Source organism: Ascaphus truei, unplaced genomic scaffold (genome assembly GCF_040206685.1).
Source record: "Ascaphus truei isolate aAscTru1 unplaced genomic scaffold, aAscTru1.hap1 HAP1_SCAFFOLD_717, whole genome shotgun sequence".
Lineage (NCBI taxonomy): Eukaryota > Metazoa > Chordata > Amphibia > Anura > Ascaphidae > Ascaphus > Ascaphus truei.
In genome coordinates, this window is record NW_027457051.1 from 48,297 (window position 1) to 192,475 (window position 144,179).

Sequence of the window (144,179 nt, forward strand, 5' to 3'; positions counted from 1 at the left end):
CCTATAATATATATTATCTCTAACTGTGCATGCAATGTCTTGTATATAATGTATAACCCTGCTCATTATGTAACTGTGTATTTGTAACCATGTATTATTTGTCTTACTCTGTGCCCAGGACATACTTGAAAACGAGAGGTAACTCTCACTGTATTACTTCCTGGTAAAATATTTTATAAATAAATACATTATTATACACACGATACATTAAGTCGAAGAGGCAGTACACTGAAAAAGGTTTGCAAACCCGAAGGGAACCATGCTGCCCCTTCATACATAAACACGAGAAGAATATATGCACACATGGGCAGTGGCAACTGCGGGGGGCAGAGGGGCAGGAAGGAAGTGGGGGGGGCAGAGGGGCAGGAAGGAAGTGGGGGGGGCAACGGGGGGCGGGGGGGGGGCAGGAAGGAAGTGGGGGGGCAATGGGGGGGCAGGGGGGCAGGAAGGAAGTGGGGGAGCACAGGGTCCAGGAGTCCGTCACAATTTCCGGTGTCTGCCGCTGGGATTACTTTTTCCCGAGAGGGAGGTGGGGAGCAGAAAATGGGGGGGATGAGAGAGAATAAGGGGGAAGAGAGGGGAAGAAAGGATAGGGGGAAGGAGAGAGAGAAAGTGGGGAGAGAAGGGGGAGTGTGTGTGAGAGAGAGCAAAGGGGGGGGGACAGAGAAAGGGGGGAGAGAGAATAGGGGGGAGAGAGGAGAGATAGTGGTTAACCAAGGCGTTTAAGACCTTTGAGTTTGATTAGTCTATGTCTGTATCCTCTGTAACTCTGAGGGGCCGATCATCGGCGAGTTGTCATTTGTTATGTCGTCATTACCCAGAATCCCCGGCTGTAGTGGGAGCATGGTAGTCGCACCCTTTTGTGGATCTGGGCCCACGTGGCGGAGGAAAAGGTTAGGATTTACATTTCCGTGGCATGAACACATCCGTCACCACATGGCACCTTATTCATGGTGTTACAGCGACACGTTTTAAGGTACTAAATAGCTCCCGTCATCTGGTCAGAGACAACGGTACTGGGGCCGTCTTCAGGGTTAAGCCGTGGACTTGTTTCCATGCGACAGCGCCCCGATTGGCACTATCGCAGTTTAATATATCATTAATTTGAATTAGAAAAAAAAAACTTGAAATGATCATTTTATATTCTTTATTTATAATTTCCCGCAAAGAGAGTACGGAAGGTTCCGGAAATTTTGTTGGGGAGACAGTAATAATGGGAATATTCCCAGGCAAGAAATTGTTGATTTTTTTGGGGGGGGACAGAGCAGGGGGGAGGGGGGACAGAGCGGGGGGGGGGGGTCAGAGCAGGGGGGGGGGACAGAGCGGGGGGGGGGGGGACAGAGCGGGGGGGGGACAGAGCAGGGGGGAGGGGGGACAGAGCGGGGGGGGGGGACAGAGCGGGGGGGGGTCAGAGCAGGGGGGGGGACAGAGCGGGGGGGGGACAGAGCGGGGGGGGGGGTTGGAGGTTAATGACTTTCCGAGTTTTGCAAAATTATTACTAGAAAATGCATCATTAAGAACCTGTTTTACCCGATAAAACCGTATCACTTTATCATGGCGGCACCGTTAACACCTTCAGTGCTGGAGGCGCATTGCGGGCTAATCTGACATGGGGGGGCAGGGGTGCTTCAAACTGAGGGACCCCGTAAAAACGTATCGTGACTTCGCAGCACCCCCAGATCACGTACCACACGCACTTAAGCAAAATACGGTTACTATGTTACAGCTTAGATGCTACATGTCAGAGATTTCTATATTATATATAATCTAGAACATATTAATCACAGTCTAGGACATTTCGCCGCAGCTGTTTTGCCGCCGCTGGCTCGTGGCGGCCGTGTCGTTGCTGGACACTTTGGAGCCTGCACAGTTCTCCGGGAGATTTAGCCGCTGCCAATATCCGGTTACCGCATCTCACCGCCACCCGAACCCTAATATTAAGGCAATGTAAAGGGATCCGGGGGTAATGCCGGGGGATCTGGGGATCTGGAAGTAATGCAGGGGTATTGGGGGATCCGGGGGTAATGCAGGGGGATCCGTGGATCCAGGGGTAATGCCGGCTATCAGGGGATCCGGTGGTAATGCAGGGTATCAGGGGGATCTCGGGGTAATGCAGGGTGTCAGGGGATCTGGGGATCCGGTGGTAATGCAGGATATCAGGGGGATCTGGGGGTAATGCAGGGTGTCAGGGGATCCGGTGGTAATGCAGGGTATCAGGGGGATCTGGGGATCCGGGTTTAATGCAGGGTGTCAGGGGATCCGGTGATAATGCAGGGTGTCAGGGGATCCAGTGGTAATGCAGGGTATCAGGGGGATCTGGGGATCTGGGGGTAATGAAGGGTGTCAGGGGATCCGGTGGTAATGCAGGGTATCAGGGGGATCTGGGGATCCGGGGGTAATGCAGGGTGTCAGGGGATCCGGTGGTAATGCAGGGTATCAGGGGGATCTGGGGATCCGGGGGTAATGCAGGGTATCAGGGGATCCGGTGGTAATGCAGGGTATCAGGGGGATCTGGGGATCCGGGGGTAATGCAGGGTGTCAGGGGATCCGGTGGTAATGCCGGGTATCAGGGGGATCTGGGTATCCGGGGGTAATGCAGGGTATCAGGGGATCCGGTGGTAATGCCAGGTATCAGGGGGATCTGGGGATCCGGGGGTAATGCAGGGTATCAGGGGGATCAGGGGATCCGGTGGTAATGCAGGGTATCAGGGGGATCTGGGGATCCGGGGGTAATGCAGGGTGTCAGGGGATCCGGTGGTAATGCAGGGTATCAGGGGGATCTGGGGATCCGGGGGTAATGCAGGCGGTGACAAAATGGTGGCAGATAAACGGCAACGGTGAATTGTCACACAGCGGCTATACGGCCGCGGCTAACTGACGGCGGAGAAACAGCCGCGGTGAATTGTCCCATTCCGTAATAATCATCATTTTGAATTCAAAAATGAAAAATGTCAAAAAATAATAATTTTGTCTTAAATGGGAAAATGTTCACAATGACCAAATAGTTCTGTTAGGAATTCTGCAAACCCGCCGGGAAACCCGAAACAAAGTAAAAAAAAACAGCACAAGAAAGAAAGAGGGAAAGCTGCTGAGATAACTCATATTACAAAGGATAAGGTGGGGCATGGAAGGGGTGTATAACTCATATTACAAGGGATAAGGTGGGGCTTGGGAGGGGTGTACCCTATCCCAAAGCTATATGTAGCATCCCTCACACCACAATCTTGCATAAGTGTCACTGTCACTGATAATATCCCCTCTAAACATGGTAAGTTTTTTTTTTTAGGATTTCCATTGCTACATGAAACATTTCAATGATCACCGCTAAGCGCCTCGATATATGTCGCGTGTATGGGGGTGTTTCTAAGTGGAATTGAATGTAGCGAAATCCATGCATTGAACTTTTGTCAAACCCCGAAGATGACGAAACGCCCAAAATAATGATTTCAACTATTCCAGGTGTTTTGTTTTTTTGCACTTTCTCATTTTTATAGCGGTAAAATCATCCTTGGTCAGCTGTGAACTGTTCGACTTTTATTTTTTCCCTTCTAGACCACGTATACAGACAAAGGAGAAAAGGTAACATTATTATTACTGTGTGCGATACGATTACTTTGCAATGAATTCTTGTGAGGGGGATGTGTTTAATAACGCTTTCTCTCAACTCCCTTTGGTAGCAAAAGGGTTTCAATGTGTTAAATGTGTTAAATGACACCTTTTTAAGAAAAATCAGACAAATATAAGGATCAGCCATTTATATTCAATACACTGTATAGATTATTCCGATATATATATACACACACACACACATATATATATATATATATATATATATATATATATATATATATATATATATATATATTTATATATATATATATTCACACACACAAACACACACAAACACACATATATATATATATATATATATATATATAGTTACACAATTCCTTACAGTGTTTCCACGCATGTCACAGGACTTCTCTTTGGTATGTGAGTTTATTGCAGTTTCGAATATTTTTTCTTCACCGTAAGCATGGAATATTCAGTGTTCTGCTGTTTGACAGCGTTGTGCCGGCAATGTCCTGTATATAATGTATACCCTGCTCACCTAATGTAACTATGTATTTGTCATCATAACTCTGTGCCCAGGACATACGTGAAAACGAGCGGTAACTCTCACTGTGTTACTCCTGGAAACACACGTTATAAATAAATAAACTCAATCGGCAGAAAATCGGAGCCTTCAGCGGAATAGATTAGTCGGAGGTTAATGATTCAGTGAATATCTTTTGACGGCCGCTCGCGTGAGGGGTTTTATTTAAGAGATCAGAGAACATCCCATTTTATTAACACACCTTTCCCTCACATTGTGCAGATGGAGCAGACTTTATTAACCCCCGTCCCTACTTAACACGCAAAGTAACGTGTCCATTTACACGCGTGTCATCACCTCAAGTATTTCCATTCAATAGCACTGTTGTTAAATAAGGCTCCAGCGTTATCCTGACGCTTTGCGTAACGCACTCCAGTCCTCAAGGGCCACCAACAGGCCAGTTTTTCAGGATATCCCTGCTTCAGCGCAGGTGGCCAAATCAGTCCCTGTTTCAGCACAGGTGGCTCAATCAGTGGCTCAGTCTTTGACTCTGACTGAGCCACTGAATGAGCCACCTGTGCTGAAGCAGGGATATCCTGAAAACCTGACCTGTTGAGAAGTCTTGTGGACTGGCCCGCCCCTGGGTTTACGGGTGCAACAACATCTGCTACATACGTATCCGTGTCTTTCTGTACCCCCCTTAGAGTGTGAGCCTTGTGGCAAAAACTCTCCCACTATTTTCGCCTCTCTCTGTGACACGCCTGTGTATTAACCTTGTGTAACCAGCATGACATTTCCATTTGCACCGTGTGCGATGTTATTCGCTGCACTTATTATTGTATTATAATTCCTTCTTTGGTAAAAACGTTATCAATACTTCAAATTTGATGGTGTTGTTAAAAATGTACATTTCTACTTCTAACTTTTCCCTTTTTTGGGGGGGGGGTGACTTTAGCACGAACGAGGCAAATTTCTCAGCTTCCATTCGATAACGCTGTGGGTGAGCAATGCCAAGCAGGTAGGTTAACCTCCGCGTCTCGGACGCTGAAAGGGTTAACCGGGCGTCGGGAAGGGCTATTTTGCGGCTGGCACAGTGGGAGCCCGCCCGTTCCTATGCAGAGATGGTGATTGGTCAGCGAAGGGGAGGGTCCGATGGGTAACGTCCCGGGAATCTGTTGCCACTTACTGTTATGTTAAACGCACATCTGGCGCCCCTCCCCCGTGGAACGCTCTCCGCTGCCGTCTCTGGGAGACACCGGGACGTGTCGCCGGGTCCAGCGAGGTCGCCCTGCGACAGGGAATTATTCGCTTACCCAGCATCCCAGGTCCGTTCTGAAAAAGGAAACTGCGGGTTTTGTGGTTATTCACATCTGTTGAAATGCGAATGAAAGCTGCCATTTTTTTTCTTTTAAATGCCTATTTTTTTCCCTTTAATATGCGCATCAATACAATCCACACATTGATGAGTAATTAGCTAAGTTGCCGTTTGATCTGTTCTCTGTGATCGATCGACGAAGATTCGGTTCGGGGTGGGGGGGAGGGGGGAGGAGGGGATCACTAAATGGCTGTCGGTGCAGCAGAAGAGGACCAAAGATGCAAAATTCTGTGGGGAAGATACAACTGGTGCACTGCTAGAGAGAGGGCAGGGCTCAAAAAGGGGTGTGCCACAGCCTGTTTCAGAAGAGGAAGGGGATGTGACTTTGTAAATGGTTGCTATAGAAACAAAAAAAGGCTTGTTACATTATAATACATTAAAAATGTCAGTCAGAGTTGTTTAAAAAAATAATGCTACAAGTATTTTTTCATGGTACAGATCTGATTTATTTAAAAACACATGTAGGATATTGCTTGGTCTGCAACTTTAAAGATGCAGTTCTGTTTAAGAACGACTATAAGAGTTGCGAGCAAAAGTACTTTGCAATAAGACGCCTTTTCTGCCATTCTTAACATTTGTTGCATAATAGATAAATATATTTTAATAGATTTAATAGCTCCGCACAACAGACTCACAATTAGAGAATAGATCGTACTTGGGTGAGGTGTGTACGTGTGCATACAGAGAAAGCATCCTGAAGCAATTATAAAAATGCAGTAATAAGGGTTATAATAATAACTTTATTTAATATAGCGCTCCCCCTCGCCCCCCCCTCCAATGGAACTTCACAATTACAATATAGCCAGAGGGTGTAGTACATAGATTTTTCTCTGCACCAATAAGCTCGCAATCTAATTTTGGTTCCTAAGACACGGGGAGACAACGTGACTCCCGAGGCGCTGACACGGGGGTTTGCACCAGGTTCCCCCAAACTCACCGAGCTACTCCAGCATCATCTAGAAAGCTTTCAGCGATGGCAATAATTAGGGCACGCAGAATAATAATAATAATAATAATATAATAAGGATAATAATATAATAATGGGGATAATAATAATTAATAATAACAATAATACATCAAACAAACGAATGAATTGGGGTCTGCTTTTTTAAGGGGGGCACTAGTTCCTTTGTGACGGACGGTATCGCTCCTTATTTCTATTTAATGCCGCACTTATTACAGGTCACGTTTATGGCAACGTGGCGGCGACTTCTTACTACGTAATGGAGTTCAGAGCGCCAAGATCAGCGCGGTATCCTTGGATAATTAGAGGGAGTGTTTTGCTAATCCGGCTGTTGTCAGAGCGTTATATAGAACCCGGGGCGCTGTGACTGAGAAGGGGACATTGCAGGGGCGCTGTGACTGAGGCGGGGACATTGCAGGGGCACTGTGACTGAGAAGGGGACATTGCAGGGGCGCTGTGACTGAGAAGGGGACATTGCAGGGGCGCTGTGACTGAGAAGGGGACATTGCAGGGGCGCTGTGACTGAGAAGGGGACATTGCAGGGGTGCTGTGACTGAGAAGGGGGCATCCTGTACCTATCACACAGTGGGGGAAGCTCTTTGGAATACATAGACGGTTTATACAAAGGGACAGCCAACCCCAGTCCCCAAGGGCAACCAGCAGGTCAGGTGTTAAGGATATCCCTGCTTCAGCACAGGTGGATCAATCAGTGGCTCAGCCATCGACTGCACCACCTGTGCTGAAGCAGGGATATCCTTAACACCTGACCTGCTGGTGGCCCTTGAGGACTGGGGTTGGCTGCCCCTTGGATTAGACAATAATAGCCTTTCTAGTGCAGTTTCCCCAGAATTGCCCCACGTTTGCCTCGATAGATTGCCCCCTACATCACTTCCCTTTAACCCCGTCAGAGCCAGAGATGTAAAACATGCGATCACCATGCATTTGTTTCTGGGGGGGTGGGGGGGGCGTCTCACCTTTCCTTCTCACCTGTACGCACCCCTGCAGGTCGCCTCATTTTATTGCAATAAGTTGGGGTTCGAGCCGCTGGCATATAAGGGCCTGGAGACCGGCAGCAGGGATCTCGTAACTCACGTAGTGAAGCAGGACAAGGTACAAGTGAATCAGTAAAGCGCCCCCATGTCAACGCTAAAAAATGGCCCCGTATTAGCGCCCGGCTGCGCCTGTTCTGTTTCTCCAGGTGAAGGTGCAATATGGTAACACGACTCCTTGAATTTCTCATGCAGATAATATTTCTCTTTGTGTCGGCGCTGACTCCGGGCAATCAAGGTAAAAGCAGCGATACCGTGTACCCTGTGTGTGTTAGGCATTATATTATTCCGAGCCGGGGTTTCAGCGATAATCAGCGGATTTCCTATTACCCCGGTGCCTATGGGGGCAAAATGTGGGGGGGTGGGGCAAAAATGTCCGCCCTCATATACATTCGCAGTGACGTCAAATGACGTCGCGTTACCGTGGCAACACGGCGCCGTATGAAGTCACGTTGGCGACGCTGCGATTCGGAAGGAGGGCGGCGACATGTAAGCGCCAAGGGGCGGCGGACCTTGAAATCCGCCGCTGGCAATAATATAACGTGGTGGCGGATCAGAACCACGGGGCCCGTTTTCCTCCCTGCTGGGAAACCCCACACCCTGTCTGAGTCGTGGCTTTCTTCCTTAATCAGGAGCCTGGTGTTTATCCCAAGCAGGGTGGCATTCCCTTATTGTATTTGCCCCCTACCACCCCTGCTGGGAGACTATTCCACGAATCCACCCCCCTTTCTGTGAAGAAGCACTTGCTCACATCTCCCCCAAATCTGCCACCTCCAGCGTCAGAGCGTGGCCTCCCGTGGCAGCAGGGATGAGTTAGGTGACACACACGTTTGGCACTATGTGAGTTCCCCGTATCCCACTCCATACCCCTCTCTCTGCCCTAAATACATGTCCTGTGTGGGTAACATGGGATATCTCACTGTACAACACCATCTGTGGGGCCATTTCTGATGGGTCAGATAAAATAAATTGCCAGACGATTTATGTATGAAGGCAAAAGCGGCGCAATTTTGGGGCAAAAACCCCCCACTCCCCATATATAGAACAAAAAAACCTCCTATTGAAATCTGTAGGATTTAGTTTCTTTCGTACGTCGGGGACGCCACTTTTGCGTTTCTGCTGGAATTCTGCCCCCCGGGGGCGGTGCGATATTTACTCGCCCTTTCTTCATTGCGATCCTAGAAATCGGAGCCCACCTGCTGAAACACGGCGATGGCGTGAAAGACGTCGCCTTCGAGGTGGAAGACTGCGATGATCTCGTGCAGGTAACGTACGAAAGGTGACGGGCCCGGGCTGGTTCCATACAAGTAGGACCGGCTGAGCACCGAGGCTACCAAGCACTCTGCACAGCAGGTGTGAATATACCCTTCCAACAGGACCTGTTCAGCGGGTTCACTATTTGTTTCGGGGTCCTGTAAATCCAGTGGTGCCTATTAAACAATGTGTATGTGGTAAGCTGCATAGGTTAGGGCAGGGGTGCTCGACTCCAGCCCTCAAGCCCCCCAACAGGTCAGATGTTCAGGATATCCCTGCTTCAGCACAGGTGGCTCAATCAGAGGCTCAGTCAAAGACTGCACCACCTGTGCTGAAGAAGGGACTGATTGAGCCACCTGTGCTGAAGCAAGGACTGATTGAGCCACCTGTGTTGAAGCTGTGACTGATTGAGCCACTTGTACTGAAGCAAGGATATCCTGAAAACCTGACCTGTTGGGGGGGGGGGAAGTTTGAGGACTGGAGTTGAACACCCTTGGGTTAGGGGGACTTTCACAAGATTTGTTTATACGTCTCTAGCCACTACGAGAGGAGAAATTACAGCGATACCTTTATATGCAGAATGTTGGATGTTCTGCTTAATGTGGGGGATATAGTGTGGGGTACAGCACCCCAAGTTCCCCTCAGCAAACTTAATACTCTATATAACTCAATATACCACTCCGTCTTATCTGTACAACACTCACCTTCGCAGTATCTTGGTTGATCTAGGATGGACATCCACTGAGTATAGTCCCAATGTCCATTTTCCTGTCTGACCTTGAGATACTTTGTTACCCCTGAGACGGCGTCTCACCCCCACTGTACACAGCACTTATCACCAAGATCCGCCCCCAGAAATCGCTCTTCCTTCTCTCTCACCCAACACCCCAATTCTGGAACAATTTACCCGAGTCTCTTATAACCGCCTCCGGGTGAGTTCTGGGAACACTTTGGCTGCCTCCTACTTTACACGTGTTTCTTAGCTGTAATCGTATCATTTGGTTTCCAGGACATACTTGGAAACGAGAGGTAATTCTCAGTGCCATTGTTTCCCCCCATGTGAGATATTTGCTAAGTAAATACAATGTATTTCATATGAACCGCGTTGGAATACAAAGCACGCTAAGCAAGTTGTTTTTTCTTTATCTTGTTTTTTATGCGCTGTTCTGTTATGTACGGACAGAAAGCCAGAGAGCGGGGAGCAGAGATAGTGAAATCGCCGTGGATTGAAGAAGACAAACACGGAAAAGTGAAATTCGCCGTCATTCAAACGGTAGCGAAATACGAAGAGAAAAAATAATCTAATTGACTTCTGACTTTTCCCATTAACGATTAGGCTGGGAGAGAAGGGAGAGAGAGGGAGAAAGAGAGTGAGTGTGAGAGAGGGACTGTGAGTGTGTGTGAGTGAGAATGTGAGAGTGACTGCGAGAGAGTGAATGTGTGTGTGTTAGAGAAAGTGAGTGTGATGTGTGTGAGTGAATGTGTTAGAGAGTGAGTGTGTGTGAGTGAGCGAGTGTGTGTGAGAGTGAGTGTGATAGTGTGTGTGTTAGAGAGAATGAGTGTGATAGTGTGTGTGTGTATTAGAATGTGGTGTGTGTGAGAGAGTGTGTGAATGTGTTAGAGTGACAGTGTGAGTGTGCGTTAGAGAGAATGAGAGTGTGGCAGTGTGAGTGAGTGTGTGTTAGAGAGAGTGATAGTGTGAGTGAGTGCGTTAGAGAGAATGAGAGTGGCAGTGTGAGTGAGTGAGTGTGTGCTAGAGGGAGTGAGAGTGTGAGTGAGTGTGTGTTAGAGGGAGTGAGAGTGTGGCAGTGTGTGAGTGAGTGTGTGTTAGAGGGAGTGAGAGTGTGGCAGTGTGAGTGTGTGTTAGAGAGAGTGATAGTGTGAGTGAGTGCGTTAGAGAGAATGAGAGTGGCAGTGTGAGTGAGTGAGTGTGTGCTAGAGGGAGTGAGAGTGTGAGTGAGTGTGTGTTAGAGGGAGTGAGAGTGTGGCAGTGTGTGAGTGAGTGTGTGTTAGAGGGAGTGAGAGTGTGGCAGTGTGAGTGCATGTGTTACAGAGAGTGAGTGTGTGTTAGAGGGAGTGAGAGTGTGGCAATGTGAGTGAGTTTGCGTTAGAGAGAATGAGAGTGTGGCAGTGTGAGTGTGTGTTACAGAGAGTGAGTGTGTGTGTATGTGCGTCTCTACTAACTGTGTGAGTCTGTGGCCTTTACTCTACATGTTGTTCCTATATTAACCACAAATGAGCAGTAAAGCCGCCGACCTCTGGAAACGACACGTTTTTCTCCTTTATCCCTCAGTACGGAGACACGACGCACACTCTGGTGGAGAAGATGGATTACAAAGGCGTTTTCTTACCCGGGTTTGAAGCTCCTCTGTTTAGAGACCCCCTGCTGCCCAAACTGTAATTATATATACGCTGGCACGCTACCTCTGTGGGGAGTGGAAGGGTTAAATCCTGGTGGCAGCGCTGGATTTCCCATTAGGGCCGGGCCTAGTGCGGCAAAAATTGGGGGGCGTCAAAAATGTCCGTCCCCATATACAGATGCTGCGATCTCAGGCCTATCGGGGCCGGTGGGAAGGCACCTCTTTCTCCTTCCGTGCCGCCATGACGTCGCGTTACCATGGTAATGTGACATCATGTCGGGCACACCGCGGCGTCATTTGACGCTGCGATTCGTAAGGAGAAGGAGTGCGGCAGCGAGGATGCGGACGCCACATGTAAGTGCAAAAGGGCGGCGGATCTTCTAATCCGCTGCTGCCTGGTGGGACGTGATCAAAGCGTGATGGTATTCGGGGTACTGGGGGGCACCCCCAACACCTATATATATATATATATATATGTATATAGGCAATACAATACCGCACGTGGACGAATATCAGAGGCAGCACTCCAAATGAATATCAAAAATCCTGTATTATTCAACAAAACATCATATCACCTTGACAAAGGTCCCGTTTGAGGACCGAAATGTTGGATATGATGTTTTGTTGAATAATACAGGATTTTTGATATTCATTTGGAGTGCTGCCTCTGATATTCGTCCACGTGCGGTATCGTATTGCCTATTTATTTGTACATGATTTGCACCCATTTTTTCTATTCAGACGGAGTGCCTATGGTTCTTTATTACCTGCTATATATATATATGTATATATATATATATATATAAATATATACTCCCACTTCAAAAGAAAGCAAATTGTTTTCTATAAAATAAAGTCTCTTTTCTGTTCTGTTTTGGAGGATAAATATTGTATAAAACGAGATCCAAACAGCTTCTCCCTAATATCTAACGGGCTTCACATTTCTTGAAATCAGACACATGACCACTGCTTTTTCAATATTGTATAGGCACTTTGACCACTGCTGGTGGGAGATCATTAACCCCTATCCTGCCAGAAGGGTCACTAACACATTGCGTGGCATTGCGTGGCAATGTATTGTTGGGTAACATGCTCAGCCCTTAGCATCACTTAATGTGAACCATCCAATGTATCCAGCAGTGCCCAAGAACAAAGTCACACCCAGGCAGGGCCATTGCCGGTCAGCCTGATATGTCAGTCTCAGCACCTTCCACACTCCTGTTTTCTCATGTGAGAGGTGCAATCCCAGCAATCTCCTACGCGTGTGTTTTTAAATAAATCTGTTCTGTAGTATTAGATAATACTTACTTACCTTTTTTATTTTAAAATTAAAATCTTAATGCCATTTTTCTTTAGCGTTGACATTTTTTATTGTGTTTTCCATAAAAAAACTTATGACGTTTCAACAAGAGCACAGCGTAGCAGATTACAGCGATTACAATATTCCTTTACCTGTAGCAGTGCGCTAAACCAGTAAATAATATATTAAAATCACATATACTTTAGACAATGACAAACAAAAAATGAAATGTTAAATCGATGAGCCGGTGCTCTCCGCATTGCACCGTTTCCCTCTGTACTGTTGTTTCTGTGCTATAGGTCCTACCCTTCTCCAGGGATAACAGACATTAGATATTTTGGGCCTCATGCAGAGAGCATCGTTATTTCAAAATTCGCCATTTTTTGTACAATTTCGCGCAAGAAACCGGCAGAAAATGGCGAGTTACGAAAAACACGCCATTTTGTTTTTTTCTATTGCTAAAACTCGCCTCGCGGCTGGCGAGAACCTCCATCTCGCCATTTTTAAAACTCTCCGAATGCAGAGAGGTACGAACGGCATGTAGCGGCTGTTCGCACCAGGGAAATGGCGCGATTTTCTCATTTTTGCCGCGCCAGGAAAAGTTGGCAATAAGATGGCGCTCGCCGCCTATAGCAAAGGGGGGGAAAAAAGCCGCGATTTTTTTTTTATACACATTTCTGAAGCGCGCATCTTTCCCATTCAAACTCGCCACACGCATCCATGTTAAACATAGCAGAATTCGCACTTCTCTGCATATGGAGAATAAAACTCTCCAAAAAAGCTACTTTTTATGAAATTCGCCAATTTGAAAATTCTATGCTCTCTGCATGAGGCCCTTTATTCTTTCCCCCCTCATCACCTTCTGTGCCCCTCACGTACCAGGCTTCTTAGTAAATACCACGACGTTGTTAGTGCCATTTTTAATGAGTTTTAATATACTGAGCATCCTGTGATTTCTATCACAGGTTTTATCCCACCTCCCCAGCGGTGCAAAATCTTTGCAACACTTTCCTGTGTGTGATAATTTGTTGTTAGTATTCCCAGCAGTTTGAGCTGCAAACTGTAACAATAGATAATGTTACATTAGTGAAATAAGGAGACAGTGTAGCAGCTGAGTTACACTGACTGAAGGATTGATTGAAACTGAAAGGCGGCCATTTAGTGAACCCTGGCAAACTGGATCTTTGCTGATCGATCACGGAAGAACGAATCAATCAGCAGCTTAGGTAATTAGTTATCAATAAAGGTAACCAAAGCCTGCATATACTAATATATATTTTTAAAACTGTTTTGATTGCTTCTTTAAAATTGGAAATCTCTCTTGGTTATTATAAGACGTCTGCCTGTCCTGTTCCGGTTGCAGGCCCAGTTGCAAATTGAATTTCATCGATCATGTGGTGGGAAATCAGCCAGACGAGGAAATGCTCCCAGTTGTTGAATGGTGAGTGCTTTCGGCCCTGCGATGAGGCCAGCGATGCTGGTAAAAGGCACTTCCCAAGCACACACATCGGCATTGCCATAAGCACAGCGCAGATTGGTGGTCGTGTGAACCTGGTGTGTTGTTCGATTGATTCTAAGAGAGGGCTGTATTTACTAAATGGTGCTATGCTATAGGATACCTTCAGGTGTCAGAAATCACCTTACAGCCCATTCAAGAGAATGAATCATAAGGTGGATTATGGCAAAACATTGTCTCGTACAAGTGCGGCCAACGCCAGTCTGTAAGGGCCACCAACAGGTCAGGTTTTAAGGCTATCCCAGCTTCAGCACAGGTGGCTCAATCGGTGGCTCAGTCATAATGACTGCACCGCCTGTGGCCCTTGAATACTGCCGTTGACCAGCCCTGGCCTAGCACATATTGGCCATAATGTCAGGTTGCATCTGCTAATGTAGGGGTGCTCAACTTCAGTCCTCAAGCCCCTCCAACAGGTCAGGTTTTCAGGACATCCCTGCTTCAGCACAGGTGGCTCAATCAGAGGCTCATTAAAGACTGATCGATTCAAAGATGGAGCCTCTGATTGAGCCACCTGTGCTGAAGCAGGGACTGATTGAGCCACTTGTGCTGAAGCAGGGATATCCTAAAAACCTGACCTGTGGGGGTGGGGTAGAGGGGGGCGTGTATACTGCAGTTGGGCCCCCCGTGCTAATGTATGAAGTTGCTTTGCATTGACCAGGGCAGGGTGTGAAAACGTTTTGCCTTGCGCCCCCCTGCCTGCCCTCCCCCACTGCTCGCATCCCCCCCTTACCTAGTCCGAAGCGTCATGCGACATCACCCCGCGGCATCATTTGACACCGCGTTGTCCAAGCCGACTGAATCACAGCACGGGAAGTTGCAGAGGCCTCGGCGGTCTCCCGCCATTTCATTTAAATGCCCTGGGGAAGAGCGCGGGGGCCTCTGTAGCCGCCGCCCCCCAGTTTGCGTGCTACTGGGGCACAGTAGATTTACTAAAGCTAGGTGGTCATTAACATTCGTGTTGATCGCCATTGACGTGATCGGCTGTTCGCCATTGTGACGGGATTCTCGCTGGCCCTTCCTCAGGTACCAGAACGCGCTCCTCTTCCACCGGTTCTGGTCCGTCGATGACCAGCAGCTGCACACGGAATTCAGCGCCCTCCGCTCCATCGTGGTCGCCAATTATGAGGAGACCATTAAAATGCCGATTAACGAGCCCGCCACGGGGAAGAAGAAGTCCCAGATCCAGGTGGGAGAGGGGGGGATGCTTGCTATACAGAGGTATTTTAATGCACAGAGAACGGCCCCTGAAATTTACGACGACTGCTGAATATTCCTGGCTCCCCACCTGCTAACGCCAGAAAATGTTTGCTCTTCGAAACCCCTAATTAATAAATCTTGTCGCCGACCCATCAGCCTATCGCTAACAAACCTGTGCGCCCGATCCCAGGCAGTGTAGGATTCTGATCACGTGGGGGGGGGGGGGGGAGCACGCTTAATAAGGCCCCAAACTGCCCCTCAGTGTGTGCTGGCAGCATGGAGGGAGGTGGGAAGCTGTCAGTCACTATGGGAGCTTCCAAAGTCACGTCCCACAATGCCTTGCTACTGTGGATGCAAAGCATTGTGGGGAGCGACTTTGGAATCTTCTGCTGTAGTTGACAGATATTCCCCCCCCCCCCACGCCAAGGTGTCATTTGTGAGCTTACTAAAAGCGCAGTCCGCACGCAGTTTCAGGAACCCGCTATCCTGCCTGGGAGACGCCGTTACACATTCTTCTTAGTGACCCCCTTGTTGGGTTGCCTCACGAACCCCTAGGGGTTCCCAAAACCCATTGGGAATCCCTGCGCTGAAACACGGGAGCAGAGTTGGGGTACAGCATCCACATTTTGGCCCTTATGGGACTGCTCTGGGGATGGGGCCTTCCAGTTCGCTTTCTTGGGTTACTGTGCAACGTAACCCTACATCCTTAGGCCGCGCTCATGGTGCCGGCGCGGGCTAGCGCCATCGTGCGCACTCCTGCAGCCCCAGCGATGTGTGCACTAGGCTGCAGGAGATTGGGGAGGCGATCGGGGGCGTGGCAGACGCGTCACGGAGCTGGTTCGCCCTCATTGGCTGAACCAGCTCACATGACGCTGACGTCACGCGACTGCCGCCCGAAATCACAAATTGACGTGTCTGCCCAAAATGCAGCAGCGCCGACGCGCGGCGGGCACGTGAGGAACCGCAATAGGAAATCAGGTAAGAGCCCGCAAGCGCGCGCGCAGCAACGCCCCCACCATGAGCGCGGCCACAGACAAGAAGCTATTTAAAAATAATAATAATATGGTTTCTTTGTAGGAATATGTTGATTATTACGGCGGCCCTGGAGTTCAGCACATAGCCCTGAATACTTCCGATATTATTACCGCGGTAAGGAACTCGTTCTGAGGATATTAGTGCCTCAGACATGGACACCACCTGCCATCGAACACTGAGAGCATATATGTAATAAAAACATATATATATTGTTTTAACAGGTTTCCAACTTAAAAGAACGAGGTTTGGAATTCATGTCTATTCCATCCACCTATTACCAGGCTCTGCGAGAGAACCTGGCATCCGCTAATATCCAAGTATCCGAAAATATAGACAAGCTGGAGGTCAGTTTAAGCGTTATACTAATGGTAATACCGCTATGCGACATGGCTGCCATTTTGCAGGATTCGACCCCTTTTCCCACCGGTCCCATGCACTGGGCGCCTCTGTAACCGCACGTTGTCCCTGTTCTAACTTTAGGAACTGAAGATTTTGGTGGACTACGACGAGAAAGGTTATTTGCTGCAGATTTTCACGAAACCGGTTCAGGACAGGCCGACGCTCTTTCTGGAGGTCATCCAGCGTCACAATCACCAGGTATGCTATATACAGGGGGGGGGGGGGGGGGGATGGAAAGAGGGGGAGTGTTTAATATTCCTTTATTCCGAATATTTAATAACTCATGGGTCACTGTATTCTGCATCACTCACCACTATAATTAGATTGCAAGCTCTTCGGAGCAGGGACTCCTTTTCCTAAATGTCACTTTTATGTCTGAAGCGCTTCTCCCCATTATTCGTTATTTATATGATTGTCACGTGTATTACTGCTGTGACGCGCTATGTACATTGATGGCGCGATATAAATAAAGAGATACATACATACTATGAGTCCTCATTCAAATATATATTTTTGCCACAATTAGAATGGATTTATAAATGATATAATACAGTATAATATATAACAAATAGGAAAACTGTACTTTGTACTTTTTATTTAACAAATCCCATTCTGCTTTACATCCTGGTCACATTTCATTTTTAAACTCTTCAGTCTCTTCCTGGTTTAGGCTTTGGCCACGCTGGCGCTAAGCGCGCTCATGCTTGGAGACTCCAAGCATGAGCGCCGGGTGTCCTTTACATTTTCGCAAGCGCGGGGGTGGGGGGGGGGAGAAACAGGGGGGACGCTGCAGGGGAAGCTGAGTGCGCAAGAAAGTTGAACAAATTTGCTTACCCAAGCGCCGGAGAGAGCGTGTGCCCGCGCATCGCGTGAGCAGGGACTTGCATATATATATACGCAAGTCACCTCACCAAGCACCGCCCGTTCAGCGAGCTCAGCGCTAGCGGGGACGCAGCCTTAGAAATGAACGTTAGCTTGGGCCGAGTAGTTGCCACGGTTTCCCTGACCCTTATTGCCACCCGGCCGTGCCTTATAGAGCTTTGGAGTCGCCTCTATGTCTGGAGTGGGTATGTGGATCATTGAGGATAATTACATTTCTCGGATCTCACATTTCAGGGCTTTGGTGCTGGGAACTTCAAGTCCCTGTTTCAAGCCATTGAAGAGGACCAAGACTCCCGGGGAAATCTCACCGCTCTGACATCGAACGGAGACTTGGAATTTCTGTAGGAAGAGATTGGACCAGCTTCACCAAAAAGTGCATCGGGTGGCTTATTGTAAAGAAGTTGTTGTTTTTTGTTATTATATGGTATGATATAGATACATGATATAATTATTAGGGCTATATATCTATATACACACGTGTGAGCAAAGGAGGGTGTTGGTGAACAAAATCATAGATGCACTTATAATGTTCATTGTTTAATACATAATAGTTTCAAAGTGATCGGATGATAAACGGGCAAGCTATGTGAGTTTAGAACCGCCCCACCGCTCTAGACCTTAAATAAAGTCCATTGTGTTCCATAAAACCCGCAGAATCTGTTCCTAGATCAGTACGATTTAATAAAAGATTGTGTTAACCGTGTCCATTCAAATGTTAACTACACACTTTGCGGCCCAAGCTCAAACCTCTGAGACCACCGAGAAGAGACGGTTTAAGGAATTGCCAATGCATTGGTATTTCCAGGGGGTGCCCCTGATTTACACACGCATAACATTTTGGGCCGGTTGCTTCACAAACTAAGTGTGGCTCGGGACGCGGAGAAGAGGTTGGAGAACCATTGGAGGTTGTAGTAATATTCTTAAAGCTGCCGTATACAAAGAATGGAGACTATGGCAGACATAGTCATCCTTGTAAGGCATATCGAAGACAGTGAGGTATCCATATTGAGTGCTGCCATTCTTCCTATTGCATCTTTGTGTGGTGACACAGTGAAGGGCAGGCACCTTATCAGGGACATTTATCTGTTCTGATTAGCAGTTTTTCTCCGATTTGCTTTAATGTTCCAGTATAAAATCCAAGCAGTTTTTGTTTTTTCCTACATCCCAGCCAGGAGGGCACAAACCTTTCTCCCTGCGGCCACCTGGCTGCTCGGCTCCGGGGTCAAATGACGTTGCGGGGTCAACGTGACTTCACCTCGCCATGGCAACACAACGTCACGTGAACCCGGGGCGTCATTTGACGCCGGGTTGCCATGGCGATGCGTTGCTGGAAGCCAAGGTAAGTGAAGTTACACAGGCCTCGCAAGGTCACCCGGCTTTCAATTTAAATGCCTTCTGGGAAGCGAGCGGCCTCTGTTACCGGTGTGCCCACCCAGAAAATCTCACCCCTCCCCAGTTGGCGCACATGTGCGCTAAGCAAAACCTCAGGATTCCTTGATGTAGAAGTAACGAAGTCCAAAAGTGTGGGAGTCCCCATAAATACCGGAGAAGCCTGCTACACGTTTAATTATAGATCAATTCTTTGTGCCACTATGTCTTATAGTTCCTCTATACTACTTGGGTTCTGTAACTAGCAATACCCGTCATTAGCGCCCGCCGACGTTGTACGTTTCCACAATAAAATCTCTCGCTGCCGTTCTCATCTGTATAGTTTTTTTTCTGGAATTGTAATGGTTTCACGGCTTACATAATCCTGCAGGGATTCCAAGCTCGATTATAAAGTATTTCATTTTAGAAAAATCCCCCAAAAAGGTGGCCGTTTTTTTAAAGTCCCTTCTCATATCCATGTTTTCACACTAAATATTACTCCTAAACAGAACACTAGTGCAGGATCTGAGCATTTTTCTGTTGGTGGGGAAGAAATGACCAAGTCAAGAAAATGTAACATAAATATATCAGATGTTATTACCAGAGTTAACGACACAAAACAGTGCATTAAATAACACGTGTTAACAGATTTCAATAGCACTATGTTAATGCAAGTGTGAGAGTGAAATATCCATCTACCCGGTGTGTATATATCTAGTAAATGGATATATTACTGTATGCTCACTTGCATGTCTTAGGCAGGTCTGCAACCCCGCCTTTCACCATTATCACCCAGCGCACAGCGCTTCCACTGCCGCAAGGGATTCTGGGAAATGACATGCAAATGAGCACAGTGCCACTTTTTGCTTCAAAACCATTCAACATGGTTCCCTGTTGTATACAGTATGTATGTATATAACCGAGGTGATCCAATATACCAGCACAACACAGCAACTGTTTATTTTTTTTTTTAATGGTCCATTATGCAGACAAAAAGTCCGACGTATCGGTCCCCACTTTCTCAAGGGTCCCCCTGGGGACCGACACATCAGGGTGTTTGTCTGCATTATGGACTATTAAATCACTTTGTTCAATCGCCGTGTTTGCTGCTATATTGTGTCACTTTGGCGATTGTTCTTTGTTTTATATGCCACTCCCTTTACCGTGCGCCACAAATGCCTTTTTTTGGCACATCACGCTGTGTGTGTGCGCGCGCACACACACACACACACACACACACACACACACACACACACACACACACACATACATACATACACACACACACACACACACACACACACTAAATGAAGCACAATGAAACAGTTTATCTGTAAGAAAAGTCAGTATATTTATGGTTTGCTTTATAAAAGTTACTATAATACAATGGTACAGAGTATTGAATTCACAAAAAATATGAACAAATATATACAGGCAAGACACACCCACAACAAAAACACTTTCTTCAAAACAAGAAACATATTGAAGGCAGTTTCTATATGCACAAAAAAAACATTCCCTAAATTTATGAGTCTTTTAAAAAAGAATAATTATATAGAAACCCCCACATCTCTCAAGCAGAGATTTCAAACAAAAGCTAATGGAGCTAATGAAAAAATAAGTCTCTTTTATTGCAAACTTGTCACTTGGCGTCTGGTTGAAGATTTTAACTTTTGCGAATTAAAAACAGCCTCATAACACCCATGAAACTTCAGGCTGCGGGCCCATTTTTCATGTGATTTTCCCCCCTCTCTAAACCACCCTTTTATTTGACGTATCGCTTATATAGTGTTTTAAACAAATCCTACAAGTGGCAACTAACAAAAATATACAGAATGGAAATCCAGTTGTGGTTTGCCAAGCTTATTCACTGCCAGAGATCCGCAATGCATGGCAACAGGTTTCAGGTGCCTCTGGCAGTGAAAAGGTTAACCCTCCACTGCCAACAAGGCCAATGTCTCTGCAGGTCTCACCTGCAGGAGAGGTGGCGGAATCCCCTCTCCCGGCCAGTGAGGTTCCCCGCTGGCCGAGAAAGGGGGACGAATACGTTTTGGGGTGTCTACATTGAAGAGGTCTCATTTTCTTCACTTGTAATAAATACATTTTGCACAGACTGGGTGGGGTGGGGGGTGGGGGAGAAAGGTCTCCATGTGCCCATCCTCCCTTCAATTTCTTAATGCTTCTAATTTCATCTAGTTTGAAAAACAGAAAAATTGATTTTTATACAGAATTTACATGGTATAAAGCTTGACACAAGCTAAAATCTGCTCCTCGCTCCCTCCGATAAGCAATGCCTTCTCACGCTGACCCCTATTTCATATCGTACAAAGCGTTTTTTTGTTTTTTTTAGCAGGGAAGTATTAAACCCCCATTCATTGGAATGAGGGTTTAAGCTTCCCTAGCAAGGAGAGGACTTCGTGGCATACTGAATAGGAACCTTTGCGTCTGAGCTGTAACTTAAAAAAAAAAAAAAAAAGTTCCAAATTACAATATTCACTTTAATAAATTATTTACACGCTTTTCAAATACAAAGAAAATCTGGAAAAAAAAAATTATTCAAACTTGTTTCTACAAGAAACAAATGTTTAAAGGTTTATGTGAGCTTTTGTACAGAAGATGCAGTTTCTAGTTACTTTGAACACACGCACACACACGCACACACACGCACACTTTCTTTTTTTTACACAAATGCACTGTAACAATCCCTGAAAAATGTCACAACAAATGTCAAACTGAAATTTGCCGATTGAAATTTTTTCCTTTAAAATCCTTCTAGAAATGAATGGCTGTGAGAAGGGCATTTTCTTTTATACTGCCACCCGCCAGCTGACCTAAGGTGGACATTTAAAATGTTTCTACGGGTGAAAAAACCCCCCAACAAAAACTCATCCTTGAAATGTTTGATGCTAACCATGTCACACACAGGGATAAGGCTTAGTGCATCTAAAACACAGGCCAATTTCTAGTGCAGGTGTGGCCAACTGCAGCCCGCAAGGGCCACCAACAGGTCAGGTTTTCAGGATATCCCCGCTTCAGCACAGGTGGCTCAATCAGTGGCTCAGTCAAAGACTGGGCCACTGATTGAGCCATCTGTGTTCAAGCATGGACTGATTGAGCCAGCTGTGCTGAAGCAGGGATATCCTTAAAACCTGACTTGTTGGTGACCCTTGAGGGCTGGAGTTAGCCGCTCCTGTTCTAGTGCATTCAAAAAAAAAAAAAAAAAAAAAGCTAGCTTATTTACACTTTAGAAACACGTATGTTTTGAATTTACAATTCAATATGGTACATTTTTGGGGAGTTCACATTTAACCTTCGGTGCTGAAGGGTTGAGAGAAAAAAAAGAAAGGAAGGATTTTTAGGTGACCCCACCTAGTAGTTAAAAAAAAAAAAGACGCTTGAATCAAACGGATATATAGAATATTTTCTCCCAATACATTTATATCGAGCGTCATTTAAGGTGACGATATTAAGATGCAAATCATTGTTGCAGCAGAAGACCTACTTAAATAGTGCTCAGTATAAAGAAAGATGTCGCCTCCTGCTATATTAAGTGCAGGGGCCACCCAATATCTAACGAGTGCAGCTAGTACACGTGTTAGTTCTGTATCTCGTTAGTTCTGTATCTCATCAACATTCAGCTGCTCCTCTATGGAGTGTTGGAAGAAGGACGCTCTGTGCGGCCAGACCAGCTGGTAATGCACCTCAGGGTAGCCTGGCTGCACAGGGTTCAAGATCTCACACAGAGGCATGGGACAGCGACGTGTATACAGGTCATACACACTACTTAACACATGCAGGTATAGGTCGTGGATGATTGCACGCATCACTTTGTAATGACCGGGGGGGATTTTCTCTCCCAGCTACAAGTAACTTTAACATGTACACCAATGGCATTCATACACGCCCTGGCTTAGAAATACTGACAGAATCACCGTGGTACTCAGAAAAGCGGATAGCCCGGGGGGGTTTTCATTCATCAGCTCAAACGACCCCTCTATTCAACATGCTGTGAAGCCCTCTTCTCCACGCTCTGGAAGATTGAAATCCCATTCATTTGAAAGGGCCTCACAGCTTCCTGAGCACAGTGGGAGACTCGGCATATTGAATGGGGGCCTAGCGAGAAGGTGACATTATTTAAGTTATTTTTAGTGTGTGTTTTCAAGGATGCTGCACTGTGCCGCGAGAAGAATTCATGCAAAGGTAGAGCAGGGCAATTTATAATATGGCAAACGCACTGAAGTTTCAATCACTTCCGGAAAGATTTGTACAATTGGTAGCAACCTTTTCGGAGCTGAAGAGGCCAGAATTGCACCAAATAATCCCTTTGGCCCATTCACTTACACCAGGGGGTAGCCACCTCCAGTCCTCAAGTGCCACCAGCTGGTCAAGTTTGCAGGATATCCCTGAAGCAGGGACTGATTGAGCCAACTGTGCTGAAGCAGGGATATCCTGAAAACCTGAGCAGTTTGTGGACCTTGAGGACTGGAGTTGACCCCCCCCCCCCTGGCAGACAACGGGTCAGCGGTCTTTGGAAGCATTGTAAAATGGAGGGTACATTAACCCCTTCAGTGCCATGGGCAATCTGCTACACATTGCAACAACTTTGGGACTGAAGGTGATCAAGCAAATTGTGCTACAGGTACTTTCAACTAGTATGTAACAAGCTCAACCGCGGTGCTGATTGTATGTTAAAATCGGAGCCCTGTAGCACGGATCGAGTGCTCGCCAATATTACACATCCATTTACAGGGTGTGAAGCCTCCTGCTGGCCAGTGAGAAAACGCGACATAATGCATTGCAATGGGGAACAGGACACATGAATGCAGAAGTCTTTTGTTTTGGAGCTGCTAAATTTGACATCCTCGATGTACAATTTGAGAGGAGCAGAGGAGATGATCAGTGGAACACGGACGTAATGTACGTAGAATAGCGGAGTTCTGCCGTTTCTACCAACTCTTTACCGGCTGCTGTCTAAAAAGGAGCAAGACCGGAGTGAGCCCTATTCTACAGGATGTCACACACAAAGTAGCATCAATGGAAGCAGCATTTAACCACTATATATATATATACATATATATACATATATATATATATATATATATATATATATATATATATATATACATACACACACACACATATATATACGCACACATACATACATACATATATATATATACACACACACACACACACACACACACACACATATATATACACACACACACACACACACACACACACACACACACACACACACACACACACACACACACACACACACACACACACACACACACACAGTCCGGACTCCTATGCATATAATAGACCTCATACTTTGCGGGATTTGAGTCAAACTCTATATCCAAAAGAAATGAATTCTGTAACATTGTTTTTTTACTCTCATTAAGCACCACTTCCTATATGCAGATCATCTGCGGGGGAATATTAATCTTAGTACACAGAGTAGGTTACTTACAGAAACTAACAGGCAAAGAGTGGGCGATTAGAACTTTGTTGGCCGACTGATGCTTAAGACCAGTCAGGGCCCCTGCACTTCCTGATGGACACTTCCACGAAAGACCGAGATTGTCTACATCACGCTCCGGACTCCTTGTCCCCCAAAAATGAACAAGCTTCTACATGGGAGTAATACTGAACAGGAGAACGCACTTCCCACAACACAGATAAAAGCTTGTTCTGATGTCTAATTTAGCTGCTCAACAGGGCGCTTCCAATAAATTAGGCGTTTCCTATGGCACCTCTTTCTTATTAATCCGTTTCAGGCAGAAGTTTGTTGTACAAATAATGGTTGGTGGAAGATGATGTCTACAAAGAACCAGGAGAATTCCTGTCCTAATTCGCTGTGCTTTCTAACCATTGCAAAATGGATAAATCTGATGTAAGTGAAGTAACATATACCGATAAAAAACAACAAAAAAATAATCAATCAGCGCTATGTCATTTCATGTAGCGGCGACCTTTAAAGTTAATTTCTCCCGATGAAAAGGTGGCATTCAACATGGATTCAATTAGCCTTTGTCCTTGGAGGGGCTTGCAATGCATTATGAGCGTTTTTCTTCGCAGCAGAGGCCTTATTAAAATATGGGGGGGGGGGGAGGGGGCGTGGGGCAGTAACTGAAATTAGAACGGGGAAGACTCAGGCTACCACATAGTGACCGTGAAAGGAGGACCGCGTCACTGGTAACGGTCTCACACCGCATCCCCGAGCACCAAATCTCCAGCCTGGACAATCCATAAACTTTGCAGAAGGAAAATAAATGAAAACTTAGTAGGAGATGCGTCCCCTGCTAAGAAAAAAAACACAGAGTCCCTGGTAAAAGCCAGTGCAACATCCGCTCCCAAATGGATACCATGACGGCATTTCCTCTTCACATTTAGGGTGACCGTCTTGACAAGAAAGCTAGCAGCATTTATGGCGAAAGGGTGGTACCGTTTCCCCCCCATCAAGGAACGATGTGGGAATCAAACTGAAGGATAGTGTTTCTTTTACACACATATATATATATTCTGTGCCACTAAGTGGTAATCACCTTTCGTTTTGGGGTTGGAGAAGGAAGAGCACCTGGATCCTTAAAATCAGAAGCACGGTCCTAATGTACATGTGCGCGGTTTGCTCGCAAGCCCGAGAGAAGAAGTGCGAAACTGGTTTCCTTATTTTTTTTTTCTTCTGTTTTTTTTTTTTTGGCAAAGTGCAGCTTACACCTGTATATCGCAGTCCAACATGGCTGAAAGGTGCAAGGATAAGAGGAGCCATTAATTCAGGGTCCCTCGGCAGTTCTCCGCTCCGCACAGACAAGGGATCTTCACGTCCTCTATGGGGAACTTATAATCGTACGTGATCTCCTCGTTCACATTGATATACTGTTTGGAGTAGATGACTATCTTCTTCTGAGACTCCACAGTGATCACCTTTGCGTAGCAATTAGGCTGCAAAACAGACAACAGAGAGTGCAATTTAGTTCTGAGGTGCAATAGTCCTCTCACTAGAGGCTGCACGCAGAGGGCTGGCTGCGAAGAGCTGGTTGTGATGGCCAACTCCAGTCCTCAAGGGCCACCAACAGGGTTAGGTTTTAAGGCTGTCCCTGCTTCAGCACAGGTGGCTCAATCAGTGGCGCAGACCTGAGCTAAAGCAGGGATATCCCCAATAACTGTTGGCGGCTGTTGAGCACTGGAGCTGGCCACCCTGTTTTAATGGATCAACAAGAATCTTCCATGGATTATATTATAGTGCACAGAGTCAACAGGGGGCGCTCTTGTCCTTCATTCTTCCAGTATCACAACCTAAGAAAAACCTACGATTCTCCAAGAACCCATCAAAGGTCGGATTATTAGCAATTACAAATCACTGTAATATACATATATATTTGTAACCCTTTAAAAGTGCCAGAGGAGCTGTGGTACCAGCGATCACGTGACCTCTTCTCCAAAGCAACCAGGTGATCGCTCCGTCACTGAAGACGGACGGAGCAGCCCTCTTTCTGTAAAAGTGCGTTCTGCGCTCCTCCGTTTCCTTTACAAAAACGAGCAGTTAGATTAGGACGTAGCTACTATGTTACATGGCCCTTGAGGAGTTACTCTTTTTAGAAATGCAGACTGATCAGCGTTTCCCCCCCCCCCCCCCCCAAATCTCAGAATGCCGGGTACATCAGGAATTTCATGGGGGCGCATGATAAACAAATTCACAATGCCCAAATCATTCAAAATGATGTAAGAGTTGGCAAAGACAGTATGAATATATTATATTTAAACCCCAATTAGCCTCTTGGCGGATTAAATAGCGCATTTACTGGGGAAGGAAAGAATTCCGTTGTTGCTGCACAAGAGTACACCAGAACCAGTGTAAAATACATGCATTTGTCAATATATATTTAATATATATAAAATATACCTGTGGGTCTAATAGTTGTAACGACGAGAATGAATAATGATAATAAAATTAAAACTGAAGAAAGGCATGCGTGCTTTTGGGAACTGTGTGATTAAACTAATCTTCTACACGTCTTTGTTTATAGTATATAATGGGTTACTAGATGAATAAAAATCAATAGAAGTGAATCCAGTATCCCATATATAATCTTCTATACGGTGCTAAACATTGTAGCTAAAATAGTGTGACTAAAGCTCCTCTGATACTGCTAATCACAAAGTAACTTAGGCAAATGGTAATATTGATGTGTTCAGTATACAACCCAAACAGTAGTACCAGAATGGCCTCACCTAAATATATATAAGACCAATTGAGCCATATGAAGTGTACATTGCACTCAGTGTCGAGTCTGTTGTGTTGGCGGGGTTAGTGTAATGACACCCCCTCTCTACCTTCAGTGGACCCCACTAGTTATTGTCTTTGCACGAGCATTATGGTTGCAGCTAATGTGGTCATGTAGAACAGCAGCTGTGTTAAATCTTCCCCAATACTGGGATTGAACTTGCCCTGCTGCCCTGTGTTATACTTGGTAGCCGTTTTAGTTATAAAATTAAATAGCCCAACATGAATCTGACTGGGCAGACAACATATGCATTTCACTCAGCTGTTGCCATTATTTAAACAACCAAAGGTTGTATTCTATGAGACGAGCACATTAGAGAGGCCTCCTTTTGGCAGGGGCTGAAATTTGGATTGGAGTATCATTCGATAATCTGAAATACAGGAATTGACTCCACCCACCCATCCTGCACATTTTCCTATCCCCTATTAAACCTCTGGCCTCAATACATCTCTGGCTCGCTTTCAAATTAAGGATAGCCTTGGAACATTTTTGTATCCTGTATCTCTCCCCCCCCAACCCTAAAACCTGATCTGTTGGGGGGTGTTGAGAACTGCGGCGTTACTGTATTTATCCTTGACCACCGAGTTGGAAAGCTGTTCCATGACCAGACCACCAGGAGGCAGCAGATTGGAAGTAAAATGTAGTACAGGCATACCCCGGTTTAAGGACACTCACTTTAAGTACACTCGCGAGTAAGGACATATCGCCCAATAGGCAAATGGCAGCTCACGCATGCGCCTTTCAGCACGCCCTGAACAGCAATACCGGCTCCCTACCTGTACCGAAGCTGTGTGCAAGCGGGGAGACTATAGAGCCTGTTACACATGCGTTATTTACATCAGTTATGCACGTATATGACGATTGCAGTACAGTACATGCATCGATAAGTGGGGAAAAGGCAGTGCTTCACTTTAAGTACATTTTCGCTTTACATACATGCTCCGGTCCCATTGCGTACGTTAATGAGGGGTATGCCTGTATACGCCCTATTCCTGATTTTTTGTGGATAAGGTGCTGGCCTCTGAAATGGGGGACCGATAATCTAAGCTCTGTGTGATCTTGAGCAGAGCGTAAGTTCTTCTGGCAAGGCTTTCTGCCAGTAATAACCTGACATTTCCAATAAATGTAACCTGAATGGGAGGGCCTCTGGAGCACGACTTACATTGCAGCTGTGGTTAATGAACCGAGCAAAGTTCCCACATTTGGTGGCATCTATGATAGTGTCGTGGTCCACCCTAAACATGTAACTGCTCCCGATCCCCTCGTCCTCGTATCGCTTCTCCCGCATATCTGCGATGACCTGATGCAGAAGAAGAAACACGTGCAGTTTCACAATTCATTGGTTATTCTACAAAGCTGGTGGGCGCGGGGTCCCGATGTACAAGTGTGAACCTCCTCGTCAGGACCTCAACTCCCTCCTAAGTACTTATTTAAGGTGATGCGATAAAAATAACTTCCATAGTGTACGGTTTAAAATCAAAATAACCCACGAGTGCTTCTACAGGTCCCCAACCCGACTTCGTTCACCTCGTTGTCATGTCATACGATGATCAAGCTACCGTGAAGCATGCATTTTATTACATGAATCCCTAAAGCTTTTGCCTGCTGCATCAAAGCAGCAGTGCAAGGTGCTGTTTCCCGCCCACTTCTTTAATATGCGCATCTATACAATCCACACAAAAAGAAATTAGCTAAGTTGCCAATTGATCACTTCTCCTGTCGGTGCAGCAGAAGAGGACCGAAGATGCAAAGTTCTGTGGGGAAGATCATGTGACCAGGCAGTCACTAGATACAATTGGTGCACTGCTAGAGAGGGCGGGGCTCAAAAAGGGGTGTGTTAGAGCCTGTTTCAGAAGCGGAAGGGGATGTGACTTTGTAAATGGTTGTTATAGAAGCCAAAAAAATGCTTGTTACATTATATTACATTTAAAAAGTCAGAGTTGTAAAAAAAAAAAAAAAAAAAAAAAAAAAAAAAGGAGCTAAAAGTATTTTTTCTCATAGTCCAGAACTAATTTATTAATAAATAATCCACATGTAGGATATTGCTTGGTCTGCAGCTTTAAGTCACTTATACAGATAAAATGGATAGTGTATTAGTGTATCCACCAATAAACCCTTTTACTAGGTATAGGACTGTGTGCGAAAAGGTCGGTTGCTGCTTTTCTCTGAAACAGTCCGGTCACCGAGAGTGCAGAGTTTGAATGGTAAATGAACAGAAAAAGCGTTACCTGTCGGATGTTCTGACCCACATACTCGATAACCATCTCGTCTGCCGCGATCGGCTCCATGGCGAAAAGGCCCCAGTCGTGTATATGGCTCTTGCAGAAACGGATCTTTTTCTTGCGGAACTGAAAACAGTAACGGCAATTTGTGGCTCGCCTAGCACATCGGTTACCAACCCGACTCCCAAGATAAACCCCAACTTCCCACCTTTCTACAAGTACGTCAAAATAGATACATCTATGCCATACTACACCCATATATTCGGGAGTTCTCCCATTACATTTCCGGTGTCCGATTTCTTTAGGGCTATGTGTCAGGTTTATGTGAGACGAGTGTAGAGGCAACACGAATATTATAGAACCAAATTTTAAAGGATTGTGTGTAGCCAGTACATCGAACTCTGATCATGTGTATAAAAGGGAAATAATTTGTGGGTTTGTACCAATATTGGTCAACAAGACGCCAAAACTAATGAAAGAGCATTCCTCTGAACACCAGTCTCATGAGCAAGTAGCTGTGACATCTGACATGTCAATATCATCATTTACATCATGACAATGTAATGTCAGTGACTAGGCAAGCTGAGAAACCAAGGGTTTATAAATATAGCAACAGGCTGTGCTCAATTGACCTGGTAAATCATAGTATTCAAGGTTAAATCGGTGGCCAGCCTCTGCAATAGTGATGTTGTTAACATGCAAACTCAGTATAATTCGGAGTGGCTACGGTGCTCTTACCTTTAACTGATTAAATTTGAGCAGGTCGCTGTCGCAGCTCCCCGTGAAGGAGGAAAGCAGCCGGCGCTGCTCTGACCTTCGCTCCGAGCCTGCTCGGGTGGAGGCGTGAGGCTGAGCCGGAATACTCATTCCCTAGACCACGAAAGAGCGGAACACACCAACATCAGTAACACGGACAAGAGCCACACATTGGTTATTAGGGATGTGAAAAGGTCTTAGCTTGCAAAAGGTCAGTCTCTCAAAACATTACGTAGACCTAAAACACATCTTTACACAGGTAAGGATTCCGTCATATGGGCGATATTATATGATCCAAGGAATCAAGTGCAACGCCAAAAAGTATTACTTATCACTATTCGATCGAGGTCTCACTAACAAACCTTTACAACCCAGAGCAAGTCCTTGTCGTCCTGCAATGTATGGACTAAGCGCTGGATTGTACTTCTGTTCTGAAGAACTTGCAATAATGTTAGGAGCTGGTGCCACGGTTTTCACTATTTATTTTTTCTGTGTTTTCATTTTATTTTAAAAAAATTTTTTTTTAGGGATAAGGGGAAAATAAAATAGACACTTAAAATTCGGTGTTTACCTGTGCACCTTTATTCTTATAGTTGTCATACTCCCTTTGGGTTCTGCAGTCTCCTACATGCGGCTAGGTTGTTACAAGAGATCTAATTACATTGGAAATTATGCTTCATTTCCTGTTTTTATCGGTTTTAAGTGGAAGTGCAAGGTGAGTCAGTGGCGATTTTACAGTGTTTTTCGGTTAAAACCTAAAACGGGAATCCCTAGCTATAGGATTAGAATTCGGGTAATCTCCTTGGTGTGCCCGATGCACATGATTGGCCAATGGTGTGCCCCTATGGTTACGAATATCACCCAGATGTTCGAGTATTCTCTGGCGTAACTGTCTCGTGGTCTTACCCACGTACCTTTTTTTGACAAGCACAGATCACTAGATACACTACGCAGAATGGTTCTGCAATTTATAAATTGCTTCATTTTAAAATTCACGACTACCATTCCAGTTCATGAACGTTTTAGATGGTAGCGTATTGACAGGCTTTACAGCCCTGACATTTGAAGTTCCCTATTGCCCGGTTAGAAAGCCAGGTATTATGAGAAGGGCGGACAAAATGGCTATGTACCAGTCTGTCCTTTATATCAGTGGCCCTTCTGCTCACGAAGGTTGGTTTATTCCGAAGTACTTTGCTCAAGTCCTCATCCTCTAATAGGATGTGCCAGTGCCTACTTGGTATATTCGAAATCTGAGGCAACTGATTATTAAAGGTTCCCACGAATCTTACCAGATGTTCTTCAGGTTCTTTGGTCCTAACTGCAGTGCGATTGGTATATGTTGCCCCTTTTATAGGCTTTGTGAATAGACCTCTTGCTATAGCCCCTTTCTATGAACCTTTGCCTCATGGCACTGGCTTGCACTTCTAATTCCTCATCAGACGAGCAATTTCTCTTAGTTCTCAAGAATTGGCCTATCGGAATACCAGCAATTTGATGGTTAGGAGGGTGGCTGTCTGCATGATAGTGGCCATGTCTTTCCTATGCATAGTTGTTTCAATTCTGCCAGTAGGGGCAATATAGTCAGATCTAGAAACGTGATAGACTCGACTGATCTCATAGGTTAAACGTAAATTAAAGATGTTATTGTTGAGTTCCGTGATAAACGTCTCAAACAATTGTTTTGTACCTGTCCAGAATATCAAGATATCGTCTATGTATCTAGACCCCATGATGATATGAGAGGTGTAATCTTGATGGGCCTCCTGGGAGAAATGTGGCAGTTGCGTGGAGATATGGGAGTTTATTTTAAATATTTATATCAAGTTTCTTGAAAAATCTGATTAGTTGTTTTGGAGAAACATTTTGCCAAACTCCTCCCACTTGTACTATATGGACAAATTGTTTCCTTCGCTCCTCCACCCTATCCTCATCAGAGCCAATAGAAATAATGAAAAGGAAGAGTGTCTGTGGGGAGTGGGAGAGTGTGTCGGTGAGGGGCGAGAGTGTGTCTGTGGGGGGTGGGAGAGTGTGTCGGTGAGGGGCGAGAGTGTGTCTGTGGGGGGTGGAGGGAGAGTGTGTCACAGAGTGGTGTGGGGGGAGGGAGAGTGCGTCGTGGGAGTGGTGTGGGGAGAGTGTTGGTGGGGGGGGGGGGGAGAGGGAGAGTGCGTCGTGGGAGTGGTGTCGGGAGAGTGTGCCTGTGGGAGAGTTGGAGGGAGAGTGTCACTGGGAGTGGGGTGGGGGGAGTGTGTCGGTGGGAGTGGGGAGGCGAGTTGAAGGGCGTGTTGGTGGGGGGGGGAGGGTATGTCAGTGGGGGGGGGAGAGAAGGAGGGTGTGTCGGTGGGGGGAGAGTGTGCCAGTGGGGGGGGGGGGAGGGGGAGGAGAGAGGGAGGGTGTGTCGTGGGGGGAGAGTGTGCCAGTGGGGGGGGGGGGGGGAGGAGAGAGGGAGGGTGTGTCGGTGGGAGTGTCGTAGCGGGGGGAGAGGGAGGGTATGTCGGTGTGAGTGAGGTGGGGGGGAGAGGGTGTGGCGGGGGGTGGGGGGGAGAGGGAGGGTGGGTCAGTGGGGCAGGGTGGTGGGGATTTACAAACCAATTTAAAAAAATACTTAGAAGTGTAAACTAGCTTTAAAAAAAATAGAATAAATAAAATCACCCAGATTTAACCTTCCAGCAGACTGCGATCAGCAGACTTTGGTCCTAGAAGGAACTTCCCCTTTAGGGTTTCTCATGCCAACGCTTTGGTTACACGTATACAGAACTCCTACCTGCGTATCAATGGGAATCTCGTCGGCGAAAGCGCGGCTGTTGTTGAGGTATTTCATTTTATCCTTCTTATCTATTTTATAATACCCTTCGCTACGGGCACAGCCTGTGACATGTTCCCGTAACCCATCTTCCCGCTTCTTCATCTTCGGGGAATAAACACTGGTTGGTGGGAGAACGGTTAAGGGAAAAGCGACCGCAGAAAATGACGCTTATTCGTAAATAAATAGGATGTTGATATTTATCATGATAAATATATGTTCAATAGTGGATGAGGGTGGTGGTGGGGGTAATTATCAACTGCTCTGATGTGAATATTGCAATGAATGTCAAAACCAAATACCTTACTGAATTGCTTTTATTTTTAACATCTATTAAATGACGGGTTTTTAAATAAATTACCTTCTCAAATAAATAAAACCCTGTATTTCCGTCTGTCCCTGAAGATCAGTGATGGGGATGAGGTAGAGATTAATATATTGGGTGAGCATTAGCTGGTGACCCAATAAATATGACCTCCTTTTGCTAAACCGCAAAGTAAGGGGCTTTCACCGGACACTTCCTTGTACGAGGAAAGTGCACTTCAAACAGGTGCCCGATTTTCCCCCCAACTTCCTAGAGCCCTGTGATCACAAAAGCTCAATTACATCATCAATATAAAACATTTACATTGTGCTAGTGAAAAGCATTAGGTCCTGCATATAATTACAATTAGATTGTAAGCTCTTCGGGGCAGGGACTCCTTTTCCTAAATGTTACTTTTATGTCTGAAGCACGTCTCCCCTTTATGTGTTATTTGTATTATTTGTCATTTATGATTTTGTCATGTGTATTACTGCTGAAAGAGCTACGTACATTAATGGCACTATATAAATAATGATATACATACACACACACACACATACACGAGCACACAATACAATGTAATCAAATACATTCTGCGAGACAGAAATATATATTTAGAAAGCCACTGAAACAAATCTACAGAAGGCGCAGAGCATTGGAGAGTCTGCAGAACATATCTACACCAGGGGCGGCCAACTCCAGTCCTCAAGGGCCAACAACAGGTCAGGCTTCAAGGATATCCCTGCTTCAGCACAGGTGGCTCAATCAGGGGCTCGATCAATGACAGGCACTTGCGCTGAAGCATGGATATCCTTAAAAGCAGACCTGCTGGTGGCCCTTGAGGACTGGAGTTGGCCACTCCTGACATACACCGATACGGTTCCCCTGCAGCATGTCGCACCGTTTATAAAAGGATATGAGGATGGTAGACCCATAGCGTGTCGTTAAGCCAATCCATGCCGTTATCTTGCTGTAACAGTCGGTCGTATGTAATGCACATAAACTTCAGGTCTTCTTCATCTATTCCTCCGTTCCAAATATCATACAGAATGGTCATCTCCTCAAACTCGGAACGAGGTTTGAAGAGAGACCGGGGTGGGGAATATTCGGGTGAAGGAATGGTTGAAATCTCTTTGTATCTCTTCTTGGACATCCTGTTCCAAGGTTTCTTATGTTTGGTGAAATCCTCCTCCTCCTTAAATGTCTCGTTCCACTGATTTTCCAACTCTTTTAATGGGACTTTCTGGTTTATGGCTTCATGGCTTATGTTCTCAGGGTGTCCGTCGTTCCTGAAGTCTAGCGGTACGGTTGCAGGATCCTTTATTCCACATAATGCGTCGGGCTGCCCCAACAACTCTCTGTCTAAAGCGCTTTCTGCCAAGGCAACTGTATCAGGAGTTTCAGAGTTCTTCCCTTCATAGGGATCTAAATCAAGGGCTGAAAGAGGGGGTCTCTTGGGCCTTCCTGGTTTCCTCCTACCTGCGGGATGGGGAGGAGGGGATGGTGCAGATTCCTCAGTGGAGGGAAGCTCCCCTTTAGCGAGCTCAGCCTCGCTCTCCTCGCTTGTTATTTTATCGTCGGCAAAGTACTTTGAGGTCCCAGACGATTCCAGGTGGACGACTGCTAACCTGCTATCCTTCTGGAGATCCCCTACTGGAGGACTAGCAAACGGGACAGGTGAGGGAACACTGTTGGCGTTTATAGTTAAGGAAGCACTGGCTGGTTCTTTAAATGACTTTTCATCCAGCTCGTCTATGGATGGTTTCTTGCTGGATGGGAGGCAGGGGAAGGTCGCGTTGGATTCGGGGAAAGTTGGGGTGAAGTTAAAATCTCTTCCTGGAGTCCGCGGAATACCGCTGTTCATAATTCCTGGTGACGGCGAGAGGTAAGAGAATGGGCTCCCGGGAATGTGGGGAGAACTTAGCGTCAAGCTGTTGCCGGTGAGAGGTGCATCGCTTCCAGGTGTGGCTGGAACCGTCTCCGTGCTCTGAGACTTCCCGAGCTGGGAGGACTTACCCAAGATGTCCCTCCCAGGGGTCCTGGGAAGGTCCTCTTCTGACAGCATCTTGGTCACCGCTAAGTGCCCAGAGATCTTTTCGTGGGGGAGCGGCGACTCATCTTCCTTGTTGTGGCTTTGCAGAAGAGCGAGCGTGGATGGGGTCACTTTGGGAACAGCCAGGAAGAGGTTCTCGGAATCCGAATGAGCAGCAGCGTCTCGCCCCGGTGTCCGGGGGCAAAGTTCCTCGTCTTCTGCAACGAAGGGTGTTAACTTTGCCTGCAATCGGGCGTCCGGGGTGATCTCTTCGGGTTTGAGCAGGATGCTGGATTCTCCAAAAGCTCCTGTTGGTGTTGAGGGACGAAGGATTACCACCTCTTGGGGCTCACTATTTGGGCTCCCTAGCGCCAAGGGCACAGGTTCCAAATGCAGCTCCACATACTCCTCAGACAGGTCCTCTGCAAAGAGGGGAACAGCACAAAATCAGAGCTTCACTCCCCTATAAATGGCATTCCATGATGCAGACATCTCTGCACATTACTCAGGGTATCTAGCATTTACACTGGAGAAATTGGATTTATAACCAATTAGCATTTATGTTTAAAAAAAGTGATATTTACGGATATACTGATATTTTCGATATTTGTAAGCCATCATCTTTATACAGAATTTCAGATCAATGTTTTGGAAATTATTTTTCCAATGTATGTAATAAACACTAAAACAGCCCAGGGCTGTTTATCAAACATGATTATTTGATTGATAGATAGATAGCCCATCATCAATTACCCTTCTCCGGAGTTAAACAGAATGAGTAGCCGGCCCTGTTGATGGGAGACTAAAGCCGCGCTTATTGTCCTTGCTACGGCGACGTCACGCTGCGGTCGCTGAAAAAATCAAATTGAATCGATTTGCAGCGATCGCGTCCAATCTGTCGCGTCGCTCCTACTATAAGCGCACGCGACGGATTCAATACATTTGTTTTGACGTGACGTGACGTCGCTGGGAATATAAGCGCGGCTTTATACAGACACAGAAATGAGTGGCAAATACAAATCCCTCGCCTAGTCCCACTTGTCTCTCCTAATAGTTCTGAAACCTCAGACCCAGCCTGATCCTTTGCCCATGTTTATGATACAGACGTGGCGGCATGCCACAGACCCAGCCTGATCCTTTGCCCATCTCGATGATACAGACGTGGTGGCATGCCACACACCCAGCCTGATCCTTTGCCCATCTTTATGATACAGACGTGGCGGCATGCCACAGACCCAGCCTGATCCTTTGCCCATCTTTATGATACAGACGTGGCGGCATGCCACAGACCCAGCCTGATCCTTTGCCCATGTTTATGATAGACGTGGCGGCATGCCGCACACCCAGCCTGATCCTTTGCCCATCTCGATGATACAGACGTGGCGGCATGCCGCACACCCAGCCTGATCCTTTGCCCATCTCTATGATACAGACGTGGCGGTATGCCGCACACCCAGCCTGATCCTTTGCCCATCTCGATGATACAGACGTGGCGGCATGCCACAGACCCAGCCTGATTCTTTGCCCATCTCGATGATACAGACGTGGCGGCATGCCGCAGACCCAGCCTGATCCTTTGCCTATCTTTATGATACAGACGTGGCGGCATGCCGCACACAGCCTGATCCTTTGCCCATCTCGATGATAGACGTGGCGGCATGCCGCACACCCAGCCTGATCCTTTGCCCATCTCGATGATACAGACGTGACGGCATGCCACAGACACAGCCTGATCCTTTGCCCATCTCGATGATACAGACGTGGCGGCATGCCGCACACCCAGCCTGATCCTTTGCCCATCTTTATGATACAGACGTGGCGGCATGCCGCACACCCAGCCTGATCCTTTGCCCATCTCGATGATACAGACGTGGCGGCATGCCACAGACACAGCCTGATCCTTTGCCCATCTTTATGATACAGACGTGGCGGCATGCCACAGACACAGCCTGATCCTTTGCCCATCTCGATGATACAGACGTGGCGGCATGCCGCACACCCAGCCTGATCCTTTGCCCATCTCGATGATACAGACGTGGCGGCATGCCGCACACCCAGCCTGATCCTTTGCCCATCTCGATGATACAGACGTGGCGGCATGCCACAGACACAGCCTGATCCTTTGCCCATCTCGATGATACAGACGTGGCGGCATGCCACAGACACAGCCTGATCCTTTGCCCATCTCGATGATACAGACGTGGCGGCATGCCGCAGACCCAGCCTGATCCTTTGCCCATCTCGATGATACAGACGTGGCGGCATGCCACAGACACAGCCTGATCCTTTGCCCATCTTTATGATACAGACGTGGCGGCATGCCACAGACACAGCCTGATCCTTTGCCCATCTTTATGATACAGACGTGGCGGCATGCCACAGACACAGCCTGATCCTTTGCCCATCTTTATGATACAGACGTGGCGGCATGCCACAGACACAGCCTGATCCTTTGCCCATCTTTATGATACAGACGTGGCGGCATGCCACAGACACAGCCCGATCCTTTGCCCATCTTTATGATACAGACGTGGCGGCATGCCACAGACCCAGCCTGATCCTTTGCCCATCTTTATGATACAGACGTGGTGGCATGCCACAGACACAGCCTGATCCTTTGCCCATCTTTATGATACAGACGTGGTGGCATGCCACAGACACAGCCTGATCCTTTGCCCATCTTTATGATACAGACGTGGCGGCATGCCACAGACACAGCCTGATCCTTTGCCCATCTCGATGATACAGACGTGGCGGCATGCCGCACACCCAGCCTGATCCTTTGCCCATCTCGATGATACAGACGTGGCGGCATGCCACAGACACAGCCTGATCCTTTGCCCATCTCGATGATAGACGTGGCGGCATGCCGCAGACCCAGCTTGATCCTTTGCCCATCTCGATGATACAGACGTGGCGGCATGCCACAGACAATGCAACAAACGTTATACCAGTTGCCAAAGGATTTAAATGGCACTGACGGCATAGACCAGAGGTGGCCTTCACCAGTCCACACGTGCCATCAACAGGTCAGGTTTTAAGGATTTCGCTGCTTCAGCACAGGTGGCTCAGTCTTTGACTAAGCCACTGATTGAACCACCTGTGTTGAAGCAGGGATATCCTTAAAACCTGACCTGACGTTGGCCCGTGAGCACTGGAGTTGGCTGCTCCAGGTATACAAGATCCCAACCTATCCAGCCAGAGGGAACAATAAAGCCTGCTACATCTGTACCTTTGTGTTTGTTCCTGTATTAACCCCACCACCTACGCTGGGAGCCTGCTCCATGAACCCACCACCTCTTCTTTGAAGAAATACATCATAACATAACCCCTGCGCATCCCGCATTCCAGCCCCGTTCTAGTATTTCTCTAAAATGTGCTTGATGTATTTGAAAGTTCCCCTGTACCCCCCTCTCTGTTATGCCTGTTTATGTTATACTGGCATAGAGTTCAGTACCTTTGTTTGATGGCGATGGGGCTTTCTCCAACTCCGCAGCAGCAGGTTCCCCGGGTAGTTCCAATGGGTGCACCACTACTGTCGCGGAGTCCTCCTCCAGCTCATCTTTAGGCCTCTGGATTGGCGATTCTGACCCGTCCTGTTTAAGTTTAGATACTTCCTGCCTTGTCGCCTGTGCAAAATGTTCCTCTGCCTCCAATTCATCTCCTTGTTTCTCCTCTACTTCCCCAACCTCCGCTTTGGCTGGGCTGCTGGCTTCCGACACGTCTCTAAACGCAAATTCTCCTCTCTTGATCTCAGTGTCATCTTCCCGTTCTACATCGACATAATCGTCCAAGTCTTGGTCCTCGTCGTAGTCCACCTCATCTTCATCTTCATCGTCGTCATCATCATCCTCGTCAGATTCTGAGCTGGATTCATACTCGGAGGATTCGTCGCTTTCATCGGATGAGTCCACTTCAGCTTTGGAGGAGGTAACACTGATGCCATCCTCTGCAGAAACAAAGACATACAAATGTAGATAAATGTGTACAAATGGACAGGAACCACTGATGGTGCTGGTAATTTGTAGTATGGTAGAGACCAACTTACTCATTAGTACATATATCACAAATCAGTCAATGATATATCTATATAAATATAATATAAATCTATCTATATAAATCTATCTATATCTCTATATATCCACCTTAACATTCCCTGTGGCCGTGGGAATGCAAGTGAAAACAGATCGCGGCAGCGGGGAAAACGCGGTGGCCAGACGGTTATCTGTATGGCGAATATGTATTTTTAATCTAAAACGAGCATTATTACGTTAATAAGTCAACGAATAAGATGCAATGCCCTCCAAAGGCTGGAAATTGAGCTCAATATGATGCCTTTGTGGTTTTATTTATTTGTATTTTAGAGCAGGGGTGGGCAACTGCAGGCCTCAGGGGTGGGCAACTGCAGGCCTCAGGGGTGGGCAACTGTAGGCCAGGTATTAGGGATATCCCTGCTTCAGCACAGGTGGTGCAGTCATTCTGAATTAGTCACCTGTGCTGCAGCAGGGATATCCTTAAAACCGGACCTGTTGGTGGCCCTTGAGGACTGGAGTTGGCCACTCCTGTTTTAGCAACTATTCTGGTTTATTCGGACTTGCTCCAACCCCCCAAGTAGCGAGCTTTCGAGATACAGTGATCTGTTCTTCGGGAGATATTACAATTGATTAAGCCAAGAAATGTATTTTCAAACAGCACAGCTAGAGATTACATTCCTTGGCTTAATCAATTGTATTGAGCAGAAAACAGATGGATCAGATTGCTCATCTTAGATAAAGTCCAAGTAGGACCAAAGGTCTCCCCACTTAACTGCACTCAATGCTAGGAAGAATATTGGACAACGGTGTCCAGCAGATAGTTTCCCTGTCAGTCTAGTGACCAATAGGATCAGAATATCTTAGAACCAAAAATAATACAACTTTTATTACATCAAAAAATATAACTACACAATGCAAAAATATGTAAAATTTTCCATAGTGGAGTGTATAGTAGATGGAGGTCGGGGGTAAGGATAATCTATCAATTATCATTATGAATAAACAAATTGTATGATAGACCCAAGGAAATCTACGCTGGAACAGGTATTCAGTAATGGGTATATTACCACATAATATATAGTTGTAAACATAAGTAGCTATGTCACAGCATAAATGTTATTGCTATGTCACTAAGGAAAATCGCTCTGTACATAGACACACAGTGAAAGTATCTTCATATAAGAGTCAATATGTAATATTCCTATAGCCAAGAAATGTACATTGAAACAGGACAGCTAGGAATGTAATGTCTCGCTGTGCTGTATAAAAGTACATTTCTTCGTTTTATCCATTGTAACACCGCCGGAAGATATCAGTGTATCTGGAAAAAACACACACACACACACACACACACACACACACACACACACACACACACACACACACACACACACACACACACACACACACACACACACACACACACACACACACACACACACACAGTGTTCTATTGCTTTCTCCTTTTTCCTAACGCTAACTCGTGTTCCTGCCATTACCTTCGTCTGAGTCTTGTTCACCTTCTCGCTCGCTAGTTTCCAAGTCATCGTCCTCTTCCTCATCCTCATCGCCACCCTCTTCAACATCAATATATGGTGGTTCCTGTAGATAAATATATATACCGGTATATTATTTTTTTTATAGGTCATGAGAAGCAATCCGAAAGCCAGAAGGGCCCTTTATGTCCCAGGGTATCCTATAAATGCTCTAATTCTAGTAAAGCAGCTAGAACAAAATAAAATAGCACAAACACGTGAAACCTAGTGAGGAAAGCAAATGTAACCGTTTCACTGCCAGAGGGGCGTGCGATGCTGGCCCCCCACGCCAGCAGCAAAAGGGTTACTGAGAACATCAACTTATTGCCCTGTGCCAATATTCTTCATCTATAATTGGAAGAGAATGTGACCAGAGAGTGAATGGCACACACCGATATTAGCAAAAAGGTTGAACTATATTACTATGTGAGGCTTGCGTTTCCTGTCCTCTCTCCTCTGAACACTTCATCTCCTGCATGCTCCTGCTTTGGCTCAATACATTTTGGTTATTCAGCAGCGTGTCCTGTTCTTTGCCTTCACGCTTCCACGTTATTCGCGTCTTCAGACGGTGATGACAAAGGCAAGGGTCTCCAGGTTGTTCCTACTCGGCGTCCTAGTCACCAGTCTCTGTACTATTAAGGAGATTTTCCGTGGGAGCAAAGTATCCTTTGCACTGACTGCATCCCATTTCAATGTGAAGTTCAGACAGGACACTGATTATTACACTGCTGCAGCTTACCATCATCCCTTTTCAGCCCTCAATATCATACGCACATTACACTGTTTTTCTATTTTACAGCATACAGGCATACCCCGGTTTAAGGACACTCACTTTAAGTACACTCGCAAGTAAGTACATTTCGCTCAATAGCCAAACGGCAGCTCACGCATGCGCCTGTCAGCACGTCCTGAACAGCAATACCAGCTCCCTACCTGTACCGAAGCTGTGCGCAAGCGGGGAGACTATAGAGCCTGTTACACATGTGTTATTTACATCAGTTATGCACGTATATGACAATTGCAGTACAGTACATGCATCAAAAGTGGGAAACGGGTAATGCTTCACTTTAAGTACATTATCACTTTACATACATGCTCCGGTCCCATTGCGTACGTTAATGCGGGGTATGCCTGTATATTTTTTAGCTATTCTGCATTGCCTGTTAGTTATTATTACAGCAGGATCTAGACATAGTGTGTCCTTTTCAACTGTATAGCAACAGCTTGTGTGTGCATATTCATGCTGTAGCAGGATTTGTTGTCATGGGTCTTTGCCTTAGCTAGGTCTTGGTATCAGCATTCTCAATTGAGCAGCCTTTTCCTTGTTGACCGGCCGGTCTAAAGAAGGGAGGCTTTAACCATTCTGATATTATGTGACATTTGATTATTATTTTGCTTATAAATTTCTGGCTTTAGCTTTGGTTCCCACTATTATTACAGGTTGCATGTGTCTGTTTTTCCATACTTTTTGAGGCGTGGGAGAGTGATTTTATTATGTTTGTATGTTATGTGATGTGTCTTTAATAAATTTGTTATACTTGTTTACACCAGAGTGCTTTACGTGGGATACTGTGTATATGTGTGTGTGTGTGTATGTGTGTGTGTGTGTGTGTGTGTGTATGTGTGTGTGTATGTGTGTGTGTGTGTATGTGTGTGTGTGTGTGTGTGTGTGTGTATGTATATGTGTGTGTGTATGTATATATATATATATATATATATGTGTGAGTGTGTGTGTGTGTGAGTGTATATATATATATATATATATATCTCAAATGGAAATATTACTGTATGCTCATTTGCATGTCTTAGGCAGGTCTGCAACCCCGCCTTTCACCATTATCACCCAGCACACAGCACTTCCACTGCAGCAAGGGATTCTGGGAAATGACATGCAAATGTGCACACAGTGCCACCTTTTGTCTTACATCCATTATTACATGGAGCGATTAAGCCAATACTCGCTGTTTTAAACAGCTTTTAAACATAGCCTGGGATGAGATGTAAAGCCAGTGAACCCACTCAGACAGACAGACTGTTTCCACCTTTTGGGTCTCGTCAGTGTGAGGTTGGTTGTACTGCAATTTAAGGTGTGTGTGTGTAGGTGTGTGTGTAGGTGTGTGTTTGTGTGTGTGTGTGTATACAAATGGAAGAGCGTCCTCCAGAATATAATGCAATTTTAATAAAAAATATGTATATAATAGATTTCATTTTATATACACATTTTATATTCTGGAACATGCGCGTCTCCATTTTTGTTTGACAGCATCCGTTTTTTGGATTTGGTAGTCCAAATAGAAGCTGCTATGTCTCCACCTCAAGACTTCTGATCCCATATTATATCTATTTTGATATTTACCAATTGCCCATCCTGACTAGACTTGGGCCTGAAAGACTTCCCTACTTCGGGATTATTTCTCAGCACAGTGACATCACAAAATATATTTAGCGCTGATATTTTTTGCTGTGTGTTCTATACATACATATAGATATACAGACAGACTCCGAGGTGTTCAAAATACCAGCACGGACCCCAGAGGTAGTGATATGTGTGTGTACCTAACCCATAAAACACAAGGTACCACCCTGCTTGCCTGTTCAGTGCTGGTATTCTGAGCACCTAGGTGCCATCCTACAGCGTTTTATGGATTACCAGGTTACCCAGCACGACCCCTGGCTGCACTAGTGGGTAGTGCGGCCGTATAGGCTTTACTTACAGAAGTACTATTCTCTAGACCAGAGGTGATCAACTCCAGGCCTCAGGAGCCACCAAGAGGTCAGGTTTTCAGGATATCCTTGCTTCATCACAGGAGATTAGTAGTTGACTGAGCCACCTGTGCTGAAGCAGGGACATTCTTAAAACCTGACCTTTTAGTGGCTCTTGAGGACTGGAGTTGGCCACTCCTGCTCTAGACTATTGGATTTGATGAATAAAAGGTAACAGAACAAAGACTTCCTAGGTATGTATATCCTTTAAAAAAAGGGGTTTTATGACATTATTTTTCAGTAGCATACAAGGACATATTGGTGGTTTCTTACAGGAAGACATTGTTTGGCAAATTTCTACATTTCATGTGCAATGAATAGCAACATTTAAAAAAAAAAATACAGATCTGATGATCTGATCCATTATGTGTCGGTGAGTTTTGGATTAATATTCCAAACGTTGCCATTATCGCACTGCACTCAACACAAAATAAATTAGATTGAAAGCTCTTTGTAGCAGGGACTCCTTTTTCTAAATGTTACTTTTATGTCTGAAGCGCTTCTCCCCTTTGTGTTATATTATTTCTTATCTATATGATCAGTGTTCGACAAATCTATACATTTGCTCGCCCCGGGCGAGTGGATTTAACCCCCGGGCGAGTAAATATTGGCCCAAGCAGCACACGTTTGGTACTAGGTGGCGAGTAGATTTTTTGGTGATTTGTCAACCACTGTATATGATTGTCACATGTATTACTGCTGTGAAGCACTGTATACATTAATTGCGCTATATAAAGACATACATAAAGCCCGGTACATGCGCATGTTGGTTGACACAGGATGGACGTACCTTATGGGACAATGCTCCAGCAGAACCATCCTCTCGTTCTTCCTCCTTCTCAGACGACGTCTCTTCCTCCTTTTCTGAAGGCTCATCCTCTTCTCCTTCGCTGTCCACCTCCTCCTCCCCCTCACTGTCCAAGGGTCTCGCTGGCCTCCTCCGGAGGTTCGCCGAGTCCGCGTCCTTCTTAGACAAGTCGGACGTGGTTTCCGAGACATCTCTGTCTCTTTCAGACTCTGTTCCGCCGAACAATATAGAATTAGTGGCATGAAATAGCATAAAAAGGACGTAAGCATTCCCGTGTCAAGAACCTTATTCTCTAGCAACGGGTCTTTGCTAAGACTAAATCAAGGCGTAGACCAAATAAAACTCAAACCTTCGTCATCAGCTACAGAAGGCAACGGGCGAATCCTCTTCTGGTCTCCAGCCAGGCCGGCTTCCGGAGGTTCTTTTCTCTTCACCTGTGTGAAACCAGACGGAGAAAATCCTGTTACACAAAGCAACGTGGAAATCAGAGGGTGGACAGCATCATCTTGTGGTCTTAACACATCATCAGGGCGTAAATAAAGCTAGAAATCAGCAACACAAGATTGTTTTGGCAAAAAAAAAAAAGGAGAAAAAAGAATGAATCGTGAAAAGACAATTCGGGCTGTAACCGTGTGCAAAACTCAGTAATTATACACAATGATATTTAACCCTTCAACTGCTAAAGGAGACAGTAATCCACTGCGGAGCAATGTGCTGCTGGACCCTTTGGCAGTGCAAGAGGTCAGATACTGCCGGTGGCGTTCAAGAGCCCGCTTACACGACTGACCACAAAATCTATTTTATTTGTACAAGAGAAAGGAGGTGGGCACAGACCCAAAGGTACCCGCTGCAAAGTGTGCACACTCTAATGCAGGGGCGGCCAACGGCAGTCCTCAAGGGCCGCCAACAGGTCAGGTTTTCAGGATATCCCCGCTTCAGCACACAGCACCACCTGTGCTCAAGCTGGGATATCCAGAAAACCTGGCCTGTTGGCGGCCCTTGAGGACTGCAGTTGGCCGCCCCAGCATTAGGTTATGATGGAACCAGAGATAACTATGACGCCTGCTGCGCACATTGCGCTGCCGCAGATAAACCCATACCTTAAATGATGGTAGCCTGATTGCTCCCCGCAGTCCGATCCCCAGCCCGATGCCTTCGTAGCCCAGACCCTCCCCCTTGTTCCAGCTTTCCAGCAGACTTGACGTTATTTGGTCCCTTGGCTTCGGTTTCTCCTCATCTTTGGTCTCTCCGGATTTCACTGGAGTCAGGGACTGCTGATGGGAAGACGAGGAGAGTGAAACCGGGGCCATATACTTATGTTGCAAATTATTACTGGTCTGAGGGTTTACTGCTCAAAATTAATATGGCATTAAAACCTTTTCAAAGTACCGTGCACTCTATGTATATTTTATTTTAAATACCGTTTTTATATACAATAATGTTAAACAAATGCATTATGTGTGCGTGTGCGTGTATATATATATATATATATATATAAAAATAAAAAAAGGCCCATATTCACTGAAAGGTCCTACACTTCAGCACACCCCAACTCCTATTCAAATGAATGGCATGTGCTAAAGCTTAGCACTGTTTAGGGAATATGGGCCAAAGTATTTCCTAGTGGTAAAGACTGAAATGTCTATTAACCCCTTGGTTTGCTTTGCAATGGGTCGCTGGTACCTCTGACAGCCAATGGACTAACTCCGGGGTTTTTAACTCCAAAGGAGGGAGGTGGTACGATGAGTGTTATTGGACCAAGATGTGGAAGGAAACAAGAGTCTGTGTGTATTAAGGGCAGGTAGCAGCGAGGGAGCTAGTCGGAGCGCTTCCGGACTTTGCCCACAACCTGCTGTTAATTCTAGATTGCATGTTGGGGGGCGAGGGGGACAGGAGGAGCATTGGTGTCGATGTGCGATGGGTGGTTCAGAAGTAGATGCAATGATGAGACAATATATTTTGGTCTTAAGTACTTTGTACTTAATATTGCATCATTATTCTCTTTAAAAAAAAATGGTGTGTAGGATATTATATTTGATATGATTTCACGGTGCATTTGTTGATGGTCACTATATCCCTTTTCTTGCTTTTTGCAAATGCACCAAAACATCGACTCTGTTAGAAAAGATGAGCGGTAATGTCAGGGACCCGTGCCTTACCTTGGACAAACACTCTTTCTTGTCCCACCATTCATCAAACGCCCTGAAAGCCACAACTTCCACCATCTTCCGGTTCAAATCCCTTTTCATTATGGCTTTCAGTTCTTTGACAATGACCTGAAGGACCCCGTCCACGGTGGCCTTGTGTGGGTCCTCCTTTTTGGGCTCGTAGCCTGGTGGCGGCACGGACGGGTCAAACTTGGGGAGGGGCGGCCAGGGCTGGCCGCGGGAGAGATGTGCCGACACGGCAAACGGGCGGTAGGACTGCTGGTTACTGAACGGCATTGAGCTACCCACAAAGTGGTGGTGGTACGGGTAGGAACTCTGCCCCTGCATCATTCGGCTCAGCATCTGAGTCTGCATTTGGAAGGACATGGGCATTCCGTCCCACTGATTTCCTAGTACGCTCATCATTTCCCCTTGCATCATGGGGAACATGCCTTGGTGGTATGGTAACGGAGGGGGCATTATGTGCGGCGGGGGTACCCCAGGCGGGGCAGGTAGCGGAGGAGGTGGTACTGTGACTGAAGGGTGGGTGGGAGGGGGTGGTGGCGGGAGAGGAGGGGGCATGGGGAACCCCGGCTGCGGAGGAGGGGGCGGGAGAGGGGGGAATCCCGGGGGTGGGATCGGTATGACGGAGGCCATGACTGTGGAACTGGTTACTGCGGAATTCACCACGATGGATTGGTCACATTCTGTGCTGGTGATGGGGGATGTGCTCATTTCGTCGTCAGAGATCTCCATGTCTTCTCCTGATGAAGGATGGCCCTGTGGAAAGAGAGAAGTCAGTTAGACGAGTCAGGGCTGCAGTTTTAAAACCAACAGGCTTGTGTGCATTTCATCCCCTTGAGTGCAATGTCTTGCTGTCCACTCGGACTCGCAAGGGGTTAAGCACTCGTGTTTACACCCGAAGTGGAGGCCATACAACCATCATAAAGAAAAGGTTGTGGCCTAACCCATCCGAATGCTCCATAATGCAGTGATCAGACACCTTCACAAATACTGGTGCCACACACTGCTTTATTTTTTACATTTGCGTCAATTAAACAATTAGACTGTCCCATCTAGCCCCTCCCCATTTGCCCACCATCAGTTTGCCCGAGTCCCCCGCCTCCCCCACCTTCAATTTGCCCGTGTAAGAGTTGGAGAGGCACTTTCTGAGAAGGTGCCAGAGACTGGAGGGAGATAGGTGCTGCTGCGGAATCTAACATTATCGGGGAAACTTCCGCCAGGTCATCTTAGCCAGCGAGTGTCCGTAACATATAGCAAGAAGGGTTACTGGTACCAACGCCGGACATATTGAGGATGGTTATTAGCCGTGTGTCCCCGCCCCCATGACATCTCCGCTGGCTCTTTTGGCCTCTCTGGATAGGTAGGATTCTCGCTCTATGGTCCGTTCGATAAGCTGTGAAGCCACCTTCCCAGTGCTGGAGAAGAGTATAGCTCCACATATTTCAATTGAGCTGCAATACCCCTGAACAAGTGAAGGACAGCTTTGCATCACATGTGCCAGCGTCAGTTGAGGTTAACAAACGACACAAATATTCATACCTTTGTACTTCCCTCACCTTTATATTAAAAAAAAAAACAATCACTTTAAATAGCAGTTACAACCCCAGCATTACCAAATGACGGCCAATTACATCACGTGTCATTTATTCTTGGGAGACACAATGATGCACCAAAACCTTCTGCTGTTACCAGAAACCAACTGCTCTTTTGCTCAGTCAAAAGGTCTGACAATACCACGGTGTTCCAGTTAGAAATCACACAACAAAGGGGACGGGGTTACAACCTGCGGATGTGCAGTGTACTTTCCAGTCCTTCTACTGAGCCTCCAACACATGGCTTTGAATCACACTGCAGGGCCCTAAGGTCACACTGCAGGGCCCTAACGTCACACTGCAGGGCCCTAAGGTCACACTGCCGGGCCCTAAGGTTATCCAACGAATGTTTCTAACCATTAAAGGATAGAACCATTGAATCAAGTAGGCATTCATGTACAGCCAGATCTGGGAAGCACAGAAGACTCTAAAAGAAAGTAACAAGAATAATGACATTATAGAATTTTGTTACATCTGAATGGACCATGATGTGAGCTAAAGCTTAGCATCGTTTAGTAAACCTGGGCCCTCGTGCCTTTAAATTGCAAACACACTGCAAAGAATACTTCAGCAGCAAGAGCACAATTACATTTGCCTGCATGAGAGTGCAGAATAGATCAATGTAAGCAGTGCCCAAATACAGCTTGGTACCCCAAGAGACAGAGATACACGGAGGTGCTGAAGGGTACATCGCAAATGCTGCAGGGGAACACACGAGCCTGCAAGGGAACACACGAGCCTGCAAGGGAACACACGCGCCTGCAAGGGAACACACGCGCCTGCAAGGGAACACACGCGCCTGCAAGGGAACACACGCGCCTGCAAGGGAACACACGCGCCTGCAAGGGAACACACGCGCCTGCAAGGGAACACACGCGCCTGCAAGGGAACACACGCGCCTGCAAGGGAACACACGCGCCTGCAGGGGAACACACGCGCCTGCAGGGGAACACACGCGCCTGCAGGGGAACACACGAGCCTGCAGGGGAACACACGAGCCTGCAGGGGAACACACGAGCCCGCAAGGGAACACACGAGCCCGCAAGGGAACACACGAGCCCGCAAGGGAACACACGCGCCCGCAAGGGAACACACGCGCCCGCAGGGGAACACACGAGCCTGCAGGGGAACACACGAGCCTGCAGGGGAACACACGAGCCTGCAGGGGAACACACGAGCCTGCAGGGGAACACACGAGCCTGCAGGGGAACACACGAGCCTGCAGGGGAACACACGAGCCCGCAAGGGAACACACAAGCCCGCAAGGGAACACACGCGCCCGCAAGGGAACACACGCGCCCGCAAGGGAACACACGAGCCCGCAAGGGAACACACGAGCCCGCAGGGGAACACACGAGCCCGCAGGGGAACACACGAGCCTGCAGGGGAACACACGAGCCTGCAGGGGAACACACGAGCCTGCAGGGGAACACACGAGCCTGCAGGGGAACACACGAGCCTGCAGGGGAACACACGAGCCTGCAGGGGAACACACGAGCCTGCAGGGGAACACACGAGCCTGCAGGTGGCTAAATACCAGATGGTAGAGCAGGGTTTTAATGTTTCTACTTTACTTCTACATTCTGATACCAAGTAAGTGTGGGACATGAGCAGGCTGGGGTGACGGGTGCATTGCATTACTTAAAGGTGGACAAAGTAAGCTAAGGACTAAAAGGCATCATTAGATTTGTAGCACTATACAGACACTGTGCATCTCTAATCAATGTGTAATCGGAAACACGCACAAGAATAGGATTTCTACCACCTTGCAAAGAGCAGATCTAGTCTGGAGATTCAAATCGTACTACGCCGCAGTAAGGGTCCCTGCCTGAAACGGACCAGAACCATTGCAAGTTTGATCGGTCTCTATAGCGTATCCTGGGCCTGTTGCAAGGTGCACGGATAAGAATGATTAGTTTGTTTACTTTTATCGTCGGTGCCACTGAACTTCTACTGCCGGCTCTAGGAGTAAAACTCCCTCCCCACATGGTTAAGTGGCCGCGGCACATCTCAATAACATTGTGGGGCTTTGTAGAATTGACGTGCAAGAAAACAAAAGGGATTTGCAAAGTTAGTAACTACGGGGGCTACTATTATCCTCCCAGATTACTAATCGAGTAAGGGAATTCCAGTGCGGGTTTTTCCCTCTAATTGCCAGTGCTCTAGGCTCACCTTTAATTTCTTATTACACCGTCACAGCCATGAAAAAACCACGAGGAGGTCTCAACAAACACCAAAGCCACCTGCCATGCTAAATTACAGGGGGTGATCAATTGTTTGGGAATGGATAAGCTGGAGAAGGAATACAGCCCGTTCACTTAATTTACAGCTTCAACGTGTCCCTGGTCTGCCAGAACTTACTTTGGATGACACAAGGAAGCAAGGCCACTGGCCCAGTCTGGGATTCCAATGTCTTCACCACCGGGTTACATCGGGTGCAGCGGACCCTGCGAGAGCAATGCTGCTACCCCTGCAGCACTAGACAAAGAGGTGACCTTTGTAATGTGAATGTCAGTGGGTCCCTGTCATCTGGACCCCTGCTTCCACAAGACAACGAATAAATGTGCGAGACCATGTGGACGTACCGTACCTAGTACATCAATGAGATATTTGTCTGCTATCAAAAAGAATTGGTCTGGATTTGGGGGTAAGATGAAGAGGAAGGAACACTTTTTTGTGTTGGAGCACCGGCAAACGTAAAGATTTTTAGATAATGTAAAGGAGTGCCGGGGGAGACTTCATTTCTGATTTTGGGGGTCACACAGACTGCTTTGGAAGTCCTTTCTGTTTATAGAGTGAATCCTGCACGGTATGTATAGTAAAACAACAGGCACAATAAACTCACGCCTAAAAGGGACACTTAAGTTGCGGAGGAACAGGATGATGAAGTGACTTGCAGAAAGTCAAGATGTAGAAAGAACAGGTTCTTAAAGCTGCAGTTCAGTCTTTTAATTTTTTTTTTTACTTTAATAGTTTCATGTGGGCAATCTCTAATTACCTAAAAATCTGCATAGCTGCCGGTCAATTCGTTCTCCGTCTATTGATCGGCAAAGTTTGGCGACATCTTTAAATATGGGGAATGTAAATCGTTGCTATAGGAACAAGCATGCTTGTTAAAATAGAATACAAGAAAATTGGTCTTTCAAAGTTGTATTTTTAAAAACAGAAAATGCTAAAAGTATTTTTTCTTGCTACAGAACAGATTTATTAAAAAAAAAACACACATGCAGGATATTGCCTGAACTGCAGCTGTAAGCCAGGCTCCCAATACACTGGCTTGTGTCATTATAACACAAGGCTGGTTACACGTCCACCACTCGCCCTGCACTGCTCCAGGTAATACCTCTTTAGGAAACATCCCTTTTACCCCTATACAAACATGTGCATCCCAGAATAGGGTACTGAGAATTGTATATATCAGGAGCAAGAATCTGTGATAATGATGCTTCCCATTACATTTAGCAAGGGAAACTTAATGACCGCTCTCTTATGGGACGCAAGATAGCCCCGTCTTTCCCCCACCCCCACCCTTGTGGATTTTAATTAACAAGTCTATCCCTTCCACATACATACAGTATGGCACACTTAACTGTAATTACTGCAGCATATTCCCCAAGCTTCTGCTTTAATGGCTAGAGATTAGAAATATAGAAACCTCACATCCATGCACAATACTATACACACTGAATAGAAGAGTGGAACACAAGAAGCACTCATAAAAGGGCCACAAAGTATATCCCAAGGCTTGTGCGTGGCCAGTCATCTTTAGGAGTCCTAAAGACATTGGGATTGTAGAAACTTTACTATTTTAATGAAAAAATAAATCCTTTTAAAAGCTGCCCTATAGATATATTGATTTTTCTTTTCATAGGATTCTGGCAACTTTTTCTTAAAAATAACATTATATATAAACTTCTTTAGCGGCACCTACCACATGAGCAAAATTCAGTGGCAGTGAATGGAGACGGAAGTCAGTGGTGACGGAAGTGACGTCACTGCTGGCAGAAGAAGCCATCAGCAACATTCACTGCCACTGAATTTTGCCAGCTTCCACCAGCAGGAGAAACACACACACACACACACACACAACCACACACACACACACACACACACACACACACACACACACACACACACACACGCCAAACACCCCCCGCCGAGTGAGCCACCGATCACCAGGGACCGCGCCACGCTCCCAAGATGATTACCACTGAAGGCACCGAAGCTCCTCATGGGAAATCCAACACGGCTGCCGGCACCGACCACCAGGAAGCTGCAACTAAGGACGCTGCGGCTTCCTACTGGAAGTGTGGCTGCTATATTGGGTCCCTCCTGGGGGAGCACGGCAAGCCGGTACTGATGAGTGCACTGGTAATTATCTCCGGCACACACAATAGAAAAGTTCCGTTACAGAAAACTCCTGGTTCCAATTATGTGGAGTCATAAAAATGTGAAGTAATTCCCAGGCAGGATTGGGGCTTTAAACCCCCCCAAAACATGTCTGCATCGGCTGATGTGTGCTGGCAAAAGGAAAGCGTGTGCTCCATCCCAGCAAAGGAAGATAAAACACAACTGCAGCGCAATCTCCGTTACTCGCTATTGGCCGGCAGCCAGACCATTATGTCCAATCGTTAGAAAACGCTCCATTAAAAAGGCAGCAAGCCGACAATATATACGCAAACGGGCAGACAGTTTTATTATTCAAGTGCAGACACACTGAGGACACCGGGGTATCATCTGTGCGCCCATTTCAATGTTACCCTTCATAGGTCCGCCGGCCCCTTCAGCACTAAAGGGGTTAAAAAGCCAGGGGTTCTCAGCTCCAGTCCTCAAGAGCCCCCAAAAGGTTTTCAGGATATCCCTGCTTCAGCACAGGTGGCACAGTCTTTGACTGCACCACCTGTGCTGAAGCAAGGATTTCCTGAAACCTGACATGTTGGGGGTAGGTGGGGTCTTCAGGATATCCCTGCTTCAGCACACAAAGACTGAGCCACCTGTGCTGAAGCAGGGATATCCTGAAAACCTGTTGGGGGGGGGGGCTCTTGAGGACAGGAGCTGAGAACCTGTGGCCATTAAGCACATTAGTAATCGGGCAGCTTCAAACAGCAGCCAGGGCGTAACCTCCGTGTTCCCAGCACCCTCAGAAACTTCCAAATCCCCCTCACAGAGAAAGGGCATTATGTTTGTAACGATTCCATCCCTGAGTAAAAATGAATGTTTTGTTTTCCATCTTTGGAGCGTTTTTACGATCCTTACCTAATTGCTTTTGTAATAAGACCATTTGTAATAGCGGCATATACAGGCAAATTAAGAACAGTTTTTTCTTTTGTTGCTTTGTGTAAACTAATTTAACGGCCGTCGTTAGGCCAGACTTCAATGAAAACGATTACAGTCGAGATCAGGACAGAAATATGATCATTTTATGCAGAAAACCAGCTAGAGAATGGATTTTACGAAAGAAAGCCAGTGACATTGATAAGATGTACAGTATGCATGTACGCATGCAGTACCCGTAACACAGTGTTGGTATGTATGTATGTATGTATGTATGCATGTACGCATGCAGTACCCGTAACACAGAGTTGGTATGTACTGCACCGACACACTTTATTCGAGCAAATACCCGGTATGTACCTGGCAGATACCTGGAATGCGCCGCTCCTCACCTCTGACAAGCCCCGTTGCATTTGCCTTCCCAGCCTGGGTTCATGCCTGGCTGATGGGCGGCTGATTTGTTAAATGATAATGATTAGGATTTAATAGGCTGCAATGCTTCGCGTGTCTACCAGATGGCATAAATTCATGAATTGTAATGCAGTATATATATATATACTGTGCAGTATTGCAGCCAGGGGGAATAAAATGCTTCAATCCCTGCCTAGAAAATAACCCAATATACTCGGGCAGAAAACAGTCACAAACCTCAATACACCCGGGTATACCCGAATTCGTGGGACTAGCCGAGCTCGAATAAAGTGTGTCGCCAGTGTATGTATGTATGTATGCATGTACGCATGCAGTACCCGTAACACAGTGTTGGTATGTATGTATGTATGTATGCATGTACGCATGTACGCATGCAGTACCCGTAACAGTGTTGGTATGTATGTATGTATGTATGTATGTATGCATGCATGTACGCATGCAGTACCCGTAACACAGTGTTGGTATGTATGTAAGTATGTAGTACCTGTAACACAGTGTTGGTATGTATGTACGCATGCAGTACCTGTAACACAGTGTTGGTATGTATGCATGTAGTACCTGTAACACAGTGTTGGTATGTATGTACGCATGCAGTACCTGTAACACAGTGTTGGTATGTATGCATGTAGTACCTGTAACACAGTGTTGGTATGTATGTATGAATGTATGAATGCATGCCGTACCTGTAACACAGTGTTGGTATGTATGTATGTATGTATGCATGTATGTATGTAGTACCTGTAACACACTGTTGGTATGTATGTATGTATGTATGTATGTAGTACCTGTACCAGACTGTTGGTACGTATGTATGCATGCAGTACCTGTAACACAGTGTTGGTATGTATGTATGTATGTATGTATGTATGTATGTAGTACCTGTAACACCGTGTTGGTATGCATGCAGTACCTGTAACAGTGTTGGTATGTATGTATGTATGTATGCATGCATGCCGTACCTGTAACACAGTGTTGGTATGTATGTATGTATCCATGTAGTACCTGTAACACAGTGTTGGTATGTATGTATGTATGTATGCATGTAGTACCTGTAACACAGTGTTGGTATGTATGTATGTAGTACCTGTAACACAGTGTTGGTATGTATGTAAGTATGTATGTAGTACCTGTAACACAGTGTTGGTATGCATGCAGTACCTGTAACAGTGTTGGTGTGTTGGTATGTATGTATGTAGTACCTGTAACACAGTGTTGGTATGTATATATGTATGTATGTATGTATGTATGTATGTAGTACCTGTAACACAGTGTTGGTATGCATGCAGTACCTGTAACAGTGTTGGTGTGTTGGTATGTATGTATGTATGTAGTACCTGTAACACAGTGTTGGTATGTATGTATGTATGTATGTAGTACCTGTAACACAGTGTTGGTATGTATGTATGTAGTACCTGTAACACAGTGTTGGTATGTATATATGTATGTATGTATGTATGTATGTAGTACCTGTAACACAGTGTTGGTATGCATGCAGTACCTGTAACAGTGTTGGTGTGTTGGTATGTATGTATGTATGTATGTATGTATGTATGTATGTATGTAGTACCTGTAACACAGTGTTGGTATGTATGTATGTATGTAGTACCTGTAACACAGTGTTGGTATGTATGTATGTAGTACCTGTAACACAGTATTGGTATGTATATATGTATGTATGTATGTAGTACCTGTAACACAGTATTGGTATGTATATATGTATGTATGTATGTAGTACCTGTAACACAGTGTTGGTATGCATGCAGTACCTGTAACAGTGTTGGTGTGTTGGTATGTATGTATGTAGTACCTGTAACACAGTGTTGGTATGTATATATGTATGTATGTATGTAGTACCTGTAACACAGTGTTGGTATGCATGCAGTACCTGTAACAGTGTTGGTGTGTTGGTATGTATGTATGTATGTAGTACCTGTAACACAGTGTTGGTATGTATGTATGTATGTAGTACCTGTAACACAGTGTTGGTATGTATGTATGTATGTATGTAGTACCTGTAACACAGAGTTGGCCTCCAACGTGTGCTATAGTTTTCGAGCAGCTAGTAAATCTGGGCGTCACAGAATAGTTCCCTGCACACATCTACAGAAAAGATAAAGGCCCATGTTTACCAAGTGGTGCTATTGCACAAGACTTGAATGGGCCCCAAGGTGTCTCCCAGCGCCAGAGGTGCACCATTTGGTAAATATGGACCAAAATATTCAAACTCCAAAAACTAAGGGTGCTTTGTATCCAAGCCTGTCGCCTGCAAACCTGGGGCCGGAAAACACCAGATTTGCCATAGTAAAAGAATACAATGCTTCCTGCTTCAGCGCTGCATTTGGGAGACTGATACATACGGGGTAATCCGGCTCGTCCCCAGGTAGTAAGCAGGGAATACAAGGCCTGAGGGCGGGATGTCTCAGGGGACAGCAAAAGCAGCAGATGTTTCCACTCCACCCCAAAAAACTAATATCCCCTAGGTGGGGAGCTGGTCCTCAGAGCTGAACCCCTTAGTTACAGCTCTGATTGCCCCCGCTTCCAGAGTTACACACCTTGAGGTGTGTGTGTGGGGGGGCGGAGGTGAGAACTTCTGCTGCTTTTGCTGCCCCCTGAGACATGCCTCCCTCAGGCCTAGTCTTCCCTGCTTACTACCTGGGGACGAGCCTAATTACCCCGTATGTATCAGTCTCCCGAATTTAAACTCGCCCATTTTGACAGCCCCGTCAGAGCTGCTGCCTGCAGAGATAACGACACCCCAGACGGAAGTATCTCTGAAAGCAGGGGTCCCCGAAACTGAAACGAACGCAGTTCAACTCAGGAGCCCCTGCTTAAATCCTGTTAAACAAAAAAGCTGGACTACGGGGTGGCCTTAATTCTTGCCAAAAAGCGGCACATAACCTAGGGACAGCTGAGTCCACAGGTAATTCTACATATGCCGATGCGGAAGACGACAAATCCCCATTGAACGGCTGTCTCGGCTCACATCGAATTTCCCCGTAGTCTCCTAAATGTTAAACTGGTTAAAAGGGCCAACAGGTGTGCAACTAGTCAGGTGGCCACCAAACCCAAAAACCGAACTACCCTTCTTTCTTATACACATCGTCACTCACCTCGTCCATTTTCTCAGATGTTGGCGTCTCATCTCCAGCTGCCAGCTCTTTCATGTCCGAGCTCTCGGCTTTCAACGTCCGCCCTGGCTGACTTGACTGGTCAGTGGGAGACGATGACCTCGAGTTCTGGCAGAGAGAAGCCGTGCCAGGGATTGACTCGTCATCGTCGGAGTCTGGTAACGGGGTCGGGCTGATATCCTCCAACCCAGTGCTGGAGGGCCGCGAGGAGGGGGAGACACTTCGGTACTGGGCGTTAGAAATGTAAGGGGGGATGGGTGAGAGCTGGGAGGAGGAGGATGAGATGGGGCTTCCCTCCATCCTGACCTCATTGTCCGAGTTATGTTCGTTAAGGAAAGGTAGGCTGGTTCTCTGCTCTTTTAATATCATCTCGATCCTGGAGTCTAGACTGTTGTGCTGCATTTCCGACTCCAGGGTTGGCGTTCCGGGCGTCTCGCACCTTTCCGGCGTCCGAGCGAGAGAGGGCTCTTTTTGCTCCACTGGACATTCAGGCTCTGGAGGTGGCTCCTCTGGCTTCTCTTTCACTGGTATAAAGTCGATAGTGGCAGAACTGCAGCCGCCATCTACAAAGGGCTCTGAAGGTGGAGGCGCTGGCCTCCTGTACTCCGCTTCTCGTGACGCCGGAGGGAACGGATTCTCATCAGACTGCGGGTATGCTTGGTAGGGAGAAAAAGCCGATTTGTAGTTCAAACCAGAATGGCTCAGGGGTGGTGTTTGTGAAAACTGCGCTGACTCCTGGGATTTGGGCGTGTTGAAGCCGTGCTCATTACCCCGATACCCGCCGGAGTTGTGGACGTAGTGGTGCCCTGGTCTTCGGTTGTACGCGTCTGTAAATTTAGTTTCTTGTCTCCTCGGTTTGAACCCAGGCTCCTGTCCATAATGGTAAGCTGGTGTCCCCTGCCGACTGGAATAGCTGGAGTCTTGTGAGTAAGGAGTCCCCAGGCGGGGGGTGTGCGGGGTGCCTTGCGATTGGGGGGTATACTGGTAAGAGTTTGGGGTGTCCTGTCGACAGCTTGAATAGGCTGTATCGTGAGAAAACGGCGTACTGCTATTTGGGGTGACTGATGCTCCCACATTAGTCTCTTTTGTCCGTTTCACGGTTTCATTTACCTGGTTAAAGTGAAAAAAAGAAGAAGAAAAAAAATTAGCTTGGTTCACCATATATAAATGTTATGGCATATTCTTGATATGGCCAACAATATTTAACAGTCTGGAATCTTAATTTGTCCTACGATTAAACACCCCCGTGCATGGGCAATCATATTTGTCTTTTTTCAGCCCTGTGTTACGGTCACGCAAAGTAATATCAATCAATATTCAATTGTTTACGCACATTACTGTACATGTACAATTAATTTCCTTTACCTTTGTATTCATATATTTAACCAAAATACAAAATAACTGAATTGTACTACGCTAACATACTGTAGTAGGAGTTTGTGTGCTAAACACACAATCACAACTTGAATCTTGACATGGATTCCTGACACCGTCATGCAATACTAAGTTGATTGCAAATCTCTCTACTCTTTGGTCCCTACTCAATAAACTGTACAGTAGTGTGCTCTGTGCTGGAGGAGGCCAGCTCAATTGAAATTATTCAAACTAAAATCCTCTCCAGCAGGGGAAGTTCCTTCACAGCAAACTCAAGAGAGACCTCGTATACATCAGCAAGTGCATATTACTGCGCCCACAATCCATCTTTTCCTTGTGTTTTGCAAAGGAATACTGTTTTAATCCACTTTTAAAAGAACAACAAAAATACAAAAAGCAGTGATTGATAAAGAAAAAAAACCAAAAAACAGATTTTCAAAACAGGATCGTTATTGAAAAAAAAAAAAAAAGGTTTTGATAATAAAACTATTTCTGCTTCATTGTTTAGAGGCAACTACGGTATTAAAAAAAAATTAAAAAAAAGGGGGGAAGAAGTGCACACTGAGGGGGTAATTCTATATCCATAGGAGTGGCAGTTCAGGCCGTTTTCAGCCAAAAATCCACCATGAGGTCAAAAGGGCCCAAACAGCACCAATTGTTTTATTTTATTGAATTAAAGCTGTTCCGAATCATAACGTGCTATTCCAGTTCTGAAAGCCAAAAAGCTGATTACATCATACATCCAAGTTACGTTTAATGTTTCTTTCCAAGGCAGAGGTGCACGACTGCAGTCCTCGAGCCCCCCCACAGGTGGCTCAAATCAGTCCCTGCTTCAGCACAGGTGGCCCAGGAGGCTCAATCTTTGACTGAATCACTAATCGAGCCATCTGTGCTGAAGCTGGGATAGTCTGAAAATCTGACCTGTAAGGGGGGGAGGGGGGACGGGGGAGGGGGGAGAAGGCTTTAGGCCTGGAGTTGAGCGCCCCAGCTCTAAAGGGTTCAGTTCTAAACCAAAAGCAACTGCTATCAGATAAGTGTCAGCAACTAAGCTTTACAGGAACAGTTTTGTGCTCGGGGAGAAGCACGGAAATGCAAGAACAGTAAAAGGTAAACACAGAATGGTTCCTTTAGGCCGCTGTGAAACGAATGAAAAGCCAGGCTCCAAAATATCATTTTCAGCAAACAAGATCAGATCAGGGTCTGGATTGAGATATACCAAAATCAGAAGGCTCAGTTGAAGCCGTTAATGCAGTGTTACAGATCCTCTTATTTCATTCAAACAAGTGCCATGGCAAGGCACGCGCACACATCAGCCTGTACAGCTCCCCCATGCTAACAGCATCTGTAAACGGTCTCAATAACCACTATTCATCTTACAATAACATGAGCCACCCACGTCCCGCAGGCAGCAAAGGAAAGGAATCCTTATAGTAAGGGCAGATAACATGTGCAATTTAGAACTGATGGCCGATAAATAAATCTATTGTAAGAAAAAAGTCTGGCCTCTTTTTAGAAAGGAAAGATTTACCTGAATATACCAAATAAGTAAACATGGGAAGGATATTAATCCAGGGAGAAACTGGATTGCCATTACTGGAGTCCAGAAGGGATTTATGTTATCCCCTTATGAGACATCATTGGCTAATGTTTCCCTGGGGGGGGCGGGGGGTTGTTTGCCTTCATCTGGATCAATACAAAGATAGGATGAGACTAAATTTAACATAAGCTGAACTCTATGGACATATCTTTCTATAACCTTATCTGCTTGCAATGATACAAAAATTTCCCTGTATCTTTTTATGGCGTTTTCATCAGGTACGAGCTCAATAACGCGACAATCTCCTCCGGCTTGCACCGCAGTCCTGCGTCACCACGGCTACTATTCACAAGGAAGTGGCAGATCCAGCACTCATTTGGGTTTATACAAGAATGACAAAGCTGCAGTTCAAGCAATATCCTACATGTGTTTTTTTTTTTTTTTAAATAAATCAGTTCTGTACTATGAGAAAATACTTTTAGCATTTAAAAAAACCCACAATTTTAAAGACATTTTTAATGTATTCTAATGTAACAAACATTTTTATTCCGATAGCAACCATATACAAAGTCACATCCCCTTCCCCTTCTGAAACAGCATCACCTTTTTGAGCCCTGCCCTCTCTAGAAGTGAAAGTGGAAGCGCTGTGTGCTGGGCGATAATGGGGAAAGACAGGGTTGCAGACCGGTCTAAGACATGCAAATGAACATACAGTAATATTTACAGTTGCTTTATGCTTTACTATGGAGGGTTTTTGAAGTGAAACTTCTTTAGTGGCACCTCTGATGGGATAAAACTGGATGATGTGGGGCGAAATGTGAAACGGAAGTGACGTCACGTAATGGACGCCACTCCGCTCACACCGCCCCTGTCACATGTTGCTAATCGCCGGCGCAGCCCCCCAGCCCCCCCCCCCGAGCCCCACAACCCCCCACACACACCTCGCAGTTGTGATGGCGCCGCTGACGGACGCCACACATGCGCAGAAGCGGCGTCGTTCCCCCTACACGCGTTCGGGAAGCGGTGACATACGACGCGCGGCACAGGGGCTTGGCGCCGGCTCCTGGAAGAAAGGGTGACCCGGGCGGCGCGCATGTACCCCGGGGGGGGAAGGGTGTGCGCAGAATTTGTGGCGGGGGGGGGGGGGAAGGATTTGTGAAGGGGGGGTGCGCAGGATTTGTGAAGGGGGGGCGCAGAAGGGGAGGGGGAGAAGAGGTGCGCAACTTTACACCCCGCCCCTGGCTGCAGCAGGACACACACACACACACACACACACACTGACTGCCCCCCCCACACCTCCCCACACACTGACTGACCCACCCACACCTCCCCACACACTGACTGACCCACCCACCCACACCTCCCCACACACTGACTGACCCACCCACACCTCCCCACACACTGACTGACCCACCCACCCACACCTCCCCACACACTGACTGACCCACCCACCCACCCACACCTCCCCACACACTGACTGACCCACCCACCCACACCTCCCCACCTCCCCACACACCCACACCTCCCCACACATCGACTGACCCACCCACCCACACACTGACTGACACACACACTGACTGACACAAATACACATACACACTGACTGACACACATACACACAGACTGACACACATACACACAGACTGACACACATACACACAGACTGACACACATACACACAGACTGACACACACACACACTGACACACATACACACACACACACACACACTGACACACATACACACTGACACACACTGACACACATACACACAAGGAATTCACACTTAGTGCAAATAGCTAATACAGGGAATGTGTGCCGAGCACGCGCATTCTAAGTCAAATTTATTTGCGTTTTGTCACTGAAATTGTATTTTGATTTTTAATTAAAACATCACCAACACAAATACAATTTCTGTGACAAAAGTCAAAGAAGTTTCACTTACTATGCGCGTGCACAGCACACACAGCTTTTTTGTCACTTTTTTTACCCACCATAACCTTAATAATTGTGGTGAATACCTAGTCTAGTCTCAAAACAGCTTAGCCATTACAACCAACCTCACACTGATGATACCCATCAAGGTTGAAACATGTCTGTGAGTGGGTTTACTGGCTTTGCATCTCATCCAAGCCTCTGTCTAAGGCCTGGGACCTGGTGCACCCGGCGGCGCGGGCGGCCACACGCGAGTTCCCCACCAGCAGGGGAATCCTACCGAGCCAGTCCCGGTCCCCCCTGGCTGCACAGCTCACTACACGCTGTGACGCGTCAGCCGCTACGGGATACAAGAGAATGGTGATCCCTAGCGTTGACGCGTCACGTGGTGTGGCTGTGAGCCAATGAGGAGGGGAGGCTTCGGGAGGAGGAGAGGCTTCGGGGAGCGGGGAGGAGTGTGGAGGGAAAGCAGCGTGAGTGCCTGTCTGTGTGTGTGTGTGTGTGTGTGTATGTGTATGAGTGCCTGCCTGCGTGCGTGTGTGTGTATGTGTGTGTCTGAGTGCGTGAGTGCCTGCCCCTGTCTGTCTGTGTGTGTGTGTGTGCCTGAGTGTGTGTGTGTGTGTGTGTCTGCGTGTGTGTATGAGTGCCAGCCCGAGCCCGTGGAGGGGAGAGTAGCGGGTCCCCTGCGCTCAAGCCACGCCCCCCCTCCCGCTCAAACCTCCCACTCCCGCCCACCTCCCGCTCCCTGCAATATGCGGTCTGTGTCTGTCAGCGCCCCGCCTGTCTGCAGTGCGGGAGCGCTGACGGAGGGAGCGGGGCCTTAGCCTTAAAGCTGTGTTTAAAACAGCATGCATTGGCTTGAGGAGTTGCTTGTGCAATACGTGCTTGAGACAAAAGGTGGCACTGTGTGCTCATTTGCATGTCATTTCCCAGAATCCCTTGCTGCAGTGGAAGCGCTGTGTGCTGGGCGATAATGGGGAAAGATAGGGTTGCAGACCTGTCTAAGACATGCAAATAAACATACAGTAATATTTACAGTTGCTATATATATATATTTTTTTAACGACAGCCGACGACTGCAGCTTTGAGGAATCCCTTTACACACACAAAAAAAACCAAAACACAACAGCTGTACAGGTGCACATCAATGCCGGCTAAACAACTTCATTTAGTTTTGTAAGTTTAACAATAGCTTTGCAAAGTAAGATCCACAAGACTAACTGGGAAGATGGCAAGTGCACACATCAGGGGACATTCAATGATATACGGCTGTCCCAAACTGGGAAAGAACACGTCAATATATACAATTGTCAATAACTTTGTTAAACCCCATCACAAATATGCTTAGATATTATTTCCCCAACCACTGGCTCATTTTTCCAATGACGAGATGTCAGGACAAAATCAACAAAAAAAACACTACAACCTTACAGCAGCAAGACAACAATCCGCCCCTTATTCTCCTACACCAGTGGTCAAGGGCAACCAACAGGTCAGGTTTTAAGGTTACCCCTGCTTCAGCACGGGTGCCTCAGTCAATGACTAAACTACTGATTTCGTCACCTGTGCTCAAGCAGGCATATGCATAAAACCTGGCCTGGTGGCGGCCCCTGAGGACAGGAGTTGGCCACCCCTACAATATGCTATGAAGCCTCTTCCAAGCGTGGGAGAAGAATTAATCCCATTAATTCAATTAGAGCCAAATCTCTTCCCCAGCGCGTGGAAGCCGCCCCACAACTCGCGGAGTATGTCTACGTTAGTCTGGTAAATGACACCAGACAATGTGAATAATTTAAAAACCTGCAAACGCAGAGCTGCCAAGTCTTTCACTTCCACGGCTGAATCCTTTGTGGAAGCTTTTATTTTGCACCATTCTACAAACTCCTCCATATTGGTATCTCTGTGACAATCGCTGAGGTCCACACTGACACCATCTGGTCACTAAAATTATGAACGCAGCATTGGGATTTGAATGTAGCTGCACACAACTCTCCAAGGAGAATGGGGGATACGGCCGGAGAACGGCGCCTATTCCAAAAGACGAAAACGGCGCACATACCACGGAGACTGGCAGTTCCATTTTAGCTGCTTAGGATTCTGAACGTACCTGTGGAGTTTCATTCACTGTGGGCGAGGCATCCAATTCCCCGCCAGTCGGAAGAGTCTGAGGGGTGTAGAGACCATTAACTAACAGTTCATAGAACCGCATGCGCGTTTCACCTACAAGAGGAAGAGTAAATGAAACGCGTTAGAACTCCGGACATTGAACAACTGTCCCTTTATTCTTAAATGTATTAAACCTTTTAATGGAATGCAGCCGACAGGTAATGCCACTTGGAAACATGTTTTTTTTAGGGGCATTATATATATATATATATATATATATATATATATATATATATATATATATATATATATATGATGGTGACCAAACTCCTGTGGTTTATGCCTGAAAACTGACATTCAAATATGTCTCATTCCCGCTCTGCTGACAAACCCACAGTTTCTGTTCTGCGTTGCCTTTTTAGTGCTACATTTTTCAGAAAATTAAATAAAATTACCCAGTTTCAAATCCCTATTCCTTTGATATTCCACAGGCAGATAAAAGTCAGAGTAGGCCCCATCATCGCGCCATTTCTCCTGCATCACTCGCCACTTCTCAATGAATGTGACGATGCCCGACCTCTGTAGGGCCGGAGTGGTGAGCAAACGGTGCTATGATTCTTTAAAAATTCTGAGGTTATTCCGCCAATAAAAAGGAGCAACGATCACCACAGAACCGCAACGTCTTCCCACGTTTCCTATGCACAATCCCCTCCTGCCTCACCTACATTTTTAGACTGTGAGCTCCTTGGAGCAGCACCTGCCTATTATCTCCGTTTGTCAACGCATATACACACTCTGTTATACAATGTTATCGTCCCGCTTCCCACAGCAGAATGTGTTGGCCAGCACACAATCGGATAATAGTAATAATGCGTTAACCCTGTCACTGCCAGAGGATGAACATATCGCTCTATGCCAGTCCCTCTGCAAGGAGAGTGGTTCACGTTTTTATTATTTATTAAATCAGACAGAGCCGGCACAGAATCAGTATAAGAGTTCTCCGCTTATTTGTAACGGTATATATATTTTTTGGTTTTGTTAAGTTTTCGTAAGTGTAGAATGATGAATTCGATGTAACAGGGATATTTATCTTGAGGTAGTGTTTGAGTTGAGGAGAGAAATGGTGGATGATACCGTGCAGCGTGTGTATCTGATAGCTGGTTAATACAATAACCGAGTCTCTAGCAGGCTGGATGCTGCATGTAAAGCTACCATAGTTCATTTGTTGTTCACACATCTGTACCTGAAGATGATAAACAGATTATATATATATATATATATATATATATATATATATATATATATATATATATATATATATATATATATATATATATACACCACAATTATTAAGGTTGTGGTGGGTAAAAAAAAGTGACAAAAACCCTCCACAGTAAAGCATTTTTATAGTTGATATATATATATCTCTCTAGATACACAAACAAACACACAATATAACATCTAAAATATATATATATAATGAATACCGGCACCAGAGTAGTTTAAAAAAAGAAAATTGTGATTTTAACGATGCACACACCACAGGTAACCTGACGTTTTAGTCCCCTAAGGCAGGGGGGCACAAACTTTTTTGTCTGCGCCCCCCTGCTCGCGCCCCCTCCCCCATACCTTTTCTCCGGCGTCATGCAACGTTGCGTTGCCATTTGACTCCGCATCACCAGAAGCCGCCGGAGACAAGGTAAGGGATACACCGAGGCCTCGTGCACTTCCCCGGCACTTCATTTAAAAGTTGTGGTGAAGAGCGAGGGGCCTCTGTAAGCACCGCGTCCCCTCCCCCCCACAGAAAATGTCATGCACTCCTGCCCTAAGGGACCCTCACAGAAGGAATATATATATATATATATATATATATATATATATATATATATATATACACGAGTAAATATTGGCCCAAGCAATATATATATATATATATAGGCGAGTAAATATTGGCCCAAGCAGCACACGTTTGATACTAGATGGCGAGTAGATTTTTTTGTGTGGCGAGTAGATTTTTTGGTGATTTGTCAACGTGTGTGTGTGTGTGTGTGTGTGTATGTGTGTGTGTATGTGTGTGTGTATGTGTGTATGTGTGTGTGTATGTGTGTGTATGTGTGTGTGTATGTGTGTGTATGTGTGTGTGTGTATGTGTGTGTGTATGTGTGTGTGTATGTATGTGTGTGTGTGTGTGTGTGTGTGTGTGTGTGTGTGTGTGTGTGTATGTATGTATGTATGTATGTATGTATGTATGTATGTATGTATGTATGTATGTATGTATGTATGTATGTATGTATGTATGTATGTATGTATATATATATATATATATATATATATATATATATATATATATATATATATATATATATATATATATATATATATATATATATATATATATATATATATATGCATACCCCGCATTAACATACGCAATGGGACCGGAGCATGTATGTAAAGCGAAAATGCACTTAAAGTGAAGCACTACCTTTTCCCACTTATCGATGCATGTACTGTACTGCAATCGTTATATACGTGCATAACTGATGTAAATAACGCATGTGTAACAGGCTCTATATTCTCCCCGCTTGCGCACAGCTTCGGTACAGGTAGGGAGCCGGTATTGCTGTTCAGAACGTGATGACAGGCGCATGCGTGAGCTGCCGTTTGCCTATTGGCCGATATGTACTTACTCGCGAGTGTACTTAAAGTGAGTGTACTTAAAGCGGGGTATGCCTGTATATATATATATATTACAGTTGCTTTATGCTTTACTGTGGAGGGTTTTAGTCACTTTTTTTACCCACCATAACCTTAATAGTGGTGGTGATTACCTACTCTTATCTCATTTGAGCAAATGTCAGTAAGCCAACCTCACACTGATGAGACCCATCAAGGTTGAAACATGTCTGTGAGTGGGTTAACTGACTTTGCATCTCCCAAGTCCTTGCTTAAAAGCTGTGTTTAAAGCAGCATGCATTGACTAAGGGTTGCTCATGTAATGTGAGCATGAGATAAAAAGTGGCACTGTGTGCTCATTTGCATGTCATTTCCCAGAATCCCTTGCTGCAGTGGAAGTGCTGTTTGCTGGGTGATAATGGTGAAAGACAGGGTTGCAGACCTGTCTAAGATATGCAAATGAATATACAGGAATATTTACAGTTGCTATATATATATATATATATATATATATATATATATATTATATATACACACACACACACACATACATATATACACACATGTATATGTGTATATATATATATATATATATATTAAACAGCATGCATTGGCTTGAGGATTGGCTTGTGTAATACGAGCTTGAGACAAAAGGTGGCACTGAGTGCTCATTTGCATGTCATTTCCCAGAATCCCTTGCTGCAGTGGAAGCGCTGTATGCTGGGTGAAAATGGGGAAAGACAGGGTTGCAGACCTGTCTAAGACGTGCAAATGAACATACAGTAATATTTACAGTTGCTATATATACACACACACACACACACACACACACACACACACACACATCTACACACACACACACAGAAAACTTATTAACAGACACTCCAATTATGTATCCAGCCACGAAATGGCTAGTGCACGCGGCAAACAGCAAATCAAAAGATAAAGAAATGCTCCACCAAATTTCGATTAAAGCAGCAGTCCAAGCAATATCCTACACGTGTTTTTTAATAAATCAGTTCTGTACTATGAGAAAATACTTGTAGCATTAAAAAAAAAACGACATTTTTTTATGTTTCTAATGTAGGAAGCATTTCCAAAGTGACAGCCCCTTCCCCTTCTGATAGGCTCTGGCTCTTGAGCCCCGCCCTCTCTCTAGCAGTGCACCAATTGTATCTAGTAACTTCCAGGTCACATAATGCTGGACTACATTGCCCACAATGCTGTGCAAGAACTGAATTAGATAGCTCTGAGCAAGCGATCGATTACAAGAGAACGGATTGATCTGCAGTTTAGCTAACCATGTGTCAGTGTTCAGATTGTATTGATGCACATATTGAATGGAGGGAATATTACACTGTAAGCTCCTCGGGGCAGGGACTCCTCTTCCTTAATGTTACTTTTATGTCTAAAGCACTTATTCCCATGATCTGTTATATTATCTGTTATTTATTTGATTACCACGTGTATTATTACTGTGAAGCGCTATGTACACTAATGGCGCTATATAAATAAAGACATACAATACAATATATATATATATAAAAAATTTAAACGGCAGCTTGAACTGCTGCTTTAAATTGATATTCAGCCTTGCAGCACTGTCTGTCTTTGTGATCTTTATCGTCCAAAGTACAGAAGCCAACGTTTCGGTCTTTCTGAGGCACACACCATCCTGAGGAAGGTCGCAGAGACAGAAACATTGGTTTCTGGATGATAAAGATCACATTGTGATATTCAGCCTTGCAGGGCTGTGTCTATTTCATCGGAGTATGGTGGAGTATTTATCTATATCAGGCCAAAATGCCAGATGACTTATTTGCGAATGGATGGGAATCCTGCATGTTCGCATAAAATGCACATATCTTGGCCATTTCTGAATGCGGGTAATCTTACCCCCTCTATGGAGGAGATGTATTACCACTACTCTGAGATTAAACGCAGAGCAGCAAGTTCATGCATGCAGAATTGAAGCAGTGATATTTATTGAGGGGCCAAGCTGAAAATGAACATGATGGAATATAAAGCAATGCTAAGTAATACCATATTGCCTCTTACTAGACCAGGGGTGGCCAAAGCCAGACCTCAACGGCCACCAACGGGTCAGGTTTTCAGGATATCCCTGCTTCAGCACAAGTGGCTCAGTCAAAATCCAAGACTGAGCTACCTGTGCTGAAGCAGGCATATCCTGAAAACCTGACCTGTTGGTGGCCCTTGAGGACTGGAGCCCTGCACTAGACTAACTCTAGGGATAAATACTCAGTGGAGAAGTATTCTCTTCTTGCTGGGCATGGTTAATTGCACACAACTTGGCTCACTTTAATTGGAAGTCCATTTCGTTTATGCGGATACTCTGTATAATTAGACTTTGCAGCGGCGATTTCACAAAAACGTCTACTTTAACCATTAAACTTCCACAGTTAAGCATTTGACACGGGTATAATAGAAGGCCCCTGTGCGTGTGCAGTGATGGGAGACTGAAAAGACCCGCTTTGAGAGTTGGCACCTGGGCATGTTAATCTTATTCCCACATCCCTCCCCCGTTTCTGTCCAAATCTGTCATGTCGGTAACAAATCCAAGTACAAAAGTATTACCCCCGTAGGTAACTCCAGCCCCTTCTATTTGTTTCCATGGATTGATGGCACATTGCCAAACCCACAAAGATTTGTATACTTGGACAACATGGCCCAAAACAGTTCTATTCCAAAATACCCACAACAGCCCATTCACCTGATTAATCTGCACGGAGTCTCATGGAATAGCACCGCTTCGTAAATATGGGCCCTTATTACTTAAAAAATTATTATTGTCATATTTGCTTTTGCAAAGAGCTGGCAATGTACCCACTGCACACAGAAAATGTGCCGACGTCTCTACAACGGAAGAACTGACAATCTGATCTTTGATGCCTGGGACACAGGGAAATAAAGTGACTTGCCAGAAGTCACAAAAAGAACAGACACTGGGATTGCCAAAAGGCATTAATCTTACAGCCAAGCCAACCCTAACATTACAGTACTTCTGTACTGCTGTGAAGCGCTATGTACATTAATGGCACTATATAAAGACATACATACGTCAGGCAGACTATTATTGAATAAAGACCAGTAGATGATCAATTCAATAAAATAACAGAGGTAGTCAAGCAATGACCTATTTTAATAAAATGGGAACTGGTCTTATTTCCAAATACTACCTTTAAGTTCTGTCAGTGGGTTTGGAAAGCTGCTAAACGCGTGATAGCAAACAAGGAAACACCAACTGACAGCAAAGAAGGTTTCTGTCATTGCAGCCCCCCCCCCCCCCCGTTACTATACTGTGACAACTCCCCTTGTGGAAACTTTCTTCAGAGAGGCTCTTGACAAAGGGACATAGCTCGAAATGTCGAGTCTCTTCAGGAGAGTGTGTCAGCCATGTAAGTTCTCTCTATTCTGTATACAGCCTGTCTATTTAATCTATTGCAATTGTCACTATCTGGGTATGTACACTGAAATACAAATACTTTTTTGATAGAGACTAGTGTCCATCCTTTCTTGAAATTTAGATTTGGGTGCTTTATTCCCCCGTACCTGTCTATAAACCTTAAAAAACACATCATGACTGTGCCCTGCAATGTGACTAAATGAAACAGATGTATACAGTATCTGCAATGTGTGCAGTATATTACGGGTATTGCAGAATGAATTAGAAGGCTGTTGCAGTGATGTACGCTGCATGCTCAGTTTTGGTTTCACTTTGGAGTCCCTGTCAGTGAGTCTATAGCAACTGGTTTGTTTTCAAGGTGCAATCCCACTGTCATTTCCATAAAGCAAAAAGCTGCAGCTCTGCCACACATTCTCTCACTTTGTTCTGTAACGTGGGTTTGAAAATGTTGGAAAGTTCTATCTCCAGAAAACACAATAATAAAAACATTAAGGAATGAGGGTCCATAACTATTTCCGCTCATTACTACTAGATATAACACAACATCACATGATGTGACACACAGTACGTGAGTAGTACACTGGTAATGTCACTGCCTTTGATGTGGAAACACCCAGGTTCGAACCCCAGTGTTGGGTTCTTTCTCCTTATGAAGTTTGTGCCATTTATAAATCTAAACAAGGAATGGCAATACTAATTGTATCATTTTTGCATTTGTTTATGGTACACGGTGGGGATAAAGTTAGCCCCTTTGGAGGTGTTACGTTATTAAAGTAGATGTCAAACACAATATTGTAGTATTGTTGTTTGCCTAGTTGAAGAATAAACCCCTCAGGCGTAAAGATACATTTGTCACTGAATAGGAAATTAAAAAAATGACATAACTATACATGGACCAGTGCGAATTAAATTGGAAGCGCATAAGACCAGCAGCAGCAATATAGATGTGTACAATGAGGTTAGTGTCGCAAAGTACGAAGCTACAGTGTACATAGCATAATAGTGCTGTAGTATAAAATAAATAAATGTACAGATCAACTGATACAAACAAGCCCTAAAAGTCTGACAAATCTGTCAGCCTGAAAATATTCATTTTTCACTGTCAGTATAGTATAATACAGCACTAATCCCTTATTTCTTTAAAGCATGAAAAACTACTGTCTATTTAAGAAACTGACAAACACAAACACACACACACACACACACACACACACACACACACACACACACACACACACACACACACACACACACACACACACACACACACACACACACACACACACACACACACACACACACACACACACACACACACACACTTTACTACCCTATGTATGTTTCAGCAAACTGTCATTTTGCATTACATTAAATACACAATAAATCTTATTTTTAGCAAGTGTCAAATTATTTTCTCCATGACAGATCCATGCAAAAAAATAACCATTGAAAAAACAAACAAAAACAAAAAAATAATACTTGCACAACAACTGATCTAAAGCTGCAAAATAACAAAGAACAACGTTGGTCTCCAGAATATGCAAAAAAAATAATCAAATTAAACACAAGAGAAAGTGACAGAACAGCAAAAGTTTTAGCAAAATACAGGCCAGCAGTTTCCTAGCAACAGAACACACACTTCCCACACGTGACTCGCGGGGGCCAGGCACACGGGCTGTGGGTTGGTTTTTTTTCAAACCGATCAGAGGGTTCTACAACGATCCGATCAGTTTGGGGAGGGAGGGGGGACCGAGCCTGCGACACCGAGTTCCCATGTGACCCCCAGACAAACCTTTCGTGTCCAGCTCCACGTGGATGATGTTTCCCATCACGGAAGTGCTGTGCAGGTTGTGCACCGCGTCCCTGGCGCCTTTCACGGTCGCAAAAAGGACTTTGGCAATTCCCAGGTGCTTCTTGTTTTTGGGGTTGTAAAGGATCTCCACCTCCTCCACCTCCCCGTACTTCTTGCACATGTCGCCCAGGAAGTTTTCCCGGATGTTATCGTTCAGTTTGGCGAAAGTCACCTGCTTGGGGGGCACTGGCCCCACGTAAAACTCATCGATCTGAGAATAAACACAACGGGGCAAGCTTCACAACACCATTTATTCCAACGGGGGTCACCAACTAGCCATGGAAATCTGCATGTTGCATTTAATCCACCTCGATTATAAAGTATATTTAACATGTAGTTAATAGACGGTCTTTTAGCAAATAAAAAATAGGAACCACGTGTTTTAATTAGTGAAACAAAAAGAAACTCATAAAAAACCCACTATAACGTGACAGTATTACTCTCAGCTGAAGTAGCAGTAACCGGCCGACAGCATACATGCAGCATGTGGGTGCAGGGACACTTGGAGACAGGGAAGTTAGTAATACTTGGGAATATCAGGGGATCCGGATGTTGATACATCACAGAAGGTATTCCCATGTCTATGGATCAGCAGGTGCTCGGTTAAAGGGGTTAATACACATACAAGGTAGCAGCTGCTATGAAATACCTTGAGTTTAGGGACAAGTAAATCCAGTTCTTTAGTTTTGGTCCATATCCGACCCATTCTGGGATCTCTGACTGAATCCACTGGGGGAACTCCGGAGTTCTGAAAATAAAACCCACACATTAACACAGCAATCCCCCCCCACAACAACAATAACAGGAGGACTGGTGGAGTGATAGGAGAAAGGGGGAGGGGGGGGGATGTTGTGGGGAGGAAGTGTACATCTGACACACTTGTCAAGCTGCACACATGGGACACTTGCTGGAAGGGAACATGAGCTGGGTCCATTTGGGAAGCTGGAGATCCAGTTGATCAGATGCAAGCGTATCCTGGGTCTAGGGGATGCAACTTCCACATCTCTGCCAGCTTGAAACCATTTCCCCAACACAGCTCACCCCTGCAAACACATGCATGTTACACCCCCCCCCCCCATTCTCTCTCTTCCCTCCTGATGTCTCTTGCTGTTACACCACATACAGGCATGCTGAAGTGTAGTCCATCATAGCGGTAGAGTTTGTGCTGTCCCTTTTTCAGAGCCGGGTCAATAATCAACTTGTAACTCCTCCAATGGTGACCTTTCTTCTCCCCTGAAGTGCCAGCTTGGTTTCCAGGCTCCATACCGTTGATCCAAGCTGACAACAAAAACACAGAAATGAGCAACACCACCACACGGTATTATGCAGCACACACACGGGGGGGTGGGGGGGGGGGGTACAATAATAACAATATATAAAGGGGACACAGGGCCAGTCACCCCTCCCCTCCTCCCAGGTGGGTAGCAGAGGAGCCAGCCTCACTTGCACTCAGCTTTCTTCCAGGGTCCTCTGGGTTCCTGTCTCTGTCCCCGGGCTTGGCCTCCTTGTAAGACATGCCTCCCTCACCCCCAGAGACCCCCCACCCCCCTGCTCCCTCCCCTCGCGGGAAAAGCGAAGCCGGCTTCACAGGGCCCCCCTCCCCCGGTTACACGGCATGCCGCGGAAGGGACCCTGTCTGCTTCTTTATTGCGAGCCAACACATATTGTGTGTGTGTGAGGCTGCTGCCTGCTCTGGGGCGTCCCACAATGCACCGCGGCCAACCCCCTCCCTCTGCCTCTCTCTCCTCAGTCTCCACAGCGGCTCCGGGAACCAGCCTGCCTCTTCCGCTACAGCAGATTCGTCAAATCTTTTGCTACTCGCTAATTACCGGCGGCGTTTTATTTTTTCTTTTTAAATATATTTTTGAAACCACTTATTTTTATCTCTTGTTTTTTTTTTTTTTCCCCGCTTCAACGTTGGTAAACATAATTTTTTTTTGTTTGTGGTTGGGGGTGGAAGTGTGTGTGGAATCTGCGGCGCTTAGGTTTACCTGGCGCCTCAAAAAAAAACAGTTGCTGAGACAAGATGGAGCCGGCCGGGGGCTCGCGCGGTGCTCGTACTGAGGAGACGGACGGGGGGGATCTGCCTTGTTCGCGGGGGGGGGTGATTGACCCGTTTCCCCCCCTCACCGCTTGCGAACCCCCCCTCTCCTCCCCTCAACGGCCGCATCAACCAATCACAGCCCGGCTTCCATTTTGTTTTACACTGGGGGGGGGGTTGGCAGCGCCAATAATAAAAACATCCCCCGTTTTTCACGTTTCCGGTAACCGGGTTGGGTTAGGTGGGGGGGGAAAGCAGGGACCCGCCGGTGATGTAACCGGGGGGGGGGAGGAATCACTCCGCCTCAAGGCTGCGGTGACGTCACTGGCTGGCGGAGGCTTTCCCCCCTCTCCTGAGCCAGCCAATCAGCGCCCAGCTTGCACCCGCCCTGTGAGTTATTATAGAGCGCGCTCTGGAAACATCCTTCATCAGACGTCGGGGAGAGGCCGCGTGCGCAGGCAGCCATTTCCTGCAGGGGAGAGACATGGCCTGCAAATAATAATTATATATACTGGGTTTTTTTTTTTTTTAATTTATTTTCCTTTTTCAACCCCAAATAATGGATGCTTTTTATTTTAATCCATCACCTGCTCTCAGGACTGTCACTGTGTGTGCTTTTTTTTTTTTTTTTTAATGTTTGACAACACTGCAAAAAGGAACATTGTTTTTTTTATGGGAAGAGGAAAAATGAACACACAAAAAAAAATCAGGATTTCCATCATTGTAATAATTTGGGTCACCTAAGTTTGAAATTGAAATAAGTAAATATATATTTATATTAATATTAATTAGGTGGGGATCTGCTGTGTGTAACTGTCTATGGTTGTTCATGAACAATAAATGTTAAGAAATGATCCTGTTTTTTTTTTTGTTTTTTCTCTTGTTACACATGCATTCCTTGGGCCACTTGTGAACGTTTTGTTCTTTGCAGTCAAGTCTTCAACCCATTTAATTTTTTTATTTTGTAAGGTACCTTTTTATTAAGGAAATGTCTAGTTTTGGTTCTTATTACATTAGTACTCAATCAATCCTCCTTTTTTTTTAATCAATGTAATACTAATGTTAATGTCTTTAATCAGCTCCTTCGCATGTTCTTTCTTTTAGGCATGTTAAACAAATTGACACGTAGGTGAATTTGCCAAAGGCTTTTCCATACCAAACCATATTGGGATCTACAAGATTTTCTTACATCAAACTGATTTTTCATTTTTTAATGAGATTTTTGCTGCCTCTAATCAGCAATCCTAACTTCTTTTCTGAAAGCCAGGACCCTGCAGATGCTTGTACCATTTCCTGTGTCATCCAATACCTTTTTGTGCCAGTTATTTTTCGCTTTTTCCCCCCTTGCTAGGAGGAAAGATGTGTATATATTTTTCTTATATTTAAAGAAAATGTAGATATCATCTTTAAACCAACTTGACTCCATCCTGCACCCATCTTGGTGTGTCCAGGTAAGTAAATCATTGTTGTCCTTCAGTCACAGAATAGCAGGCAGGGCCCTGTCTAACAAATTGTCATTTTAATCAGCACGACATTTAATGTGTAACACTGCACGGTTCTGAAACCCCACTCTTGGATTTCCCTTAATGTCTCTGGCAACACCACACATTACAGTTGTATATGGTAACCCCAAAAACCCTTCATTAAATGCCTGAACACACCATTAATAAAATACGTTTGCTATTCCTCCCATACCCCAAAATGCCCTATTCTAATTCGGCATACACCATAACCACACCAAATACACACATACTGCATGTAAGTTAGGCTTGGGTTCTTGGTTTCATTCCCCAGACCATTGCATATAGATCCAGTTTCCTATAACGATCAGATATAACCTTGATAGAATGTGGGTAGGGTTGATACATTGTATCTGTTCCTATAACCTTACAGCCGCCCCCTTCAGCCTGCAGACCCTGTTCCTGCCATCTCTCTGTAGCACCACACCCCACACACGGCCATTTCTCTGGCACAGAAGAAGCTGCTCCCTGGCTGGCACGGGTCTGTGTATTACCAGCACACACAGCATGTTTACACTGAGACATGACGCTTCTTCTACCCAGGCTGCAGGACTGGTAGGGGTGTTGTTTTTAATAATCCTATCCATAATAATCCAGTTGTGTTGTGACATGACACATGTCTGTGTGTTTGTGTGTGTGTTTTTGCCTCCCAGATCTGACTGATGTGCAGGCTCGGGAGGCAGCAGGCAGGACCCCTCTTCAGCAGCCCTGGTTGTGTTTGCTGTGTTAATATCCCATGTTGTTGCTGAGGGAGATGAGCCTCTCTCTTCTCTCCCCTCCCCTCCCCCCCAGCAGTGGTGCTGTACACCGGAGGCTGCTGGGAGTCTGGCATATGACACCCTGGCAGGGAGTCAGATCATGGCTCTGTTCCCAGAAGGGGGTGGAAGCTGTTTGCTGAGGGGGAGGGGTACTCCCATGCACTTAACCCCTTCAGAAACAAGCATTTACTCCTTTGAAAAGCATTCGCTGCCTTGCAAGGGCCTTTAGCACAACATAGGGTATGTATGTGTATATACATTAAATAATACAAAACAAAATGACACATTCAGGCACAGGATTTGCATAAATATACAAAAGTCATTTATTTAATCATCAATGTTTCGGCTTATACATAAGCCTCTAGACTACAGAAAGGTATATGTATGTACATATATACTTTATTTCATTCAAAGTCCTCTGGAGTGCTGGTCTCCTGCTTGAGATATATATATATATATATATATATATATATATATATATATATATATATATATATATTGAAAAACGAATAGTCGCTACCATTCTGGGGCGAACAAATTGCTTTTATTTGTGCGAGCGTTCGAGGGACACTGATTTCCTCTTCTGACGATGTTACAATGAATAAAGCAAGAAAGGTTTAACTTAAAAACAGCGCATCCTGGAATGTATCTGTGACTGAAGCCTATCCCTCCCCCCTGTGCTGTATGCAGTTTATGACTTAAGGTGTTAAATGGTCCCTGAATGTTAGTGATGTAAGAGTATCCATTGTAACACCGCTGGGAAAAGATCATTGTATCTCGAAAGCTCGCACAAATAAAAGCATTTCGTTAGCCACAGAACGGTATCGACTATTTGTTTTTGATTATTAAGCTCGGCTAACACGGTACAGATACCTCTACATAATATATATGTATGTGTAATTTTATATATATATAATTATATATATATATATATATATATATATATATATATATATATATATATATATATCACTGCTTTCAGCTAACACTTATTTGAAAGCAATATTATGATGCATGCAGGTCAGGATTTTTTTTTTTTTTTTAATTAGTTACCTATTGTCATCGACCAGGAACAAAAGGCGGTGGGGCTTAGAGGTGGAGTGTATACCCTTCTCTGGGGGTGGGGTGCTTTCTGTAAACGTGTAATGTAAATATTCCAAACAGCAGGGAAGACGTTGCAGGAGTGAGTGGCTTCATTTGCTTGTAACAGAGCTATATCTTGCAGCGAGATTACAGTTGATTGGGTAGAGACTTGTTTACAGGATTCAAGGGACATCATTGGCTCAATCAATATGGATTTTGTTTAAGAAGGGAATCCCTGCAGACATCAGTCATATTTGCCCTGTTCCTTTTGTTACAGAGCCGCTTTTGAAAGCACACACACAGACCTCGCCTGGTTGTCTGTGGCTGCGACTATTGTGCGTTTGCTCGCTTCACAAAAGCCTGTTTCCCAGCAGGCAGAACGATCTGCTGATCCTGTGCAGCGAGTGAGTGGGCTGAGCCAGTCACTTGACAAATGGAGCCAGTGCGTAAACACATTCTGGTTATACCAGTTGGCGGCCATACAGCGCTGCTCGCTCTGCCAGCAAAGGGATTTCAATGCACCAGGGCTGCTCAGCAAGTTTCACAGCGACTGGAGTAGGAGAGGGTATTTGCAGTACCTCCGCTACTGCTCTGAGCAGCGATATTCCTTGCACTCACTGCGCGCATATATTTTTATAGCGCCAACCGGGCACCCATTGCTTTACGATTTTTGTTAAAAAAAATTGTACAAATGTTGCGATGCAGGAATAATGGCGATGGAATACGTGCACCAAGGCAGACATGTCGTAGGGAAGCTTTCGAAGGGCACGGGTGGCCCTTCAGGTCCTACCCTCTCCTGAGCGGTTGGAAAGCTTATAACATGGAAGAAAGGAGCAATCCGGCTAACCACCCTTCTTTCCTTACCAAGGCAGACGTGACCTTGGGAGAAAGGGGTGCCTGCCCCGAAGAGCTTGCAATCTAATCGTCACTTGTGGGCAGACTTCCCGGAACAGTGGGAGTGTGTGTAAGGGCGTGCTGTAATTGAGGCAGTAGCCCTCTGCCAATATAGATCTGCATCTTTGTTTTTATGCTTCTCGCGCTGCAAGTCCAGTCTTCCATCTCCCTGTGTATTGCGCTTTGTAATATAAGGGGCGGGGGGGGCTCTAGAAAATGATCAGTATTATTGCTTATGGCTTCAATGCTGGGAATTGTTATACAAATTGTGGAAATTATAAATTGTTAACCTCTTCAGTGCGTAGACACCTTATACATATAGAACATGTCACTATATATAGATACATATCATATATACTATGTATGCATATCCATTTTCAATACATATATATTATGGCAATAGATACAATATACATTTATACATGTTTTTTTTAATAAGAGCGTTAGAAAAGTGTCTATACGCGCGCACACACACACACGTGAGTGTATCTATCTGTCGATACATACACACACGTACTGTAAGGCTTTTGATGCTTTTGCTTTTCTATTTAAATGTCCAGTTCTTTATACTGTAAATGTTCTCCAACTCTCTCTTTTTAAATTCAAGTCTAGTATTGTGGCTGTGACTCATGGCACCTGGGGCTTTGTCAGGCGGGGATGGGTCCATTGCAAATATCGTGCTCCCTGTAACATTTGGAAGTCCGGAGCAGGTGCTTAAAGCCCCTTAATGACTCGGGCAAGCAGACCATAACATGGCCCCCACAACGGCAATGCCTTAGCTAGACATAGATGCCCTTCGCTGTAATGGGCGATGTGCTCAGGAAATATACAGATTCATGTTCTCCCTTTTACTTCTTATCCTCTCACTGCGTTTTAGGCTTCTTTGGTATGAAAAGGGCCAATTTAAAGAGGCAGAAAACATTTATATATATAATAAAAAGAACAGTGCGGTTGTCTTCCTGAAACTATAATCCTACTAAGAGGAAACCTTTATCTGTTTTGCTATCTTTTAAATGAAGAATATTTTCTTCACTGGACCTCTGCCAGCGCCCCCCACCCCCTTCTCAATTCAATTCAACTCCTTATTAGCATGTAAGTGATATCACACAATAGAGTGGAAATCGAACCTCTTCTTGGTCTCGACTCACAATGTTTACATTACACCTCAAGCAATTATATTTAAAAAAAAATATATATATATATAATTTTTGCAGTCTATTAACCTTAATTGACCTACGGGAGAAGAAACGTGAGACCTCTCCACATCCAGGACTGGAATCCCTCTGGAAACAAGAAGAGCGTTTGGTACAGATGTCAGCACAAAAAGCAGCTTTTACAGCTATTGAGGGACACAGGCTCGATTCTGTGCCGTGCGACTGATATCATTCTATTATAGACCATCATGTGAACGGTCATTAATCTACAATGATTGTTGGATGTTTGTGTACAGACCCCTAAAAAAAAAAAAAAGGGTATTGAAACGTAACAGCTTTGAAGTCTTAAACCAAAATGTCCCAAAGTTTGTCAATGGATTTCCTTAGGTGGCAAATAAACATGGTGTTTAACCTTTACAGTGCTGGGGGGCTGGACCTCCGCATCATGTGATCTCTCCTGGAAGTCACATGACACGATTGGTGTCCAGATGCCAGAAAGGGAAAGCGAGTAAGTGTCCCAGACGCCCCCGACATGTCCCACGGGCGCTCTTCCATTAGAGATCTCCAGTATAATCCGAAAGAATCCCCTTTTATATATTGACACAGTTGTTGTTATACTTACCAACCGTAAGGTCTAAATGATTTCTCTCCCCTAATGCACGTAATCTGTAAAGGCAGCCGCTCTGGTAATAATACTGAAGGAACTGCACACAACCTACATGAAATAAAACAGGGAAATGTGCGTTTGGAAAACGGGATATGACAATTTCACAATGTGCTAAAACAGGGATCTTCTCCTGGCGCCCAGCGTGGGGCCCTGACGAGGCCTCCCTGGGGCCCCGTGGAGTTACTGGGGCCCCGACGTGGAGTTCCTGGGGCCCTTCGACTCGGCTTCTGCTAAATTTCATACTAGTCACTTAGGCCGCCAAGTGCAGATTTTCACAAACTGGTAATGTAAATATACACGGTACTGACGTGACATTGCAGTAAGTTTGTGTCCCTTCTACTCTTACATGTCTCCAAAGAAGCCGGGTCAGAAGAGTCCTGGTCTCGAGGGTTTGCAGCGACGCGATGAGGACTTCTGACAAAACTATTCTGTGTCCTACATCTAAAGCAGGGGGCGGCCAACAGGACAGGTTTTCAGGATATCCCGGCTGCAGCACTGGTGGCTCAATCAGAATGACAGCTACCTGTGCTGAAGCAGGGATATCCCGAATACCTGGCCCGTTGGTGACCCTTGAGGTCTGGAGTCAGCCGCCCCGGCTTTATTCTATACATAGGATGTGACCTTTAACTACTCTCAAATTCTGTAGATGAGCGGACGGTCATTTTTGGGGATTCATATAGGAAGGATATTTATATAATAAAACACATTCTAAAAATAAATTAGTCAATTGCCTTGAAAACAGCAATCCCTCATAACTAACCGCTAACTAAAACGGGGATCTCCGTTGCTGTACCCCCTGTTTTCAGGTCCGGGGACCTGCTGGCTCACGAGAAAATTACTGGTATTATTTGGTGGTTTTTAAAAAATGGGATTTAAAAAAACTGCCCAATAGGAAGCCCCCCAGCCAATGTTTTGGCTTCCTATTGGCTGGAGATTTGGCAGCCATTTTGGTTCCCCCTGAATGGAGATTTAAATCTGGTAACTTCCCCGGGGGGGGGGGGGGGTGTCAGAAGTGAGAATAGCATGTTGCGTTAATACATCTTGTCACCGTATGCACACACATTACCATTACATCTCTGGGTACTAACAGCCACCTACGAGAACTCTATCCACGTAGAGCAGACCTGCGAGGCTTCTAACGCGGGCGGATTTACTTACTCTGAAAAATGGAAAAGGCCAGAAATTGATTGCGGAAAATCTGGTACATGAGACCATTTGGCCTAAAATAAAAAGGGAAATTCATTTAAAAAAAAAAAAAAGTTATTACATCAATAGCTTCATCTTTTTGCTCCCAGGGAGCCTTGCGAGAATATAAGCAATGCATTGCACACTCAGGATCAGAGAGGATCCATGCACGGGGTCAATCACTAAAAATCAGGGGTGCCCAACTTCAGTCCTCAAGGGCCACCAACAGGTCAGGTTTTCAGGAAATCCCTGCTTCAGCACAGGTGGCTCAATCTCTGGCTCTGTCTATTGAGCCACCTGTGCGGAATTAAGGACGGATTGAGCCACCTGTGCTGAAGCAGGGATATCCTTAAAACCTGTCCTGTTGGTGGCCCTTGAGGAGTGGAGTTGGCCACCCCTGACATGAATGAAGCTGACATCTTCCTGGGCACGGGAGACTGCTTCACGTTTTATTTAATAGGGCAAAAGTAGCTGTGAAAGTGCATGTCTCCTACACCTGCTCGTCTCACCCCATTGGCCAATCATACTGTGATTACACTGCAGGCAAAGGCTTCTGGGTGTTATCATGTGGAATGCAAACTAGGAGCTAAAGCGGACGTCTCGTGCCACACTGAAAGCCTCACAACTGCAAAGACCTCACAAGCAACGGATGTCCGAAATCCGGGAATATTCCGATGCTGCAGGCAGCCGGTGATACGCTGTACAACCCGTACGGGTATGAACCGCCGGCCCCTCGTGCAGCGAAGGAGTTACGGGCATCGCACTTACCACGTTAACATCACCCCCGAAAGAAATGTGGACACGTAGTGATGCGAGACCCACCATCCCTTTATCCTGCGTACAAACAGAAAATATACGGAGACCGTTAATCATCAAATCAACAAAAAAACAAACATTCAAAAAGTAAACTGGGGGGTGGGGGGGGGAAGAGAGAGAAGAGGAACTGATCGAGCCACCTGTGCTCAAGTAGTGATAGCCATAAAATAGGCCTGTTGGTGGCCCGAGGACGAGTTTGACAGCTCTAGTTTAAAGGCAATGCAGAAAGATCTAGCCCAGTGACGCCCCAATTGTGTTTCAGCAACAGAGCGACCGTTCATGCGAGTATGTGGCTTGTGTGTGTCTATAATTACACTGCAGTTTCCTTTAATGCTGCGCTGTTGGCACTCGCGCTAATCTGTCTGCGTTACTCGCAGATTAAGCCCAGATCCACAAAGCTCCGTTACATCAGCGCGCGTAACGAGGTTACCTAAAGCAGGAGCGACCGTTACATCAGCGCGCGTAACGAGGTTACCTAAAGCAGGAGCGACCGTTACATCAGCGCGCGTAACGAGGTTACCTAAAGCAGGAGCGACCGTTACATCAGCGCGTGTAACGAGGTTACCTAAAGCAGGAGCGACCGTTACATCAGCGCGCGTAACGAGGTTACCTAAAGCAGGAGCGACCGTTACATCAGCGCGCGTAACGAGGTTACCTAAAGCGCAGGAGCGACCGTTACATCAGCGCGCGTAACGAGGTTACCTAAAGCAGGAGCGACCGTTACATCAGCGCGCGTAACGAGGTTACCTAAAGCAGGAGCGACCGTTACATCAGCGCGCGTAACGAGGTTACCTAAAGCAGGAGCGACCGTTACATCAGCGCGCGTAACGAGGTTACCTAAAGCAGGAGCGACCGTTACATCAGCGCGCGTAACGAGGTTACCTAAAGCAGGAGCGACCGTTACATCAGCGCGCGTAACGAGGTTACCTAAAGCAGGAGCGACCGTTACATCAGCGCGCGTAACGAGGTTACCTAAAGCAGGAGCGACCGTTACATCAGCGCGCGTAACGAGGTTACCTAAAGCAGGAGCGACCGTTACATCAGCGCGCGTAACGAGGTTACCTAAAGCAGGAGCGACCGTTACATCAGCGCGCGTAACGAGGTTACCTAAAGCAGGAGCGACCGTTACATCAGCGCGCGTAACGAGGTTACCTAAAGCAGGAGCGACCGTTACATTTCAGCGCGTGTAACGAGGTTACCTAAAGCAGGAGCGAAAGTCACATCAGCGCGCGTAACGAGGTTACCTAAAGCAGGAGCGACCGTTACATCAGTGCGCGTAACGAGGTTACATAAAGCGCAGGAGCGAACATTATGCTCTCTGAGATAACATGGTACCCTCAAAGCTAATTATATGCAAAGCCCAAACTCCATCTCGTTGGCACGGGGTCACCGTCACGTTATTGTAGCGTAACATTGCGTTATCACCCAGTAATGTGGCATTACGCAAGTCTGGCGTTACTTCGACCCAGACCCCGAAACAGGACTTCTGCGGCGGTGTTACAGTCACCCGTACCCCGTAAAAGCCCTATATCAGCGTCAGGGCGGGAGTAGTAACGCAAAGTTTAGGTAGAAATTAAACAACGTAACCAAGTCCCATCGTTAACCATCACCCCTACGGGGCCGTTAATAGTCAAACCCTACGCTCTTTACGGGAGGAAGACCCCTCGTTAGTCTTGACGTGGCGGCGTGAAGTCACAAAGCAGCGAGCCAAGCTGCCGGGTTTTAATTTATTTTCCCCCTTTAATATGCGCATCAATACAATCCGCACAGCGAGAAGTAATTAGCCAAGTTGCCGATCGATCAGCGAATATTCCGCTCGGGGGTTCACTATATGGCTGCAGAGGAGTCTTCTGCAGTTAGTGTGACTTTGTACAATTTTATTTATAAAATGTGTTACCAGGAAGTAATGCAGTGAGAGTTACCTCTCGCTTTCAAGTATGTCCTGAGCACAGTTAATATGACAAATAGTACATGGTTACAAGTACAGTTACATAAGTGAACAGCGGTATACATTATATACGATACATTGCATGCACAGTTAATTTAAAGTGTTATATGCAAATGGTTGCTATAGAAAAAAAAAGGCTTGCTATATTATAATACATTAAAAATGTCATTCAGAGTTGAGAAAATACTGGTAGCATTTTTTTATTTTTATAGTGCAGAACTGATTGAAAAAAACAAAAAAACACACGTCGGATATTACTTGGTCTGCGGCTTTTAAGGTGCTTTGTGGATCTGGACCTAAATGCCTGGGGGAAGTCTCTCTTTCACCCACTAGAGGGCATCGCTGTCTACCAACTTCGTCTATTCCAATACAATCTATTTACAGTTCAAAGTTCAGGCAGCCGTACTGCTCCTGGTCTGGTCTTAGGCTGGGGCCATGGTACCGCAGACTGTACCGAGCGATCAGACTTCCTTAAGGCAGTGTTCGCGTCCATGCGGAAGCGGGAGGGGGCGCGCGTTGTGCAAGAAATCAGTTCAAACTGATTTCTTGGCGTGACAGGCCGGTCACGTGAGCGGTCTGCCCAATGAGGGCAAACCAGCTCCGTGACGCCCTGTCCACCATGGCCAGGGAAAGCACCCGCTGACCTCACAGCCTCCGCACGGGCGAAGGCGCCATGGCCAGGGAAAGCACCCGCTGACCTCACAGCCTCCACACGGGCGAAGGCGCCATGGCCAGGGAAAGCACCCGCTGACCTCACAGCCTCCGCACGGGCGAAGGCGCCATGGCCAGGGAAAGCACCCGCTGACCTCACAGCCTCCGCACGGGCAAAGGCACCATGGCCAGGGAAAGCACCCGCTGACCTCACAGCCTCCGCACGGGCGAAGGCGCCATGGCCCGGGAAAGCACCCGCTGACCTCCCAGCCTCCGCACGGGCGAAGGCGCCATGGCCAGGGAAAGCACCCGCTGACCTCACAGCCTCCGCACGGGCGAAGGCGCCATGGCCAGGGAAAGCACCCGCTGACCTCACAGCCTCCGCACGGGCGAAGGCGCCATGGCCAGGGAAAGCACCCGCTGACCTCACAGCCTCCGCACGGGCGAAGGCGCCATGGCTTGGGAAAGCACCCGCTGACCTCACAGCCTCCGCACGGGCGAAGGCGCCAGGGAAAGCACCCGCTGACCTCACAGCCTCCGCACGGGCGAAGGCGCCATGGCTCGGGCCAAAGAGGCGTTAAAAAGTTACACTGTGCCCAATTGTTGAAAAGTAAATGTTCACGTTTAACATTGAGGAGAGACTATACTGACCATATCTTACAAAGGTTTATAACACACGTACGCTGAGAAAGCAGAAGACGCTTCCTAAAATAAGTCCGTCTCGCAATAGAACAGGGGAACCATCAGGGTCCCTAAACAAAAGGAGAAGTGGCTCTCTGGGCCTGCAAGTCAGGAAGTGCCTACACTGCCAGCCATGCCACGGCAGCCAAACCGCCGCTGGCGCAACAGCGCCATGCATGTCGCCGCCAGCACAACTCGCCCCCATTCAGATCTCTGCGCCGCCATCTTTAAAGGGCACCGCGGATCTCCCCGCCGGCCGTGTAAGGTGCCCTTTAAAAGATGGCGGCAGGGGGAGGAGAGATGTGAAGCGGTAGCGTCCTACAGAGAGTAGTGCCGGTGGCGAAATGCGTGGCGGGGGAGAGCCGGTGGAAGTTTCATCGCGGCGAAAAGTTCTGAACCGTTGACCACTGGGTTTCATTTTAAAGAAGCCGCCCCTCAGATGCCTGTATACATTGAACTCCTAAGTTAGTATTTTACCCCCTCAGCCTGTCCTGTATTAGTGCTAAAAATTATTATTTTCTTCATCTCTAGCTTCTGGGGTCACCATACACAGCATTGGGCTCTGGGGAGAAACCATTTTAACCTCCCGGACACATCTCCTGAACAAATCATCAGATAAGTGTTGGAAAGTGCAAGAGGTGATCGGTTAATGTAACAATGCAAGAGGTGATCGGTTAATGTAACAATGCAAGAGGTGATCGGTTAATGTAACAATGCAAGAGGTGATCGGTTAAAGCTGCAGTTCAGTCTATCCTGCATGTGTGTTTTTTTTAATAAATCAGTTCTGTAGTAAGAAAAAATACTTTTAGCATTTTCTGTTTTAAAAAAAAACAACTTTTAAAGACCAATTTTCTTGAATTCTATTTTAACAGCCATTTGCTAAGGCACTGCCCCTTCATGTCCTGTCACAAGCCCTGGCACACCCCTTTGTCAGCCCTGCCCTCCCTCTAGCACATGTCAGTGCAGGAGTGCTCATGAATATTCATGAGCTTCCACTGAGTGACAGAGGCAGAATATAAACATATGCCAGCTTTTAATATGTCACCAAATTTCGCCTATCAATACATGGAGAACGAATTGACTGGCAGCTATACAGTTCTTTAGGTAATTAGAGATTGCACACATGAAACTATTGAAGTAAAAAAATTAATTTAAAAAAAAAAGACTGAACTGCAGCTTTAATGTAACAATGTAAGAACAGTGATCAGCAGACTGATCCTTTAAAAGAGAATACAAGAGTTCTTCATAGATGAAATGATCGTGTATGGATCCGCCCAAACCTCACAGCTGCATTACAGTGACTGTACATAAGAAGACACGGCTTTGTCAGCCAGAGGCAGCTGCAACACATTACGAGTTAAAGCTCACAATTCTGTACATGCTGCCGGAAAGCTGCAGCTCTTACGTCAGAGCCGCAGACACAGATACAGTGGCGGTTCTGGGCTCACTCACCTGGAACCATTGCTGACGAGGATACTTTCCCTTATCGTCAGTGTGCAGAAGTACCAAACCAACAGGAAGTTAAACACTTCATCTGTAACCCTGGGAAACAAGTGCACGATTAGCACGGGGGATCACTATACGTGCAGTGCAAACGGTAGTGCAACAGGCAGCCCTGCCAATAAAGAGGGGGTGTTACAGCAGCAATCTCCGCCCACCCCCCTGGAACCAGAGATGGGGGGGGGGGGGTTCTTCAGCGATTAACTGCACTATTTTCACCATTGGAGACCCCCTCCTTCCTGAGATACTTCCTGGGGAAGTTACCGGTATTACTTCCTGGTTTTCAAAGGGGGATTTAAACGGTCGCCCAATAGGAAGCCGTAACAGGTGACTTTCTCTTGGTCTGAGGTTTGGCAGCCATTTTGTTTCTGCATAGAACCCAGTACTGTACTGGATAAGCCTTGCTCACCTTAAAAACAGATAAGGGTGCTCCCTAGGAAGTAGATATATACCTATATACCGAGTAGGTGCTAGCGCCAGGAAGGAAAGCCTGTTGTGGCGCACACACGTGGCGAATGTATAATGAAAAACATTAAAAACACCCTGCTTCAGCACCGCTGGCGCCATCAGAGGCTCAGTCACCGATTGAGCTACCTGTGCTGAACCAGGATATCCTGAAAACCTGCTGGTGGCCCTTGAGGACTGGAGTAGGCCAGTCCTGATTTAGAGTAACCGGTATTGTTTGAAGCTGCAGTGTGCTCACCCAGAAATGCTTTTCTACCGAGAACACACTGAACGCAATTGAAACAGCAGTGATACATCGTGATAAATCGTGATAAATCGATGCACGTCTCTTATCAGATTCACTCGTTACAGAGGAGTTTTAAAAACATATAAACCAAATATTTAACAAAACACAAACATTAAGGCAATACAAAGAATATTCTTATATACAAAATGTAAAGAAAAAAACCTCAACGTTAAAACATTATATAATAAATTATACAATGAATGAAACAAAACTCAATATTAAAGCACATTTTACGATAGAAAAACAGAACAATAGTCGTTTGCACAGTTGGTGATGATAATTTAGATAAACAAAACATCAAAATATTATGCAGAAAAACATGATAAAGCATTCATTTTACATTAAATGGTACAGATGCAGGAAAATGTAATATCACCGTTATTATCAAAATATTAATCAGGACTGAATTTAACCTTAGTCTAATCAGACAGACACACAATATTTGGTGTCAAGATGCATATACTATGAGGATATTTAATTCAATATTCATTTCTCACCTGTAATGAAGAAAGAACCTGCATGTGATAGCTCCCAGCAGCAAAATTATCGTCAAGTAAAGCTTGAATTTTTCATATTCATCCTTGTAGGCAAACCTGTAAATACATTAACAGCAGCTCCGTGGGGAATGATGTGAAATCAGGCGGAAATCACATGGACATTGTTACAAAAGGACACACGGAAACACAAACTCAAGAGCTAAACTCCAAGTAACAGGCAGTGAAGCACAACAAAAAGACCATGAGAACAGTCACAACCAACAGGTCACCGCGGCCCCGAGACATCCGCCACAATACAACTTAGGCCGAGTCCAGGGCGCCTCAGCCCGCGCGGAGGCGCGCCGAGGGAAAGCGGGGGCTTTCCCTGGCCTTGGTTAGTGCGCCGTCCGGGGGCGGGCCAGTGACGTCACGGAGCTGGTTCGTCCTCATTGGGCGAACCGCTCACGTGACCGGCCCTGCGCTCCCATGAGCGCGAAGATGTAAAATTTTCATAAGACCTACGCTTCCGCACGCTTCCGCACGCGAGCCCCTGCTAAAGCCGCTCTCATTGCGGCTGCAGGGGCTCACTGCAGAGCAGCAGCGCGCCTCAGCGCGGGTCAGCGCTGACCATGCCCGAGGCCTTATTTGTGGGACTTTAGCTGCAAATACAAGTCATGAAAAATGAAATAAATAGGAGAATCACGTCACAGGCGACATTCCCCTACACTGTACGGTGCCAGTTCCGCGAAGCTCTGCGCATGTGACCAGCACTATATGAAAATATACACATTTAGCTGAAGCAGAGAGCAACGAAATATTACACCGGCTCGTCTTGCTTTTTCCTTTTTTTTTTTTTTTTAAACCGAAAAAACTTCAGGAAAGATTGAAGATTTAGGCTTTTACTTAATAAAAGAAACTATATGCAATAACCCAGAGCGGGCAACTGCAGTCCTCACGGGCCACCAACCGGTCAGGTTGTCAGTATATCCCTGCTTCAGCACAGGTGGCTCAATCAGAGGCTCAGTCGAAGACTGCACCACCTCTGCTGAAGCAGGCACTGATTGAGCCACCTGTGCTGAAGCAGGGATATCCTGAAAACCTGACCTGGTGGTGGCCCGTGAGGACTGCAGTTGGCCGCCCCCGCCTCTCCCATCACTGGCCTGTAAGGTGTCCTCCATTCCCAGAGAGGGTCCCGTGGCATTATTGGGGATGTTTATTCGGCGTATGTAATTTACATCTCCATTGTACCGCGCTGCGGGATGTGTTGGTGCTGTACAAATAAACGAGGATAATAATAATAATGGCAGAAGACCGTTAAGTACATAACATTACCTGGGTAACATACTCACTTTGCTTGGTTACTAAGAAGAGTAACGTTCACATTTCCAAGCACCAAATTTAAGTACAAACTGAAAAGAAAGAAAAAATAAATAAAAAATAATAATAATAATAATAAATAAGACTTATTACTTTAAGAACATTGAATAAGGCAAATGGACCAGTACTTCTAATTATCTGGACAGATACTTTAAATGAGCGATTCCTAACGGGGGTACGTGAGGTGTCTCTAAAGGGGTTAGCCAAAACCTATCTGTACTGGCGGCTCCCAGGCGGTGTAGCGAATTCCTGAGCCCGTGTGGGGACTGCGCACAGCAAGACCCCAAACTGCACCTTACTGTGGGGGGTATAACACACTTACAGCAAGACCCCAAAACTGCACCTTACTGTGGGGGGTATAACACACTTACAGCAAGACCCCAAACTGCACCTTACTGTGGGGGGTATAACACACTTACAGCAAGACCCCAAACTGCACCTTACTGTGGGGGGTATAACACACTTACAGCAAGACCCCAAACTGCACCTTACTGTGGGGGGTATAACACACAGCAAGACCCCAAACTGCACCTTACTGTGGGGGGTATAACACACTTACAGCAAGACCCCAAACTGCACCTTACTGTGGGGGGTATAACACACTTACAGCAAGACCCCAAACTGCACCTTACTGTGGGGGGTATAACACACTTACAGCAAGACCCCAAACTGCACCTTACTGTGGGGGGTATAACACACTTACAGCAAGACCCCAAACTGCACCTTACTGTGGGGGGTATAACACACTTACAGCAAGACCCCAAACTGCACCTTACTGTGGGGGGTATAACACACTTACAGCAAGACCCCAAACTGCACCTTACTGTGGGGGGTATAACACACTTACAGCAAGAGCTTCCAAAGCTGCTCCCCACAATGCTTTGCATCCACAGCAGCAAGGCATCGTGGGATGTGACTTTTGAAGCTCCCGCAGTGTGAGACAGTTATACCCCCCCCCCCCCCCATGCTGGCTGCACACACGGAGGGGCAGTTTGGGGGATTATTAAGCGTGTGTTCCACCCCACGAGCTCAGGCCCATATACTGCCTGGGAGCGGTCACACAGGTCTGTTACCTTTTATTGGACTAACTAGTAATTGATATGTTACAAGCAGGGCTGCCGACATGAGGGGGGGGGGGGGGGGGAGAGAAGAGAGCCGGGATAAGTGTCCCGGCCCGGTGGCTGCGGAGGGCCTGACAGCCGGACCAAGCAGTTTGGCCCAACTTCTTCGCCCGGCTGCCGGTCCTCGGCTCTCTCCCAGCTGCGGGCCTCCCTCACCGACTGTCCCATGCTGAACCTCTGATGCTGGGGCGTGCTGGGCCTCTCAGACGTCGGCACGCACTGGAAGCAAGCTGGGCCGAGCTTCCGGCGCACACCGGCATGAGAGAAAGGCCCGGTGCATGCTGATGTCAGAGGCTTGGCGTGGGACAGCGAGTGAGGGAGGTCGAAGCGGGTGTTATATGTATCTATTTGGGGAGGGGTTTTTGTATGTATGGCTGGGTGAGGGAGGGAATGAGTGGGGAGGGGGGGGGGGATTGAGTGCGAGTGGGGTAATTGGTGGAGGGGGGGGAGAGAGAGTGTGAGAGGAGAGGGGATGAGTGAGGAAGAGCAGGAGAGGGGGGGGGGGGAAAGAGAATACATGGGAAAAGGAGGGGAAATAGAGAAGGCTCGTGAGTTGTGAAATGGGGGGGGGGGAGGGGGGCCATCGCAACGCTAGTCCTGGGCCCGGGAAATCTGTCTGTGACCCTGGTTACAAGCTTTCCAACGTCTCGGGGTCCTGCATGGGGTATGGCAGAAATACAACATACAGTGTATGTAAGAGGGATCTCTGGGTACAATGGCTGTACACAGGAATGTGAGGTAAGAGGAGGTAGAAGCAGGCAGCCTGGGGGGGAAATTATCAGTGAGACACACTGTAGAAGGCTTTTCTCTTTTGAAATGCAAAGACAGCGAGACATTAAGGAGACGCGAAGGGGGATTGAGTCGGACAAGACAGTGAATGTGTCCCCCTCGCGTCTCCTTAATGTCTCGCTGTCTTTGCATTTCAAAAGAGAAAAGCCTTCTACAGCGTGTCTCACTGATAATTTCCCCCCCCAGGCTGCCTGCTTCTACCTCCTCTTACCTCACATTCCTGTGTACAGCCATTGTACCCAGAGATCCCTCTTACATACACTGTATGTTGTATTTCTGCCATACCCCATGCAGGACCCAGAGACGTTGGAAAGCTTGTAACATATCAACTACTTGTTGGTCCAATACAAGATATCACACCTCGCTCCCTCCTGTGTTACTACATGGAAGGACCAGCCCTGCGCCCCGCCCTTCTTTGCTTACAGTATTGTTAGCGATAGTCTGATGAGTCGGAAATACGATTAATTAGGGGTCTACAGAGGAAATATTTTCTAGGGGGGGGGGGGGGGGGTGCACAGAATAAACAAGGTTGGGAACAGCTGCTGAAACCCATGCTGACACCATTTATCTTAAAAGCAACATAAAAGAAACATTTCTGCTCCCCCCCCCCCACACTGTATGCCTTTTTTAATACATTTGAATATATTAAGCTGCCTTGTGTTGCTATAGCAACCATTTACGAAGACACCGCACTTCCTCTTTTGAAATAGGCAGCCATATTGCGTGCCCCGGGGAGCAGGATCTTCGCCGTGCGGTCGGCGGCTTGGGTAATTACATTGCTGTAAACGTGAGGAACTGCGGCAAGAGGCAAAGCCCCTTTAGCATGGATAAGGAAGTACTCCTGTTTTTGGTCATAAGACTTGTAACAATGTTACCTCTGGTACACACACGCTTCAGGAGAGACAACAACTGCGCAATTATAAACACGTGTGTGTGTGTTCGATTGTCACGGGAAAGTAGAGAAAAAATAAATATCTATTCTTTAAATAAAAAAACACACACACACACAGTACCTCTTCTGTGGAACACAGGCATTAAAATATCAGCACCACTAATATCTATTTCATATAAACAAACTAAAGGACAGGATACAAAGAGAGGGACTGTTAGACCGTGAGGATACATTACGTACATTGTGTTACTTACCCATTTTTCTTTGGCAAATAGGCTTCCATGTCAAAGAATGCATTATGCCGCTCCTTAATGGTCGTGTTTATCTGCTGGATGAGATCCGCTTCCCCGAGGCTTGCTGTGTGCTTATGCCTGCAAGTGAAACATACAGCACATTAATGCAGCAATCCCACTTTAGTTTTTTTTTTTATTGGTTGGGTACTGGAGGGTCCCCCGTAGCGGAACGGTGCCACTGTCAGCTCGGGGGATCCCCTATACTCATCATTGAACTTAACCAGTTTAAATGGCCAACAAATCTCAGGCCAATAGGAAGTCGCCATGTCATCAGTTGCAGCTTCCTATTCGACAGCCATTTAAATCCCCTTTAAAAACCAGGAAGTACAACAGGTAACTTCACCGGGAAGGGTGAGAAAATAGCACAGTTCTGCCCCGGAGGATAACAGTGTAATCAATACACCTAGTAACTTCTCCCTAATACCTCCCGTTCCCACGGCCAAAAATCGCAAGCTGGCGCACACAGATTTTGCGCCCCTCTTCGTACGGAGGAAGACACGACTCCTGGAAGTACACAGGGATATAGAATACAGCACTTTGGGTATTGATTTCACTGGCAGGGGTTAACCTGGTGTGGTGTGCTGGCAGCAGGTTTCCCAAGTATATATTTGGCGTGTTCTCATTTCTGCGTGAAGGGCGATAACCTCTCACGGGGGATTTAGCAGCCATGCCCTCTCTCTACACACCGCAATTATTTTTGCTACAGGTATGCACATGTATAATGTATTCACAGGAGAGACAACACCATGAGCTTGGCAGTGTGCAGAGATCTAAACAAACAGCTCCCAACAGCCCCCAGATCCGCTTAACTCTGCAGCAGGATACATCATAGGCAGGTGCCCAGATCTCTTAAATGGGCAACACCAAAAAAAGGCAAAGCTATTCTTCCAAGGACTAGAGTAATAATTGGCAGTGACATGGTTAAGTGGCTGTACCATTTCGGGGACAGATGCCTTTTTTTTTTTTTAATCAAATCCAACAAGTATTTTTAAACCCTTTAGCAAAGTTATTATGTATACTACGGACTTGGGAGGGGATTGTTTTCCTCTGGCTGCTCCCTTTGCACTGATGCCTCCGAGTGGTCAACAAGAGTTTGCACAGGAACCCCCCACCCCCCCCCCCCAATTATCTGTCTTGGTTCTCTGATAAGGACAGGGTTGGAGAGGAGTAAAGATAAAAAGCTGGTTGACAAACTTCTCCCATTCAAAGGCCCACACAATTTACAATTAATTTCCATGAAAACAATAGCAGGCAGATATTTGCTTTTAGCCCGGTTAAGTTAGTTTAAGGAAGCCAATTAGATTGTAAAATACTTTACATGAAGGCCGGGTTTCTTTGGCCGGCTATGTGGCCAAATACCAAGTTTGTTGGCGAATGCCCAGGCAAAGTGTCCTTGATCTGGCCTTCACCAGGACCATGCATGGACACTATAGTTAGTACATGTTCTGTACAGTTACCTTTGGAGGTTGCATTTCAGATCTGCCAGGCGCCGTTTGTGCTTATTTATGTGTGTGCTACAGACACTCTGAAGGTTGTTGAGCTCTTGTAGTTTCTCTTTGTACACCTTGTGACATTCCTATAAAGAGAGAAAAGACAAATAAACTGCGACAATGAGGTTGCAGAGAAATGATATTGTCCCCTCAATAGAAAAATACAAATATTCTGACAAACAGTTGTGATAGAAGCTACTTTACTTCTATTTATTGATAAGAGTTCAATATTCTCTGTACCCCACGGCCTCTCCTCTCTCTCCCCCATAACTTGATTATATAATTGCGAGAGCAACACGTTCTGCTTATTTCGGTCAGAAAATATATATAGTTACAAAAAATATATATAAAGTTAAACCAAAGGCATCGATTTTTTCTTTGTACCCACGATGGATTAAGATTGGTCCAACGGTATAATAATAACGTTATTATATAGCGCTAGCAGCGATGGATACACAGTTTTGCACGCACATTCAGTTCCTGTCCTTGTGTGATGATTTCCGTATTTGCGCCAGAGGCACAGGGACATGGCCGACTTGCCAGGGTCACAAAGAGCCGATATTGGCATTTCCACCGGGTGCACCGGCGTTAAAGGCAGTGCCCATTACCAGTAAAGGACCAGAGAAAGCAGACGTGACACCCAGGGATGGGTAAAACCACATGGTTTTACCTCCTGGGCTTTCCAACTAGCAGAACAGGATTTCCAGGTAATGGTTTCCCAAACAAGACAGGATGCACCGTGCACAAAACACCACTGCAAATAATAAGTTATCTGTAACCTTGATCTCGTTTGCCTTCAAATTGCTCAACCTGCATTTTGGGAGCGGGGTGCTGACACAGGTGAAATAAAACCCATGTTTCTGTTTCCCAGTTCTAAAGGGTTTCTATCCTTTTAATCACACTGGTTGTGTTCAACCCTTTCCTATGTCCCGTGGACCTTTATACTACTAGATCCCAATTTCTCCTGCAATACTGAAAACACTGTATTATAGGAAGCATAATGTCAATACAGAACACATTCAGTTGTGTTGGTGCTGCCGTAGGCATGCTCAGGAAATGGTGTTGGGCAAACTTTCCCAAGCCAGCAGGCAGACCATGGGTTACTGGCTGATCACAACAGGTCCAGAGTCATAAAGGAGACATTCCTCAACGCAGTGCCAGACAGCACACACACTACATCCTAGTGCCAGCCAGCACACACACTACATCCTAGTGCCAGACAGCACACACACACACTACATCCTAGTGCCAGACAGCACACACACACACACTACATCCTAGTGCCAGACAGCACACACACTACATCCTAGTGCCAGACAGCACACACACACACTACATCCTAGTGCCAGACAGCACACACACACACACTACATCCTAGTGCCAGACAGCACACACACACACACTACATCCTAGTGCCAGACAGCACACACACACACACACACTACATCCTAGTGCCAGACAGCACACACACACACACACACTACATCCTAGTGCCAGACAGCACACACACACACACACACTACATCCTAGTGCCAGACAGCACACACACACACACACACTACATCCTAGTGCCAGACAGCACACACACACACACACTACATCCTAGTGCCAGACAGCACACACACACACACTACATCCTAGTGCCAGACAGCACACACACACACACTACATCCTAGTGCCAGACAGCACACACACACACACTACATCCTAGTGCCAGACAGCACACACACACACTACATCCTAGTGCCAGACAGCACACACACACACTACATCCTAGTGCCAGACAGCACACACACACACTACATCCTAGTGCCAGACAGCACACACACACACTACATCCTAGTGCCAGACAGCACACACACACACTACATCCTAGTGCCAGACAGCACACACACACTACATCCTAGTGCCAGACAGCACACACACACTACATCCTAGTGCCAGACAGCACACACACACTACATCCTAGTGCCAGACAGCACACACACACTACATCCTAGTGCCAGACAGCACACACACACTACATCCTAGTGCCAGACAGCACACACACACTACATCCTAGTGCCAGACAGCATACACCCTACATCCTAGTGCCAGACAGCACACACACACTACATCCTAGTGCCAGACAGCACACACACACTACATCCTAGTGCCAGACAGCACACACACACTACATCCTAGTGCCAGACAGCACACACACTACATCCTAGTGCCAGACAGCACGCACACACACTACATCCTAGTGCCAGACAGCACACACACTACATCCTAGTGCGGCTGGCTTTGATAAAGAGCACCCTGGCACTTTTTTTCCCTGTTAGAACGTGGGAATTTGGGGTTTCCCCAAGTTCAGGCCATTAGAAATCTGTATCAGCTTCCAATTGGATGGCCATTTAAATCCTCTTAAAATCCAGGAAGTAATACTGGGAACTTCGCCGGAGTCTCAGTGTAGCCATGGCTGGTTCCTGGCTACCATTCTGCCCTCACTGGCATGCAAGTCCTGGTAAGAGCAGGCAGTGCCAGTAGTAATTAAGGCTTTTCCCCACACAAGGCATCCTGAGTGACAGGGGAAGAGGTGGGATTAGGTCTGAGTGTTGCCCAATCCTGGGTTCAGACCTAGTACCTTCCCCCCACTGTACTTAAGGAAGGTGCAACCCCCCCATTCTTAGTGTGTCTCTACTGTGAGAGAGACAAGGTATCCCACAGGCCTGCTGAGCATTGTCAGGGCCTGGTCCTCTTCCCTAAGGGGAGGAGTGAGTGATTACCTATTCCCCTGGTCCTGTTAGAGGCTGGGGAAGAGCAAGGACTGCTGCGGGGGCCCTTGACCCGTAGTGAAGGTCCAGGGACCGTCCTGAGTTTGGGAGACCAGAGCAGAGACTGTATTGGGCAGAGGACTGCCATGTAGCTGTGAGTGTACAGGAATAAACCCGTTCCAGTTGAATATACCTCCGGCCTGGTGTGTGATCTTACTGGGGGGGAGAGGTAAACGTTTCTACCGTAGGAGATCACCTCCATACATCTGGAGCTTATGGCAGATGGAGGCCCTGTGTACCACGGAGTAAATGTCGGGTATATACCCCAGAAGCCGGTCCTGCAGTCCCCACAACCATCGGCTGACAACTCAGCCTCTGCAGCCTCAACAGGTAGCATGCACCGTACACCTGGTAACAGGGGGATCTCCCATCGTGTGGGGGAAACACCGTTACATCAGTAACCAGGGGGGGCACCCAGAGCCCAAAATAGCTCGGCTCAGCTCTGAAGGACCTCCCGGTTCCAATGCGGAATAAAAAAAATAGAAGGATGTGTTAATTAGGGGCGATTGTCACTTTAACCCCTGCGGTGCCGGAGGGTCGTGCCACCTCCTTCGCACTTCTGCAAAATGAGCGTGGGGCAATGACAGAAGGGCCCCTGGGGTGGCACTTATTTGGACACTGTATGACATTAGAGCACTGAAGGGGTTAAGGTAGCCCGTACACACACACTGAATATATTCATACATTAGAGCTTGGCAGAGACATACCAGCATTATCCTATTATATCTGGTTTACTTTAGAGAGCTGGCACAATATCTATTTAATTCAAGGTGAGACGGGAGACATTTCGCTTTGGCTTAAAAAGGCGCAGTGGCTTTTTCGCAGGAATTACACTATTCACAACAGGGTAGGCAGAAAGCGCTCAGCTATTTAATGGCTTCATCATTTCATGCAGGTTTATTTAGCCTTGTGAAAGGCCCAACAACAGATCACTGCAGATGCACAGATACACACTGCTTGTGTGAGAGGCTGGGCTCATCATTAAAGGCACAAGGAATGTGCCACAAGGTCTAAATGTAAATTGAGGTTTCTGGTTACAAAACTGAAAAGGAATGGGGTCAGCGAGTCCTCGGAAGTGGGCTCGTGTGATTCAAATAGTGCTGTCCTAATGACTTATATTTAAGTATATCTGTTTGGGGGGGGAGGGGGGTGTTTGTTTTTTTAAATCTCTGCTTTGATATATTAGTGTCGTCATATTAAAAAAAAACAAAAAAAAACACATTGGTTATTTGTTGTCGTTATGTTAAAAATTACATTATTTTTCTTTTAAATCCGCGTTTATCAGTGTTAACAAAAGGAAAAGAAATGCGACATTATTTTGTGTTTATTGGAGCACTTCTGTTGCTTTCCCATACCAGCTTGTGTTGTCTTTGTCACGTACCTGTGGCTGTGTTACTACTACAAGAGGAGGATCTCAATAGGAAACGAAGCTTCATCGGCAGGTTTTAGTCGTTTTAACCCGAAACGCAAGATTTAAAAAAAAAAAAAAAAAAATACATTTTAGTGGCTTGTATTTTGTTTTTCGGTTAAAATCTAAAACCGGAATCCCTACTTACATTGCCGCTTCTTTCCTTGTTTTTTTTTTTAAGCGGGACGTGGACACTAATTGCTGGTTTGAATTATTGCAGCCTCCTGGGGGATGCAAAGCAATGTACCCCCCTGGCAGACATTAGGTTCAAACACCCTGGGATCATTTAATGGCACAAAATTGTCCCTTATTACAAATGCATCAAAAACTGGTACGGTCTTGGGGACAGCATGTCCGGCGAACATTGTAATGCTACCATAGGACGCTGTACTGCAGGTGTCCAAGAACAGAGAAACAGCTGTGAACATACCTGTAGGTACATCCCACCCCCAAGGTCAAGAGGTCGGATTAAGCCCTGTCATTTTTATTGCATGTATTAAAATGGAAGAATATAGAAGATAGCCAGGAAGGCTTCATGCTGCCTCATATCTGGCAGAGATGTAATGTTCGATAAATGACGTACGCTTTATAATGGCATATATCTCCTCGGAGTGCTTTACATGGTCACTCCCCAAATCCACCGAGATTGGAAATTCTTGGGGGCAGGGCCTTCCTTGTGTTGCCATTTATTTGCCGGTTTTATCCTCATTACCTTGTACTATAATTTAGTAAAATCCCTGCGTACACTGTTGTTGGTGCCATATAAAATCAAATTAAACGTACACACACACCAACAGGTGCAAGACGTCTGGACACTGACAGTGTGCAAATTTCCTCCCATAATGTATCTTTAAGGGCAAAAATCAGGTAAGATCTATAATCAATAACCTAATAATCCTTATTAAACTGAATGGTTCCTTGCCCTTCTTAACCCTTTCTGTGCTGGACACAACTGCAAAGCAACATGACACATTTCAGTCTCACCCAGCAGCACAGCGGTTGGAATATTACATTGCAGACTAGAGGTAATGACATTGTTTGTTAAAATTAACCACGTCGCTGCCAGAGGCCTCACTGACTGCAGAGGGGTGTGCAGGGAAACGGGGTGGGTGGGGACACCCCCAGAAGGTGACTGACTGAGGGGGTGGGGGGGACACCCCCAGAGGGTGACTGACTGCAGAGGGGTGTGCAGGGAAACGAAAAATATTGAAGGTGTCAGATATATAGGAGGTGGTGGCCCCTGAAGGTGTCAGAGAGGGGGGGACCCCCAGAGGGTGACTGACTGAGGGGGGTGGGGGGGGAACAGACACCCCCAGAGGGAGGGTGACTGACTGAGGGGGGGACACACCCAGAGGGTGACTGACTGAGGGGGTGGGGACCCCCAGAGGGTGACAGGGGACACGGGGGCTGCAGCTGTCAGAGACAAAAAGGGGGTCATTGATGTCCTATAGCACTAGGGGTGCACAGGTGACCCCCCCCCCCCTCAGCCTGCCTGGTAGTGGGAAGACCTCACTGGGGGGTCCCTGTACCTTGGCTGAGGTGGCTGATACACACACCCTCCCCCCCGCGGTGGGCTCCCCTTCCCCTCCCTTACCTGGAGCTGCAGGAACTCCTTGTCCAGCTCTCCCCACTGCCCCTGGAGCAGGGACATGTCGGGAGCCGTGCTGCCCTCACCTCACACCGCCGGCCACGCTCGCACCGTGACGTCATCTCCCCCACCGCTCCATCACCCACTGCGCATGCGCGAGCTCACCCTCTCCCAGCTCCCCGTGTATTCACGTTATCAGGCTACACTGTGCCGAGGGGCGTGGCTAAGGACGCAGCTGGGGTCTGCTGCCCTATACAGGGGGGCGTGGCTAAGGACGCAGCTGGGGTCGGCTTCTCTATGCTGGGGGCGTGGCTAAGGACGCAGCTGGGGTCGGCTTCTCTATGCTGGGGGCGTGGCTACAGATCCAGCTGCTGCCCGCAGGACTATGCAGAAGGGCGTGGCTAAGGACGCCTCCGCTGCCCGCTGCACAATGCAGGGGGCGTGGCTATGCAGGGGGCGTGGCTAAGGACCCAGCTGCACTGGGCATCTTGTTTATTACATCATGTCATTTACATGCATGTTATATTATCATGTCATTTACATGTGTAACGGGTATTCCCTTGTGAATACAGACACTACTACCTGCTGTGCAACCTGTGTGGCTCTTAGGAGCCTAAGCCTCCGCTCGGGGAACCTGGGGTACATACATATAACACAATCTCGTGGTGCAGCGCCTCCACCTGCGACGGCTCCCGCCAGAGGAGGAGTGGTTCCGCGCAGGACAAATATATATATATCACTCCACACACCGCATGTTAAATAACCAATGACTTTACTGTAAGCATATACTTATTCATAAATCAACAGGTGTCCCTCTCTAGAGGAGACACTGACTACTGCGTCTCGCAGGACGCTCCCACCTACACCGGGTGATCCCACCCCGTGTCCAGTAACCCCACACAATATGTCCCGCACCCTTAAAAGGGAGAGGATATGTGTGACTGCGCAGCCACTAGTCCCGTATTAATAATATATGTAGGATCGTTGGTGCACTTGTTGATGGTTACCTGCCGAGCACTCCAGTGCCCGGGCCTGCCAAGGAGCTTCACAGAGGATCCAAAGGCTGACGAGTGAATACAGGAACTACCGTCCAGGGCGATCCCACCCGGATGGCTGCTGCAGCGGCAGCGGAGGTCTGAGCCCAAACCTCTGGATGGACGCGCGGCGTCCGCTGTGTCCCTAACTGACTCTGTGTAGTAAGGGGCAGGGTCCCTAACCTGGGGCCTGTCCCTACAACACTCAACTACTGGTGACTCAGGGCTATCTGGGGCCTAGGGGGCTGCTGGCCTAGTGCAGGGAGTCACTGACTCCTGCACCCTACCTCCTTCCCCTAGCTGCTCCTGACGCCGACTGACTAGCGTGCCCCAAGCCCGCGAAATGTATCTATTCTCCCCTGCAGGGAGATGCTGTAGCCCTATTGGCTCCCTGGGGTCACGTGGGGCGGTCCTGGGGCTCATGGGAGATGTAGTCCCTTCTGTGAGTCCTCCCCTGAGTGGCTGCCTCTCGTGCGCTGTCACTGCGCGAAGACATAGAAGATGGCGGCGCCCTCGCCGCCCTGCTTCGGGAGCGACGGGAGCCCTGACAACGCGATCGCGGCCTTGGCAACCGGCCGCACGCGTCCACAGCAACCCCTGAGCAGGATCCTGACCGCCCCCACTCTTCCGAGCGGCCGACGGGACCGCCATAGGCTCAGCGGCACCCGCGATCGCCAGGAAGGTGAGGGGGGGCTTGGCAGGCAGGAGGGGACCTGGCTACACATGCATGTTATATTATGATGTCATCATAATATAATAATGGCGTCACAAATATTATAACATATTATACATGTCATTTACATGCATGTTATATTATGATGTCATTATAATATAATTTATTTATTTATTTATTTATAAAATATTTTACCAGGAAGTAATACATTGAGAGTTACCTCTCGTTTTCAAGTATGTCCTGGGCACAGAGTAAAACAAATAATACATGGTTACAAATACAGTTACATAAATGAACAAGGTATACATTTATATACAAGACATTGCATGCACAGTTAAAGAAAATATATATTATGAGCTTATGAAACAGTTACAGACCAGATTAAAGTGTGAGACAGCCTTAGATTTGAAAGAACTTAAGCTGGTGGTGGATATGAGAGTCTCTGGTAGGTTGTTCCAGTTTTGGGGTGCACGGAAGGAGAAGGAGGAACGTCCGGATACTTTGTTGAGTCTTGGGACCATGAATAGTCTTTTGGAGTCTGATGGCGTCACAAATATTATAACATACAAATGATATGTAATTAGGTGAAAGTAGCCGGCGCTGCTCGTGAATTCTCCGAAATAAAAAAATACTGAGATTTATAAATGGATAATTCCATTTTTTTCCGTTTCTTAATGTATAATGTATTTTTATTCTAATGCTGTTGGGTAAACTATATTTTGTTTTGTTTTTTTCCATCAGGCACAAACCATGCACATTTTTTCCAGTTCCCACTCTGGAGCATCCAACATAAACTTGACCAATGTGCATAAATAACATGGATTTTCTCAATTCAGTCCCGCTATTTACACTCCTGACGAATTTGGGTAAAATCAGTGCAGTTTTGAATGGTTCAGCCGGCCATCTTGATTAAAAATGGCGTCCAATTGTATCCAAACATAGACAAAAACCTGCTCCCTGATCCCAGAAACCTTCATGCAAAACAGCTGAGTGATGCCCAGTGAGAGCAAGTGCGAATAACCAGCAGGAGGCGCTGTGTGAACACACTAATGCAGGCTTTGGGCCTTTATAAATAGAAATAAAAATTAAATTCAAAAGCAGCCAGGGGAAGAAAAAAAAGCGGCTCAGTGAGTGTGCGGCGTATCTAGGGGAGTCCAGGTGTCCAGTATTGAACCGGACTGTCCTGAATTTGGACACTGTCCAGTAAAAATGAGAGGTAATACTGGACGTGTATGTGCATACTGGTGTAACGGTTCTAGGGCCCCCACCCAATCTCAGATTGGCCCCTGTGGTCTAATCGGCCCCCATTACATGTGTATACCGGTATTACCTCTCTGGGCGTGTATGTGTATACCGGTATTACCTCTCTGGGCGTGTATGTGTATACCGGTATTACCTCTCTGGGCGTGTACGTGTATACCGGTATTACCTCTCTGGGCGTGTACGTGTATACCGGTATTACCTCTCTGGGCGTGTACGTGTATACCGGTATTACCTCTCTGGGCGTGTACGTGTATACCGGTATTACCTCTCTGGGCGTGTACGTGTATACCGGTATTACCTCTCTGGGCGTATATGTGTATACCGGTATTACCTCTCTGGGCGTGTGTGTATACCGGTATTACCTCTCTGGGCGTGTATGTGTATACTGGTATTACCTCTCTGGGCGTGTACGTGTATACCGGTATTACCTCTCTGGGCGTGTATGTGTATACCGGTATTACCTCTCTGGGCGTGTATGTGTATACCGGTATTACCTCTCTGGGCGTGTATGTGTATACCGGTATTACCTCTCTGGGCGTGTATGTGTATACCGGTATTACCCCTCTGGGCGTGGGTGTATACCGGTATTACCTCTCTGGGCGTGTATGTGTATACCGGTGTAGCCAGGTCCCCCTCGCGCACTCGCCCCCTCCCTTGTCCCCCTCGCGCACTCACCCCTTCTTCCCCGTTGCGCGCGTGGTTGCGGCCGGTTGTCGGGGACGCGAGCGGCGAGCAGGCCGGTTGCCGGGGACGCGATCGGGCCGTCGCTAAGGCCGCGATCGCGTTGCCACCGGCCCGGCGGCTAGCAGAGCAGGGCGCCGCCATGACAGTGAGCTCGCGCATGCGCAGGAGGCCGCTAGCGCGGGAGGCCCCAGATAGCTCGCGCATGCGCGAGAATAGGCTGCCAGCCCCCAGGGTGCTTAGGGGCAGAGACACCTGACGCCAGGGAGCCAATCAGAAGGCCAGATTCCCCTGCTAGCAAGGGGATACATTTCGCGGGGTTTTGCAGCTACGGAGGCACTCATGATCCGGACCAGCTAGGGGTAAGAGGTGGGTGCAGGGGTCAGTGACCCTCTGCATAGGCCAGCAGCCCCCAAGGTCCCAGTTAGGTCCTGAGCCACCTAATAGCTTGTGGAGCTTAGGGACAGGCCCTAGATAGGGACACTGCCCCATTATTTGATCAAGTAGTCAGGGACACAGAGCGGAAGCCGTGCGGCCCTGCGAGGTGGGTTCTGGGCTCAGGACACCACCAAAGACTCTAACACAAGGAGAGACATTGTTCGCGCTGGACTTTCAATCCACGCGGTGTGGAGCACGGCGTCGGATCGTGCGGATTGATATCGCGGTACCCGTGGCTGGAGCCCGGGCAGGTAACCGGCAACTCACGTGCACCAACCAGGCCTATCACCAAACATAGTGGCTGCGCAGTCACACACACACATGTACAGTGGTATTTGACTCTGGGAGCACGAGACATTTGGGTGGGGGTTACTGGACACAGGGTGGGGTCACATTGTGGGTGGTAGCGTCCGCCGTGACGCCTAGAGGTGGTAGCGTCCGCCGTGACGCCTGGTGTGGTTAGTGTCCGCCGTGACACCCAGTGTGGTTAGCGTCCGCCGTGGCGCATGTTGATTTGTGTTGATATATGTTGCTAGGCAGTAAAGTCAGTCCTGTTTTACATTCATTCGCTTTGTGTGGTTGTTTCCTGTGAGGGCCTCCTCCCACTCCGTTGGGATCCCTCCCAGGTGGAGGCGTTGCACCTAGAGATGTATGAGATGTATGTACCCCAGGTTCCCCAAGGCGGAAGCTCAGCCCTCCTGTGAGCCAACAGGTAATGCACCACACCTGAGTAACTTTGCATGTTCCTACACTTCCACAGTATTATCTGCGAGTGGGTGGGGGAACACCCGTTACATTTGGAGGCGCTGCTGAGAGCGAGTCCTGGGGTGCCCTGTTCCAATTTTTTTTCTAAATTGCCCGATTCATATTTTTATCATGTCCGTGCCGTCACCGCAGGATGTCCATGCCTGGGCCTTAGCGCACCAAGTATCCCCAAGACGTGCGGTTGCAGTGACCGGGGTAGCAATGGATACAGAATTATCTACAGTGCGCACACAAGTAAGAAGTTGCCCGGGGTTGGCCACCGCCCGGGTGATAGACTATAAACTGGATATTGCTGCCCAAGGGATCACCTGTCTCCTGTACACCATGAGTGACATATGCTTAGAAACGGCCCCCCAGGTATTAAACCTACCCGAGCCCTCCGCAGAGGACTGCCGCATGATCTACGCTGACTCTCAATCTCCTGAAGAAGCGTCCACTAGTACTGGATTACACCCGAGCCAACGAGTGACCAGTACGCCTCACCGAGTGGACCCCCCTAGGGTCTCTTTCACCCCAAGCGGATTAGGGGGTACCGCCAGCTGGGCACGGAGCCCGCTCATCCCACCCAACCCTGATCAACGGTCTGGCGGGACCCCAACCATGCCTAGCATAGGAACGGGGAGCCGTAGTCAGGCCCTTAGTGGGAATCTTGACGTGAACACGATAGTCTCCCAATTAGCCGAAGCTGTAACCATTTCGACGCAAGCACAGAACTACCGGAAACTCAAGGCCTTCTCTGGGATTCTGCCGACGCCCACCGGAGAAGAGGGGATCGAGGCATGGAGGGACCATACGCTTCAAATCATAGAGGAGTGGTCGTGTTCTGAAGCCAGCAAGAGACAAAGACTGGTCGAGTGCCTCCGAGGCCCCGCCGCTCGGTTAGTGCGAGCGCACCGGAGCGTGGAAGGAGAAGTTACTGCCCAGGAACTAGTGGAAATGCTAATTAAATCCTTTGCCAGAAAAGACGACGAAGATGAGCTACTGGCTCAATTCAAAGCCCTCCGACAACGTGAAGGACAAGATTTATCTGCCTTCGTTTGTGACCTACAGCTGTCCCTGGGCACCCTCCTGGACAAGCATATCATTTCCGCGGCCGAAGCAGACCGATACCGGTTCAGACAGCTACTCAAGGGGTCGTTGCCTGATCACAACATAGCTATAATGATGCGGGCCGCCCCGATCGCAGCAGTATCCCCTAAGTACGGGGAACTAATGGACTACATAAGAGACCATGAAGTGCAGCGCCATTTCCATGAATCAAAGAAATCCAAAACTACCCCCAAGAATGACCCTGTGGCCCCCTCGGCCCCAAAGAGTAAGAAACCTTCCACACCAGAGGAGGAAACGACCCCCAAGTCGTCTGTTCGGGAAAGTCGTAGTTCTGAGCGGTCCTCATCCACGTATAAGAATCGTCCGGACCGCCGTGAGGTATCTTGCTACAACTGCGGGAAGAAGGGCCACATCTCGTACTATTGTCCGGAGAAGGAGGACCAACCGGAAGAAAAACCTCCCGACCGAAGAAGCACAGCCCGATCGATGGTATGCCGAGCCCAGACCGTCGGGCCTGAGGTGAACACCCCTCAGGGAACCACGGATTCTCCGGCTGACGCTGGCCCCAGTGAGGACGCCTCCCCCGGTGAAGCTTGCAGTCAAGTGGGCCCCGCGGCCATCGTGCCCGTGGTAATAGAAGGGATATACGCCTCGGCCCTATTGGACACCGGGTCACAAGTGACCATAATATATCGCAAGTTCTATGACCAGCACCTTCAACACTGCCCGCTGAGGCCGGCCGAACATATGAAGGTTAGGGGCTTGAGTAATGAAGACTACCCCATCGATGGGATTGCAAGGGTCCAGCTGGACATACTCCAACTGAACACCGGCAAGAAGCACCCTATGCAGGTAGCGGCCATGGTATGCCCGGAGCCCCACGACCATTGTAAATACCCCATCATCTTGGGAACCAATGCGGACATAGTGCAAGCTATAATTCGAGCTTACTTGAAAGAGACCAACGAGCTGCCGCTGGCCGATTCGCTCCTAGACCCCGTCTTACGAGAGGAGTGCCATCGGGTGTATGCCTTGGAGCGTCATGGGGACCTCTACAATCGTCAACGAGGACTGACGACCATATTACCAGGGGGAGTGCAAAAGATGGCCGTCTGGTGTTGTTATCCTGACCGAGACCAGAACGACCAACTGTTCTCGCTGGAGAGTGAGCCTGAAGAAGAAGAGGTTCAGCGAGGTTATAGAGTACTACCCGAGGTAAGGGAATGGACAGCTAGATCCCTATTCGAAGCCACGTGTATGTGCAGAATCTCTCCCCTTTTCCGATGGAGTTTGATGTCGACCAGAAGTTGGGATGCATATATCCGGTCAGCCGGGTGGGAGCCACGCCTCAGGTGAAGGCGGCGACCGCGCAGGAGCGGATACTCGATCTGGACTTCAATTTCGGTGAGTCGACGCTGTCCACAGAGTGGAAGGAGCGGTTGACCACCCAGTTGCTGCAACGACGACATGTGTTCTCCACGAGCGAGATGGATGTGGGGTGCAGCTGCAGTGCCCAACATACCATTCGGATGAGTGATGCCACTCCATTCCGGGAACGTTCTCGTCGCCTTGCCCCTCGGGATGTGGACGATGTGAGGAACGCCATACAAGACATGGAAACCGCTGGGATTGTGACGGAATCACGAGGACCTTACGCGTCGCCCATAGTGGTGGTGCGGAAAAAGAACGGGTCCGTACGACTGTGTATCGACTACCGAACCCTGAACAATCGCACGATTCCGGATCAGTACAACCTTCCGCGCATTGAAGAGATCCTGAATGCGCTGAATGGGAGTCACTGGTTTAGCGTTCTTGATCTCCGATCAGGATACTATCAGGTGCCCATGACACCGGAAGACCAGGAAAAAACAGCTTTCGTCTGCCCCCTGGGATTCTATCAATTCACCCGTATGCCCCAAGGTATATGTGGGGCGCCTGCTACGTTCCAAAGACTGATGGAAAAGACTATCGGAGACATGATTCCCCGGGAGTGTCTGGTTTACCTGGATGACATTATTGTCTTCGGGAGGACCTTAGAAGAACACGAGGAGAGGCTGCTGAAGGTGATAGATCGTCTTGGTCAAGAAGGGTTGAAGCTATCACTCGATAAGTGTAGGTTTTGTCACACCTCGGTGACCTACGTGGGACACATCGTGTCTGCCCAGGGGATTGCTACTGATCCAGCCAAGGTAGAAGCTGTGGTGAACTGGCCACGTCCCGATAATGTCACGGAACTGCGGTCCTTCCTCGGTTTCTGCGGGTACTACCGTCGGTTCGTGGAGGGGTACTCTAGTCGAGCTAAACCCCTGAACAATTTGCTAAAGATATACCCTGAAGATACTGGGAGAAAGGCCACGTCGGCCCGGCAACCGTTTGGCGATAAGTGGACGCCTGAGTGTGAACGGGCCTTCCTGAACTTGAAGAAAAGTCTGACGGAAGCACCAGTGCTGGCCTATGCTGATCCAGAACAACCGTATGTCCTGCATGTGGATGCCAGCCTCAATGGGCTGGGTGCTGTCCTGCATCAGAAGCACCCCGAAGGTCTTCGGCCTGTAGCCTACGTCAGCCGCAGTCTGACACCCAGTGAGCAGAGATACCCCGTCCACAAGTTGGAGTTTCTGGCTCTCAAGTGGGCGATCACCGAGAAGCTCCACGACTACTTGTACGGTGTCACCTTCGAGGTAAGGACGGATAACAATCCCCTCACGTACATCAATACGTCGGCCAAATTAGATGCAGCCGGCCACAGATGGCAGGCCGCCCTCAGTAACTACCGCTTCTCCTTGAAGTATAAGCCGGGGCCATTGAATATTGGGGCGGACGCCCTCTCCCGAAGGCCAGGACTACTCGCTACCCCCGATGACGAGGAATGGGAAGAACTTCCCGGCCCCGGAGTGCGGGCTATGTGTAAAACTGCAGCCATAGTTAATGACCAAGTGGCCTTCTCCGAGTTACGAGTGGCCGACTCCTTGGGATGCCAGTCGCAGGCTGTCCCCGCCGCCTACTGCGACCCAAAAGGGATGCACCTCACGCATGACAAGGTGTTCCGGTGGAAAGATCTGGTAGACTATCAAATTCGAGATCCGGTTGCTAGCATCATCAGGCACGCCGTTGAAAAGAGGAACTCAGCCCTTCTGAAACGTGCGCCCAATGACTTGGTGGCCTTGCTCATGCGAGAATGGGACAAATTTGAAATCGACAATGACTTGCTCTATCGGGTGGTGCAATACCACAACCACCCGGATAGGAGACAACTAGTCCTACCTAAGAACTTACAATACCTGGTGTTGAAGTCCCTACACGATGAACACGGGCATCTCGGTGTAGAGAAGACTTTTGGGCTAGTCCGAGACCGGTTCTTCTGGCCCAAGATGCGGGAAGCGGTGGAACAACACTGCCGCCGTTGTGTCCGGTGTGTTCAACGCAAGACGTTGCCTACCAGAGCAGCTCCTATGGCCCATCTGAAGAGTTCTGGTCCAATGGACTTGGTGTGTATGGACTTTTTATGTATCGAACCTGATAGCCGAGGTATCGGTAACGTGCTGGTCATCACGGACCATTACACCCGATATGCCCAGGCCTTCCCCACAAAAGACCAGAAGGCTATCACGGTCGCGAAAGTGCTATGGGAAAAGTTCTTCGTCCATTACGGTCTTCCAAACCGACTCCACTCTGACCAAGGGCGAGATTTTGAGAGTACTCTAATCCGAGAATTACTTAAAATGCTGAATGTCGCCAAATCCCGGACGACGCCGTACCACCCCGAAGGAGATGCCTTGCCCGAACGATTCAACAGAACCCTGCTGGACATGCTTGGAACTCTGAAGGGAACGCAGAAAACAGAATGGAGTCGTCACGTAGAAACGTTGGTACACGCGTACAACTGTACTCGCCATGAGTCCACTGGGTTCTCCCCGTACTTCCTCATGTTTGGGCGGGAGGCAAGACTTCCCGTGGATGTGCGTCTTCGAGTCTCAACGGATGGGATACACAATGCTACCCATTTCAAGTATGTGCAAAGGCTAAAGGACAGTTTGCAGCGAGCTTACCAACAGGCTGAGAAGTCTACAGCTAAACTGAATGCTGGCAATAAGAGACGATACGACAACAAAGTCAAGTATCGAGAGTTACGTCCTGGGGACGCTGTGTTACTTCGTAATTTGGGAGTCCCCGGAAAACATAAACTGGCAGACCGATGGAGAGATGGCGTATATGAGGTAGAGTCACAGATGCCCGGCCTCCCGGTCTATCGCATTAAAGACACAGACGGCCGGGTAAAGGTTTGGCATCGTAATCACCTCCTCCCTATCCCCCAAGTGGGAGACGAAGAAGAAGAAATACAGGCCACACCGCTCAACGGTGAGTCCGATCTATCAGAGGTGGGTCAAGAGACTGTAAATAACGAGACCCACTCTGAAACTCCTGAAGACCCTATGGGGGGACCCTCTCAAAGGGACTATTCCACAGAAGGGGCATCTCCCGGAGGAGCTACGGGTAAGGGGCCCCGTAGGCCAATGCCTACTAAGGTGGCACCAACAGGCCAGCCTTTGGATCCACAGAGCCCGTGCTTTGTGCCTAACAGAGACTGTTCAGAGACATTTCTCCCCTCAAGGGAAGAGGCTGAGCCTCAGGACTGTACTTATTACTCACCAGAGGGAGTTGCTGAAGAACAACTCCGTAGGAGCCAAAGGGCCAGGTACCCTCCAACTCGGGTAACCTATGATCAAATAGGGGCACCCCATTATGAGGCTCAGCAGTGGTCTCGGAGCAAAATCCAATCCGTGATTGTGATGCTCACAGAATTGTGTAACCTTGTTTAAAGTTAATGCGATGTGCTAAGTTGTATTCGTACCAGATGCATTTTTATTATATAACGTTGTGTATAGTAGTAAGTTATGTGGTCCAAGCGGGGACGTTGGAGTTTCACCAGGGGGAGGATGTAGCCAGGTCCCCCTCGCGCACTCGCCCCCTCCCTTGTCCCCCTCGCGCACTCACCCCTTCTTCCCCGTTGCGCGCGTGGTTGCGGCCGGTTGTCGGGGACGCGAGCGGCGAGCAGGCCGGTTGCCGGGGACGCGATCGGGCCGTCGCTAAGGCCGCGATCGCGTTGCCACCGGCCCGGCGGCTAGCAGAGCAGGGCGCCGCCATGACAGTGAGCTCGCGCATGCGCAGGAGGCCGCTAGCGCGGGAGGCCCCAGATAGCTCGCGCATGCGCGAGAATAGGCTGCCAGCCCCCAGGGTGCTTAGGGGCAGAGACACCTGACGCCAGGGAGCCAATCAGAAGGCCAGATTCCCCTGCTAGCAAGGGGATACATTTCGCGGGGTTTTGCAGCTACGGAGGCACTCATGATCCGGACCAGCTAGGGGTAAGAGGTGGGTGCAGGGGTCAGTGACCCTCTGCATAGGCCAGCAGCCCCCAAGGTCCCAGTTAGGTCCTGAGCCACCTAATAGCTTGTGGAGCTTAGGGACAGGCCCTAGATAGGGACACTGCCCCATTATTTGATCAAGTAGTCAGGGACACAGAGCGGAAGCCGTGCGGCCCTGCGAGGTGGGTTCTGGGCTCAGGACACCACCAAAGACTCTAACACAAGGAGAGACATTGTTCGCGCTGGACTTTCAATCCACGCGGTGTGGAGCACGGCGTCGGATCGTGCGGATTGATATCGCGGTACCCGTGGCTGGAGCCCGGGCAGGTAACCGGCAACTCACGTGCACCAACCAGGCCTATCACCAAACATAGTGGCTGCGCAGTCACACACACACATGTACAGTGGTATTTGACTCTGGGAGCACGAGACATTTGGGTGGGGGTTACTGGACACAGGGTGGGGTCACATTGTGGGTGGTAGCGTCCGCCGTGACGCCTAGAGGTGGTAGCGTCCGCCGTGACGCCTGGTGTGGTTAGTGTCCGCCGTGACACCCAGTGTGGTTAGCGTCCGCCGTGGCGCATGTTGATTTGTGTTGATATATGTTGCTAGGCAGTAAAGTCAGTCCTGTTTTACATTCATTCGCTTTGTGTGGTTGTTTCCTGTGAGGGCCTCCTCCCACTCCGTTGGGATCCCTCCCAGGTGGAGGCGTTGCACCTAGAGATGTATGAGATGTATGTACCCCAGGTTCCCCAAGGCGGAAGCTCAGCCCTCCTGTGAGCCAACAGGTAATGCACCACACCTGAGTAACTTTGCATGTTCCTACACTTCCACAGTATTATCTGCGAGTGGGTGGGGGAACACCCGTTACACCGGTATTACCTCTCTGGGCGTGTACGTGTATACCGGTATTACCTCTCTGGGCGTGTATGTGTATACCGGTATTACCTCTCTGGGCGTGTATGTGTATACCGGTATTACCTCTCTGGGCATGTATGTGAATACTGGTATTACCTCTCTGGGCGTGTATGTGTATACCGGTATTACCTCTCTGGGGGTGTATGTGTATACCGGTATTACCTCTCTAGGCGTGTATGTGTATACCGGTGTTACCGCTCTGGGAGTGTATGTGTATACCGGTATTATCTCTCTGGACATAGTGACCTGACCGGCTTGGGGGGGGGGGGGGTTGCAGGATTTCCCAGATCAGAGAGAGAGCAGGGCAGCTTTCTCCATACTGGGTAAAGCAGCCAATCAGGAGGAGGTGTCAGGTGTCTGGCGGTGGGGCCAAGGAGAGGAGGAAACAGCATGGAGCAGATGGAGGTGAGGGGTGTGTGTCTCTCGAGCGTGTCGCACCTTTCACCATTCTGTCCAGTATGTTTGGAGGAGCCGCTTGGCCACCCTATGTGTGTCGCGCACCACACCGTAATTATGATGCGCTTTGAGTCCCGTTGGGAGAAAAGCGCAATATGAAATAAAGTAATTAATATTATTATTATTATCTCATGGAGTTCACAGTCAATATAGGTAATTGTTTTGTATAACTGGGTCCAAGTTGCTAAATAATAGTGGTACTCAACCTGTTAAATAGAGACACAAAGCTCTCTGGGAATTGTTTGAGAAATATACATTTAATGTTTATGTTTTAAAAACAGTTAACAGAAGAAGCCTTCTTCACATAATAAACCCTCTTATCTTTGAAAAGAAAATGGCGTTGTTTATTTGTATATATAAAAAAACCTCTATAGAGTGTGACGCACTCGAGACACACACACCTCACCCCACTCCATGCTGTTTCCTCCTCTCTTTGGCCCCATCCCCAGGCTCCTGACACCTCTACCTGCTTGGCTGCATTACCCAGCAGCAGCCAATCAGGATGGAGGAAGCTGTCCAGCCCCCTAGCTCTCCCTGCTCTGGGAAATCCTGCGCCCCCCCCAAGCCGGTCAGGTCACTATGTTCAGAAAGATAATACCGGACACACACATATCCAGTATGACCTCTAATTCTTTACTGGACAGTGTCCAAATACAGGCCAGTCCGGTTCAATACTTGACACCTGGTAACCCTACGCCCTCTACAATTACACTGCACACTGGTTAATTTGGCAAAGAAACTAGCTAAAGATATACTAGAAAATCAGTGATAAGATTGTTTCCAGTAGTGCGTCTGATGCTGTTTTTATACCAGTCCGGGACACACTGTGTCACTTTGCAGCAGGGAGAATTTGGGAAAGAATTCAAGCTCGCAACATGCAATCATGGTATCAGAATAACACCAGCTTTATAAAAGAATATAATATATATATGAAAATGCTGTGCTGTATTTTTGCACACATATTACTATTGTGCTGCTTTGACTAATTACTTTACGAATTCCATTTTGTCAGGGATTGCTGCAATAAACGCAATGCATTGTAGGCCCTTTGAGAAAGAGTTTAAAAGCATCAATATTCTTGGCATCGGCAAGGTGCCGCAGATATATTGCTGGGTATGAGATCAGGGATATTTTATCCTGGCACATTGGCGCTGTCTAAAAATACACAATCGTGATATTAGATACGCCAAATCTGCGTCAATCGCGCTTTGTTATTCCCCACGAAAACGTTACAAATATAATACCCTTGCCAGGGGTGGCTAACTGCCGTCCTCAAGGGCCACCAGCCGGTCAGGTTTGAAGGATATCCCTGCTTCAGCACAGGTCGTTGACTGAGCCACTGATTGAGCTACTATAAAAATATTAAATCATACACTTTAACAGGAGCGGCCAACTGCAGTCTTCAAGGCCCACCAACAGGTCAGGTTTTAAGGATCTTCCGGCTTCAACACAGGGGGATCAATCAGTGGTTCAGTCACTAACTGAGCCACCTGTGCTGAAGCAGGGATATCCTTAAAACCTGACTTGTTGGTGGCCCTTAAGGACTGGAGTTGGCCACTCCCGCCCTATGATAAGTGTTATCTACCCCCACTGCAGGTACTGTTCCTATTATGTATTCCCTGTACCTATTGAAACCAGCTGCACCTTTTGTACCGATTCCTGCCAGTGTGTGAAAGCAGATGTGTTCCACGCCTGGGTCCAAATGGGTGACACTCGGAAACTTCAGCAAATAATAGTTTGAAGATCGTTAATATTTCATAAAAGATCAGTGGGTTACGGCAAACTTTCCCCGCTGCGCCCCCCTGCCTGCTCTCCCCTCCTGCTCGCTCCCCCCTCTTTACCTTGTCTTTGGTGTCAAATGACGCCACGGGACATAACGTTGCCATGGCAACGTGACGCCAAATGATGACGCGTTGCCGAAGAAAAGGTAAGGGACATTGCAGAGGCCTCAAGCAATCCCCGGTATTTAATTTAAATGCCATGGAGAAGAGCGCAGGGCCTCTGCAACCGCTGCGCCCCCCCCCCGGAAAATCTTGCGTCCCCACCTGGAGGGGGGGGGCGCCCTTTAGTTTGCGCACCCCTGGGTTAGGGGGAAGTTATCACTACTTCTGTTATGTAAATATAAATATATATATACTGTACATGAATCCAACAATACAAGTGTGTTATTAGTAAAATGATCCTTGCATATAATAAATTGCATGTGTTATGATTATTTCATGGGATGGGCTGCCTAGTAAGCTCCTGTATCCCACGCTGACAGGGGAACTAAAGGACACCTATTTGTATGTGCCCGGTGCTGTCGGATATGGTGCTGCTGTATGAGACCTCCTGAGGACGCCTGCATGTAAAGTAACAATGTATTGTACTGTATCACTGGCTTACTATAGTCCAGAAGGGTTATTGTCCATCATCATTCTGGCGTTTCATGCATCTCATATTACATGTTCGTGTGGTATCAGTTTCTGGAATTGCTGCGTCATTAGGCCGCGCTTCTAGTGCTGGCGACGGCGACGCGACCGATGACATCACCCGTCGCCACTAGCGAAAGTTATAATTTGATTTTAAGTGAAGTCGCTGGCGACAAGGCCAGTGACGTCACGAGAGGTGGTGGTCGGCAGTCTCTGATTGGTTTAGAGACAGTCACATGTGGCAACTGTCTCTAAAAAATCAAATAGACCCGGCTTCAACATTTTTGGTCGCTCCATCACCGGCGCGCTTACTATAAGCGCTTGCGACGGAGTCGATGTATTTGTTTCGGAGCGACGTCGCCGTCACAAGGCACTATAAGCGCGGGCAGCGCTTGCCGCGTTAACTTACATATATATAAATATGTAAGTTCCCGCTCACGCACGCTGACCCGCGTTCGGCACTTACCAAAAGAAAAAAACTATACTTCCCCGTGAGCTCAGCTGGCCCGCAATGCCGCCCCCCCATAACCCCCCCCCTCACGCGCGCTTGCGTAAATCGGAGGACACCCGGCGCTCATGCTTGGAATGGCGGATGCCAGGCAGTATAGGGGGCTCCCGAACCCCTCTGGGGTCTGCACACTTAACTATACCCTTATGCTAAGATACTGTCACTTACAGCTAGGGTTGCCAGGTGTCCGGTTTTGAACCGGACAGCCTGGTATTTTGTCCCTGCATCCGGTATAAAATGAAAGGTAATACCGGACATGTGTGTGTCCGGTATTACCTCTCTCCGAACAATGGGTGGATGCGGGGGCCCCTGCTCTCCCCCAGCTTCTCCCTCACTTTGTCCCACACCAAGGTGTCCGATGCTGCCGCGCGCCAGGGCTCTCTGACGTCAGCGCGCGCCGTAAGTCAGCTGGGCTCAGCTTCCGGTGAGTGCTGGCGTGAGAGGGAGGCCCGGCACGTGCCAGCATCAGACATCTCAGTGTGGGACAGTGAGGGAGAAGCCTGCAGCTGGAGGAGAGCCGGGCCGGCAGCAACTGCTCTGACCAGCCACTGGCCCTCCCCCGCAACCACCGCACCACCCCCCCCCCCCCCGCAGCCACCGCACCCCCCCACCCCCCTTCTTCCCGCAGCCTGGATTCCCTCACAAAGATAGCAGTGATGGAAATAGAAGCTGCGTTGTTTCATTTGTAAGCACTCAGTGCGGCAGAAAAGCGTGTGATGTGCCATGGCTATATTTAGAAGGAGGAGCTAGCTTATAACATGCAATGTTGCTATATCCATCCAGTGCTCAAATTGCTGGAGACACGTCGCTCTGACCAGTTATATATATTGCTACCAAGTGCAACAGATACTGGACACACTGGTGAAAGGTGACATGCTCGACACACACACACAGACAGACATCCTTTCACCGCTCCATGCTGTTTCCTCCTCTCCTTGCCCCCCCCCCCCCCAGGCTCCTGACACCTCCTCCTGATTGGCTGCTACTGAGTAATGCAACCAATCAAGATGGAGGAAGCTGCCCAGCCCCCGAGCAACAACCCTGCTCAGGGAAATCCGGTATGAATGAATACAGTTTGACCTCTGAATTATTATATGCTTATAGTAGCATAAATGTATATATTTTTGGTTTAAGTGTTTAGGTTTATGTCTGTTCCGTAAATATGGGTCACAGACTTTAACTCCTTCATTGAAGGTGGGATATAGGACCTCACAAGGAACCACTATGAACGCGCGGTAACGCGCGCAATTTATTCCATGAAAAGATAATATTACCAATAAAAACACTTCTATTTGTGGATATAACAAATCAGTCCTTGACCTTCAAGTTGCTGTAGTTAGCTGAAGGTTACAAGGTTCACCAATGTGAAACCGGCAAGGGGGGGGGTGCTCCCCAGCTCTCAGACAGGGGCAGAAATTGGTACAAGGGGGGCAGAAATTGGTACAAGGGGGGCAGTTTCGTGCCTCCTCAAGTACCCTTACATTTATGAAACAAGAAAAAAAGTAATTTCTCCTCCCTCCTTCCCCCACTTTCTCCCTGATAAAAATACCCACCTCCCAATGCAAGATTAAGGGGTATCCCCACAACCCCCCTCCCACTCCCTGTCAGGCAGCTGTGACACCCTATTAAACACCAGCAATCCCCTATAAACCCCTCCGCAGGCTGGCAGCATGTGGTGGGGTCAGGCATGGCAGGGTCGCAGTTCTGCTGCTAGAAAGAAAGAATAAAGGCAGCAGGGAGCAGGCAGCAGGGAGCTGGCAGCAGGGAGCAGGGAGCAGGCAGCAGGCAGCAGGGAGCAGGGAGGAGGGAGCAGGGAGCTGGTGCTGTTGTGATTGCGGTTTGGGGCCTAGCAGGCATGCTGAAAGCCTGCGTCCCCGTTGCCATGGATACCGTTTCCCGTTGCCATGGATACCGCAGCCATTGTTACTGTGTAGCTGCAGCTGTGCACTACTTCCTTCTGGCTCTGTGTTGATCCCAAGCCGGGGTATGTGTGCCTCTCCTTACTCTGCAAAGCCGGGGTATGTGTGTGTCTCCTTACTCTGTAATACTGGGTGGGGGTATGTGTGTGTCTCCTTACTCTGTAATACTGGGTGGAGGTATGGGTGTGTCTCCTTACTCTGTAATACTGGGTGGGGGTATGGGTGTGTCTCCTTACTCTGTAATACTGGGTGGGGGTATCTGTGTGTCTCCTTACTCTGTAATACTGGGTGGGGGTATGTGTGTGTCTCCTTACTCTGTAATACTGGGTGGGGGTATGTGTGTGTCTCCTTACTCTGTAATACTGGGTGCGGGTATGTGTGTGTCTCCTTACTCTGTAATACTGGGTGGGGGTATGTGTGTGTCTCCTTACTCTGTAATACTGGGTGGGGGTATGTGTGTCTCTCCTTACTCTGTAATACAGGGTGGGGGTATGTGTGTCTCTCCTTACTCTGTAATACTGGGTGGGGGTATGTGTGTGTCTCCTTACTCTGTAATACTGGGTGGGGGTATGTGTGTGTCTCCTTACTCTGTAAGGCTGGGGCCATAGAGGGGTGAGGAGTTCGGAGCTGCGCTGACGCTCGCCTGCTGAAATCTGCGCGATTTCATGCCCATGCAGGCGAGCCAGCGGGCGCAATCGGAGGCGGGGGGAGACTGAGGGAGGCGGGACAGTGACGTCGCTGATTGGATGTTTTCAGCCTACAGCTCGCTGAAAAACAGCTTTTGTCGGCTGAAAAATCCAGCGCCTGCGGACGCTCGCGTGAGCCCCCTCTCAAGGCATCCTCATTGGCTCAGCGCAGCCTGTCCTTCTATGGACTCGGCCTAATACTGGGTGGGGGTATGTGTGTGTCTCCTTACGCTGTAATACTGGGTGGGGGTATGTGTGTCTCTCCTTACTCTGTAAAGGGACAACATAATGAAAGGGTTATTAGCATGTGATCTGATTTCAATTATAATAGTGTGTGTATGTATGTGTGTGTGTGTGTGTGTATATGTATATATAATATATATATACACACACACGTTGTTGGTTATGAGGGATTGCTGGTTTAAGGGAATATCGTTCTAAATGAATACATACACACTAATTGTAACATTTATTTAGGATTTATTCTACATTTATTTAGAAATATTGAGATCTAAGCAATCTTATCAAACACAATTTATAAAGAGGAGTCACTGAAATGAACTTGGTGTATTAAGCATACAATGACAGATCATTTTAATGTTCACAAAATACATTTTATATTTGTTTAAGCATAATACTTTTTATGCTCATTTCAATTTTCAAATGCTGCATTTGTTTTGTCTTTTATTCTTATACATAGACAGCAATTCTAATTATTTGCAAATGTGCTTAAAGTTAATATACAGCCTTAATATTTGTGTGTGTGTATATATAGCAGTGGCCTAAACAGAGATCGAAATTTTATGAGTCATTACTGACACAAGTGAACTCTCTTCCCATGAGCGCTATAGGCCATGTCTGTACATACTGTGCTATATGTATGCACACACAGCTGTCTCTCACACATACTTATACTCCTTGTTTTTCCATCCCTATACACCAATAGGGACCACATAGTATCCACACACACTTTTAGTTGTGCTACTAACTCTCACATTTCCACACCCACCCACACCATTTATATCCACTCCCACTCCACACACACCTTTTGTAAAGCACTGTATATACTGTGGGCTCTCCATTCATTTTTATTCACACTGATACACATACACACTCTTTCATCACTTGCTTTCAGCAACCTTTTGACACCTCCAGCCATAAAACACATCCACACCGGGGGAAGGACCAGCACAGATAACATTCCAATAGACAGTTTATAGTATAGCTTTTCCTTGCTTCATTCATTGTAACATCGCCGGAAGAAGAGATCAGTGTATCTCGAAAGCTCGCACAAATAAAAGCATTTCGTTAGTCACAGAACGGTATCATCTATTTATTTTTTGATTATTGAAGCTCGGCTAACACGGTACTGATACCACTACATATATACTATAAATATATATGTGCGTGTGTGTGTGTGTGTGTGTCATTATTTTGTTACTTTCACAAATACACATTTATACTGTTAAGATTAAAATACCATTGCACAGTATACATCATTATTTTGCACATATGTTCTCTTTTTGGTGCATCTGCATTATTTTTGTAGCAGTGACACTACAATGTACCCAGAAAACCTGATTGTAGTTGATATCAAGCTGTATTTTTTATTTTGTACTAGCTGAGAGACCCGGCGTTGCCCGTGAATTAAATTTCCCGCTAGGAAAAGGGGGGGGCAGAGGGGAGGTGTAAGGGAGGGGGGGGGTAAGGGAGGGGGGGTGAGGGAGGGGGGGGTAAGGGAGGGGGGGTGAGGGAGGGGAGGAGGGGGAAGGGAGGGGGGAGGAGGGGGAAGGGAGGGGGGAGGAGGGGGAAGGGAGGGGGGAGGAAAGGGGGGAGGTATGTACAGTAATAACTATGAAATAGGAACAGGTTTGAAACGGGTGCTTAAGCACTGCAGGCTTGGCAGCCCAGGGGTTCCGGTTAGGTGAGACCCTTGATAACATCTGAGTAATGCTAAGAATGTAAGTGTTCCGTTATGTTGCAGTATCTTCCTGAGCCCCTGGAGTTTTCAGCAACGTTTCACATATCGTAATCTCACGAAAACCAATGTTTTCATATACACAATGTTCTTAACTGCTCCGTTAGACAATAATTAGATTGTAAGCTCTTCGGAGCAGGGACTCCTTTTCCTAAATGTTACTTTTATGTCTGAAACACTTCTCCCCTTTGTGTTATTTGTAATTTATATGATTGTGACGTGTATTACTGCTGTGAAGCGCTATGTACATTAATGGCGCTATATAAATAAAGGCATGCATACAGACATTTAAATACTGAAAACGTAGTAGTGTCAATCATGGATCAAAATATTTGACAACGGATATTAATATGTTGGGAGAGCATCTGAAGATGACTTGGAAAAACCTACGTTTCATATTATCACATATTATAAATATCATACATTTATATCCTGTAATAAAATACTTTAAATCAGCAACCCCTCTGACTTGTATTGTATTTTTTTTTTTTACAATCCCGGGTAACCCAGAACTGAAGTGCATTTCAAGCTCTGACCCGCACATTTCAGTTAGAAAAAGGTTGTTGGTTATGAGGGATTGCTGGTTTTAAGGGAATATCGTTCTAAATGAATTCTAGCATGTGTTAGTAATATAAATAATATGTGGTTTTAGTGGCTGTGGCGATACTAACGAGCGTGATCACCTTCCTTTGTCTCTATCCGGGCTGGCCAATGTCTGTCCTCAAGGGCAACCAACAACCAGGTCGGGTTTTCAGGATATCCCTGCTTCAGCACAGGTTTCTCAGTCTTCGACTGAACCACTTGTGCTGAAGCAGGGATATCCCTAATACCCGGCCTATTGTTGGCCCTTGAGGACTGATGTTTGTCATTTAAACGTGCAGCAGAATTGCAATTAATTGGGATCATCATTCTTCTGTCGTCACTTCTAACCGTTGTATTCCTTTTTTCATGGCAGCTGCAGAGATGCCGTTGGTAAAATATCCCCGGAGGGTCGATCCGCCCTGGATAGAATGGGACAGAAAAGCGCAGAAGTCGGGGTTAAGGCACACGGTTTATTCTGTAAATGGAGATCAGTACACAGGAGAATGGCTAAATAATCTCAAACATGGTAAGACTAAGACGGCAAACCCACACCCTCCCCATGTCACCATTTCTTTGAGATTCAGTTAAAGCAACAATCCCGCTGCATTTCAATATATACATTTTTTTTTAAATATATGATTTGGACCGGGAGATTCTCCGGAACTAAATGAGCCATTTCACCACTATTTTTTAATAGTACAATTCCAAAGTGCGGGGAAACGGCCTCGGGCGCGGAGAATCCGGCTCGTGCAGCCAACGCAACACCGACAAACCATTTCCTCAGAGCGCAGGTCGCCTCGAAGACAGAGATACAAAGTAGCGCTCTACTCACGCGTTCATAATGACGTTCTCCATTTAATGTGACCGCCGAGAACAGAGGAGGAACAACGGTTCGGTTCTGATGAAAGGTCCATAAGGGACGTGAAACGTTGTCTCTCCGCTGTTCTTGGCTGTCGCATTAAATGGAGAACTTCATTATGAACCACCATTTTTTTTTATGCCACTGACCGCTGGTTCTATTTACCCATAATCCATAGCAGCAATCCCGCTCACCATTTTGCTTTTACAGAATCCTATCTGTGGCGGGGAGGGCGGTATTCTGGAGCTAAACCACACTATTGTTGGCTCCGGGGACCCCCCCCTGTTCTTGGGACACTTACCATTTTAAAGATGATGTTGGTGGTCCTCTAATAGGAAGGCCTTCTAATTCAGGGGTGCGCAAACTTCTTGAGCTGCGCCCCCCCTGCCCGGGAGCCACAGCGTTCGCGCGCCCCCCTCTGCAATGACTTGGCGTCAAATGACGTTGCGGGTCATGTGACCCCGACGCGTCATTTGATGCCGCGTTGCCATGGCAAGGCGTCGCCGAAGACCCAGCAGAGAGCAGCTAAGTGAGACATTTAATTTAAATGTCGTGGGGAAGAGCGTGGGGCCTCTGTAACCGCCCGCGCCCCCCCTTAGAAATTCTCCCGTCCCCCCTGGGGGGCACGCCCCCCAGTTTGCACACCGCTGTTCTAATTGTCCTGTGCATTTGGCACGACATTTTCTTTCCCCAAGAAGGGGGGGAGAAGACCGGCACTGAAAACTGTAAGTATCTGGGACACAAAAGGAGGACTCGCGCTGAATGACGGGTGCTGGCCAGCACTGACCACGTCCGTTCAGAGTCCAGATGAGAAAAGATACAGCACTCACACAGTCTTCTAATGAAAGGGTTTGATCACAGATCGCTGCTTCAGTCCTCAAATTATGGATCTTTCTCAAGGTAGAAGGCCGTGTAAGTGCTGCTTCTTTTCTCATCCGGGAGGGCATGGGCTCTCACGGTTCCCCTAAAGTCCAGGGTGACCAACAGGTCAGGTTTTAAGGATATCCCTGCTTCAGCACCGGTGGTGCAGTCGTTAACTGAGCCACATGTGCTGAAGCAGGGATATCCATAAACCTGACCTGTTCCCGTTGTAAATAATGATTTTAAAGGAATTACAGACATGTATTTCACGATTTTATCTGGGGAGGAAAATGCCCTAGAGTTAGGGTGACCATATTTTTCTCGGGACAAATGCAGACCGTTCGCTCATGCATGGTCAGCGAGTGCCAATGGCGCATGCGCGGTCGGCAATAAAAAAAAAAAAAGAAATCGGGACATTTACTAAACTTTTGGGACACCGGGACAAATAGCAAAAAAAAAATGGGACTGTCCCGACTAACCCGGGACATCTGGGTCACCCTACCTAGAGTTCAACTCTTGACTTTACAGAGGTAAAGGGGGCCAAGCAGTTCCTAACTTTTGAAGTGCTATCAGATTGGGTCAGAACCTCCTGTGGCACTCTGTAGGGAACTCAAGGGGGTGGATATTGAAGACTCTCTCTACTCCCCGTCGGACGTGGAGTCTCTCCTGTGGACATCCAGCAAAGACCGACCAGCAAATTCTCACTCCTTCTCCACCATGAGACACTTCCTATCATGGGATCGTCTTAAAACTAAACATGGCCTTTCCACGAGGAACTCTGGCATGATTCTTCTGCTCGGTAACCCACAATTTGTCCCAGGGCTATTTAGGTCAGCCTTTAATACTCAGGTTAAAGCTGGACTCGCCAGAATTGATGATCTTACAGATGGCTCCCAGATTAAGAACTTCACTGACCTAAAAGAAAGGGGGAAACTGCTTCCTACAAGTCAAAAATGTTATGCCTATTAACTGCCCTCACAGCCCTTACTCCAGTACCCACTTTGAACTTCTATACACAGGAGGTCCAGATATTTAGAGGGGCGGTTGATCTCACAAATATATCAAATGCTACTGAGTACCGACCATGCCGATAAGTGTCCGTCCGTACATGTTAAATGGGAGGAGGAATGGGGAGCCACGCTCGATATAGACGAGCGGGACGCAAGCTGTGAAGCTGCAGCCAAAAGTTCGATATGCACGGTTCCCAAAGAGAACTCGTTCAAACTGCTACGCAGAGGGTAAATGACCGCGGTTAGGTTACACACCATCAGTAAGGAAATATCTCCTCTGTGCTTTAGAGGATGTGGGCAAAGGGAATCCCTAGTTCACACTTGGTGGTAATGTCCAAAAATAACATCCCTAAGGAAGCAGATATTCGCACGGTGCTGGGTAGGCCCCTGGACTCCAGGTTTGCCCTGTTATGTAGACCCACTCAAGACCTGACCAAAAACACCTGTAAGCATGCCTTGCGTATTATTTTAGCAACAAGATGCTGTATTGCAACTCTATGGCACAAGCAAGAGGCCCCAGATATAAATGTAATTAAATGAAGGATGAGGTACCATGGCTGGTGGTGGGGTGAGGTACCATGGCTGGTGGTGGGGTGAGATACCATGGCTGGTGGCGGGGTGAGATACCATGGCTGGTGGCGGGGTGAGGTACCATGGCTGGTGGTGGGGTGAGATAACATGGCTGGTGGCGGGGTGAGATACCATGGCTGGTGGCGGGGTGAGGTACCATGGCTGGTGGCGGGGTGAGGTACCATGGCTGGTGGCGGGATGAGGTACCATGGCTGGTGGTGGGGTGAGGTACCATGGCTGGTGGCGGGATGAGGTACCATGGCTGGTGGTGGGGTGAGGTACCATGGCTGGTGGTGGAGAGAGCTGGGAGACCTGTTCTTGGTACAGATTTGTTGATGTAAGATACGGAGGGGGGTTAGCACCAACTGTGCAGACGTCGGCTAATGCTTCTATTTGAGAAATAAGGAAGCTGTGGATGTGAGAGATGTAAGGAAGCTATGGATGTGTGAGATGTAAGGAAGCTATGGATGTGAGGAAGCTATGGATGTGAGAGATGTGAGGAAGCTGTGGATCTGTGGATGTGAGATGTAAGGAAGCTATGGATGTGTGAGATGTAAGGAAGCTATGGATGTGTGAGATGTGAGGAAGCTGTGGATGTGTGGATGTGAGAGATGTAAGGAAGCTATGGATGTGTGAGATGTAAGGAAGCTATGGATGTGAGAGATGTGAGGAAGCTATGGATGTGTGAGATATAAGGAAGCTATGGATGTGAGAGATGTGAGGAAGCTATGGATGTGAGAGATGTAAGGAAGCTATGGATGTGAGAGATGTTAGGAAGCTGTGGATGTGTGGATGTAAGGAAGCTATGGATGTGTGAGATGTAAGGAAGCTATGGATGTGAGAGATGTGAGGAAGCTATGGATGTGTGAGATATAAGGAAGCTATGGATGTGAGAGATGTGAGGAAGCTCTGGATGTGAGAGATGTGAGGAAGCTATGGATGTGTGAGATGTGAGGAAGCTATGGATGTGAGAGATGTGATGAAGCTATGGATGTGTGAGATGTAAGGAAGCTATGGATGTGTGAGATGTAAGGAAGCTATGGATGTGTGAGATGTAAGGAAGCTATGGATGTGTGAGATGTAAGGAAGCTATGGATGTGTGAGATGTAAGGAAGCTATGGATGTGAGAGATGTGAGGAAGCTATGGATGTGAGAGATGTGAGGAAGCTGTGGATGTGTGAGATGTGAGGAAGCTATGGATGTGTGAGATGTAAGGAAGCTATGGATGTGTGAGATGTAAGGAAGCTATGGATGTGTGAGATGTAAGGAAGCTATGGATGTGAGAGATGTGAGGAAGCTATGGATGTGAGAGATGTGAGGAAGCTATGGATGTGAGAGATGTGAGGAAGCTATGGATGTGAGAGATGTGAGGAAGCTATGGATGTGAGAGATGTGAGGAAGCTGTGGATGTGTGGATGTGAGAGATGTGAGGAAGCTATGGATGTGAGAGATGTGAGGAAGCTATGGATGTGTGAGATGTGAGGAAACTATGGATGTGAGAGATGTGAGGAAGCTATGGATGTGTGAGATATAAGGAAGCTATGGATGTGAGAGATGTGAGGAAGCTCTGGATGTGAGAGATGTGAGGAAGCTATGGATGTGTGAGATGTGAGGAAGCTATGGATGTGAGAGATGTGATGAAGCTATGGATGTGTGAGATGTAAGGAAGCTATGGATGTGTGAGATGTAAGGAAGCTATGGATGTGTGAGATGTAAGGAAGCTATGGATGTGTGAGATGTAAGGAAGCTATGGATGTGTGAGATGTAAGGAAGCTATGGATGTGAGAGATGTGAGGAAGCTATGGATGTGAGAGATGTGAGGAAGCTGTGGATGTGTGAGATGTGAGGAAGCTATGGATGTGTGAGATGTAAGGAAGCTATGGATGTGTGAGATGTAAGGAAGCTATGGATGTGTGAGATGTAAGGAAGCTATGGATGTGAGAGATGTGAGGAAGCTATGGATGTGAGAGATGTGAGGAAGCTATGGATGTGAGAGATGTGAGGAAGCTATGGATGTGAGAGATGTGAGGAAGCTATGGATGTGAGAGATGTGAGGAAGCTGTGGATGTGTGGATGTGAGAGATGTGAGGAAGCTATGGATGTGAGAGATGTGAGGAAGCTATGGATGTGTGAGATGTGAGGAAACTATGGATGTGAGAGATGTGAGGAAGCTATGGATGTGAGAGATGTGAGGAAGCTATGGATGTGAGAGATGTGAGGAAGCTATGGATGTGAGAGATGTGAGGAAGCTATGGATGTGAGAGATGTGAGGAAGCTGTGGATGTGTGGATGTGTGAGATGTAAGGAAGCTGTGGATGTGTGAGATGTAAGGAAGCTATGGATGTGTGAGATGTGAGGAAGCTATGAATGTGAGAGATGAGGAAGCTATGGATGTGAGAGATGTGAGGAAGCTGTGGATGTGTGAGATGTGAGGAAGCTATGGATGTGAGAGATGTGAGGAAGCTATGGATTTGTGAGATGTGAGGAAGCTCTGGATGTGAGAGATGTGAGGAAGCTATGGATGTGAGAGATGTGAGGAAGCTATGGATGTGTGAGATGTGAGGAAGCTATGGATGTGAGAGATGTGAGGAAGCTATGGATGTGAGAGATGTGAGGAAGCTATGGATGTGAGAGATGTGAGGAAGCTATGGATGTGAGAGATGTGAGGAAGCTGTGGATGTGTGGATGTGAGAGATGTGAGGAAGCTATGGATGTGAGAGATGTGAGGAAGCTATGGATGTGTGAGATGTGAGGAAGCTATGGATGTGAGAGATGTGAGGAAGCTATGGATGTGAGAGATGTGAGGAAGCTATGGATGTGAGAGATGTGAGGAAGCTATGGATGTGAGAGATGTGAGGAAGCTGTGGATGTGTGGATGTGTGAGATGTAAGGAAGCTGTGGATGTGTGAGATGTAAGGAAGCTATGGATGTGTGAGATGTGAGGAAGCTATGGACGTGAGAGATGAGGAAGCTATGGATGTGAGAGATGTGAGGAAGCTGTGGATGTGTGAGATGTGAGGAAGCTATGGATGTGAGAGATGTGAGGAAGCTATGGATGTGAGAGATGTGAGGAAGCTATGGATGTGTGAGATGTGAGGAAACTATGGATGTGAGAGATGTGAGGAAGCTATGGATGTGTGAGATATAAGGAAGCTATGGATGTGAGAGATGTGAGGAAGCTCTGGATGTGAGAGATGTGAGGAAGCTATGGATGTGTGAGATGTGAGGAAGCTATGGATGTGAGAGATGTGATGAAGCTATGGATGTGTGAGATGTAAGGAAGCTATGGATGTGTGAGATGTAAGGAAGCTATGGATGTGTGAGATGTAAGGAAGCTATGGATGTGTGAGATGTAAGGAAGCTATGGATGTGTGAGATGTAAGGAAGCTATGGATGTGAGAGATGTGAGGAAGCTATGGATGTGAGAGATGTGAGGAAGCTGTGGATGTGTGAGATGTGAGGAAGCTATGGATGTGTGAGATGTAAGGAAGCTATGGATGTGTGAGATGTAAGGAAGCTATGGATGTGTGAGATGTAAGGAAGCTATGGATGTGAGAGATGTGAGGAAGCTATGGATGTGAGAGATGTGAGGAAGCTATGGATGTGAGAGATGTGAGGAAGCTATGGATGTGAGAGATGTGAGGAAGCTATGGATGTGAGAGATGTGAGGAAGCTGTGGATGTGTGGATGTGAGAGATGTGAGGAAGCTATGGATGTGAGAGATGTGAGGAAGCTATGGATGTGTGAGATGTGAGGAAACTATGGATGTGAGAGATGTGAGGAAGCTATGGATGTGAGAGATGTGAGGAAGCTATGGATGTGAGAGATGTGAGGAAGCTATGGATGTGAGAGATGTGAGGAAGCTATGGATGTGAGAGATGTGAGGAAGCTGTGGATGTGTGGATGTGTGAGATGTAAGGAAGCTGTGGATGTGTGAGATGTAAGGAAGCTATGGATGTGTGAGATGTGAGGAAGCTATGAATGTGAGAGATGAGGAAGCTATGGATGTGAGAGATGTGAGGAAGCTGTGGATGTGTGAGATGTGAGGAAGCTATGGATGTGAGAGATGTGAGGAAGCTATGGATTTGTGAGATGTGAGGAAGCTCTGGATGTGAGAGATGTGAGGAAGCTATGGATGTGAGAGATGTGAGGAAGCTATGGATGTGTGAGATGTGAGGAAGCTATGGATGTGAGAGATGTGAGGAAGCTATGGATGTGAGAGATGTGAGGAAGCTATGGATGTGAGAGATGTGAGGAAGCTATGGATGTGAGAGATGTGAGGAAGCTGTGGATGTGTGGATGTGAGAGATGTGAGGAAGCTATGGATGTGAGAGATGTGAGGAAGCTATGGATGTGTGAGATGTGAGGAAGCTATGGATGTGAGAGATGTGAGGAAGCTATGGATGTGAGAGATGTGAGGAAGCTATGGATGTGAGAGATGTGAGGAAGCTATGGATGTGAGAGATGTGAGGAAGCTGTGGATGTGTGGATGTGTGAGATGTAAGGAAGCTGTGGATGTGTGAGATGTAAGGAAGCTATGGATGTGTGAGATGTGAGGAAGCTATGGACGTGAGAGATGAGGAAGCTATGGATGTGAGAGATGTGAGGAAGCTGTGGATGTGTGAGATGTGAGGAAGCTATGGATTTGTGAGATGTGAGGAAGCTATGGATGTGAGAGATGTGAGGAAGCTATGGATGTGAGAGATGTGAGGAAGCTATGGATGTGAGAGATGTGAGGAAGCTGTGGATGTGTGAGATGTGAGGAAGCTATGGATGTGAGAGATGTGAGGAAGCTATGGATGTGAGAGATGTGAGGAAGCTGTGGATGTGTGAGATGTGAGGAAGCTATGGATGTGAGAGATGTGAGGAAGCTATGGATGTGAGAGATGTGAGGAAGCTATGGATGTGTGAGATGTGAGGAAGCTATGGATGTGTGAGATGTGAGGAAGCTATGGATGTGAGAGATGTGAGGAAGCTATGGATGTGAGAGATGTGAGGAAGCTATGGATGTGAGAGATGTGAGGAAGCTGTGGATGTGTGAGATGTGAGGAAGCTATGGATGTGTGAGATGTGAGGAAGCTATGGATGTGAGAGATGTGAGGAAGCTATGGATGTGAGAGATGTGAGGAAGCTATGGATGTGAGAGATGTGAGGAAGCTGTGGATGTGAGAGATGTGAGGAAGCTGTGGATCTGTGGATGGGAATAGAAATGGGTGTTATTTTGAATCAGATTCTATTTTGTATTTCGTCTTGTTTTTCTTACCTCCATGCCCTATATGTTTCCCCCTATTCCCTACCTTAATAAGCTGTAAACCAAAAGTCGTTGTATGATTATACTCATTATGCGTTTATATTTTCCCTGTGTCACTTTCCCATTCTGTACCCCATTCAAAATACTAAATAAAGTTATTAAAAAAAAAAAAAAACCTGACCCGTTGGTGGCCCTTTAACAACTGGAGTTAGCCACTCCTGCCCCAAGCATCCCCACCCTCCTGCCCCAAGCATCCCCACCCTCCTGCCCCAAGCATCCCCACCCTCCTGCCCCAAGCATCCCCACCCTCCTGCTTCTCCACCTCTTCTTATTCAGGCGTTTGCTTCCGTCGCATGCCTCGTTGATACTCGGAGATGTCTTGAAAAGTATATCACATCCTCCCGTCCAACATGGATTGTATTGAAGTATTCGGTGTGATGGTTAGAGCGCGCACCGAGTTATTCGCTTTGTTTCCAACACGGTCATTCGTTATTTTTTGTTAGGTAAAGGCACTTACATCTGGAAAAATAAAAATGCCATCTATGACGGGGACTGGGAGTGCGGGAAGAGAAGTGGCTTTGGCACGCTGAGCGTGCGAAATCCTGCCACTGGCGACTACATGAAAGTCTTTTCTGGCTGGTGGATAAATGACAAAAAACACGTAAGTTTTGTTTCATTTCGCAGCGTAACGCAAAATACTACGCAATCCAAAAACCTGTTTTGTACGGTGAATAGAGGAACGAGTTCTTACCTAATATATATTTACGATGTGATTTTCTACCTGTGTTTAGTTTTTAACATGGTAAGTATAGAGCAGGGGTGGGAAACTCCAGTCCTCAAGGGTGACCAACAGGTCAGGTTTTCAGGATATCCCTTAAAGGTTTTCAGGATATTCCTCAGTCTTCGACTGAGCCACCTGTGCTGAAGCAGGAAAATCCTGACTGGCGTTGCCCACCCGTGCCCTAACTAGTTAAGGAGCACTCTGTAGTAACACAGGTCCTTAATACCATAGAGATTTATTTGTGTGTATATTTTTATAGGGCCAAACAGGTACGCAGTGCTTTACAATTGTTACAAACATTACAGTGTAATTACGATACAGGGAATAGAATAATGTAGTTGGGATACGTGCATCAAGAAATGTACCATTGGGGGTAAAAAAGGCGTCTGTGCCGCGAAGAGCTCACGCTCTAATATGCGAGTTGCTGTGAACGGAACCTTACTCCTCACTTTATTCCCTTGTAGGGGTACGGGACTCACTTTTACTCAGACTCCGAGTATTACGAGGGGGACTGGAAAGGCGGAAAGCGAAGTGGCTGGGGGAGGATGTACTTTGCGAACGGAGATATTCACGAAGGGGAATGGCTGGAAGACAGATGCAGCGGGCAAGGAATGCTGCAGTTAGGTACTTAGCGTTGCTACCAATAGCCAGAACTTAAGGGGCATTTTATCACACTGTACAGATACCACACAGTGACAGTTCAGTCCCATAAATTAAATCCTTGTTTCTAAAATCCAGTGTTTAGAAGTATAGAATTTTTATTAAATTCAGTGTATGTATGTGTGTGAAATGTATGTATGTATGTATGTATGTATATATGTATGTATGTATGTATATGCAGTGTTCGACAAACCTATACATTTGCTCGCCCCGGGCGAGTGGCTTTAACCCGCGGGCGAGTAAATATTGGCCCAAGCAGCACACGTTTGGTACTAGGTGGCGAGTAGATTTTTTGGTGATTTGTCAACCACTGTATATATGTATGCAACATAGATCCACCACAGTCGGACTACTTGAATAAGTGGAATTTATTTACACAATGATCGATGTTACGAAATGTCAATCACAGTGTAAATAAACTCCACTTATTGAAGAAGTCTGAGTGTGCTGGATCTATGTTGCTTTTATGCTATACAGGCATACCCCGCATTAACGTACGCAACCGGAGCATGTATGTAAAGCGAAAATGTACTTAAAGTGAAGCACTACCTTTTCCCACTTATCGATGCATGTACTGTACTGCAATCGTTATATACGTGCATAACTGATGTAAATAACGCATGTGTAACAGGCTCTATAGTCTCCCCGCTTGCGCACAGCTTCGGTACAGGTAGGGAGCTGGTATTGCTGTTCAGGACGTGCTGACAGGTGCATGCGTGAGCTGCCGTTTGCCTATTGAGCGATATGTCCTTACTCGCGAGTGTACTTAAAGCGAGTGTCCTTAAAGCGGGGTATGCCTGTACATACCTTCACATCTGTGTCACCCTGGCCAAATGTATAATAGGAGGGACAGTCTTTCTCTCCTCACTCCCAGACCAAAGGTACTGTATGGAGGGCACAGCCATGTACGGATAATCACATGCTGGGCATTAGAAGATACAGGTGACCTGGATCTTTTAATACACACAGTGTGTGGTTACTGATTATACTGACATGGCTGTATCCGTTCTCCGTACCTTTGGTCTGGCTAATGTATTCATCTTGATTATTATTTATGATATGTGCACGCACTGATATGCCAGTAATTAAGTGAGGGGGGAGCAGAGGGGTGTGTGTGTGTGTGTAAACCCCGTTGCACATGCGCGGTGGCAACTGCTGATCACGCATGCGCAAGAGCAGCCGGCAAGTGCCAATCACTCTTCGCATCATATGTAGTCGGCGCTCGCTGTTCGCACATGCGCAGTCAGCGATCGCTGACTTTTGTCTCGGTTTTTCCCGGGACAATTCTGGTCACTCTAGCTATAGAAATATCTCCTGAATCTACGGGGGCCGCTTGGTGCCAAAATAGATCACCGGTGCCGAAAAAGCATTGCAGGGACGCAGAGGTAAAGGAACCTGAGAGTACCCAGCACATAAACATAGCATCACAGCGCCACCTAGTGTAACACAAACATAGCATCACAGCGCCACCTAGTGTAACACATAAACATAGCATCACAGCGCCACCTAGTGTAACACAAACATAGCATCACAGCGCCACCTAGTGTAACACATAAACATAGCATCACAGCGCCACCTAGTGTTCTCACAATAACATACAGGAGACAAGTATCGGATATTACCCGGGGCCGGTACTTCCGTCCTGCTCTGCTCCATCTGTCCTCAATCACCCCCTTTTCTCTGGGGGGGGCAGGGCAGCAGAGGAGGAGGGCAGCAGCAGTGGGTGGGGGAGGGAGAGGAGGACGTCAACTGGCGGAGGAGTTGGGCGGGGGAGGGAGAGGTGGAGGACGGCAGCCATTGGCAGCGGAAGAAGACCATGTGAGCGGAGCAGGAGCAGCACCGGAGGAGCGTGCCCTGGCTGCCGCTGCTACAGCGCACTCCTCCCCAGACGTCCTCCTGTGCTGCTCCTGCTCCGCTCACATGGTCTTCTTCCGCTGCCAATGGCTGCCGTCCTCCACCTCTCCCTCCCCCGCCCAACTCCTCCGCCAGCTGACGTCCTCCCCTCCCTCCCCCGCCAGCTGACGTCCTCTCCCTCCCCCGCCAGCTGACGTCCTCCTCTCCCTCCCCCGCCAGCTGACGTCCTCCTCTCCCTCCCCCGCCAGCTGACGTCCTCCTCTTCCTCCCCCGCCAGCTGACGTCCTTCTCTCCCTCCCCGCCAGCTGACGTCCTTCCCTCCCTCCCCCGCCAGCTGACGTCCTCCACTCCCTCCCCCGCCAGCTGACGTCCTTCTCTCCCTCCCCCGCCAGCTGACGTCCTTCTCTCCCTCCCCCGCCAGCTGACGTCCTTCCCTCCCTCCCCCGCCAGCTGACGTCCTCCTCTCCCTCCCCCGCCAGCTGACGTCCTCCTCTCCCTCCCCCGCCAGCTGACGTCCTCCTCTCCCTCCCCCGCCAGCTGACGTCCTCCTCTTCCTCCCCCGCCAGCTGACGTCCTTCTCTCCCTCCCCGCCAGCTGACGTCCTTCCCTCCCTCCCCCGCCAGCTGACGTCCTCCACTCCCTCCCCCGCCAGCTGACGTCCTTCTCTCCCTCCCCCGCCAGCTGACGTCCTTCTCTCCCTCCCCCGCCAGCTGACGTCCTTCCCTCCCTCCCCCGCCAGCTGACGTCCTCCTCTCCCTCCCCCGCCAGCTGACGTCCTCCTCTCCCTCCCCCGCCAGCTGACGTCCTCCTCTCCCTCCCCCGCCAGCTGACGTCCTTCTCTCCCTCCCCCGCCAGCTGACGTCCTTCTCTCCCTCCCCCGCCAGCTGACGTCCTTCTCTCCCTCCCCCGCCAGCTGACGTCCTTCTCTCCCTCCCCCGCCAGCTGACGTCCTTCTCTCCCTCCCCCGCCAGCTGACGTCCTCCTCTCCCTCCCCCGCCAGCTGACGTCCTCCTCTCCCTCCCCCGCCAGCTGACGTCCTCTCCCTCCCCCGCCAGCTGACGTCCTCTCCCTCCCCCGCCAGCTGACGTCCTTCTCTCCCTCCCCCGCCAGCTGACGTCCTTCTCTCCCTCCCCCGCCAGCTGACGTCCTTCTCTCCCTCCCCCGCCAGCTGACGTCCTTCTCTCCCTCCCCCGCCAGCTGACGTCCTTCCCTCCCTCCCCCGCCAGCTGACGTCCTTCCATCCCTCCCCCGCCAGCTGACGTCCTTCCCTCCCTCCCCCGCCAGCTGACGTCCTCCTCTCCCTCCCCCGCCAGCTGACGTCCTTCTCTCCCTCCCCCGCCAGCTGACGTCCTTCTCTCCCTCCCCCGCCAGCTGACGTCCTTCTCTCCCTCCCCCGCCAGCTGACGTCCTTCTCTCCCTCCCCCGCCAGCTGACGTCCTCCTCTCCCTCCCCCGCCAGCTGACGTCCTCTCCCTCCCCCGCCAGCTGACGTCCTTCTCTCCCTCCCCCGCCAGCTGACGTCCTTCTCTCCCTCCCCCGCCAGCTGACGTCCTTCTCTCCCTCCCCCGCCAGCTGACGTCCTGCTCTCCCTCCCCCGCCAGCTGACGTCCTCCTCTCCCTCCCCCGCCAGCTGACGTCCTTCTCTCCCTCCCCCGCCAGCTGACGTCCTTCTCTCCCTCCCCCGCCAGCTGACGTCCTTCCCTCCCTCCCTCCCCCGCCAGCTGACGTCCTTCCCTCCCTCCCTCCCCCGCCAGCTGACGTCCTTCTCTCCCTCCCCCGCCAGCTGACGTCCTTCTCTCCCTCCCCCGCCAGCTGACGTCCTTCTCTCCCTCCCCCGCTGACGTCCTTCTCTCCCTCCCCCGCCAGCTGACGTCCTTCTCTCCCTCCCCCGCCAGCTGACGTCCTTCTCTCCCTCCCCCGCCAGCTGATGTCCTTCTCTCCCTCCCCCGCCAGCTGACGTCCTTCTCTCCCTCCCCCGCCAGCTGACGTCCTTCTCTCCCTCCCCCGCCAGCTGACGTCCTCCTCTCCCTCCCAGCCAGCTGACGTCCTTCTCTCCCTCCCCCGCCAGCTGACATCCTTCTCTCCCTCCCCCGCCAGCTGACGTCCTTCTCTCCCTCCCCCGCCAGCTGACGTCCTTCTCTCCCTCCCCCGCCAGCTGACGTCCTTCTCTCCCTCAACCGCTGACGTCCTCCTCTCCCTCCCCCGCCAGCTGACGTCCTCCTCTCCCTCCCCCGCCAGCTGACGTCCTTCTGTCCCTCCCCCGCCAGCTGACGTCCTTCTGTCCCTTCCCCGCCAGCTGACGTCCTCCTCTCCCTCCCCCGCCAGCTGACGTCCTCCTCTCCCTCCCCCGCCAGCTGACGTCCTTCTCTCCCTCCCCCGCTGACGTCCTTCTCTCCCTCCCCCGCCAGCTGACGTCCTTCTCTCCCTCCCCCGCCAGCTGACGTCCTTCTCTCCCTCCCCCGCCAGCTGACGTCCTTCTCTCCCTCCCCCGCCAGCTGACGTCCTTCCCTCCCTCCCCCGCCAGCTGACGTCCTTCCATCCCTCCCCCGCCAGCTGACGTCCTTCCCTCCCTCCCCCGCCAGCTGACGTTTTCCTCTCCCTCCCCCGCCAGCTGACGTCCTCCTCTCCCTCCCCCGCCAGCTGACGTCCTCCTCTCCCTCCCCCGCCAGCTGACGTCCTCCTCTCCCTCCCCCGCCAGCTGACGTCCTCCTCTCCCTCCCCCGCCAGCTGACGTCCTCCTCTCCCTCCCCCGCCAGCTGACGTCCTCCTCTCCCTCCCCCGCCAGCTGACGTCCTCCTCTCCCTCCCCCGCCAGCTGACGTCCTTCTCTCCCTCCTCCGCCAGCTGACGTCCTCCTCTCCCTCCCCCGCCAGCTGACGTCCTCCTCTCCCTCCCCCGCCAGCTGACGTCCTGCTCTCCCTCCCCCGCCAGCTGACGTCCTCCTCTCCCTCCCCCGCCAGCTGACGTCCTCCTCTCCCTCCCCCGCCAGCTGACGTCCTTCTCTCCCTCCCCCGCCAGCTGACGTCCTTCCCTCCCTCCCTCCCCCGCCAGCTGACGTCCTTCCCTCCCTCCCTCCCCCGCCAGCTGACGTCCTTCCCTCCCTCCCTCCCCCGCCAGCTGACGTCCTTCTCTCCCTCCCCCGCCAGCTGACGTCCTTCTCTCCCTCCCCCGCCAGCTGACGTCCTTCTCTCCCTCCCCCGCTGACGTCCTTCTCTCCCTCCCCCGCCAGCTGACGTCCTTCTCTCCCTCCCCCGCCAGCTGACGTCCTTCTCTCCCTCCCCCGCCAGCTGACGTCCTTCTCTCCCTCCCCCGCCAGCTGACGTCCTTCTCTCCCTCCCCCGCCAGCTGACGTCCTCCTCTCCCTCCCCCGCCAGCTGACGTCCTTCTCTCCCTCCCCCGCCAGCTGACGTCCTTCTCTCCCTCCCCCGCCAGCTGACGTCCTTCCCTCCCTCCCTCCCCCGCCAGCTGACGTCCTTCCCTCCCTCCCTCCCCCGCCAGCTGACGTCCTTCCCTCCCTCCCTCCCCCGCCAGCTGACGTCCTTCTCTCCCTCCCCCGCCAGCTGACGTCCTTCTCTCCCTCCCCCGCCAGCTGACGTCCTTCTCTCCCTCCCCCGCTGACGTCCTTCTCTCCCTCCCCCGCCAGCTGACGTCCTTCTCTCCCTCCCCCGCCAGCTGACGTCCTTCTCTCCCTCCCCCGCCAGCTGACGTCCTTCTCTCCCTCCCCCGCCAGCTGACGTCCTTCTCTCCCTCCCCCGCCAGCTGACGTCCTCCTCTCCCTCCCAGCCAGCTGACGTCCTTCTCTCCCTCCCCCGCCAGCTGACATCCTTCTCTCCCTCCCCCGCCAGCTGACGTCCTTCTCTCCCTCCCCCGCCAGCTGACGTCCTTCTCTCCCTCCCCCGCCAGCTGACGTCCTTCTCTCCCTCCCCCGCTGACGTCCTCCTCTCCCTCCCCCGCCAGCTGACGTCCTTCTCTCCCTCCCCCGCCAGCTGACGTCCTTCTCTCCCTCCCCCGCTGACGTCCTTCTCTCCCTCCCCCGCCAGCTGACGTCCTTCTCTCCCTCCCCCGCCAGCTGACGTCCTTCTCTCCCTCCCCCGCCAGCTGACGTCCTTCTCTCCCTCCCCCGCCAGCTGACGTCCTTCTCTCCCTCCCCCGCCAGCTGACGTCCTCCTCTCCCTCCCCCGCCAGCTGACGTCCTTCTCTCCCTCCCCCGCCAGCTGACGTCCTTCTCTCCCTCCCCCGCCAGCTGACGTCCTTCCCTCCCTCCCTCCCCCGCCAGCTGACGTCCTTCCCTCCCTCCCTCCCCCGCCAGCTGACGTCCTTCCCTCCCTCCCTCCCCCGCCAGCTGACGTCCTTCTCTCCCTCCCCCGCCAGCTGACGTCCTTCTCTCCCTCCCCCGCCAGCTGACGTCCTTCTCTCCCTCCCCCGCTGACGTCCTTCTCTCCCTCCCCCGCCAGCTGACGTCCTTCTCTCCCTCCCCCGCCAGCTGACGTCCTTCTCTCCCTCCCCCGCCAGCTGACGTCCTTCTCTCCCTCCCCCGCCAGCTGACGTCCTTCTCTCCCTCCCCCGCCAGCTGACGTCCTCCTCTCCCTCCCAGCCAGCTGACGTCCTTCTCTCCCTCCCCCGCCAGCTGACATCCTTCTCTCCCTCCCCCGCCAGCTGACGTCCTTCTCTCCCTCCCCCGCCAGCTGACGTCCTTCTCTCCCTCCCCCGCCAGCTGACGTCCTTCTCTCCCTCCCCCGCTGACGTCCTCCTCTCCCTCCCCCGCCAGCTGACGTCCTCCTCTCCCTCCCCCGCCAGCTGACGTCCTTCTGTCCCTCCCCCGCCAGCTGACGTCCTTCTGTCCCTTCCCCGCCAGCTGACGTCCTCCTCTCCCTCCCCCGCCAGCTGACGTCCTCCTCTCCCTCCCCCGCCAGCTGACGTCCTTCTCTCCCTCCCCCGCCAGCTGACGTCCTTCTCTCCCTCCCCCGCCAGCTGACGTCCTCCTCTCCCTCCCCCGCCAGCTGACGTCCAACTCCTCCGCCGGATCTAAAACCTATTATAAGGGATGATGTTTATGAAGGGAATGATGAAAATGTAGAGACCTTGTGGATAGAAATTAGCAGTGGAGGTAAAAGTATAAAGAAAATGTTTGTGGGAATATGCTATAAACCACCAAATATCTGTGAGATTGAGGAAGCTAAAATACTTTTGCAAATGGAGAAGGCATCAAAACTGGGTCATGTTTGCATAATGGGGGATTTTAATTATCCAGACATAGACTGGGGCAATGAGATTAGCGTTACAACAAAAGGAAACAGGTTTTTGGGGATGCTTAAAGACAATTATATGACCCAAATTATTGAGGAACCAACCAGGAGAGGGGCAATACTGGATTTGGTCATATCAAACAATGTAGAAGTAATAACAAATATTCAAGTCCTGGAACATTTGGGTAACAGCGATCATAACATGGTCTCATTTGAAATAAATGATCAAAAAACAGATTTACTTGGGTTCAACAAAGACCTTAAACCTTAGAAACGCATATTTTAATAAACTGCGGGCTAATCTACAAGGAATAAACTGGGATGAATGTAGAAGATAAATGGCCAGTCTTTAAAACATTGTTAGAAAAGCACACATCATCTTTGACGCTCTACTCAAATCACCCTCAGCTGCCGCTTCTTCCTCCATCTCACCTCGGGACTTTGCTGACTTTTTTTTAAGGAAAAGGTGGAATCCATACGTCAGAACATCCCGTTCCTCCTCCCATCCCACACCGCTTCCTAACTCTCCTCCTGCCTTCCTTGACTCTTTTTCCGCTGTCACAGAGGAGGATGTGTCACTGTTGATCTACTCTTCTCCGTCTACCACTTGCTCTCTTGACCCCATTTCCTCCCATCTCCTAAAACCTCTTGGTCCTAATATAATCCCTACGCTCACACACATTTTTAACTCCTCCTTCTACTCTGGTACCTTTCCATCCTCCTTCAAGCATGCAACAGATACCATTACTCAAAAACAGCAAGCTTGAGCCTACCTGTCTTTCTAACTATTGACCTGTCTCCCTCCTGCCTTTTGCCTCTAAACTCCCTGAACGACTTGTATTCTCTCGCTTGCTCCATTTTCTCAACACCTATTCTCTCCTAGACCCTCTACAATCTGGCTTCCGCACTGCTCACTCCACTGAAACAGTCCTCACTAAAATAACCTCCATGCTGCAAAAGACAGAGGTCATTACAACTCTGCTCATATTACTCGACCTCTCTGCAGCATTTGACACCATGGACGACCCTCTTCTCCTTCACATTCTCCATACTCTTGGTATTCGGAACAAAGCTCTATCCTCTATTGATCTCTCTGTGGAGGTACCCCAGGGATCTGTCCTGGGGTCTCTTTTCTTTTATCTGTACACACTCACACTAGGTGACCTAATCACATCTCTTGGGTTTAAATATCACCTCTATGCTGACGACACACAAATATACTTTTCAACACCTGACCTTACACCTGCTGTACAGACCAAAGTTTCCGAATGTCTCTCTGCGATATCATCCTGGATGGCCCTCCTCCGCCTTAAACCTAACATGGCAAAAACAGAGCTCCTCATACTTCCTCCCAAACCTGGCCCTACTACCTCCTTCCACATTACTGTTGATACACCCAGTAGCCCAAGCACGCTGCCTAGAGGTCACACTCGACTCCTCTCTCACATTCAAAACATTTCTAAAACCTGTCGCTTTTTCCTCCGCAATATAACAAAGATACGCCCTTTCCTCTGTTGCTCGACTGCTATAACTCTGACACAGACCGTCATTCTCTCCTGTCTCGATTACTGCAACTTCCTGCTGTCCGGCCTTCCTGCCTCTCACCTTTCTCCCCTACAATCTATCCTAAACGCTGCTGCCAGAATCACTCTACTCTTTCCTAGATCTGTCTCCGCGTCTCTCCTCCTGAAATCCCTCTCCTGGCTTCCGATCAAATCCCGTATCTCACACTCTATTCTTCTCCTCACTTTTAAAGCTTTACACTCTTCTGCCCCTCCTTACACCTCAGTCCTAATTTCTCGCTATGCACCACCCCAACTCTTGCATTCTTCTCAAGGATGTCTTCTTTCTACCCCCTTTGTATCTAAAGCTCTCTCCCGCCTTAAACCTTTCTCACTGACTGCCCCACACCTCTGGAATGCCCTTCCCCTCAGTACCCGACTAGCACCCTCTCTATCCACCTTTAAGACCCACCGTAAAAACACAATTGCTTAAAGAGGCATATGAGTAGCACTGTGGATAAGTAATGGTGAGAAGTAAATCCCAGAATGGTGCTTCTAATGTCCAGGATGACGATTGCAATATAGCTTTTAAAGTCCAGGAACTTATATATCCATTGAATAAATGGTATGTGCAGTTGAAAGGCATAAGGCTGACAATAAAGCCATCGTTAAGGACTTCAATAATAGGACAAAACTCACTGTGGATGTAGGAATAAATTCCCAATGAAGAGAGCCCACCCACAGTCACTTTAGAGTAATAGCCTCTGTCCCTAGGCTAGAGCAACAATAGCCTCTGTCCCTATGCTACAGCAACAATAGCCTCTGTCCCTAGGCTAGAGCAACAATAGCCTCTGTCCCTATGCTACAGCAACAATAGCCTCTGTCCCTATGCTACAGCAACAATAGCCTCTGTCCCTAGGCTAGAGCAACAATAGCCTCTGTCCCTAGGCTAGAGCAACAATAGCCTCTGTCCCTAGGCTAGAGCAACAATAGCCTCTGTCCCTAGGCTAGAGCAACAATAGCCTCTGTCCCTAGGCTACAGCAACAATAGCCTCTGTCCCTAGGCTAGAGCAACAATAGCCTCTGTCCCTAGGCTAGAGCAACAATAGCCTCTGTCCCTAGGCTAGAGCAACAATAGCCTCTGTCCCTAGGCTAGAGCAACAATAGCCTCTGTCCCTAGGCTAGAGCAACAATAGCCTCTGTCCCTAGGCTAGAGCAACAATAGCCTCTGTCCCTATGCTACAGCAACAATAGCCTCTGTCCCTAGGCTAGAGCAACAATAGCCTCTGTCCCTAGGCTAGAGGAACAATAGCCTCTGTCCCTAGGCTAGAGCAACAATAGCCTCTGTCCCTATGCTACAGCAACAATAGCCTCTGTCCCTAGGCTAGAGGAACAATAGCCTCTGTCCCTAGGCTACAGCAACAATAGCCTCTGTCCCTATGCTACAGCAACAATAGCCTCTGTCCCTATGCTAGAGCAACAATAGCCTCTGTCCTTAGGCTAGAGGAACAATAGCCTCTGTCCCTAGGCTACAGCAACAATAGCCTCTGTCCCTAGGCTACAGCAACAATAGCCTCTGTCCCTATGCTAGAGCAACAATAGCCTCTGTCCTTAGGCTAGAGCAACAATAGCCTCTGTCCCTAGGCTAGAGGAACAATAGCCTCTGTCCCTAGGCTAGAGCAACAATAGCCTCTGTCCCTAGGCTAGAGGAACAATAGCCTCTGTCCCTAGGCTAGAGGAACAATAGCCCCTGTCCCTAGGCTAGAGCAACAATAGCCTCTGTCCCTAGGCTAGAGGAACAATAGCCTCTGTCCCTAGGCTAGAGCAACAATAGCCTCTGTCCCTAGGCTACAGCAACAATAGCCTCTGTCCCTAGGCTAGAGCAACAATAGCCTCTGTCCCTAGGCTACAGCAACAATAGCCTCTGTCCCTAGGCTAGAGCAACAATAGCCTCTGTCCCTAGGCTAGAGCAACAATAGCCTCTGTCCCTAGGCTAGAGCAACAATAGCCTCTGTCCCTAGGCTAGAGCAACAATAGCCTCTGTCCCTAGGCTAGAGCAACAATAGCCTCTGTCCCTATGCTACAGCAACAATAGCCTCTGTCCCTAGGCTAGAGGAACAATAGCCTCTGTCCCTAGGCTACAGCAACAATAGCCTCTGTCCCTAGGCTAGAGCAACAATAGCCTCTGTCCCTAGGCTAGAGCAACAATAGCCTCTGTCCCTAGGCTACAGCAACAATAGCCTCTGTCCCTAGGCTAGAGCAACAATAGCCTCTGTCCCTATGCTAGAGCAACAATAGCCTCTGTCCCTATGCTAGAGGAACAATAGCCTCTGTCCCTAGGCTAGAGCAACAATAGCCTCTGTCCCTAGGCTAGAGCAACAATAGCCTCTGTCCCTAGGCTAGAGCAACAATAGCCTCTGTCCCTATGCTAGAGCAACAATAGTCCTCTGTCCCTAGGCTAGAGCAACAATAGCCTCTGTCCCTATGCTACAGCAACAATAGCCTCTGTCCCTAGGCTAGAGCAACAATAGCCTCTGTCCCTAGGCTAGAGGAACAATAGCCTCTGTCCCTATGCTAGAGCAACAATAGCCTCTGTCCCTAGGCTAGAGGAACAATAGCCTCTGTCCCTAGGCTAGAGCAACAATAGTCCTCTGTCCCTAGGCTAGAGCAACAATAGTCCTCTGTCCCTAGGCTAGAGGAACAATAGCCTCTGTCCCTGGGCTAGAGGAACAATAGCCTCTGTCCCTAGGCTAGAGCAACAATAGCCTCTGTCCCTAGGCTAGAGCAACAATAGCCTCTGTCCCTAGGCTAGAGCAACAATAGCCTCTGTCCCTAGGCTAGAGCAACAATAGCCTCTGTCCCTAGGCTACAGCAACAATAGCCTCTGTCCCTAGGCTAGAGCAACAATAGCCTCTGTCCCTATGCTACAGCAACAATAGCCTCTGTCCCTAGGCTAGAGCAACAATAGCCTCTGTCCCTATGCTACAGCAACAATAGCCTCTGTCCCTATGCTACAGCAACAATAGCCTCTGTCCCTAGGCTAGAGCAACAATAGCCTCTGTCCCTAGGCTAGAGCAACAATAGCCTCTGTCCCTAGGCTAGAGCAACAATAGCCTCTGTCCCTAGGCTAGAGCAACAATAGCCTCTGTCCCTAGGCTACAGCAACAATAGCCTCTGTCCCTAGGCTAGAGCAACAATAGCCTCTATCCCTAGGCTAGAGCAACAATAGCCTCTGTCCCTAGGCTAGAGCAACAATAGCCTCTGTCCCTAGGCTAGAGCAACAATAGCCTCTGTCCCTAGGCTAGAGCAACAATAGCCTCTGTCCCTATGCTACAGCAACAATAGCCTCTGTCCCTAGGCTAGAGCAACAATAGCCTCTGTCCCTAGGCTAGAGCAACAATAGCCTCTGTCCCTAGGCTAGAGCAACAATAGCCTCTGTCCCTATGCTACAGCAACAATAGCCTCTGTCCCTAGGCTAGAGGAACAATAGCCTCTGTCCCTAGGCTACAGCAACAATAGCCTCTGTCCCTATGCTACAGCAACAATAGCCTCTGTCCCTATGCTAGAGCAACAATAGCCTCTGTCCTTAGGCTAGAGGAACAATAGCCTCTGTCCCTAGGCTACAGCAACAATAGCCTCTGTCCCTAGGCTACAGCAACAATAGCCTCTGTCCCTATGCTAGAGCAACAATAGCCTCTGTCCTTAGGCTAGAGCAACAATAGCCTCTGTCCCTAGGCTAGAGGAACAATAGCCTCTGTCCCTAGGCTAGAGCAACAATAGCCTCTGTCCCTAGGCTAGAGGAACAATAGCCTCTGTCCCTATGCTACAGCAACAATAGCCTCTGTCCCTAGGCTACAGCAACAATAGCCTCTGTCCCTATGCTAGAGCAACAATAGCCTCTGTCCTTAGGCTAGAGCAACAATAGCCTCTGTCCCTAGGCTAGAGGAACAATAGCCTCTGTCCCTAGGCTAGAGGAACAATAGCCTCTGTCCCTAGGCTAGAGGAACAATAGCCCCTGTCCCTAGGCTAGAGCAACAATAGCCTCTGTCCCTAGGCTAGAGGAACAATAGCCTCTGTCCCTAGGCTAGAGCAACAATAGCCTCTGTCCCTAGGCTACAGCAACAATAGCCTATGTCCCTAGGCTAGAGCAACAATAGCCTCTGTCCCTAGGCTACAGCAACAATAGCCTCTGTCCCTAGGCTAGAGCAACAATAGCCTCTGTCCCTATGCTACAGCAACAATAGCCTCTGTCCCTATGCTACAGCAACAATAGCCTCTGTCCCTAGGCTACAGCAACAATAGCCTCTGTCCCTAGGCTACAGCAACAATAGCCTCTGTCCCTAGGCTAGAGGAACAATAGCCTCTGTCCCTAGGCTAGAGCAACAATAGCCTCTGTCCCTAGGCTAGAGGAACAATAGCCTCTGTCCCTAGGCTAGAGCAACAATAGCCTCTGTCCCTAGGCTAGAGCAACAATAGCCTCTGTCCCTAGGCTACAGCAACAATAGCCTCTGTCCCTAGGCTACAGCAACAATAGCCTCTGTCCCTAGGCTACAGCAACAATAGCCTCTGTCCCTAGGCTACAGCAACAATAGCCTCTGTCCCTAGGCTAGAGCAACAATAGCCTCTGTCCCTATGCTACAGCAACAATAGCCTCTGTCCCTAGGCTACAGCAACAATAGCCTCTGTCCCTAGGCTAGAGCAACAATAGCCTCTGTCCCTAGGCTACAGCAACAATAGCCTCTGTCCCTAGGCTACAGCAACAATAGCCTCTGTCCCTAGGCTAGAGCAACAATAGCCTCTGTCCCTAGGCTACAGCAACAATAGCCTCTGTCCCTAGGCTACAGCAACAATAGCCTCTGTCCCTAGGCTAGAGCAACAATAGCCTCTGTCCCTATGCTACAGCAACAATAGCCTCTGTCCCTAGGCTAGAGCAACAATAGCCTCTGTCCCTAGGCTACAGCAACAATAGCCTCTGTCCCTAGGCTAGAGCAACAATAGCCTCTGTCCCTAGGCTAGAGCAACAATAGCCTCTGTCCCTAGGCTAGAGGAACAATAGCCTCTGTCCCTAGGCTACAGCAACAATAGCCTCTGTCCCTAGGCTACAGCAACAATAGCCTCTG

At 47.9% G+C, this 144,179-nt stretch overlaps 4 protein-coding genes across 6 annotated transcripts; 2 read left to right on the top strand and 2 right to left on the bottom strand.

The window, feature by feature from the left end:
- Nucleotides 1-3,198: 3,198 nt before the first annotated feature.
- Nucleotides 3,199-19,125, top strand: LOC142486039 (4-hydroxyphenylpyruvate dioxygenase-like). The gene is made up of 14 exons (XM_075584695.1): nucleotides 3,199-3,268; nucleotides 3,553-3,579; nucleotides 5,052-5,114; nucleotides 7,441-7,545; nucleotides 7,680-7,722; nucleotides 8,667-8,749; nucleotides 9,922-10,011; nucleotides 11,032-11,135; nucleotides 13,762-13,839; nucleotides 14,938-15,100; nucleotides 16,189-16,260; nucleotides 16,368-16,490; nucleotides 16,627-16,743; nucleotides 17,662-19,125. The coding sequence occupies exons 1-14, from the start codon at nucleotides 3,266-3,268 to the stop codon at nucleotides 17,770-17,772; spliced, it is 1,182 nt and encodes a 393-aa protein (XP_075440810.1). The 5' UTR covers nucleotides 3,199-3,265; the 3' UTR covers nucleotides 17,773-19,125.
- A 6,340-nt stretch (nucleotides 19,126-25,465) lies between these two features.
- SETD1B (SET domain containing 1B, histone lysine methyltransferase) lies at nucleotides 25,466-73,668 on the bottom strand. 2 transcript variants are annotated; one of them, XM_075584692.1, is made up of 18 exons: nucleotides 73,287-73,666; nucleotides 72,967-73,121; nucleotides 72,493-72,591; nucleotides 71,784-72,054; nucleotides 63,893-64,005; nucleotides 56,923-58,050; nucleotides 46,503-47,270; nucleotides 45,444-45,617; nucleotides 44,693-44,777; nucleotides 44,326-44,552; nucleotides 40,737-40,839; nucleotides 38,661-39,152; nucleotides 34,090-35,625; nucleotides 32,829-32,995; nucleotides 30,050-30,181; nucleotides 29,318-29,437; nucleotides 28,252-28,389; nucleotides 25,466-25,746 (listed from the first exon to the last, which is right to left on the bottom strand). In XM_075584692.1, exons 1-18 carry the CDS (start codon nucleotides 73,357-73,359, stop codon nucleotides 25,573-25,575), a joined length of 5,955 nt encoding a protein of 1,984 aa, XP_075440807.1. In that variant the 5' UTR covers nucleotides 73,360-73,666; the 3' UTR covers nucleotides 25,466-25,572. The 2 variants fall into 2 exon arrangements, with proteins under 2 accessions (XP_075440807.1, XP_075440806.1); XM_075584691.1 differs by lacking the exons at nucleotides 25,466-25,746; nucleotides 28,252-28,389; nucleotides 29,318-29,437; nucleotides 30,050-30,181; nucleotides 32,829-32,995 and having other exon boundaries at nucleotides 34,046-35,625; nucleotides 45,444-45,614; nucleotides 73,287-73,668.
- A 5,704-nt stretch (nucleotides 73,669-79,372) lies between these two features.
- LOC142486038 (transmembrane protein 120B) lies at nucleotides 79,373-99,971 on the bottom strand. Its single transcript, XM_075584694.1, has 10 exons — nucleotides 99,749-99,971; nucleotides 93,898-94,016; nucleotides 92,402-92,518; nucleotides 89,318-89,377; nucleotides 87,990-88,085; nucleotides 86,694-86,783; nucleotides 81,914-81,979; nucleotides 81,119-81,180; nucleotides 79,916-80,008; nucleotides 79,373-79,422 (listed from the first exon to the last, which is right to left on the bottom strand). The coding sequence occupies exons 1-10, from the start codon at nucleotides 99,803-99,805 to the stop codon at nucleotides 79,373-79,375; spliced, it is 810 nt and encodes a 269-aa protein (XP_075440809.1). The 5' UTR covers nucleotides 99,806-99,971.
- Nucleotides 99,972-117,088: 17,117 nt separating this feature from the next.
- On the top strand, nucleotides 117,089-130,536 carry MORN3 (MORN repeat containing 3). Of its 2 annotated transcripts, none has more exons than XM_075584696.1 (4): nucleotides 117,089-117,320; nucleotides 120,841-120,993; nucleotides 129,522-129,679; nucleotides 130,264-130,536. In XM_075584696.1, the coding sequence occupies exons 2-4, from the start codon at nucleotides 120,849-120,851 to the stop codon at nucleotides 130,429-130,431; spliced, it is 471 nt and encodes a 156-aa protein (XP_075440811.1). In that variant the 5' UTR covers nucleotides 117,089-117,320; nucleotides 120,841-120,848; the 3' UTR covers nucleotides 130,432-130,536. The 2 variants fall into 2 exon arrangements, with proteins under 2 accessions (XP_075440811.1, XP_075440813.1); XM_075584698.1 differs by having other exon boundaries at nucleotides 117,089-117,286.
- Nucleotides 130,537-144,179: the final 13,643 nt, after the last annotated feature.

Bases quoted from the DNA above. Each gene is read 5' to 3' on its own strand.
- SETD1B (XM_075584692.1), bottom strand. From the start codon at position 73,359: ATGTCTTACAAGGAGGCCAAGCCCGGGGACAGAGACAGGAACCCAGAG. The intron at 73,122-73,286 runs GTGAGGCTGGCT...TTTTGTTGTCAG, and splicing joins TGGAAGAAAGCTGAGTGCAA to CTTGGATCAACGGTATGGAG. The intron at 58,051-63,892 runs GTACGTTCAGAA...CACTTTAACCAG, and splicing joins CAGTGAATGAAACTCCACAG to GTAAATGAAACCGTGAAACG.
- MORN3 (XM_075584696.1), top strand. From the start codon at position 120,849: ATGCCGTTGGTAAAATATCCCCGGAGGGTCGATCCGCCCTGGATAGAA. The intron at 120,994-129,521 runs GTAAGACTAAGA...ATTTTTTGTTAG, and splicing joins GCTAAATAATCTCAAACATG to GTAAAGGCACTTACATCTGG. The intron at 129,680-130,263 runs GTAAGTTTTGTT...ATTCCCTTGTAG, and splicing joins GGATAAATGACAAAAAACAC to GGGTACGGGACTCACTTTTA.
- LOC142486038 (XM_075584694.1), bottom strand. From the start codon at position 99,805: ATGTCCCTGCTCCAGGGGCAGTGGGGAGAGCTGGACAAGGAGTTCCTG. The intron at 81,980-86,693 runs GTGAGTGAGCCC...GTTTGTACGCAG, and splicing joins CTCGTCAGCAATGGTTCCAG to GATAAAGGGATGGTGGGTCT. The intron at 80,009-81,118 runs GTAAGTAAATCC...TATTTCATGTAG, and splicing joins GGCCTTTTCCATTTTTCAGA to GTTGTGTGCAGTTCCTTCAG.
- LOC142486039 (XM_075584695.1), top strand. The intron at 11,136-13,761 runs GTAATTATATAT...TTCCGGTTGCAG, and splicing joins GACCCCCTGCTGCCCAAACT to GCCCAGTTGCAAATTGAATT. The intron at 13,840-14,937 runs GTGAGTGCTTTC...GCCCTTCCTCAG, and splicing joins ATGCTCCCAGTTGTTGAATG to GTACCAGAACGCGCTCCTCT.